The sequence below is a fragment of the Cydia fagiglandana genome, chromosome 16 (genome assembly GCF_963556715.1).
Source record: "Cydia fagiglandana chromosome 16, ilCydFagi1.1, whole genome shotgun sequence".
In the NCBI taxonomy this organism is placed as follows: Eukaryota; Metazoa; Arthropoda; class Insecta; order Lepidoptera; family Tortricidae; genus Cydia; species Cydia fagiglandana.
Genome location: NC_085947.1, coordinates 12,074,363 through 12,208,264, shown reverse-complemented (window position 1 = coordinate 12,208,264; position 133,902 = coordinate 12,074,363). Strand labels below are relative to the sequence as shown.

Genomic DNA, 133,902 nt, shown 5'->3' with positions numbered 1-133,902 from the left:
CTTTCCTTTATTTTTAAAAAGAAACATAACTGCATTCAAATATTTTTCGTTTTTTCTTCAATTTCGCTTGTCTAAAAATATTATTGAGTAAGTACTAAATATTCGATGTTATGGATATTTTGTACGACAGACGAGTGTAAGACCTAATGTTTCTTGGAGAAATGTTATCATTAACATTAACTGTATCGACTAGTAGAAAAAAGTGCGAGTGTTTATTTTTTGGAAGTTTTACTCGGTTCGATTCCCGGTCGAGACAAGCGAATTTTTTAAAATCTTTTAATGCAGTTTTGTTTCTCTTTAAAAATAAAGGAATGTCTCCTTTAAGTTAAATTAGCCAGCTTAAGGATTTAAGGTAGTTTCCCTCCAGGGCCCGACTTATCTTTCCTCACTGTATCATACCAATTACTCATAGTGCTCTGCAGGGGCCCATTTCTCGAACGATATTAGTTTAATATTATTAGTGTGTTGCCATGGTAACCCATACGATTTGACAGTTCGTGGACTAATAATATTAGTCTAATATCGTTCGAGAAATGGGCCCCAGCCCTATATTGTAGGAGGCTACTAGCTGCTAGAGTGAGATGGCAATATCTCTCGCAGATACCTGTTGCTGTTAAACTAGGACCGTCATTACTAGGTTTTACATTCTAATGGAAATGTACAAAAAAAAATTGCCTTGTATATAACATTATTTTTATTTCATGTGTGTAAACGTGTACAGAAAATAAATTTGAATTAATCTTAAAAATAATGTTTAAGGTGGTTCGCCTAGGTTACTCAAAACTTAACTCTCGCTAGATGGCACCACTTTTGCAAAATTTCAGATTTAATTTTTTTGTGAAATGGTCTTGGTATTTGTATACTTAAAAGTATGTTTCGCGCACTCTTTAAGTAAATATTGAACTATTAAAATAAACATTGAATACTTCATTGTGCAAAAACCACCTTTTTAATTCGACGGAATGTTGCTGTCACGTTTTTTCCTACTATTACTCACACATGCAAACAGTGTTTCCGTGATCCTTGTAGTAGACAATTTCACACAACGTAAGTATGTTGCAATAGCGTAACGGTATGTTCGTGGAAATACGTGCAAGAGGATTGGGGTTCAAGACTGGTGCGAGTAGGTAGTTTCTTTTTGTTTCTCCTTTGTGTTATCTTACCTTTAAACGAGCAATTATTAGATATATAATTATTTATTTATATATTTGGATGGTATCAGAAACGGCTCTAACGATTTCGATGAAATTTGCTATAAGGGGTTTGATCTCTTAGCTAGGTCTATGAGAAAACGCGCATTTTTGAGTTTTTATGTTTTGTAAGCTTTGGTCGGTCTCCCAGATATTCAATCTCCGCTTGGCAACTAATCCCAGAATTGGCATGCGCACTAGTTTTTACGAAAGCGACTGCCCTGACCTTCCAACCCAGAGAGTAAACTTATTTGGATTAGTCCGGTTTCCTCACATTGTTTTCTTTCACCGAAAAATAGGTATCGGTGTATAAATAGGTAGGTATCAAATGCTATTTCGTACAAAAGTTCGAAAAATCATTGGTACGAGCCGGGGTTAGAACCCGCGACCTCCGAATTGCTTTCCGCTAGGCCAGCAGCGCTTCCCCCACATACTCAGTGTTATCAGGTTTTTTAAAAATCAAAAACGATTACTTATGAAAGCAGAAGAATATAAATGATCGTATTAGATTTATAATTGTTACTTACATATTTGCCGTAACTTATTTTTAAAATGTGTTTTTCAATTAAAAGACACGTCAAGATTGTTTACCTTATTTCTAATGCTAAAAAAACAAACTATAGTAATAATTGTGTTTTTCATTCATAGACAAAATCCATTATTTTTAACCACAGGAAATTTTATACACTTCTTTTTAGGGTTCCGTACCCAAAGGGTAAAACGGGACCCTATTACTAAGACTTCGCTGTCCGTCCGTCCGTCCGTCTGTCACCAGGCTGTATCTCACGAACCGTAACAAACAACAAACGTGATTTTTGACCAAAGTTAAGCAACGTCGGGAGTGGTCAATACTTGGATGGGTGACCGTTTTTTTTTGGTTTTTTTTGTTTTTTTTTTGCATTATGGCACGGAACCCTTCGTGCGCGAGTCCGACTCGCACTTGCCCGGTTTTTATTGCAGTGAGGATGTCCTGATTGTAAAAATCAGAGAGATTAGGTAGAGTATAATTTCTAATTATCTTTGTTAAAATAAAAGAATACGTGTAGCCCATACTTAATAATCGATTTATGATAATAAGAAAAATTAAATAAAAATAAAAAAACAATACGAAATTTAGGTGTAACAAAAATACAAAAAGTTATGTTCCAGCATACAATATGACTGGGGATCGAACCGGGAATCTTCCGTTTGCAAGCAAAAAAGCGACTGTTTGCATAACACGCCATGATAGTTCTTAGCTAAGCTGACGAACTTCTCGCTTAGGTCAATTAACTACCTGTCAAGTATCAGTGTCAACAAAATTGCACTAAACATGACGGCACTCCAAATTCGAGCCGTGGTCAGCCCGGCAACGTCGGAAATGGTATGGCAACGTCGCATATGTATCTGTACACGACATTTGTGACACACACATACGTAAAATTGATGAAAAGTTAACTATGATTTTTGCATGATTTCTGTATGAAACATTGTTTTCCTGTTAATTTCGCGCAAACGAATATTCGAAAGAAGATAAATGCGGAAATATTTGTGTACTAATAGTGTGTAGTTACTTAATGAGCTTTGATTGAATTTTGTATGAAAAGCGAACCACCTTAATAAGTGGGATTGGATGCCTTTAGTTAATTAATATAATATACTCATTTATTCATATTATGATGCGGGTCATAAGAAACTATGTTAACTAATTATCAGTGATTAATACAATCAAAATTGACTAAAAGAGACCTTATTACAACTAAAAAAGACTTAAAATAGATGCACTGAGAAACAAAATCACAGAGATTCGACTTATAACTAAATTATCTATAAATTTAGGCTTACTTTAAACGATATAATTTTGTTCAACGTGACTAATGTTATACAATTCTACTATATTCATAATCTTAGGGTACTTCTAGTTATACATGAATCAAAACTATCTGGTGAAGTAATAGAAAAGAGATAGCATCATGTACGACTTACTTAGCGGCACAAGTGCGAGCGAGATATCCGATATCCTATCTGCTTCATGGTCAGATAGTTTTGAGACTGGTATTGTTCCATGCTGAGCAATCTTCAATAGCCTCCTAAGTTCCAAAGTCTTTTTTGCAGTTTTTAATTTGGAACCTTATTTTATTCCATTACGGTTCAAAATTCGATCTGATTTTGTACGTTTAAAAGGACATCGGGACTTAAGAGGATAGAGTTGACTTTTTCAAAACACTATAGGGAAGTACCCGCAAAGGCGGGGCGCCCATATTGAAACTGATTTCTAACCATATAAAAATTGACCATAAGGAATGTAATAGCAATAGCCAACTTTTGTAGCTTTTTTGAGTCAATATGACGCCTCGCCATTGACAGCAATTCTAAATATTATGTTTGGACGACACTTCTACAATTCGGATTCATGTAAATATCTAAAGGGTTTTCTACATGGTCTGCATCAGCCAGATAGGTAATGTATAAGACTTAAGAGACAGACTAAAGTGTAGTCTGTCTGTCTCTAACATTAAAGGTTTGTCACATTAGTTTGTGTAAAGACCAGTGGATTCTTCTATAAGAAAAAGATAAACTAATAAATGTAAAATTTGGACCTCTGTCTAGCTAAATAGCAAACCATGTGACATCTAACATTTAGAACTAATAAAAATATTATACAGGGTGGAAAGGCACGACGATCCTTTCCGCAAAAGGCGGATTGTTTAGCCTAAGCTCTACATTTTCTCCATAGAAACTATGTTAATATGGGCAACCGTTTCTAAATTATGGCCTTTTAAACATCCATGCAAAAAACTACTTTGTTCTAACCCTAACAGGTGACAAGGTCAATGAACTTACTAGTAAACAATCTGTATACGACAGGAAATTGTACTAATTTGTTGCCATCCAACTATTCTTAGGTCTGCTTACAACACGGTAAGAATCGTTGCAGGATTTTCACTTTCTTAGTGGTTCCACTTGTTCAATACTTGAATGAAGTAGTTATGTTATTCCTTAATATTAATAATACTAACCACAACATTGTTTACAACGACAGTTTAAATTGTGACATTGACAACCACTCAAAAGTACGCAATGGTCTTATAAATATCTCTGGTTTCCTTGACTGATAAAAAGGTTTTAGTTTCTTAACACGTTTCACAAAATAATTTTCGAATAATTGGAAACTATCTAAAATAATAAAAAAATACAAGTAGGTTGTGTATGATAGACCAAATGAATTTGCAAAAATGAAATATCTACTAAGAATACATCAAGAATAAATAGGTACTTCTTAAATACCTTACTAACAAACCTTCTTTCGTGGTAGGAAATAGACAAGACGTCTGATGTTTGAAATTAAATTGTCATTGAACTTTACTTATCTAATGTCATATTCTTCAAATAAAAATACCGTTGTTAGATGCTCGTGGTTATTTAAATTTGTGGGACTGTGTAAAAGATATGGTGTACCAAACGGAATGTGAAACTGCGGACGAAATGAGACATTAAAGGCTAATTGCTGCTTTTGACAATCTGCGGAGGAAAAATGAGGAACATTATCAAATATCTACTACAAAACTCTTCTCTTTCTTCTTCAATGAAATGACATGGACATGTGGGCAATGTGCGCGGGCTCGGGTTCTAGAACTTACCAGCACTTGCCCACTACTTGGCTTGAGCATTGACGAAAACTTTAACTGGAAAGCCCATGTTGATAAAATCTCTGTTAAATTATCCAGATTTGCTTATGCTCTCAAACAAATATTAATAAATACCAACTTAAAAACTGCTGTATGTGCTTATCATGCTTTTGCCCAGTCATGGCTGCAATATGGTATCATTTTGTGGGGCAATAGTGTAAACGCTAAAGACCTATTTTTACTACAAAAAAGATGCATACGAGTTCTAACCAAGATAAGTAATGAGGAAAGTTGTAGACCACATTTTACGAAATTAAATATTCTCACCCTTACATCCTTATACATCATAGAAACCTGCAAATTTGTGCGAAAACACGAGAGCTTATTTGTAAAACCCCAAAATCCCATACCACAACTACATAACTTACGTATCCGCAATAAACTTGTACAAGCAGTTCCCGCTAACCTACATTTCTTCAACAAAGGCCCTTACTCAATGTCCATTCGAATATATAACCACATCCCTCAGTATATAAAAAATGAAAATAAATATAATAGCTTTGTAAATAAGCTCAAGACTTACCTTTTAACCAAATGCCCATACACTTTGCAAGAGTTTATGGACAATTAAATAGTAAAGTATATGGACTATAGCATATTGTGACCTATTTAATTAGTTTAATTACCTAAAATAATAAATATAGACAGTCAAACAAGTTTGTCAGTAGAAAAAGGCAAGAAATTTAAACCTTTTTTGGGATGCGAACTCCTCGCGCCTACATTTTTCCAAATTTACCGCTTTTCTCTACTGACGGAAATAGCTTGACAAATTATAAATAGTTATATAATGTATGAATGTTTAAATATCTTACTTTTTTTACGTATAATATGTTGCCACGCCCTAGTAGGGTCCATGCTGTACTGAATGAAACTTAAACACCTTTATAAACACCATGGATTGCATCGAATAAATGATTATGATTATGATTATGATTACATTATAAGACACGGAGGTACATTTGAAAACCGTATGTGAAGAGAAGATAGTTTTAAATATTGGCAAAAAGTAATTAAATTGTTTGTAATATTTTTGCATTCATTTGATTTATTTGTCATTTATGCGTCATTCATACATCATTGCGATTCTGTCAACGATCGGAAAAAAGCGTAAAGTCCCGAGCTTTCCCGACGGAGATCCTTAACCTAGCCGTCATGTGCACATGCTATAGGGTTATCACCAAAGTTAAAAAGTAGAAAATTTGGTATTTTTATTTTTTACTCAATTAACGATTCTTACCATTACCAATCTGCTCTGTATCACTTAAACGACCTAATACTTCCGGGAAGGATCGTCGTGCCTTTCCACCCTGTATAATACAAAATGTATTTTATTTTACTAAAAGATCATTAGTTACAAGACAAGTTACGGCAGATATAGTGCGTAGCTTTCAAACAGAGCCCGATGGCTAATCCTATTGTCTATTGTTAAGTAAAACCGCTCGTGCCACGTGCCACAACCACCTGCATAAAAAATACGTACTTCAGTTATTGAGTGCCGGCGAGTCGAACGCTACAGAACCAGTCAAATGTGTCATCGAGATGCGTAACAAAGGCGCGTTATCGGAGAGCGCACCTACACTGGTTTTTTGAGCGTTGGACTAGCCCGCGGTCAGGTGCCAAATAGAATAATGAAGACCTTTTTTTGCAGGTAAGTAGCACGTGCGGTTTTACTTAACAATAGACAATAGGATTAGCCATCGGGCTCTGTTTGAAAGCTACGCACTATTCTTGCAATACACAAGTGTTTATAAAAACTTTGTGATTTTAAATGTGAATATTTTTTCATTAAATAAGTAGGGCAACTCTATTCTATCTTTGTTTCAATCAATATCATAGCCAATTTCGGTTTTTAATTCCTAAGAAGCTCGTAGAGTTAAAACAAGATAACTCTGCAACAATTTCGACCACACAGAGCATAAGTCATTTATACGTCATAATTTCATAGAAGTTCTTACAAAAGTACAAACGACGCACTTTAGCCTAATTTGGCTATTTTACACATATTTGTTTAAATAAAAACGTTTAATCCGATTGCTTACAGAAGCACCTACTAATTGATTTGCCTCAATATGAACACATGCAATGCTTCGGAACATTTAGGGCCGACGCGCACGGCGGTTTTATCGGTATTAAGCAGGTAGGGAATGCAAATCGGTTATTTTTTGTATGGTTTCGGTTAATAACCGATTATTTCCATACAAAAAATAACCGATTTGCATTCCCTATAAGCAGGCCACTGACGAGCCTTCCAATGGATTCATCCAAATGGAAGGCATCCTAATATTAAACATTGTACGTTTTTGACATTCACGGACCGATTTTGGATTGCAGCCACGCTATTTGGACTGTTGGAAGGCTCGTCAGTGGCCACCTTTAGAAGCGATACACATGCGATGTTCTAACAATTCACACACGCAACATATCACGCATACGTATTAGGCAATAATTGTAGTCTTTATATTAGATAATATCGACAGGGCAGTAAAGGTGACCACTGACGAGCCTTCCAACAGTCCAAATAGCGTGACTGTAATCCAAAATTCAAAAACGTACAATGTTTAATATTAGGATGCCGTCCATTTGGATGAACCCATTGTAACGGCATCCATTTGAAGGCTCGTCAGTGGTCAGCTTAAGACAATTCTTCCAATATATTTTCAAACTTGACTAAGGCCCCCAAATGGCCATGATCACGAAATAAAGCCACAAACGGATAGACGGATATGGCGAAACTATGAGGGTTCCTAGTTGACTACGGAACCAATAAAATGGGTGTAGTAAAGTAGTTTTTGCATACATAGTATGTATGACAACCTATGAGTTAGACATGTCCGAATGTACCGCATCAAAAACCGCCGTTTGCATTAGCTTTAAATCTTTCATTTCAACCCACAGACAAAACATCCTCCAGACTTAGCATAGTCGCGCTTCCCCCTCTGCCACGCATACGGTAATTTTACTCCATGTTCGAGTCGAAAGTCTCTTTGTGTGACGTCCGTGTCTTTGAACGGACCAATCACGGCACGGGGTTTCGCTCACCTCGTCCCGCGCACCCCCGCCATTTGGCATCATCGGTTGCATGAAATAATTGCTCTAAACTCGGTCTAGAGGATTCCTAGTCTATGTTTTAACCGCTTCGAGATCTAATCTGGTTTACATTTAATCCAGTAACTTTGTCGAATTTTGTAACCTGGCTCTTTTGCGTCAAATCCGGTAGTTCTGATTTTTTGCAGGCATGTTTATGATGTTGGCCCAATGAATAATCCAAGTTTGTGACCTCGAGCGCCGAACGCAACTTTGTCAAAAATCGAATAAACCGCAATTTTTTTTAGATTTGTGCGATTATAACCCTAAAGTACTAGTTTATGATTATGATATTTTAGCAAAATAGGCACTCATACATTTTTTTATGGAAAATAAATAGTTTGTAGAACGTGGCGGTGATGAATTCCATATAAATTACCTACATAACCCTTATATTATAGCTAAGAACTGATGTAAAATTATAAAATTTTGAAAGGCTTTATCTCGGAAAATATTAGATGTACAGAGACAATTCTAGTGTCTTATTGTAGCAAATTTATTCTACTTTAAAAACGCCCTAGGAAGTTACTATCAAAAACTAGTACTTAAAGGGTTATAATCGACCAAATCTAAAAAAAATTGCCGTTTATTCGATTTTTGACAAAGTTGCGTTCGGCGCTCGAGGTCACAAACTTGGATTATTCATTGGGGCCAACATCATAAACATGCCTGCAAAAAATCAGAACTACCGGATTTGACGCAAACGCAAAATTTATAATTTTACTGTATTAATTCAGATAATGTATAAAAAGTCAACATTCATTAATATTAAAATGTTGTACCTATGCATAGTTCATATAGTTAATAGAACAAAAAATACAAAACATTCTTTAAAGTCGTAAAAATGTTGTAACGCCGTCTTGCATGAAACTATTATAGCAATACACGCGCCGGACGCGTTACAAAACCGGGCGCCTTCGGCGCCCTCATACTAAGAGTGTCGGGCGTAGGTAGTCCGACGTACGTGGCGCGCTGTATGTGTTCCAAAACCGGGCGCATATAACACGTAATAAAAACACTTATCCGTTAAAGCATGAGGTTGAAGCAAAATGAGTCTTCATACAACGGAAAAGGGCTTAATTTTGATTAATCCGGACTGAGTATTACATGCTCTACGTTTTTACTTACTTGTTAAATAAATATGGATACAAATCTGGGTTTACAATCAATACTAATATATGGCTTATATCAGTCTCGACTAGGTGGTATAATTACATAGTCTAATTATTTACAATATCGAAACTGATGGTGGTCATGATACTTATGATCTTAACTCTAGTCTTACCACCGAATGAGCCCATTTACATATACGTAAATTCATCCACTATACAAACTATAAGATCATTGTTATGAGCACCAACTAAAATTAAATAGTGACTAAAATATAAAGTAAGAATATTATTAAGAAAATGAGATTACAAAATGTCAATAAAAGTTGTTAGGTAAGTATCTAAGTTTGATGAACTCTTTAAGATTGCTAATTAATTAATCTGTTTGAATGGTAGGACGTCAAAGTTATCAGTAGGCAAACCGGAACATATTAATTTGACTAACCTTTACACCAAGACCCATAGATTGTGATCATTTCACCTTAACAATGGCAAGCCGGTGAAAACCGAGTTTTATTGCTGCCTACCAGTGGCGGCGCGTGGCAGACAAGCCGATGGGAATCGCCTTCTACGGACGCTCCGCCACTGCTGCCTACATAAAACACCTGACTAAAACCAATTAACTTGGAATTTACTTTCCCTGAGAAAGTGTGAAGTGCAACACTTGCTAGGTATGCTTCACTTCCTATGATTTACGAGTTGCTGGATCGACCATACTTTTTGATACAATATTGAAATGAAATTAAATTAAAATATTGTAACTACACTATATTCTGTATCTTTAGGTATTTAAATAAAAGTAAACAAAATCTACCCTCAAATGACTGAAGCCAGTTAAGAGTAGATGAAAACATTACACGATCAAATAATGTAGGTTAAAGTCAGGACGTTTAGTTACTGATCCAGGCGGTTTTGTAATTGGTCGGTTAACCAATAAATGTTACTATCCGAAAATTTACAAATTGTTTGTTTACTTTTATTTAAATACCTAAAGATACAGATTATAGTAAACTAGATAGTCATAATAAAGATTTTTACAAATGTAATGTAAATGACGACGCAAGATTTGTCAATTCTATAAACAAAAAAATCATCAAATGTAGTATTTTACTAAATTAAATTATAGTTAATTATACCATTTATAAGGGGCTATTCATAAATTACGTCATATATATTCATAAATTACGTCATGTATATTTCAAATTAGGGGGGTGTCTGGACATCGGATGACGGTAGCATAAAGTAGGAGGAAATTAGGTCATTTGAAGCATGATTTTTGGATGATTATAGGGGGGGGGGGGGGTCAAAAATCGTCAAAAATCGATGACGTAATTTATGGACAGCCCCTAAGGAATAAGTCCAGTGGCTAAGCGTACAAGAACTCATTTAAAAATCCATCTCCAATTTCATCTAACCTGATTTTTTGACTAAAGGCACATTAGAAGAATAAACAAATACTGTAAAAGTGTGTTAATCTCAAAACGATGTAAACATCAGGCCTCAACATTACTGACGTAGTAACCCGCAGGTACCAGAAAATGAGTAACATTACTTGGAAAGTAATGAGTGTAATGACACTATGCGCAGAGTTATTGATACATTGTTCTCAGGAGAATCAACCTCATATCATTGATAGGTAGTTGAATTCTTCTTAGTAATTGCATATAATTCTGTTTTATTAGTTTATTACTGACCATCTATCGAAATATTAGTTGGTAGTATCTTCCACTGCATATTTTTGGGTTGGAATATATAACATGGAATTTTTAGCACTACACAATAAAAATGTTGTCGCGTTTTAGTATTTACCTATTTATGTGCATGATCATAATGCACTACTAAAACTTTTTGCGAACATAAATCTGAATGAATTAAAACCCCAAAACGTAAGTTTTGAAACAACAAAACTAATAATAATTAGAAATGAGGCCTGATTATTTAACGGTATCAAATTACATAGCCTAGATTGTGACAATGTTTTTTTTACAAAATACCTGATACATCTAAGAGGAGCGACAAGGTTGACATCTGCTTACGGAGTGGCTCTCCCCAAGGACTACTGAGTCAGACTCTGCCGGCGGCCCTTCACTATTGTCATGTTGCCTCTGAAATATGCCAATACCATACAGTGTTTATAGAGTCTGTGTGGAAAGGGAAGAGTCGTGGAATGTAAGGGAGCCCGTATATTTCACGACTCTACATGTCAACTGGCAATAATGGTAATGATCTTATTGAATTCAACAATTAGTCACGAAAACTTAACAAGTAAATTAAGGCAATTAGCTTAACTAGATGAGTTAACTATACATGGTATGGGGTCAAAATGGACCCCATACCATACTTAATATGGTAAGTATCTAATCAATCTTATAAGGGGTCATCCATTAATTACGTCACACGAATTTCTAGGTTTTTTGACCCCTCCCCCCTTCTTGTCACACTTGGTCACATTTGGCAAACCCCTCCCCCCTAGTGTGACGTCACATTTTTTCTATGAAATCGCCAAATCGAATTAAGTAAGTACCTAAGTATTATTAATATTTTATCAAAATATTTTTGACGATATAAATATTAGTAATTTTATAACCCAAAACTGCTTAGGAAAGAAAATTAAACGAATAAAAACGATTATCGTTTTAAAAACTTGTTATTTAAATGTACAGCGAATAAAATAATTCAAATAAATTTTCGGTTACTGATGAAGTTAAAGTGACGTCACAAAGTTTGTGTCTCCCCCCTCCCCCATGTCACAATATGTCACATTTCCTTGACCCCCTCCCTCCCCCTAAACGTGTGATGTAATTAATGGATGACCCCTAACCTAAATTTTGTATAACTGGTATTTTCTGTCTCTTACATAATACTATTATTATTCTTATACATTTAATTATTTATTCGATGTTTATAGGTTGGCATATAAGTTTTGTCACTAACAGAAAAAAAAAACCTAAACTCATCTCTTTTTTAGGGTTGGTAATAGTAGCATAAGAAAAAGAATGTGATTCTCTGCATTTATGCTCTAGTCTAGTGACAAATTACCCTTGCCAAGTTATATTGCCAAGATATGTTATGTGAAACATCTTTGACCCGACCAGAGATAAAGAAGAAAAAGAATGTCACTATTGACTAGTACACAAGACCTTGAAGTACAATATAGCAGACTTGCAAATTAAATTGACTTATAAATACTTTTTTGCTCATCTATTTGTGTGGGCAGATTATGGCTTTTTTATGGCTATAGTTAATAATATGGAGGTCATATTTGCAACATTGTAAACCTTTAATTAAATGCCCAATAAAGTGTTCTATTCTGGAAGACTTTAGCAGCTTCTTAGATTTAGGATGGCAGAAAAAACCTTGTGGCATTATAAAAAAAGAAATAGTTAAAATTACAAAAAGATAGGATCCACAGTAAATGAGTGGAGTTATCAAAATAAACTTTTCAGTAAATCATCAATTTACTTGACGGAAGGTCATAATCTCATTTAATTTGTATGAAGGAAGCAAATTTATATTAATAACTTTAAAACAATTATATTTAATTTAACTTTAAGTTACCTTTAATTCAGTGGCTAAGCTCCGGAATGTGTCCTCAACATTAGTGTTGTCTTTTGCAGATGTCTCCAAAACAAACATAATCTCTGGCACATAGCGGCAGAAAGATTTTGGCTCATCTGGCTCAACCTCCCGTTGCTCCGCCAAATCACATTTGTTACCAATCAGCGACACTATCACATTTGATGATGTATACCGTCTCACCTCCTCAATCCATTTTTGGAGGGATAAGAATGTCGAACGCTTCGTAATGTCATATACTGAAATAAAAAGTTACTATGTTGAGTAAGTGGTCATGTTTATTCTATCATGCATGAATGGGCGTGACACGCAATCGTCATTACTTTATCAAAATAATTACCAATAATTACTCCATTTGCGGAACGATAATAGCTCTGGGTGATTGTCCTGAAGCGTTCCTGACCGGCCGTATCCCATATTTGCAGCTAAAACACCAAATAACTTCGTTTTTATAACATTCAAAGATTATTCGCTGTAGAAATTAAATTAGATTCACTAACCTTGACCCTCTTTCCGTCTACTATTAGTGTTTTCATAGAAAAGTCAACGCCTATCGTATTCCCGTGCCTTTCAATAAAATTCCCTGATTTCAATCGTTGCACAATGCATGTTTTTCCAGTGCCACAGTCTCCGATTAACACAATTTTAAATAGATAGTCAAACTGTTCGTCTGGGACACTCATCAATGTATTTGGATTACGGTTACTCATGATTAGAGAGTATAATATTTTAATTAAATTTATTGTAATTTTCTGTTTACGTCCTTTCCATTTTTCTTTCAGTTTGACTGAACTAGAAATGTCATTTCGTTGAATGACATCTCGGAGGTCTTTTCTCTCTGGACATCAAAATCGCATTTTTAATCACGTTTTTAGTTGTATCTCAAACATAGCAAAGAAAAGTGGATGAGAGAGGCGCAGCTATAATATAATATTTATTAAAGCGAGATATAACTATAGAAAAAATAATTTTGAGAGCTATTTGAGTGTGCTTTTTAATGTATAGAAGTGTTATTAAATGTAGCCGTTTTATAATAGGCCCAAACAAATTATCAAGATGACAAGATGGGCGGGTTGACAATTGACATTGACAGCTAAAAATAAAAACTAATCTTATCGCTATTAGCCGTAGTTTTTCCTGTTTCAATAATTTAATGAATTAATACTCGTGCTAATGTGCACAAAATGTTGATATCAAAAACAATTTCCTTCGTCCTTACTATCATAACTGCTGTACTATGTATATTCTCAATAGAGGTACTTATTTACAAAATATTTTGTTCCCAAGCCTCCAACAGGAAAACATTTTCTATAAGAAACGTTATTTCCAGATTCCGGAAAAGTTCCAAAAGTCGAACCACACTAACAACTGGGCCGTGTTAGTAGACACGAGCCGGTTTTGGTTCAACTACCGGCATGTAGCGAACGTGTTGTCCATCTATCGGAGCGTCAAGCGGCTCGGGATACCGGACAGCCAGATTATCCTCATGATATCGGACGACATGGCGTGTAACCCGCGGAACCCGCGCCCGGCGACCATATTCAATAATGCTCATGAGCAGATTAACGTGTATGGAGATGATGTTGAGGTGGATTATAGAGGTTATGAGGTAAAGGTTGCATTCATATTCTTTCTTATTGCTAATATGGTATAAAAAGCTTTTAAAGTCTTTCTAATATTCCTAGGGAATCTTTGGAGATTCATGAATAATGAAGTTGTCCCAGACATAACTTATACATCTATAGGTAGTGTATTTAAAAACCGGACAGGTACGAGTCGGACTCGCATACGAAGGGTTCCGTACCATAATGCAAAAAAAGGTCACCCGTCCAAGTACTGACCCTGCCCGACGTTGCTTAACTTCGGTCAAAAATCACGTTTGTTGTATGGGAGCCCCACTTAAATCTTTATTTTATTCTGTTTTTAGTATTTGTTGTTATAGTGGCAACAGAAATACATCATCTGTGAAAATTTCAACTGTCTAGCTATCACGGTTCGTGAGGGAACCCTAAAAACCAATACAAACCAAAATATTAATATTTTTTGATGTGTTCTCTAGTTGTATAAGTACATATTTTAATATCAATAGTTAACCTATTGCAGCACAAGGAAAAATAAAACTACTATACTGCTATCATTTTGTACAACTAAACAAAAGCTTGACAAATTTCATGTTCTCAGGTTTCAGTAGAGAACTTTGTCCGTCTCCTCACCGGCCGCCTGCCCCCTGACACCCCTCGCTCCAAGCGACTCCTCACTGATGAGGGCAGCAACATACTGATCTACTTAACTGGACATGGTGGGGATGGGTTCCTCAAGTTCCAAGACTCGGAGGAGGTGACAAGCCAGGAGCTTGCTGATGCCCTTGAGCAGATGTGGCAGAAGAGAAGGTTTTTATTTAATTAATTTCATGTAAATAAGTACAATAGATTAATATGGTATAATCAACCACAAAAAAAACCATTTTAATTGCAGATGAGTAGACATTCATAAACATAAAATGTAGATAATTACATAATTAAGTTAAGGTATGTTCTAGCAAACTCAGAAATCTATTTTTCATTTGTTGATTAATCTATCTGTGCAAGTTGCCGATGGTAATGCAATGCTACTTGTGAATATTGTGTTACCGCTGAGTGGGCACTGATTCTCCCAACTCTCACACACTACACTATAGTGTAGTCTCAAAAATACACTAGTGTGGTAGGTCTCATCATCTTCCTCGCGTTGTCCCGGCATTTTGCCACGGCTCATGAGAGCCTGAGGTCCACTTGGCAACTAACCCAAGAATTGGCGTTGGCACTTTTACGAAAGCGACTGCCATCTGATCTCCCATCCCAGAGGGTAAACTAGGCCTTAGTGGGGTAAGTCTATATAAAGTTGATTATTATACAAAGATTTTGTTTATTTTTCAGGTATAATGAGATTTTCTTCATAATAGACACATGTCAAGCATCATCTATGTATGAGAAGTTCTATTCTCCAAACATTTTGGCCACTGCTAGCAGTTTAGTTGGTGAAGATTCACTTTCGGTAAGAGTTTTCATATACTTACTTAATAAATTAAATTTTAATTTTAATCTGTTTTTATTTTTGTTTTTTTCTTAAACGTTTTTTGAGACAAATTATAATCGCAATTTGTCTTGACAAGTTTTGTCTTGTGGGTGGTTTTTTATTTGGCACTTTTGTAAAGTCCGCTCTACACTCGTGCGCGAATCGCGGCGCGAAGCCGCGAACGCAAGTGTGGAGCGGGCTTAAGTTTGAGGGATTGCCCATCAATAGTGTTAGTAACTCCTACACTGTTATAAATGTATCAATAATATTATCATAAACTAACATTAGGTTATTTATTGTTCAGCATCACGTGGACTCCGCGATCGGCGTGTACATCATAGACAGATACACATACTATGTGCTGGAGTTCCTTGAGAATGTGCATCCTAACACACACAAAACTATGTCAGAATTTGTAAGTATTGCTTGTTAAAAAATGTAGGTATTGCGAATCCAACTTAAGCTAAGGAAAATAATAGTTAACACACCCCAATATTGTTTTGTGCTTTAGAATTCAGCGGTCGGCAACCTTTTAGCAGCCAAGGGCCACATAGCAGTCAACGAAGTGGTCGCGGGCCGCACTTTGTTAATATTTATGACTTTATCAGACATTGTCATTTGTCAATATTACATACGAAATAGCCAGGGAGGCTCGCGGGCGGCAAGTGAGAGGTTCGCGGGCCGGATGCGGCCCGCGGGCCGCTGGTTGCCGACCGCTGCTTTAGATGTTTAAAGGAAACTCTAACTTTTGAAATAGTAAATTTCGAGTACTATACAAAAATATCAGAAATTTTCCAAATATTCTCAAGTGGAGCCTTGTACCTATTGATAATTCAATACTTTATAACAAAGCTTCCGTGAGACACAGACATATTAGAGTCATCGGGCGCGGAGCGCTGCGGCCCGCAGTCCGCGCCGCCGTCAACGCAAGCTCCTGATGATATTCCTCGGTACGGAGTGAAACATGTCGAACGCTTTTCGACGTAAAATACGTGAGTGACCAGTTCTTAATATATGTAATTTAATACTTGTTACAGCTAGCCGTATGCCCTAAAAGCGCGTGCCTGTCGACGGTGGGCGTCCGCCGCGACCTGTTCAAGCGCGACCCGAGCCGGGTGCCCATCACAGACTTCTTCGGGTCCGTGAGACCCGTCGTCGTCACCACCGACCCTATAGATATACTGGACATACCTAAGAGGAAGAGAAAGACTGAGCCAGAGTAAGTTGATACCTAATGTTATGGTGAGAAGAGGATATTTATGGTATGTATATGTCGGCGGCCAATCGTAAGATCAGGCTGATCGTAATTTGACCGTAGTTATGTAGAAAGCGACCAACTTTTTATTTTTGTCAAAGTGACTTACACCCTAACTCAGTAGCTTTGGTCGCATTCTGCATTGATAAAAAAATTGAGTTGGTCGTTTTCTGCATAACTACGGTCATTTTCCTGTGTATTGTTTTGAGGATAGTCACATGAAACCAATATATAGATATAGGTAAGATAGGTTCGTTAGGTTGCTTCAGATGCCCGAAGGGCAAATTGCCCAGAAATAGGAGTAGCGGGGCTTCGTCGACTCAGGGAACGAGTCAAAGATTTCCACGTTTCACGATATGCCTAGAAATTTCACGATATGCCTGATTTTACGATCGGCCGCCGGCATATACCTACATAATCTATAATAATATGATGTATACTGGGCTGGCTGAGATGCAGGATCAGTATCGCCGTTATACGCGCCACCAGCATGTGCATCCGATGCACACGGCACCACTTTAAGTCCACCGCCAGGTGGCATTTGTGGGTTCGACGACGGTGCCGCCCTTCCACATATCGATTGAAGCCCCTTTTCTACTTTCTACCCTAAAATGTTCAATGTATATTTGCCTTTGTATAATATTCAATATATATTATACATATATTAAAATTTGCATACTTACTTAATGTATAATTAACTCCATATTCGAGTATAACGTATCTCCCGATGTTCCTAACTAATTACCCTTCGTTGTGTCGTAATTCGACGTCGTTTTGATGGATCCTTTCCATAAGTATAATGGCCGGCCGAGCCACACCGGCTTGCGTGTGCGTGACATGCGCGTGTGCGTGCGCTAAAATGTTGGAGCCGCACACGCACACGTCACGCAAGCGGTGTGCCATCTCTCATAAGGATCTGTATACTACAACGCCGCCGCCGCACGTCACGCACACGCAGCCGGTGTGCACACTGCACAGGCATGGGTCATAGCGATTATTGTCTTTCGGGGCTTACGAATTATAAATATTAGGTAGCATTGGTTTTTTAATATCTTAGACTTTTTATGTCCGTCTTTTCAAACCAGGCAATGTGTGGCGGGTTAGCTGAGAAATTATAAATTATTTTATTGTAAGTTATGTTTCTTGTATTTCAGACTGAAACCTGTGTTACCAGAGAAGCGGAGTTACCTGCCGCAGTTCCCAGTGCATCTGGTGGAAACTAACTAGTCCAAAGAGTGTAACTACACACGAACAAAGGTATTAATAAACTTTAATTTTGTATGTGAGGCATTTTTAATAACCAAATCAAAACCTGATTTCCTATTTTATGCATAGAGGAGGTGTTAAATCTAGGAAAAAATCATGCATTTGGTTTTACAAGAAAACCGTCCTTAACACTTTCGGTGCCGGGCGCCCCATTTCCAGTACAAAATGAATACACATATAATACGTGTTCTTGGGAGTGAATATCTTATGGCTCCTCTTCACGATGGCCCAGCGCCGGCCACTCCAAGGGACGCATTTATGCGTTAGAAGGAGCAAGTGATATTGCTATCTCATTCTATCGCATGGCTGCGTCCCTTGGAGTGGCCGGCGTTGGCCCATCGTGTAGAGAAGCCATTAAGTGACCAGTATTAATATAAATGTAATTTTAACCTTTTGAACGCTGTGTGTCATCATGAACCTTGTGGGAATGCACGAAGGTTGATATTGGGTTGTAGTCGCGCGCGTCAGTTGACTTCGTTGACGGTCAAAAGGTTAAAAATCTGTCAGTTTATTCAATTTGATTTTAGACAGCCTTTTAGAGTAGCCAATTAGGAATTAGTGAATTTCATGGGAAGGTAGGGAGGCAATGAAAAAACCAACAAAATATTAAATAATTTAATTATCTATATAGTACTAAGAATAATTTTCTGTAACATTACGTAACACAACCGATTCATTACTGCGAACCTACAACTCAAGCACGTCTCTCACAATCTGATATGAGATCATCTACACGACTATAGCACCATTACAGTTACGATCATAGGCCATGTCTTTTTGGTCTAATTTACCTACTATTCATCCCATATTCATTATACACGCAGAACGGAAAAGAGAGAAGATAGCGTCATGATTTCTATTTGTATCTAGTATTACCATTTCGTCTGCTGTTATTCATTTGGCTATGTAGGGTCAGGGGTGCGAAACTCCTGACTTCGGTCAAACTCTGCTCCGCTCGGCTCAGCATTGCTCCGAGCAATTATTAGGGTTGGCACCACTTGACTTCCTTTTGCGTGCACGACCACAGATAAGATAATCACTTGAATTTTGACAACCCTAAATAGACGAAAGGAATAGTGCCATATATTAGAAAGGGATAGCATGATTCGACCCTGAACCGCTGTCAAACTTCGGTTTTGTAGGAAGTTTCCTTTCTGTACGTTAGTACTATTATTTATTCTGTGGTAGGGTGGAAGATTAAGAGCCGGAACACACTATTACCGTACCGCACTAAGGTCGCGGTGTTACGGCTATATAGGCAGTTTTAGATATGACTACGTTTAGTTTGCTTAACACATTCAATTCATTCCGCTAGGGTTCTCTGTAGGTGCTTTTAGCTACATACGGTTTTCCCTCGTTGTCATAGCTACGCTCGTATCGCGCTGGCACTGAATGTGTTATAATAGTATGTAATAGGTATTCCTACTATCTAATTGCATTGATAATTGCTCATTTACAAATGTATATTTCATACAATAATCTAAATTTAACGACGTAGTAACATTAGTGACCTTTAAAATCAGTAAAATGTTAAGAATCTTGGCACTAGTAAATGATCGAATTTCGCCGTTCTGAAATAGTAGGTCGTGGTTTGAAAAAGTTTACCAAGAAATTAATATTGCTAAAATATTTAGTATTTAGCCAAATGAATCACAGCTGTATCATACTAATGAATACATAATCGGTAATATCAAATTTTATTATGAACGGGGCCTATATGCTACAATTGGATTTTTATTTATTAGTTCGAGACCAGTAAATTTTAAAAGAATCAAGATTTTTAAATATAAGAAATAAACAGTTAGTATAAAACTATTACAGAATCAGAAAATCCAGTAGGTACATTTACAATATTACATACTTTCTATATTATATTAAATTTTACACAAATTGGGGCGGTGATAGGTTATGAGTAAGGGTTAGGTTTAGAACTAGAATTAGTTTATAAATGACCGGTAGAACTTTTAGTCTAAGGGCCACTCGCATCATTCACTAACCCGGGGTTAACCGGTTAAACCTGGAGCTACCTTGACAACAATTACAATTTGAAACTGGGTTAACGGTTTAACCGGTTAACCCTAAGTTAGTGGTATGGTGCAAGTGGCTGTAACAAGCTTAAATAATTCTTTAGTCCTATGACTAGGCAGACTTTCATATCTATGGGACAACTTAAAAATAATATTATACAAATTGTACATAAGTACAGGCAAAACTCTGAAATACTCGTATTGTACTCGTAACATTAAAACTTGCATTTAGGTAAAAGAAATGTCTATTGGTATACTCTAACGGTCTCCAAGGTTACCTAGCGTATATTTCCTTTAGCTGACTGTACCTAAATGTAAGTAATTGTAATTACAAAACACGTAAATTGTAAATCAAACAATCCATTAACAATTAATAAAATTATAAACTATAGTTCATTTTTTTAGCATTAGAAATAAGGTAAACAATCTTGATGTGTCTTTTAGTTGAAAAACACATTTTAAAAATAAGTTACGGCAAATATGTAACAATTATGAATCTAATACGATCATTTATATTCTTCTGCTTTCATAAGTATGTAATAGTTTTTGATTTTTCAAAAGCGTTTTTCAATTAAAAGACATGTCAAGATCGCTTACCTTCTTTCAAGTTCTTTCTAATGCTAAATAAAACAAACTATAGTAAAGTATGAAAAGGTTTTATACGTATATATAAATATAGGTATATAAATTTTATAGAAAACAAGCTTATTTTAAATATCTTTGTCAATACATTTTATACGAAAATTAATACAAAACAACATAGACAAAAAGATTTCCAAGATGCGTAAAATATTGCAAAATTAATAATAAAATTACAGCTGCATTCTACGCTGCAATACAATTGTGGTTAGCCATATTCTCAAACTTCAGCGCTTGAACTATCAACCTAGTTACGTGATTTGCGGGGCAGTTTAGCGCCATTTACTTCAGCAATCGAAACGGCGACTAAAATAATTTGCACCACGTTACGCGTCTTAGTATTAATTACTTTGTCTAAAAAAAAGACAAATAACTATGACTTAACTGCTAAAATTATTTCTTATTGGGTAACTAGTTTTCATTTGGCTCAAACGCTCCTTAGCCGTAGGTTAGCTGTTAAATCAACGTAATGGCTCCTCTACACGATGGGCCAACGCCGGCCACTCCAAGGGACGCAGCCATGCGGTAGAATGAGATAGCAATATCACTTGCTCCCTCTAACGCATAAATGCGTCCCTTGGAGTGGCCGGCGTTGGCCCATCGTGTAGAGGAGCCATAATAAGTGCTTTCAAATAATTGTGAATCACTTCCGAATACCTATCGGATGGGGAGAAATCACCCATAATTCTATTAAGTAATTTTCGTGACTACCCGACAATACGGAAGTAATTCAGAATTGCCCGAATGCACCTTGAACTTTATGTATTACTTCAAAGTCATGGTTCTACGTTAGCTATTTTACTATTTCTTATTGGATTAGATGGCTGGTTATGAAGAAAATGCCTTATTGTCTTATGACGAAGACGAAAAGTACAGTCACCAACATTGTAGCTATGCGAAAGAAATATTATTATTTATTATATGTATTAAAAATGATCAGCACAACTCTTATATTACGAGTAACTACCACAAAATTGCTTATCATTTTTATATCCACGTAAAAATGCTGCGTCAAATTATTTTTAACAAAGAAAGCTACTTAAATAACACTGTTCGGAAACAATGAAAATCATGTTTCACGGACATTTTAACGTATTTAAATGTTATCTTCGTACCACCCAATGTACACTTGTACAGTTACGAATTGGACATTCCATAGCGTATGTATGGCTCAACCAATTTAGCTGGGACCCTAAAGGCCGAGCCACATCGGCTTGCGTGTGCGTGGCGTGCGTGTGTGCGTGCGCTAAAATGTTGGAGCCGCACACGCACACGTCACGCAAGCGGTGTGCCATCTCTCATAATGATCTGTATACTACAACGCCGCACGCGCATGTGCACGTCACGCACACGCAGCCGGCGTGCACAAGCCATTAATGGCGTAACAATCGCGGAGCGTGATGGATACATTACGATGTAGGTACACTTTAGTTCAATGGAACTTCAACTTTATACAAACAAAGTAGCATTTCTTTGATAAACAAATAAAATTCAACAAATAAAATACAAACCAATTAAAAATACCTACAACTTGCTTCCTTACAAACTTATATGTATTTGGTGGGTGGCACGTAGTTATAAGATGACTTTTTTAGAAAAGGATACAAATTGTGTGATGTTATCTTACTTATTATTACTCTTGAAAGATTTTATGTTGTAAGATTATTAGTTTAATAACAGCTGCCACACGAACCGAGCTAAGATGAAAAAATATGAAAGGACGATGGTCTGTAATCGCATACATATTTCAAAAATTCTAAACTCTAATGTATTCATACCTAGTTATGTATTGGACATTATCTATGATAATATATAAATATTATAAATAACAAACATTAAAAAACTCTTCTAATCTACCTATAGGGCATCCAGGGTTCGGATTTAAGCTTATAAGAACAAAATATTTTAACAACATGGCTATGTAACAATTCATAATTATTAAGATACAAAATATTTACAAATTGATAAAAATCGTTGACAAAATTTACTGGATTGTAAAATACTAGTTCAACATTACTACTGTAGCTATGAAATCTTAAAAGATAAAGTTTTGTACCTATCGATTACGTTAGGTATGTACTTACTCTTACCAAAAGCTTAGGAAATCGTTTTTTATCACTAAACAATTGTGTCATTGCACAAAATGCATTGGGCTAAAATAAACCATTTTATAACTGCGCGCCCTTCTAAAGCACTTATGTCTAAAGGAGTTAATCTTATGGCTTTAACAGACGGGCGTACCGGACAGTGACCTTGCTCCGAATCGAGATCTGTCCGATCGTATGGAAGGTGGTCCGTACGTCCGTAACCCCGGCTACACACGTAACGATAAATCGTAACGATAAAACTGTGTGTGTGTGTGTGTCGTTGTCGATTATCGTAACGATTTGTCATACACACGGTTCGATTTATCTGCACAGTCGGACTGCACAGTTTTATCGCAACGATTTATCGTTACGTATGTAGCCGGCATTAAAGACGCAGCATTAAGAGAGCGAAGAGATATGCCGACCGGACGAAGGTCGCGGTTCGGTACGCCCGTCTGTTACAGTTTTTATAACGAGTCGTACTCGTACACAATCAAGACCAAAGTTGGTACTGCCGTGTTTGTGTGCGTTGCATCTACGAGTAAATGCGTACACTTAAAAAATGGTTTATCCCTACTTTCCTATTTGGTTTACAATTGTGTTGTTGGGCAAAACAAGCGAGATGATACTTAACAGTTACAACTCTTACAAGGCTTTTCTATTGGTACTTTTTTAGTCCCTTACGCCAAACAACCATCATTCGATGCCACTTTTACCTTATTTTTAAAGAAATTTGTCCCCTATTGTGAGTAGGTACCGTAAAACACCCAACTAATATGATCCAGAAGTTCAATACCTAATGAAGTGCCAATACCAATGTTATATTTAGTATTTTCTAAGTGTTTTCCACCATTTAACGGCCTCCTAGCCTAGTCGGTAGTGACCCTGCCTACGAAGCAGGAGGTCCCGGGTTCGAATCCTGGTAAGGGCATTTATTTGTGTGTTTATCACAAATATTTGTTCCTGAGTTATGGATGTTTTCTATGTATATAAGTATTTATATAGCATTATATATTATATATATCGTCGTCTAGTGCCCACAACACAAGCTTGTTGAGCTTACCGTGGGACTAGATTGATTTGTGTAAAAATTGTCCTATAAAAAGAAAAAAAAAATTGAAATTATTAGTCACACTTAAACCAAGATATTCGAGTTAGTTTTGGATCATAGTTAAGACATTTTGGACTATCGTTGCGTTGTTTTACGGTATACTAAATCTCCTATATTCCATCGTTAATAACTAGGGATAGGTACAGATGTATACGTCAGATTTATTCGGCAGATGTAGGTATCTGGCATTTTTGGCACACGTCTGGGGACAGATCTCCGGCAGCCACATTTGTGCTTAATTTTCGTCAGATACATCAACGAGAGAGACCTGAGGGATACATCTGATCCCTACCTATTGATATCTTTTAACAAATCATTAGGTACATATTAAATAGATCTATTTCCATAAACTTATATTATGGAAGCACTAAGAATTTTGTATTTCAGCATCAGCAGTACAATACAAAACTAAAACAACGTATGTACTCTACGCGTATTGGCTAAACTTTGCTATCACTACAAACTATCAGTTCAACAATTCATTTAAACTCTTCATCATTTAACTCATTATAAATTATAACAATTCTGTGTTCGTTTAATTAAATACGGACTTCTCATAAGAATAGGCTAGGTACTTCACATTTAATTTTATTTAAGTTTTTGTAAAAAAAAACACTGCCGATTTTAATGACCCAAAACTCATTGAGGTCACTAGTTCTTAGCAACGTTCGGTCTACAATGTAAATTAATGAAAGTAATTTATGAAAGAAAACAATTTTAAATTAACAAATGTTTAACATGTGACTTATGTAATTTGTTCTCCCAAAGAGGATGATTCAGAATGTGTCGGAGCACGTAGTGCAATGACGCTGATTTTCAGTGGACCCTTGTACATGCTTGTACATAACGTATGTGTATGTAATGTTGTTCTCTACAGACAGCTCATTCGGATGTTCGCATCTGATTCAATTGTTGCTTAACTGTTTGCAAAATCTTACGTAAACAAACATTAAAACAAAATCAATGTACATATCTTACAAAAACAATAAACCATGATATTTGTGACGTAGATACTAGGTATTAGGTAGGTACGTTTTATTCAGATTTGAGAATTCGACTCGAATAATTGCTGAGTAATTATTACTCATACAGTTACATTTAATACGATCCTTTAACCTTATCGAGGTTCTTACGTTCGTTCCGAACAGTATCAAATATCGGGCCTACTTGCGTCCATTAAGAGATATTATATCGGCAAACATTAACAGACCAATTAGCTGCTTGAGAGGAGAATGATTAGTGAAAATACTCCGCTCGAGCGGCGACGACCAGCGTGGCGTCCGGTGCGACTTCTATGTGAAGTACCCCACAGGCTTGGCAGCGAATCGCATGCGATTTTCGATGCATTGCCGAGTAAGTCGGACAACATATTCAATCGATCGGTTAATTGACGCAATGTACGCGTCGAAAATCGCATCTTATCTGCAACTCAAATATGACCTTAATATAGAGGTTTATAAATTAGAGGCTTGTATGTGACAAGCGTAGGTAAATAGGTACCTACACTTCTACATCTCATTCCTCAACTACTTAAAACAATAAAAGGAAATAAAAATAGTCTTAACTTGTACATATACAAATTATTAAGCATACCAAATAGTCCTTGTACCTATGCTGTTACTGGGTATCACATCTCAACACTTCCAACAAACATTTAATATAAAAAAGTAACAAAAGCTTTAGCCCATAAACTAAAGACCGAATTGACAACTTCTATCGAATCGATTCGACAAACAGTCACAATCAGTCTTCACCCAACGCTGGTGTAACCACAAACAGTCCACATGATTCTTAGCCCACAGACACACCGTCTAATTTCCATTGCTCACATGCCTTATCTTGGTCGGTACACCGTCGATGCTCACTATCTTTACAAAGGTTGTATCTTCCCAGGACCTCCTAGTCGTTTACGCCCTTTTATAATGTGCGCATTAAGTATAAATGACTAAGCCAAATTATATAATTACGCTCATCCGTGGCTCGGGTCGTCCGGTTGCACGATTTCGAAATAGCTGTCTATGGTGTAGTTGAAGAGTTGAAAGTCGTATCTGCGAAAGAAATGTGTAAGTTAGTCACGTTTTGCAAGTAATCACAAGTGAAGAGAGCTCGTGTTAAGTATTCTACTTTGTGAATAGCCGACCCTTGTAGTAGCTCGCTCTATACTTACAGGGCGCCTCTAAAACTAACTTTAATATGTCGATGACTGGTAGGTACTTATTATAGCAGTTCGTAGCATTAGATTGAGCCCATGTATATGTACCTACATACAAATAGGTATCAATATACAGTAGGTACCTACTACTCGTATGTTAAGCGATTTTGAGTAGTTTCAGGGAAGTTCTGAAATTCTGAATTTAAAACTTCATTATTGCGTTGTTCCACAATATCCCCTAGTTTCATGTTATAGTAGATACTATTCCAAATAGTGAACCAATAAACTTCATTTTAAGGTAAGCTTTTTAGCAATCCCTACTTAACATTATAAATGCGAGAGTACCTAACTCTGTATGTCTGTCTGTTACCTCTTCGCTCTTAAACCGCACAACAGATTCAGATGAAGTGTGGCAGGTCCGAGAAAGGACATTGAATAGTTTTTAATCATCGTCATCTTTCCACGCAGACTAAGTCGCGGGCATCAGCTATCTACCCAAGTAGCACAAAACTGCATTACAAGTGTGTTCACGTCGTGAATAACGAATAACACTCTTATTCAGCTGGTTTATACAGCTTAGGGTTCTATTGTGGACAATAATTAAGCTACTATACAACAGTTCTGTGCTACTTGGGTAGTCCTTCATATACAATTAACTGTTTCATTTGCACGAAGGGTTCTTTGCGATGACTGTCAAAAAAATCTGTAAATCATTACACCCCTTTTTAGGGTTCCGTAGCCAAACGGCAAAAAACGGACCCTTATGGATTCGTCATGTCTGTCCGTCTGTCTGTCCGTCTGTCCGTGTATGTCACAGCCACTTTTTTCCGAAACTATAAGAACTATACTGTTGAAACTTGGTAAGTAACTTGGTATTCTGTGAACCGCATTAAGATTTTTACATGAAAATAGAAAAAACGATAAATTTTGGGGGTCCCCCATACTTAGAAATTTTTTTGTTCATCAAACCCATACGTTAGGTCATATGGATAGGTCTTCAAAAATGATATTGAGGTTTCTAATATATTTTTTTTTAAACTGAATAGTTTGCGCGAGAGACACTTCCAAAGTGGTAAAATGTGTCCCCCCCTGTAACTTCTAAAATAAGAGAATGATAAAACTAAAAAAAATATATGATGTACATTACCATGCAAACTTCCACCGAAAATTGGTTTGAACGAGATCTAGTAAGTAGTTTTTTTTAATACGTCATAAATCGTAAACCGCAATTTTATCATGTTACTTGCTGTTACGGAACCCTTCATGGGCGAGTCGGACTCGCACTTGGCCGCTTTTTTGTGTGAACCCCTAACACTTGGCAAAGTAATTGGATCACCGAATGAGGTCGTGAAAGGCTCGGCCCGTTATTGCAGTTTTACATTTTCCCGCATGCGACGTGTCGTGATGAGCAACGATGAAAACGATCTTTTACCACAAAATAATAGTACTACCGTACAAAGGAAACTCCTACAAAACCGATTGATAGCGGTTCAGGGTTGAATTATGCTTTCCATTTCTAATATATATCTCTATCCCTTTCGGCTATTTAGGATTGTCAAAATTCAAGGCTTCAAGTTCTTATCTGTATCGTTGGCGACACCGTTTGATATTCAACAATTTTAACACATATCAGTGAAAGAACATGGGTCAAAGTCATATGGCGTTCTAAAAAAAATGAAAAAGTAAATAAATAATCCATATAGGTACATATTTAAATATTTTTTTTTGATCTTTTTATGCATTTTCATTTTAATTATGTGTCGATAGATGGCAGTAAATTAACGTCACTACAAAATGTACTATGACAGTACTTAACTCTCTATCTATACACTATATTCTTTTTGCTTCTGGCAAACAAAACCGATTACGTAAACAGTAAAAACTGACAACATGGAAACAGCCGACCCATTTCCAGCAAACAGCTAAAACGGCTCCTATTCAGTTTTGCTAATCCGTTTGGGAAATACGGTGCTGCGGGCGGTCCGGCTGGGGATTTCACAATACAAAGTTTTTTGCTTCGGAACTTGAGATTCCCCGTCCGTTTTATGTAAGTGGATAAGTTTCGCTACAACTGTGTTCTATCTATGTCACAAAAATATGACTCGCAATTTTTCTACAGGGATGTAGGTTCAACAGTAGTGATATTCATGCTTTAATTTTCCACAGTTTACCTTAGGAAAATTATAGCATTACTAACATCTAGCCTGGAACTAATCACTTCTTAAATTTTACATACCTAGGTACAAAACTTCTATTTATTATCATGTCTAGCAACGGAAACTAGTCCCAGACTTATGTTACCTATCTTATAATATGTTCATTGCATTTATATATGTAACGCTTTCTCGCGCTGTCTCGGCCACCTTGCCACTTATACTTGTCACAAGGAAAGGAATAGCGCTTTCAGTTTCGCGCTTGTGTGTAAACTGTAAACTCACTTGTAAAGGATATATAGGCCGACCAGCTGTTGCCGACGCAGCCGCGAGTAGAGGTGGTTGATGCTCTGCTGAGTCTTGCCCTTGCCGCTGTTCCGCCACTCTGGCTTCACCCCATCAGTTTCACCCTTGTGTGTAATGTAAACTCACTTGTAAAGGTTATACAGGCCGACCAGCTGCTGCCGCCGCAGCCGCGAGTAGAGGTGGTTGATGCTCTGCTGGGTCTTGCCCTTGCCGCTGTTCCGCCACTCTGGCTTCACCCCATCAGTTTCACCCTTGTGTGTAATGTAAACTCACTTGTAAAGGTTATACAGGCCGACCAGCTGCTGCCGCCGCAGCCGCGAGTAGAGGTGGTTGATGCTCTGCTGGGTCTTGCCCTTGCCGCTATTCCGCCACTCTGGCTTCACCACGTCCTGCAGCCGCGCTAGCTGAATCAGGTACCTTTGGTCCTCCTGTCAAACACGAACATGATTGTTTATATTAAATTGTAGCGTCTCTTCTGCCAGCCGTCAATTCGGGCATCATGCAATAGCAATATGATAGCCAGATGGCAATAGAAACGCTTCCCATGCAACGAATGTAACTTGTATAAAACGCTCATACTTGTCCCGGCACTGTAATCTAGGCACTACACTACACCCGCCTCGAGGGCAATCTCTCTATTGCCGTCTCCACTTCTACATAACTATAAAAACTATGACTGAAGATGCAAACAGGATGAAGGTGCGTGAAGGATACTTTCAACATAAATAAAACATGTGGGAGTCATTGTTTATGTAATAAATTGTTCTTCTATACGTCCAGATTTTGTACCTTCGTGATTATACTTTTCCATTGGAAAGGCAAGACGAGGTAAGAATATTGATGCGATTGGCGATAAAAGTTCGCTTGCGAACAGAAACTTTTAATGGGGTACTTATTATTTCTTGCTTTGTCTCACGTTTACCGGTCGAAAAGTACCGTTTCATTACAGTCCATGAGTTGAAAGTCCTTAAGGCTTAGAAGGTCTAGATAAAAATTAAGTACTTAAATCTTTAAGAATTGATAACGGCGGCAGGTTGGATAAGGAAGGTGAACATAATTTTATTGTGAAAACCTGGTAACAGGTAAACTTACCTAACTTGACTTAACCAAAAAATTCAACATCTCATATCAATACATAGGTAGGTACATCTCATTAGTTAAATAATGAATCTGTTTAGACGTTACTACTGTTTACACAAAAGTCGTTGGTAGCATTGTTTTGTTAACTATTTTTTAATTTGAGACCCGCTACTTTAATAATTTAACATCGATCAACAATTTACAAATAAAACTGCTACTACCCAACAAACAATTAAGCGACACTTAGCACTTATTTTATCACCTAAAGACATAGAACGGTTGTAGAATAGCTACATATTCTAAGCTTACAGGCTCTGGTGACATCAAGGTCTTTAAGAGGTCTATGTATAGCTTTAAGATCCACAGTAGCGGTTTTGGCCGCTATAATGCATCTTAAGCCGCTAGTAGCTCAGTGAATTCTACCACCTTAATATCTATATGAGTAATAAGCAGCTGCAATTTTCACTTAAGGTTCTAAACAGGCGATAAAAAGTCTTTTATAGCTCCGTGTATCATAATCGCTACTTAACTCTCTTGTATCACTTACAGTCGAAAAGAGAAGTTATGAGTCACCATTATCGATCATGTAGTCGCAGACGAGCGTTATTCAATATCTTAGTACATCTTATACTGTTATTAGAGTCTTACTAATCTTACTTAGAACCTAAGCCTATAGCGCCATGTTAAGATGACCGATGAATCAATAAGCAAAACAAAAACTATTAATTAGAACGTAAATACTTCATAAAAATCGATACTTTTACTCAATATTGACCTAATGTTAGTATTGTTATATTTAAAACCGGACTTCACGTATATTGAGTAATTTTTCGAAAATTAAATACGGTGGACCACATATAAAAAAATATAATATTCAGATAAATATGCAAAGGATCAGAGGCCCATTAAAATTTTGTTAGTAATACATATAGTTTTAGACAGTGTAATTAATTTCGCCATCATAACCACAGATAACTCCTGCATCAGTGGACTAAAATAATTATTTGCTTTTAATTTTATTATCCGCCATTACATTTCACTTCAAGCTGTCACAGAGCAAGCTTACGAATAATAATACAAAATGGAAACATCTGGAACCAAAGCAGATAGGGCTAAGGAAAAAATGTGCAATGACCTTCTTGAGTGTTACAAATATTGACTTTATATGCTAATATACAATCTAAAGCTGAAAGTATCATCTATATGGCCCTACACTACTACTCAATAGTTAGTATTCGCTTATTTGGCACCCTTTTAAATCCTAAGTACTTAATCAACGCTATTACAACAGTACTCTACCGCTCTTCTACTACAACAGTTTGTAGTCACCTATATGCAACCCACATCTAGCTCCTAAAGAATTAATTAACACCATTGTAGCTCCACTATACCGCTCTTATGTCTCTTTTTTTATCCGCTAACCCTACTGTAGCACTGTTATAAATCTTATGGTGATAAAATTTGTGCCCAATCCGGGGTTAAAACGGGGTTATAGCCGGCTATAACTCCTATTTTTAGAGCACTAACAACACCTAAAGAGTAAATAGGCGCTTATATATAAATCTCTTCTAACCCTTAAATTTAGCGCCTAATGTTAGTTGGGTAATGTTTTATGAATATTTCTTGAACTAATAACAAAATACCTATGTAATTTAAATACAAAACTAATTTTCTTCGGCTTCCTCTAAGGCCGGCAGTCAAAGATGAAAGCGCAAACAAAAATTTCATCTCCTGATGCCAGGACCACCATGACAGCGAAAGCATTTAATTTCGTATGTCTTTGATCGCATCAAATGACCGTACCAACAATCATCATGGTAATAAAGCGAAGAACTTATCTTGATCCCATCTACAGTGCCTTGACAAAATTTTCAATTTAATTTCGTTAATAGGCCAAAGATGACAGGAATGATAAAGATGTTATGTTTTCAATTGGCACATTCATAATATTATTTTCGCTGTTTCTTACGTTACGATAACTAAAACAAAACGAAACACGGAAGTGATTCCAAGCCGCGACCGACGGAGCATCGCGACATTAACGTTTCCTGTTGTTTGGAACGGAATCGGGGAAATCTTCTTTCAATTACTTACCTATTTCGAAAATTTTGTTGGTGACCTCGGTAGGTTCATTCTTAAGATAAGAAAACATCCTCTAGGGAGCTAGAGACTGTTATACCTCTAACTGTACCTAAGTGTTAATTAATGGTTGGGTTTAAGAACACCTGTAGTTGACTCTGTTCACCCAGCTCAAATCACCTGGGTTAATTAAGTAAACTAAATATACACTTAATTCACCTTTACAGAGGTAGGTATGCTCACGTCCAAAGTCTCGAATTTAAGCACGACGTCGAAGTCGAACTTACACGGCGTGCAGACGTCTTAATATGGCACCCATTGCGTGTCGAGCGTCCGCTGACCGGCGGGCTTCGTCCACATAAGAGACAAGTGTTTAAATCTGTTTCTTCGAGAACAATTATGAGGAATGGTATACTCACGTCCAAAGTCTCGAATTTAAGCACGACGTCGAAGTCGAACTTACACGGCGTGCAGACGTCCTAATATGGCACCCATTGCGTGTCGAGCGTCCGCTGACCGGCAGGCTTCGTCCACATAAGAGACAAGTCTTTAAATCAGTTTGACTTCGAGAACATTTACGAGGAATGGTATACTCACGTCCAAAGTCTCGAATTTAAGCACGACGTCGAAGTCGAACTTGCACGGCGTGCAGAAGTCCGTGTACGGCGTCCAGTGCATGTCGAGCGTCCGCTTCGCTCGGGCTTCGTCCAGTACGTAGGAGACGAACTCTTCAAACATGGGGTGCGGCGAATGTGGCGCGTCTGGGGATTTCTGAAAAAAAAAACCTCGTAGATTATTAGGTGCTAACGTCAAAAGTAGGTATGGTACACATTCTAAAGAAAGGACTATTTAGACTTTAGACACTTTTGAACGCAAACTGTACAGATTTATCTTCTCGTTGGAAAAGTATTCCAGAGTGGCATGCAGATACTTTTGGCTCGTTGTTTCATCGGTTGCTATTGATGCCGACTGTACCTACCTTATCCACCTTATCTTGTCCTTATATCGGTATATATAGTTATCAGCATTGGCAGGCAGGGTTGCTGTCAGTCACTCAAAAATACATAACACTTACAACTAATAATAGGTACATACGAGGAAGAAATTGGATTTGTTAGTAGTAACCGTGTACTTAACCATAAAATGTCTGTCCTCTTGTTGTCTACCCACAAAATGTGGAACTGTATAGGTACAGCACCTTAAACGGTTTGACCAACGCTCAAATAAACTGAAAGTTTAATTACATATTCAGTACAAAATACTAATTATACTATGTATTCATGAAGTAGATTTAGGCCACGCAAACTAAAGCAAAACTCCACAAAGAGAGCATTACTTATGGCATATAAAACAAGGCCCTTCATTTGTTATGAATTTATGAATTCCCTTCATGATTATTCACGTCGAGGGATTATACGCGCTTCACCCATTTCCACCCCTTTTCCACCCCCTTTCAACCCCTTAATGTTAGTCACCGTTGCCTGACGAGGTAACAATAGCAATAGCAAATATTGTGGTTCTGTCATCAATTATTCGAAGGCTTGCAAGGGCTTTAATTTGTCATATGTCGCGTCGAATGAACTAGTTCATGATTATGACCAAATAATAAAAGTATTACTTATCCACAGTTTTATTCAAAATGGTCAGTAAAATTAAAATAATAAGAAGTTGCAGTTCAGTTTTTTTTTTCATTATTTCATGCATGATTACCAGGGATGTTACGGATGCAGATTTTTTGACATCCGTGGATGCGGATGTGGATGCGGATATTTAAAGCCTCATGCGGATGTTGAAAATAATGCGGATGGTCCGCGGATGCGGATGCGAATATTCGCAACATCCCTGATGATTACAGTCCAGTAACTTTGTCGAATTTTGTAACCTGGCTATTTTGCGTCAAATCCGGTAGTTCTGATTTTTTGCAGGCTTGTTTATGATGTTGGCCCAATGAATAATCCAAGTTTGTGACCTCGAGCGCCGAACGCAACTTTGTCAAAAATCGAATAAACCGCAATTTTTTTTAGATTTTGGCGATTATAACCCTAAAGTACTAGTTTTTGATAGTAACTTCCTAGGGCGTTTTTAAAGTAGACTAAATTTGCTACAATAAGACACTCATCAGAACTACCGCATTTGACGCAAACGCAAAATGTATAATTTTACTGTATTAATACTTTAATAGATAAAAAAAAACAGTCTCTGCTTATGGTAAGCTAACTTTGGTTTTAAAAATCAAGTAGGTACGAGTCACTGCCTACTCTTAGTCTGAAGGAGGATTACTTCTTTAATACAAAATTTAAGCAGGCATTCAGTTGAATGTATAATAAAATAAGATATTATGCAAAAGTTATTACAAAACAGGTTAAATTCAGAAACAATTCGTACTTATTACCGCGTGCCATTCATTTTAATTTCCCAAGCGCATGTCATTTCAAGTATTCGATCATTAGCGAACGACAGAACCGCAAAACAATCAGCAAAGTGACGCTACGGAATGGAACGCTTTTAACGTAATTGGATTTCCATTTCAGCTTACCTTTTTCCTATACTTTTGTATAATCCTGTATCCCATCTTGTCGTGGAAGGATTTAGGCCACGCGTGGGCGATTTTGTCGTTGTACGCCGAAGCCAGCCTTTCTAAAGGATGCCTCACGATAAGGAATGATATGGAGTCTAGTTGGGCCTTCTTAACCATTTCGACTGAGGGCCTGGCGTATTTCTTTCTGGCCAGTCCTAGAGGCACTTCTTTGGTTTTGTCTAAGAAAGCAGCCGTGTAGTTCGCCATTAGATTGAAGTTGTACATCCATGACGTGGAGGCCGCTTTAAATATATTGCACCTGAAACAAAAGATAGATATTGATTCATTGTAAAATTTAGTACTTGCACTACACAATTATTGTTTTATTCAACTCCGTACAATAACCGCGGATGTAAAACAGCAATTTCATACATATCGGCTGATTAAAAGTTAAAAGAAGTGATATGGTAATGTTTCCTTTGAAACAATGATTTTTATTTCGATGTTAGAATTGGTTGTAGGTAGTAAAAATTGATCATTATCACAAGAAAAAGAAATCTTGCATATTGCTTAATTTTAATCGTATCCTATTCAAAATCAATGTTGCTATACACGTAGCAACAATGATACTATAACTAGTATAACTATATACCTATATTTAAATACAGTACCTACCTATAGCAAAGCCGCCGTAATTATTGCCCCCCCATGGCATACAAAAACAATGCAATTAGTCGAAACTGGAACAACCGCTCAATTGCAACGACGTGAATTAGCACTTCAGTGACATTTCCGTTTTTTAATTAAGTATACGATAAACCCATTATTTACCGTGTGATAACTGTAACGACCCAGTTTAGACACCTTTAACCCTTTAACCATCTGACATTCCTTTCTAGTCATTCGATTCCGAACTCGTAATTATTATAGTAGAGATGCGTTTTTGTTTTAAGTATGATGGCAAGTATGTTGCCGCTACGGACGCAAGGGTTAAATGTCAATTAAGGTGTTTTGCTGGATTATGGTGACACGGCATTAGAAATAGAAATAGAAATAATTTTATTCGTGAGCACAAACACAAAATAAAAACTTATATGAACAGAGAAACATAAAAAGCATTACAGCAATGCATTCTGCATTGTAGAAGCACAGAAACGGGGATTGAACGAACCCCGGCCGGCTAAGGCTTGAGATCGAACCTTCGGCTGAAACATGATTTTTATGCCGAAGCCGAAACCGAAACTTGGGTCGGACAGTGAAAATACAGTTTCGGCGCGGCCGAAAGATTCGGCAGTTTTTGTGTCGAAAACTTCTGCCATTCCTTCTGGCATTAAGTCCGCCATTTGTATTTTTATGTATAATCATCATCTCAGAGCTTGTATCTTAATCTCAAGAATTGGAGCAGGAACTAGTTATTACGAAAGCGAGTGCTACTGACCATCGCTTTAATATCTGGTGCCCAGTGTACCTAGCCAAGTTGACAATAGTTTGCAGAAAACAAAACGAAACGCTAAGACAAACGTAAATAATGTATGGAAATGATAGCGTTTCGATTTCTGCGAACGATTGTCATCTTGGCTAGGCCTCCATTTCTGGTGCACGCACTAAAAGCTAACTCTTTAGGATACAACCGGAAAAGTGCAGTTAAAAGTAGGTACAAAAGAAAATGACCGACTCTAGAGACAAGGAAACGAGGTCTTACCAAATAATATGGTACTGGCGATTCATGAGATACTCCCAGGCGTAGGCCTTGTTCCGCGAGCTGTCCAGGCCGAGCCGCGAGCACTCGCTCCTCAGGAACCGCCGCCGCGCCTCCATCCGCGCCGCGCGTTCACCTCCATGAACTTGGAGAGAAGAAAGCACGAAAGAAAATGGCCGACTTTAGAGACAATGAAACAATGTCTTACCAAATAACATGGTACTGGCGATTGATGAGATACTCCCAGGCGTAGGCCTTGTTCCGCGAGCTGTCCAGGCCGAGCCGCGAGCACTCGCTCCTCAGGAACCGCTGCCGCGCCTCCATCCGCGCGTTCACCTTCATAAACTTGGAGAGAAGAAAGCACGAAAGAAAATGGCCGACTTTAGAGACAAAGAAATAAGGTCTTACCAAATAACATGGTACTGTCGGTTGATGAGATATTCCCAGGCGTAGGCCTTGTTCCGCGAGCTGTCCAGGCCGAGCCGCGAGCACTCGCTCCTCAGGAACCGCCGCCGCGCCTCCATCCGCGCGTTCACCTCCATAAACTTGTCCCGGGTTAGGAGGCCGTCGTCGTTTGTCCCGTTTTCGTACATGTACTGTAACAATAAGTTAATTTAGTGTGTTAAGTTGCTGCTAGCCGTTATTGTCGCTTTTGACACGCTATGAAAAGTTTACGGCATTTTCTGACCTCGCGCGTTATATTTGGTGTCATGCCATGCGCGGTTAGGTAATATTAATACATTTTTTGATCTATACGAATATTGGGTGCACTTTTATTGTGTGTCGTCTCATGAGCCTCAGTAGGCCAAGTACATGATTGGCGCGACAGTATCTCGCGGCGAGATAGTCTACCCGTCTTTTTCTAACTATATTAACAAAAGAGGGACGGGTAATCTATCTCGCCGCGAGATACTGTCGCGCCAATCATGTGCTAGTGCTAGCCCGGCTGATTTGTTAGGATGTGACATTCCGATCGAAAAACTATAAAACGGCGACCATCTTAGGCCCAGTGGAAACAAAATATACCACATACTTACTCGTAGTATAGGTACAAAGTGCATTGCAGAACCCAACATACAAACGTTTGAAGATAAACATAGTTTAAAACAGTGATACCCGTATACACAGGCGAGTGGTAAACATAACTCATAAGTACCTACCTACTTATTGCTGTTTAATGGTGCTTACCTGTATTACCTACGAAATATTCCTTCTAATACTCAATTCACGTAAATTTTAAAAGAAATTTCTCTTCTCTAGTTAAGTACATATTTAATAATAATAAAAAAAAGCTATTCGTAAATAATATCCTTTGAAAAGGGTGCAAGATTTTTTATGCGTGAATATTATTATAAAAACGTAGGTAAATTGATTATAAACGATAATACAGCCATCGCGGTTAACTGCAAATGGATTTTAATTTAGTTTTTAATTTTATCAAATATTTCAGTATGATTATAAAGTTGATACGCGACGATGCATACACAGCATACATAAGCAACGAGTGAAATTCCATTGTAGGGGCATTCCACGAGACTGTCGCTTACATAACGCAATTCTTCTAATACTTCTGGAAATGCTGAGTAAGCGATATTGGGTCAGGTAATATTGCATGACTTGGCTAACAAATTGGCAGTATATTCTCGAGATTCACGTATTTTATTGAGGTAGCTGCCATACAAGGCAAAAGCGTTATGTAAGCGACAGTCTCGTGGAATGCCCCAGTAGCGACCTTGTTTAATGGCCCTAATTAATATAGTTACCTACACTAATTAATCACTACCGCCACAGTGAATACATTCATCAGTATCACAACTTCATGAAGACTGTAATTTTTAATAGTTTGACCTTACATAAGTGCAGTACACGTGGTAAAAATAGCAAGGAACGTCTATCCCTTACATAGCTTACATTTATGCAAAATTGTAACTCTAATGCTTCTAAAAATAGACATCAGTGCAGTCTTCAACTTCATCGCTTTTCTCAGATGTCTCGTGTCAACCAAAAAGGGTTGCATAAACAAAAAATCGTTACACTATCAAAAAAATCCTTTTTGTATTTGTAAGTAAGGCAAAATCTCTATACTGCCGGTTATGGTTTTGCAGTAAGCTATTAAAAGATGTAATTGTTTAAAGTGCTGTTTACTAATGTGTTTGTTCATTATCGCTTTCCATTTGAATTAGAGATTAATTTAATTTATTCGTATGAAGTATCTACAAGGGACGTTACAATATATGTACTTGGATATAAAATAAAATGTATTTTTTACTTCTTTAGCCGTTTTGGTCCTAGGCCATATTTTATTATTTAGGACTCATATCACTTACATGTAACCTTTTTATGAATACTCGTATGTAATTTATTAATTGCTTAGCGTTAACTAATATTATGTTTCAAATATGCCGTCATATTTTTTGTCGTTGTTACAAACTATATATTATGATGTTTTTTGCTAAATTCAACGTCCAATTTATAAGATTACCTCTTTCAGTTGATAAAAATTATTAACCAAATGTTGACGGATGCGAAACGCAAACAGAATCTCAACAAACTTTATGAGCTCGATAATTTATAATTTACGATTTAATGTCCTGCGACGGTGGCATAAATTTGTGGATAAAATAGTTTTTAGAGAAGATAAATTAGACGTTAATAGAGACCTCGATAAAAGATTTATCGCAGAATTTTCAGCTTGGAAAGTAACGGTAACCGAAAGGTCCTTGGGCTATTTCGGTTTCTGGACGCAAGCGGGAAAAGGGGTTACATATTTAATATTTCTGGACACTTTCTACTGAGAACTGAGAGACACAGAGAAAAGTATGTAGGTATTCTGTGGTTTTTCTGCCCCTCTTAGCAGCAAGATGGTAGAGTGTCCGGTGAAAGGTAATAAACCCTAAAGCGATGACAAACTTCGCGTTTATTAAACAGTGAGTCCTCTGTACGCAGTTTAATCTGTTGTACCACGTACATACGAGTTTTCATTTCACTTTCCAGTCTCTAGACTAAACTAAACTTAGGTTTAGTACCTAACTTTCTCCACTTTCCCGCAAGAACCTGAGCGGAGTGATCCCATTCCGACTGGCGGCTGCACTCGTCTTGAGATGGCAGCAAGGATTATAAAATTCCAGATACTCCACTGTTATATATACAACTAGTACGAGTATATATATAGTGGTAAAAACCCAACTGTTTACACCCAGATTCCACTAAGCACTGGAGTCTTGCAGTGGAGCTGCGAGACGGCAGTAGTGACGCTAAATACGTAGGCAACTCTGAAAGTTCTTAGAAAAGGCTACTTAGAGATCATATAACAAAAAGAGGCATATTATTTATGAAAATATAACTCTTTATACTTTTTTTGAGGTATATGCAATTTGGTCGTTATCTGTGTTTCAGGAGTGATGGCAATTTGGAAATTGTACGTCGAGCGTTATTCCAATTTCGACCTAAGAATTTTTTCGTATTACTATTTATAACGATTTTCATTGTGGGCTCAGCCAACAACAGAGTTACAGTAGGCTTCAGTTATAGTTTCATAATGAAGCCTAGTTCTTGTACATCTGTTTATTTTTTAAATTACACATTTAATCGCTTTTGTAGTTATTCAACGGATGATCATAGAGAAGCATGTCATTCAAGAGTGACGTCAAAAGTTTACATCGCACAGTTGTGCGGTTAATAAAAAATTCTGGCAATAAATTGTATATCAGTAGTTTTTGATATCCCTCAATATTCATATGACACTGTTAAAAAAATCTTGCTCAAATTATTTTGTGTCAAAAAATCTTGAATCCCGATGGGTACCTCATGAATTTCATACAAAATCTCCGAGGACCTAAAATCGCCATACAAAAAAGGCATTGGAAGAATGAGCTGTGTGCGCTTCAGGGTAATCCTATCCTAATGAAAATTTGTACGCGTGGTCAGAAAGAGATAAAGCACGCATTAAAATAAAGAGTAACGTCCTAATTACTTCAGCTTTTTCCATTCTAAACACTTTCAGTTTGCCCCTCGTACTATAAAGATTCTGTATATATGTATTCACTTACTTATTTGGTTGGCGCGGTGACCCAAAATGAGTCTTGGCCTCAAACACAAGAGCACGCCACTTTGATCGGTCCAGAGCGGTATCCGGCCAGCTTTCGTCGACGCCGAGCTCACGGAGATCTGCCTCCACTCTATCTGCCCAACGGTATTTAGGACGACTAACAAGACAGCGCCCAGTTGGTCGACCCTTTTGGCTGCCCGATCTTCACCCATCCTTTCGAGATGGCCAAGCCAGCGGAGACGATGCACTTTGGTCTCACCTATTATGTTCGGCTCGGCTATCAGGTGTTCTTTTTCGGCATTCTTTTGGATCCTCCAACTGCCATCGTCTCTTTTGACGGGTCCCAGAATCTTCCTTAACACTTTACGTTCTGTGACTAAAAGGCTGTTCTCCTCCTTGAGTGTTAGTGTCCAAGCCTCACACCCATACACCAGAATGGGGCGGATCACGATTTTTTGATCCGTAGCTTAGTCGTCTACTAAGAAGCTTTGGACACCAAAACCTTATGGAGCGCAGCACTGCAGTGCTGTATATAATCATTATTAATTGTATCTCTTTTAAAGTCACGGGTATATACATCCCGGTCATTTGATAGGCGTGCGTGGGGATACAGATCCAACACGTAGAGGCCCTTTGGAGAAGTTTGCTGTTATGTAATACACCTGCTAGAACCCATTCACGGGTACAAATAGATACCCGTAAATCGGTCCCAACAGGCGTAGGGGCTATTGTAAATATAGTGGAGAAAAGTGCTGGTTATGGTAATGAATGTTGGCTGGTCAAAAGATTGGGCTATTGCTGAGAGGTCCGGACACCTGCCATAACAATGTTAGTACACGTTATCGAGGCAGGTGGTGACTCGCCGCTTACTAGATGGGCCCCTGAAACTGCCGTCGTAAAGACGACCAGGGGCAACACCGGTGTGAGCGACTCAGGGGTGTCGAGAGGTGTGCGCCGCTTTCTACCCAGTGGCTGTTACCAGCCACTGTGCCAACTCGCGTCTTATGCATCTTTCACTTCCACCCCTGGAGCATATAGCTCTAACGACTCCTCTCTGGACGGCCAATGAAGGCAAGCCAGAGCTGAGAGTCCTGTGGGTCCCCTTGGGGTCCACTCCGACCGACGAAGACACGCCGGAGACGGAGACCCGACCGACTCTCGGGAGCACTCGAGTCCGTGGGGTCGTTACTCCCCAACAGCTCGCCACAAGCTGCCCTGCATTATTAATATTATTATAGCCTATGCCACTTACAAAACTCTATGGCATCTAATTCATTCACGTTAAAATAACTCCAGGTCCTCCAGATAAAATAAATAGACAGTATTACACTCATAATAATGCTGGTACACTCTGACTGAAAACATTATAACCTCGCTTAGAAATTTTGTTTGTTATCGTGAATGACGTGTGTTATTGTACTGAATAATTCAGGAATAATTCGTTGAGAAAGAACATTTATTTACTTACATAAAAGATACATATGTACAGTCGTACTACTAATCTAAATTAATAAATAGATAGGCCCTTGAGGGCCTTGAGGCGTTGTACCAAGGATGCTGGGGGCATTTCCTCGTTGTATCGTAATGCTGGTACGTTGTGCGAGGAAGCCGCCAGCTGAAATATTTCAGGAAAAAGATGTCATGAGAGTGACGTATCTTTTACACACGTTACGTGGTCTGTGATAGAAGCAATCTCAATAAAAAAAAAGTCCCCGCTTTTCCTACGTATTTCAATCTCTTGTTTCGATCAGAAACTCGATCGAGTCTTCCAGGACAACAACCACTCGAGTGGGTTTAATCAAATCTATACGACTGCGTATGCCGCGTTTATGAACCTTTTACTGTTGTTACGAGAGTTTTGCTGACAGTTTGACGAAATAAGTTTCGGTTTAGGTGAGTTCGCGTTGATTAATATTTTACGACGATTCGTTTACGATGTTACAAATAGCACTAATATTGCGATACGTGCTTACTGAGTAAGTAACTTCATTGATCGGATCTTTAGGACCTCCCCACATCTGGCGTCTTTCGAGCGTCGGCGTCTACAATTCTATGGCCGCTGCTCGACGCAACGTCGACGCAGCGTCGACGCAACTGCGCAGCGACGTCATTTTCCATAGCGCTGACCAGACGCCGACACACGCCGACGCTCCAAAGACGCTAGATGTGGGGGGGGGGGGGGAGCCCTTACGGTGTTATTTCCCTTTATTAGCAAAGTTGTCATACTAATTACTTACAATGTAAGGAGTTTTGAGTATAGGTATTGAAAAAGTGTAAAATTTGGTATGGTCGGAAACTTTCCGTCGGCACAGAGATAGACTCGCTTCTTGGGCGATAGATTCGGAGATAAGAACGAAATGCTATCTCTTCGAACTAAAAAGATTAAGCGCTCATTGATGCTCCTCAAAGATGTTTCATTAAAGATTAAAGGCAAGCTGTTTTTAATTGAATCCGTTAATCGGACTGTAAATGCGGTTGAGTTTTACGGCTATAATTAGGGTTTACGGTCGGTCTGTTGCAGGATTTCTCGTTTATGGCTCTATAAAAACAAATAGGCGCTACAGACGTGTTCAAGTTTTAAGGTAAGTGTTAACGAATTAATTCTAAAGCGCTGCGCAGACGATTGTGCTTTATGGCTCCTCTACACGATGGGCCAGAGCCGGCCACTCCAAGGGACGCATTTATGCGTTAGAGGGAGCAAGTGATATTGCTGTCTCATTATACCGCATGGCTGCGTCCCTTGGAGTGGCCGGCGCTGGCCCATCGTGTAGAGGAGCCATTACAGTCGAGATTGCTCGTGTAGGTACAGATAGCATCAAATTTTATCTTACTTTTATAGTAACAAAGGTGTCTTACGATATATTTGGCCACTTTAACCTTACCTTTATACATGATGTGCTTGTCAAGTATGCTTGATCATCTGCGCACCACTTGAAGGCGTGTCGAGCTTAATGATAACGAAAATATAGCTGCTTAGATGTTTTGTCACGTTTAATGACTACTTAAACGATTGAAGATGCATCTTTATGCGCTAGCGGTGCCATTATGCTGCTTGTTTTTAGGTACCTATAATTAGATGTCGCAGTCAGACTAAAAACGATTTGATTCGCCATGCGCGTCACTTTTGTTTAGTCTAATTAATAAAATAATAATAATATGTATAAATAATGATAATATGTATAAATTATCGTACATGTACATGCAAAAAAACGCCCTCAAAAATATTTTGACCCCGTCTTTTTCAATGACAATTACACAGTCGACGCCAATATTTGAGTGCATTCGAATCAGCTAGTTGAGTCAGTACAATCATGCCTATTAATTAACTTCTGACATTTCAATGAACCGATTTAAGTACCTACCCATTAGAAGTTTCTTGATATTTGCGTCGTGATTGGCTGTGGTCGTGAAACCTGCGCACGAATATACTGCGAATTAGCTTAATGCAGGGATCGGAAAACTTTTAAGAAAGTTCTAAAGTTGAAATTTCCACTTCTACGGAAAATTCTTATATTTTTGAAAATTTTTGTTTCATGTATTTTTGTTTAAATTACCGAGAAGTTTTATATTTTTTAGGAAACTTTACATATGTAGCTTGCACATTTGTACATAAACTGACATCACCCACAGTCTACTAATTAAAGGACCGCCAAGTCCCACATAATAGGTACAGCACTTTCACATTTATCAGTTATGTTACCTACGCCATGAATAGTACAACTCGGCGGCAACATGATCATTATGAATACTATAAACTAGCCATGTTTACTTTTTTATATTTCGAATAAACATCTGTAGATGTTATGGATGGTAAGGTAAGCGGTCGCGCTTTCATACCAAAGTTAGCATGGATGCGAAAAATGGTGGTGACCGCGGTTCGTGTGCTAACCATCAAACCCCGTTATCAATGTTCCAGTTCATTGAAATAGGCACCGTACTACGTATCCTAAAAGCGTCTGACATTAACAATACATTAAAATTCCATTGTAAAATATACCTATAGGTATCATGGGCGTTTAATAATTCGAAATTTAGGGTACAGAATAAGGTTTGGTACGAGTAATTGACAATAAAAAAATATATTAAGGCGAAGTTAGGTAATTTTAGAATTGGCTATTAATTTTTACTTTAACTATTATTACGCTGCTCTATTTTTTATTGTGAATTTAATAGGTTTCTTCAAACAAAAACGTCACTTTTGACACTGAGATATCCATATCGTATCTTTAGCAAATTTTTGACGTATCTTAAAGGTCGAATCAGGCCGTTGGCCGAAGTAAAATATATCAGATTAGGTACATATATTGTGTCTGCTCTTTTTAAACGATTTAGAAGTTCCCTTTGTACCTCATAAGAGCCTCGTGAACCGCGGTTTGAAGACCCCTGGCCTAATGCGTGTAACTAGCCTGCAGATTAGCTTCTAATGTGTTGAACTGCTATAAAGCTTCAAATTAATGCACCGTTACATTTTACACTGTTACCTACAAGCTACTGGTTGGGGAAAACAGCAAATAAGTATACCCAAGCAACATTACTCATGAAAAATGAGAAGATCGTCATGTATGTAGTTTTTGAGAACGGAAATTCGCACTAGGTTAGGTTATGCATAGGCGGTATTGCTAATCTAAGTACATTGCATTCAAAATGTTGTGAGTTTTTGTAACCGGATTCGTTTTACAGAGTTTTTCTTTTGCATTCATTGAGGTACCTACTGTAAAAGTAGTCATACTCATGCTCAGCATAGCTAAAATTTAATAGGTACCTACTCGGCTGAATCTACGTCCCAGTTTGTCGAACAGTCAAACTTCAGTTCCCGTTCATTCGTTCGTGAATGACATCGAATGGAACTCTCTGGTCCATTCATTGTTTTACTATCGGACCGGAGTTTGCAGAATAAACTGGAAAGTTTGAAATGTTTGAATGAACAGTTCAGTTCGCTGGTCAATGATAGGTAACGGTGAACTATTTTTGCACTAACACGAGCCAAGCCAGTATTCCGCAGTGAAATTGCAGACGCTTTTATTTTTAAGGCCAAACTTGGAGAAACTGAAATAGAAAGATAATTTAAGTAAATTTAAGAATAACCCTAGAGTAAACTTTGAATGGTTTGGCGTAAACCACTTCATGGTCTATCTTTAAACTTTTCATGGAATACGCGATCTATCTTTTATGAACATAAAGGACTATGTAAGGATTGAAAACAAGTACCTATAATGATATAAAAAACAGACTTAAATTACGTTCCACTGCTGGGCACAGGCCTCCTCTCATGCGCGAGAGGGCTTGGGCTATAGTCCCCACGCTAGCCCAATGCGGATTGGTGACTTCACATACACCTTTGATTTTATTTTCTTATTTTGAATAAATAAATAATGTTAAATGATGTTATAAAACAACCACCATAATGATGTTGAATGCAACAAACGTCGTCTGTTCACGTTACACACCACGCAGCTGCCCGGAAAACTTATAGTTACATAAAATTGTAATTTAGGTCCCCCATTTTCGCGTAGATAATGTACCTATAACGTGGTGGTGCACTGTAAACATTGGTAAAATCAACATTTTTCCTTGCTTGAGTATAACTAAACATATGTGATGTTCCAAGGGAAAAGGTATCTTATGGCGGTTGGCGCTTACGCCGCATAACACCCCAATAGTATTGGAGCGGCGTTAATAATGGGTAAGCGCCAACCGCCATAAGGTACCTTGACCTGTGGGACGTCACATATACATACGCTATCACCGCCCGCATAAGTCAGAATAAAGCGATAAAGTGAAGCATAAATATTCGTTTCAGCGGGCAGCCAGCGGAATAAAAATTAACTGCACAATAACGTTAAGCGTGTCGTAAATTGCAGTGCTGTTTTCGAGGAAAAGGGTTGGAAATGTACTTTTTTTAATTGGCTTTGTAAGCTTTGGCTGAGTTTAGGTGTTTTACAATAAAGCAGCAAGCAATTAGTATAATGACGAACCCCTTAAACGCCACTCCTGTTATAAGTGTTATACCTAACGCGCCATAATAAATAGAGATGCACCGGTTATCCGATTAATATCCGGTACCCGGCCTATCCGGCCTTTATTTTACTATTCGGCCGGATACCGGATAGTGACCTGCTATCCGGCCGGATACCGGATAGTAACATTGCTTGATTTCGGAGTAAACAAATTGGATTTAAGAAACAGACACGGTCATAATCGTACTTGTTTATTATTTTAAAACAATTTAATCATTCCACTGACTTGCACGCGCACTCATTTCGAACCAAGAAATGAGTCCGCGCGAACGTTAACTAGGAAACAGGTCAAGCCTGCAGAATGCGCACCTGAAAAACCAAAATGTAGGTATAGTTCCGCCGGCCGAATATCCGGCGGCCGGATACCGGATATTCGGCCAGTGTCCAAGCCGGATATCCGGTATCCGGTATCCGGCCAAACAACTATCCGTTGCATCTCTAATAATAAACCTAATTGGAATGCATGAGGATTAGTATAGTTTGTGCGGAAAGAGAAGAGTCGTGTAATCAAACAGACTATTAAAATGTAGCCATCCGTATGTCCATATTTGGCGGTGAAAGGGCGCATTTTAAACTCTACTTATTAATAATCGAAAAGTTATCACTTTACAAAATGCCTTTTGCTTCATAACGACGCTCATAATTTCATCTCATAATCAGAACTACAAAAGTTGACAAACTTACAGACCGATTCGAACGTCCACTGGTATCAGAATGAAATTTGACTAATGTCCATGCCCTTCAATTATCGTGCACTTCGCTCGTATGTACTTCCGCGCATGATTCAATTATCAATATTATCATTCTGATGTCAGCGTACATTCGAATTAGCCTGTTATTCACTAACTTAACTCGGAACACTTTGCCATTCCGTAACAAAGCAATAATGTACATAAATATAGATATAAGTTTTGTAAATATAGTTGTAAGGTTATTTAATGGCTGTAAAGGCTGAAAATGGAAATCTATAGAATAGGATCAATTATGTATACCCATTTTTTTACAAATAATATTTTCATTTCATTTCATTTTCATTTCAAACACGGTAAATATTCCCCGGATACCCGATATCAATTTTGAAGAGGGTGTATATTTTTTGATCAAGGCTGATATCGTTCACGGCAAAAACGGTGTAGAAAATCTGCCAATGTGTCAGGCAAGCCTTTAATAGGGCTCCAGTGACCCATGACCCAGATATAACGTCGAATCCGAATATAGGCTGATGAAGAGTGATAGGGCCGTTCCTATGTCAATAGAACTAGAACTGATATCCGGTCAAGCGTTTAACTTAGGTGATTGGTAAAAAGTTGTTTAGTCAACTGTGAACTGTTAGTAGGTAAGTTAAAATGTATAAGATATCTGCGCCAAAGAAGGCCTGGTAAGAACCGAAATGAAATTTTGAATCTCGAAGCTCAGCTATTGGACAGGCATATATTGGGCAACAGTGGGCGCGTACGCGCTGAAGAAGAAGAGATAAGAAAAATAAAAAAATGCAATGAGCCTCCTTGGTGCAGGTCGCTTATACCTACGCAACTACGTGAAGCCGTTTCATTTCAAACTCAGCTACCTTGTACATACTAGTTCTAGGTACTAGAAAATCACCACAGAACTGAAAAAATGGTCGACCTATAGTTACACTCCCTACAAGTTTTATTATGATATCTTATTCAAATGTGTTATTTAACACTTACAGGTGTTAATTAGGATATACTTACCTAATTGTTTGGTACAAAAAAGTATGGTTCATTACACGTATTAGTACGGATTACACGTGTTTTGTAACTAGACACAAAAAACAGGTTTTCCTTGAGCCTAGCCAAGTTGTCATCTTAGATAGAAGACGCCAATCGAACTATGTAAAGTGACTTTTTGTAGCATGTCATTCCGTAATTTTTTCTTTACATTTGGCATTTGTCGATACGATTACCTTCTTGGCTAGGCCCCCTGAATACCGTTGCAACAGGAGAAAATTTTATATTTGATAATGATAACGGTAGATAGCTTAATTTCGATTTGTGATAATATCAGCCTATGTCCAGCTATGGACGTCCTCTGGCTGATATGATGATGATAATATCTGAAATTAAATTTCATTTCAATTTTTAAGGAAAGCGAAGCCGGCAGGCGTGTAATTTGGAGCAAATGGTTGCCGTTATTTTTTATATGAAAGGTAAAACAGAAAGTGAAGTGGAGTAAGTGAACGGAGTTCTAAAATTGGAGGTAAGCATTAATCTTTCCGCCCCGGCCCGATTCGGATTTTGAAATAGACATCTATTAGACATCACCAAGATACGATACGATATGTTTAAGATCTAACCTGTCAAATTTGGCATTTGCGCGATTCTGGAGATACTCTTGAACGATTTCCACAGGATATGACTTAGAGATCCAATTCACATCATCAGATATCATACTCTATCTAACGTGACATTGGTTGCCCGAATTGCGCTGCAAAACAGAACTAGTTGAAATCTAAACTATAACGTATCTAGAATCAGTGATATATATAACTCCGTATAAGATAAATAAAGTCTAAGAAAAAAACGTGCCTTGGACGGCCAAGAAAAAGTCATTCTCGAATAGATGGCGCCATTACCTTTGGTCTATTCTCGGCTAGATGGCGGTAACGATACCGTTTGGTATTTAACAATTTTAACACATATCAGTGAAAGAACATGGGTCAGTATGGAACAATAAAAATTAAGAATCATTTATCCGTAAACATATTTTGATTATTTTATACATTTTCAATTTTATTTTAAGTTTTAATCGTGTGTCAATAGATGGCAGTAAATGTACCGTGACTACAAAATTGACAGTGACAGGACCCCTCTATACTATCTATTTTTTTTGCTAGAATGGATCTAGTACGTGTCGTCTCTTGTGAATATCTTGAAGTTCGAATACTGCAGTGTGAGTGTGATAACGGCGTTTATCATTTAAGTTAATTCACGTGAACATGTAAATAACCTCAAACCGTGCGGGCCGGCTAGGTGAAAATTATAACAGTACATGACACTATTTTACTGCTATCTGTCTCTAGCGTCTTTATGCTACAGCTAGGTAACATCTCCCACTGTTAACAGTCTTTTGGGATCTATATCTGAATCCCTAAAATGTTTTCTCCTATCATTGCATTCCCTAATATTATTTGTCATAATGATCAGTTGTCCTAACACTAAAAACTCTAATTTTGGTTTCCCTAATTATTGATTACTTATCCTAATGTTATTAAGCATATTTTCTTTTTTGCGAGGGTCGCAGTTCTAACCCTTTTTTTTTTTTTTTAGTAGGGGGGAAAATGCATTCCGCATACCACCCGGGTGCGGGGGGTGACCCGAGTGGTTATGTGGGACTCCCGTCTAGGCTAATGAGGCCCACGGTATACCCACTAAAAACCCAAAGAAGGCCTGGTAAGAACCGAAATGAAATTTAAATAAACCGCCGCGCGAAAATATACCGCCTCGCCGCCCTATTGGTGGGGTTACGGGGACGCTTGCGTACTCATCCGCGACCCCACCGGCGGCAGCCGCCCACGAGCGGCTCCTTCGCAAATGCCCGAAGGCCCTTCACGCTAGGCGCGCCAGATGGTTCGACGCGCCTTCCTCCTCCGCCTCCGTTCTGCACTGTAGCGGACCCCCCCGAGCCCGCCACAAGGAAGCTACGGGCGCCAGAAAGTTCTCCGGTGCCCGGCGACAGATCAGGTCTATGGGTCTGTCGCAAAACCACAATTCGGCTGCAGAGGACAGGGAGAACGGCACATCGTAACACCGACACTCCTCTTCCTCTGCAGCCCCACCAACGCCGCTACAGCGGAACGGCACCGCCAAGTTCGCAGGGGATAGGGCGAGTGGCGATCGTAACACCATCACGCCTCTTCCCCTGCGATCCCACCTCGGCCGCCGAGGATAGGGAGAACGGCTCACCGCAATACCGACACTCCTCTTCCTCGACGGTCCACCTCCAACGCGTCACAAGCGGGCTTAACAAGCCCACTTGGAGCGTCCTCCTCGGGCCAGCCCGACCGTCAAACAGGCCGGGCCTGGTTGCCGCTTCGCTTCACCGTGGGTGACCAAGCCACGATTACTAAGCCCCTCCACCACGACAAGGTGAGCAACCCGCGGGGGGTCGCAGTTCTAACCCTAACCTAACCTACTTTTGTGGCAGCAAGTTCTAAAACCTAACCTAATGGAAAATAATCGTTATGACAACTGATCGTTAGGGCATGTGCCCATTAGGACAAACTTTGTTAGGGATTCAGAATGACACCCGCCTTTTGTAATAAGGTCCACCGATGTACAGTTAGGAGTGTTGCTGTTTGTACATACTTATTAACGTAAAGAACTTCTAATCGGACGATACGAATAGCGGAGGGTAGCGTTCTTTTAAAAATTCAAAGGGGTTCAGACGGCGAAGCTTTAAATAATTGATATTAACAATTTCACGCAATCGCCATTAAAAACTTGTCGGGCTGGTAGCTATAATTTTATATTAGCTTATAAATTTATAATCTGAATGTTACTTCACCGTTATTAAACTAGAATCCCAAATAACCCGTCTAAAACCTAGTTGTATCACATCTTGAATCGGTATAAACATACCAACTTATAGGTATAAATAGTTCAGGTTTCTAAAACTCGATTCGTCTGTTTGAAAGAAACGAACGATCAACGATGTTCTTGTAAACTCTAGTTTGAAACGATTCTTTGTCATATCATACGTAGTCAAATTGGAATGAATAAAACCAGTTGAATCAGCAACTATTTAAAAAAATCTAAACGATTTGGTATAAGAAAGGAAACGGTAAACTTATCACATCATTTAAAGTTGTTTTTGTCGATTTTAAAAAGGTTTAAAGCGCAAAAAAAAGTTATTTTGGTGTCTTCAATCTTGTTTTAAGTCTTGTATACGTAAACCCATAGGTACACCTATATTTACGTGCATTATAATCTAACTTTATATAACCAGTTTTGGATTAAATCAAAAATATAAACATAATGCATATTCTATTCCAAATATAAAATCTGTATCCGTTTCAAAGCATCAAAGAGAGATAAACACGGCGTAATCAGTCGACTTGTTCCGACCTTCTGGGGACAGTGGGGAGTGGGGATGGAACGGTAATAGCACAAGGCTATGCCGCGCTGCGCTGCACCGAGGACTCATTTCCCCTTTAGCTACCCTTTCTCCCCTTTGTGTTCTCATCGTTTGCAGCGCAGGTGATTGTTCGACTCGACTTATTAAATATAATCTAATAATAGCAAAAAAGACATCTTTCTTTAACTAATAAAAATGTACATTTCATTCATGTCTTCGAAATGTTGACTTCTTGAGCTCATTTTACTCAGAATCATTTGTACATCCACGCCTTATTCATGAAAAAATGTGTCCCAAGATTTTTTTCCAGATAGTCACATTTTTGTATGAACGTGACGCACTGGAAAAATATTTTTTCGTACAAAATTGGGACACATTTTTTCATTTCATGTATGAGGCGTGAATGTACAAATGATTCTGAGTAAAATGAGCCCAAGAAGTCAATATTTTGAATGAAATATGTAGGTACTTTTTTTTTGGAAATTCTCACCTACACCACACCTACACTTTTTGTCAGTGAGGAAGGCTCATGAAAGGAAGCATTTTTTCATGTATTTATTTAGTAACGCGTTGAACCTCGCGGTGTGGGGTTGTGAGTCTTAAAAAACCAAGCAATCACACATTGTTTCCGACAGCAATAGTTCCAAGGACAATATTCCGTTATTTATCGCATCCATAATTTTCAATCGACATTTGACATTATCAGCAATTAAAGCCCGGACGATGGGACCAAAAATGCACTTTTCACTAGTGCTTAGTTAAATATCAACTCTTCGATCGACATCCATACGAACAATTTTTGAATCAATGAAGTTCGGATAAAAAATATTTAGTATGGATGTCGATAGAATAGTCGATATTTAATTAAGCACTAGTGAAAAGTGCATTTTTGCTCCCGTCATCCGGGCTTTGATTATCAGGGTTCCGTTTTATAGAAGGCCGGCTTATTATGTCAAATAATAAAGAGTGCTCACATCAACATTAAAAGGTAGGTCACAGTGTGAACAGTGTCACAGATCACAAGCGCCAAGATGACAATCGTGAAACGACAAACGAATAAAAAATTTATCGGGATGACAGAAGCTTCGAAAGTCACGTCAAAGTTTAAGTTTCGATTGGCGTTTTCTATGAACGATTGCCACCTTAGCCAGGCCCCAACAAAGGTGTGATTATATAATAGTTATTTGTTTTACAAGGGGGCAAAGTTGTTGTTTAACCGCTCGTGCTAATATTGATACCCGAACAAGCGAAAGATTCCAAAATTGAACCACGAGCGTAGCGAGTGGTTCGAAAAATGGAATCTTGAGCGTTGCGAGGGTTTCAAAGCACGAGGGTTAAACAAAATTTGCCCCCGAGTGAAACACAAAATTTTTCACCACACCAACCCGAAGCAAATATTAAATGTAAAATATCAAACAAAATCAAACCAAATCAAATCCAAATGAATGTTATTAAATATTTATTATCCAAAATCATCATTTAAAAGTCAATTCTACCAGCAAACATAAGGAAACAACTCAAAATTTGCATTTGATTACTTTGCCTCACATGTGGATAAAATGCAACTTTGCTATTCGTTTTTGAAGTGCAAAGTAATTCTTTCCGAGCTGGTGTGGTGAAAAAATATAATCACACTTTTGCTGGTCCGGTTGAGTCGACCGTTGAGACAATAATGCCCTTGCTCTTGAGTCGACCGTTGAGACAATAACGCCCTTGCTCTTGAGTCGACCGTTGAGACAATAACGCCCTTGCTCCCCTATCCGATGTCCGTTTCAATGAAATTGCGGCCGCTGAAGCTCAATCGAACTTTTGTTCCACTTCCATGCCTTTTATAGCGGTGTGATATGAAATCAGAATGTTTTACGGCACCGGTCTACACTTTGCTGCTTTTGCCCAAACGCTTACTACGCTAATTTTCTTACTAATAAAGATTATTAGTAAGAAAATTCGTGTTGGCGACTGGCTGGCACGCGGCCTCCTTCGAACATGTAAGTATTGTTTGTGAAACCTTTTAATTTGTGATTGACAGTGAGTCTGCCTGTCACCCGTCTGATACTTAACATATTTGTGCTGTATTTAATTAATAAAATAATTTAATATATGAGTAACGTGTTTCCATCATCCCATTTACAGTCCACTTCATTAGCTATCAATTCGTGTTTGCGCAAATACGGCGTAAGTGCCATCAACTTTCATAAACAAACTCAGTTTATATGTTAATATTGTACATATTATATATAAGTATCTTTATTAATAAAAAAATATGATAAGATGATGTTCTTATTTTCACAAATAAAGAAATTCTGTTTCTTATCCTATTTAAAATAAAAACCAAAGCGTAAAAACTGGACTTGTTGCGATTCTGTTTTGGAGAACAATATATAGTTCGTTTTTTTTAGCATTAGAAATAAGGTAAACAATCTTGATGTGTCTTTTAATTGAAAAACATATTATAAAAATTAGTTTCGGCAAATATGTAACAATTACGAATGTAATACGATCATTTATATTCTTCTGCTTTCAAAAGTAATAGTTACTAATTTTTATAAAGCGTTTTTCATTTAAAAGACATGTCAAGATCGCTTACCTTCTTGCAAGTTCTTTCTAATGCTAAAAAAACCAAAGAATTATATGACAAAGAACAACTCTCAATCTTCAAAAGTGTGACCAAAAATGAAATGCAAGTGTGTGCGTAAATTGTCTATGTGAGATCAAAAATAGTGATGTCATGTTACAACATATTAATAATCTGTCGATGTTTGATTGCTTTATCGACTACTTTTTCAAATGTGTTATTTTAAACACTAAAATTCTATGACATTATGACGTATAAATAACACTTGCACTGCGTTTGCCATAAAAATCGTTGCAGACTTATCTTAATGTAACTCTTACTGCGTTGGAAAGTGAAGTTATCATGACACGCTAAACATGAACACCTTCAAAAAAGTATAACAATCGTTATTATTTGAAGTCGGTTATAAAAGATAATATCTTAATGATGTCTTGTGAAGAAATAATTACATAGCTATTAATATACCGACAAGTTATCGATACTGTCATATGAACATTTTGTCAAGCCCTAGCGTAAACAAACAGTTTATGTTTTTACACAAAATATTCTAAATTATTGACTAATATGATAAAATATTAGCACGGAAGGGAAGAAAAACTTATAATGAACTGTATAAACCGGCTTCTTACACTTTTTACGCTGTTAATTTGTCAAAATATCGCTATGATAATTTCTGTCGGAATATCATAAATCCTCTGAAATGAGTATTTGCTTGGATTATTTGGCCCTGTGACACTGCAATCCGGCAAACTACAAGACACCATCTTCACTGAAATACTTTATTTAATACTTTTCGCCCTAATCCATGTATATTTTTCAATTTGAAAATTACCGTGATACGCTCTTGGCCGTCCGCGGCCGTCGTCAAACTCAAAAGTGGTTACGTTTTCTCAATGGTAGTCTGACTCTTTCGCACTTATGGGATGTTCATATACGTGATGGCTTCCCTTTCGCACACTTAAGCTGTCTGTCAAGCGCAAGCGAATCCTAGGTCTATGAAAAAAACGAACTATAGATAGGTAGTTTCTTTTTGCCTGTTAGGAGACCAAACTAATAAGTTAAATTATTGATACTATTTTTAACTTAATATCAAATCAAACAAACAAACCATTAAAAATAAAATACGTAAGTAAATCGAACTAAAAATATCAAACATCAAATATTGACTTAGCGGTGGGCTGTCGGGCGATAATTTGGGTAAAGTTATATTTAACGTCGACTATGATTAATGGTTGAAAATGTCAAAAAACCTCAATAGCTATTAATAACAACTTAAAACGACAGAAGACCAACGCAGCGTCTGACCCAGCTACTACATAAGTACATAACATTGATATTACAATGACAAAGTGTTAAAATTATATCATAAACGTATATTTTTATGGAAACATGACGGTTATTGTGGTTCTACCACATTTATTCACATCAATGTCGATGCTGAGTTATCTTAGACGGACTCTAAGGCCCACTTGCACCATTCCCCTAACACGGGGTTAACCGGTTAATCCTGGAGTTACCTTGGTTACCAGTACAATTTGACACGGTTAAACCGCTTAACCTCGGGTTAGTGGGATGGTGCAAGTGGGCCTAAGAAAAATAAAATACTTACATCTGAATAGAAGGGGCATATTTGTGTCAGTTGGGAAAAAAAGAAAATCGATAAAAACAAACATATTTACGATTCTTTGCCGGTCTCTTGACCTTTAATACCGGTATTTTGCATTGCATAAGTGTGAATAGTGTGATTTCATAATATGCAAATGATTATTATACCTACGTGTATTTTAAGTTGACAGTAGGTTAAGTAGCTACTTAAACAAGCTACTAATAACTGTACTACGAGCTATAAACATAGTGTAGTGCCGCATTCATTATAAGAGATGTAGTTGTAGGTAACCACTAAAATAAACATATATTTAAATAACTACATATTTTTAATAAATTTGGCTTGTCAAGATGTCGTTCATATGACATAATGTTAAATTGCTTAATAGGAAGCGTCAACTAACAAGTTGTTTACTAGTAAACCAGACATCGTATATAGCATTTTCGATGCAGCGGAGTGATGTTAACGGAATTGGTATAAACAATTTCAACCCTAATGATTAATTAGCATTCTTCTTCTTCTTCCTTGCTCCATCCCACTTTAAGTGGAGTCGGCTCTCCTAATTACTTTGCGCCACGAGATTCTGTCGAGGGTTGTCGGGTCGGGTAAATCGTTTGTCATGCTGGTCCACCATGTAGTCGGCGGGCGTCGCTGGCCTCTCTTTTTCTCCGGCAGGTTCAGAGCCTTCTTGGCAACGTAGGTACTCTTCGCCCCTTCTTCGCTTTATTAATTAGCATTAATTTGCTTTAATATTGAAATGAAATGAAATGAAATGAAAGCATTTATTTCGGATACAAAAGATTAACGATTAACCTTAAATTACCATTTCAGTTGGAATTATCTATACTATAAAAATTCCGTTAACTCACTCCGATGCACCAAAAATGCTATAAAATTTACGATGTCTGCCTCAACGGAGAGCTCTGACTTGACTTAGTGGTATGCGTAAAGCATTTCCCATCTTAAAAAGAAAAAGGTGACCGCTTAAGAAAAAGTGATTTAGTGCGCGTACATAACGTATTACAGAATGTGCAAGTTATCATCGAAAATTATGCGACTAGACATCTGCGCCATTAATATCTGAAATATTTTTCATTGTCCTGTTGCGTGGTATGTTTATCGTTAAACTAATGAGTTTTGGCAGCTGGTATGCTGGTCTTCTTGTAGCCTATTAGTTTGGTGTCAAAAACGAATGGTTTCGTCTCGTTAGTGCTTTGATTAATTTGGGCGTAACTAAAATATATACCTAGTAAAATAGGTATAGGTAATATGTTTCTTTTAATAGTTTACGAGCACATGTAATAAACTTTATTGGTTTGCAAATATACCTTTTATTTTCACAAAATCATGCATCCAAAACAAATATGGCATGTAATTTCTGCAGGCTGGTTTGCTTTGCTATTGCTATTATTTTTCACATGAAATGCTGTTGGTATTACATAGATTTGTAAATCATCCGTTTTGCTCATAGGTATGTAAAACAATAAAAAAAGGCCCCAGTTAAAATTAAAACGGTTTTAGGGCACCAAAATAATTAAATTATTACGCCCCTAGATTGGGCCTTATTTTGCTAAAAGAAATCAATCCTTATTTTGGAACTAAAATAATTAGGTACCAATTTTATTATTATTTACCAATTCAATTATAATTAATTTAAAAAAAATATACTTAAGGTTCATCCATAAATTAATACAAAAACAATAATTAGGTAATTTAGATATTATTTTAGGATAAGGTCAATGGTAATTTACGAACGAATTTATAAATAGGCACATGTAAGTAATAAACTGTCTTGTATCAGACGGGTTGCCCAAATGAAGTATAGCGTGACAAGAGGTAGTTTGAGAAGATACCCAAATCGTTTATATTAGGTATGGACGTCGAATCGCGCTCGTGGCGAATGGGATTCGGTCTAAATACTAAAAAGACTAAATTATCCTGACTGCTTAATGATATTATATTGTTTTGCATCTAAGTGGCAGAATAGTGCTATAGAACTTGAGGCAACCTATTCGAGCACAAAACCCAGCAATTTGTGTTTTTAAGTACCTAACGAATTTTGTAAATGTATCTATATATTCGGTTTTGGTTCTGAGGTGATTACAGTTTTTAGAGTTCTAATACATGTGGGTATACAGGGTGGCCCATTTAGATCGGTCAGTATGGGAAAATCTGAAACTGTAAAGCATACGACGATCTATCTCTTCTTAGGAACCATGTCATCGATTTTAGTAACAAGAAAAACTGCATTCATATCATACATGTACTAATATGTGTACGCAGCTCGGGAATCGAACCCGGACGTTTTAAACTTGACGAAACTTACAGCATGGTTCTGGCATTGAATAAATATTCTTTTCATAAAAAGGTACCTATATTCGTAAACGTCAATTACGCTAAAACTCTAGAGAAATGACCTAAACGATCGTAAAATGATTATCCCTCAATTTGTTTTCGCTCCAATAATGCTGAAGCAGCCTTATCTTATACAATGTATACCTACCCTTTATCAAAGCAGTAATGTCACGGCCGGGCCTACGCATTGGCTGTCAGCACGATCCTCACCTTTGCACCCTTGTAGCGTGGGTGCCTCTGTCTTGCTAGTATTATTAATTACTATCTGTGACTATATAATAACTCAGGAAAATAATTATAAAAAACAATTAAGTATGGCCATTGCATGATAATCAGATACAATTCGTCTGGGAATCCTAGGACCATTGACGTATTATATCTAAGGACTGGCCTTTCGGGCACTAAAAAACCGGGCAAGTGCGAATCGGACTCGCGCACGAAGGGTTCCGTACCCTAATGCAAAAAAAAACGGTCACCCATCCAAGTACTGACCCCGCCCGACGTTGCTTAACTTCGGTCAAAAATCACGTTTGTTGTATGGGAGCCCCACTTAAATCTTTATTTTATTCTGTTTTTAGTATTTGTTGTTATAGCGGCAACAGAAATACATCATCTGTGAAAATTTCAACTGTCTAGCTATCACGGTTCGTGAGATACCGGCTGGTGACAGACGGACGGACGGACGGACGGACAGCAGAGTCTTACTAATAGGGTCCCGTTTCACCCTTTGGGTACGGAACCCTAAAAATGGTACTAGTTCAGCGGTGTCACTCACGAATTCGAGCCAATCGTGCGGTCTAACGCAACTAGTTGGAACCAATCGTGCGTGTGATGCGAACTCATCAACCAATCGGGTGCGTGATGCGAGCTCATCAACCAATCGCGTTGTAGCGATGTCACACCGCTGTACTGGCCCCATTCATGCCCTATTCGTATTGGCCGTAAGGCCAGTCCTGAGATATACGTCAATGCCTAGGACACAGTGTTTCGTTAGGGAGATCTGTTGATCTTTTTAAGGTATAGTTGAAGTCTACGAAGAAAACATATCGCCACATGTACACACACAAAGCAAACGCTCTTGTTATATTAGTAGAATCAGAAAGTACACAAATTAATTATTAGTCGCTTTAAAATAGATACCTACAAAAGAGTTCTATTAAGGCCTACTCTTTATGAAGTTGTTAAAAAAATGTACCCACATACTACCTAACTACATTACATTACATACTGTAAGATATGAGTACCTAGTTAGTAAACAAGATCTGTAATTCTAATAGAGTTGCTATGCAACTTTGACAATGACTGAATTCCTATCACCAAACCGTCAACCTAATCTAATCTAATCTGTTGGTTATCTAATGTGTTGTTGTTAGGTTGTAAACGTAGTATATATTCTTCTATACCTATTCTATAGTTAATCGCCCGTAGGAACGACCGGTAATTGGAACTATCCAATAACTGTGCCGTGTCACGACACACGACGGGTATACACGCGCTGTGCATCTTTTATGTACAATTATGTAGAAGAAGACTCGTAGAAGCTTTAGACTTTATGTCGTTATAGTAAGGTTTATAATAATCAGTAGATTTTGACCGACTATGTTGTTGGTTGTTGATGACACCTACAAGCTGAGCTACGGGTTAAAGTGAAACCTCTTTCTTCGAGACTTTAGTTCAGCACGCTTGTAAATTCCGTGTTCAAACTGATCGGAATGTCACTAACGGTTGTTATTGTGCGGTAAGGCAGTGTAACGAAGCTAATCTAAACGCGTCTAGGTTAATATTCCATAGTGTGCGCCGTACCTGGTGCAATAACCTTTGAGGCTTTCCTCCTCATAGGTCGTTCAATAACACTAGGCTAACCTACGCCTATGTAGTTTACTTTGTGTTTAATACTCTGCTATGTTCAGCTTACTAGGCTTAGCTTTCTTTAAGGTAGGTTGTCAGGAAATGTTGTCAGGTAGGTTGTCAAAGAAAAAAGTTTTTCAAGTAAAAGTAGCCTATTTTAACGTGTTCTATACGTTACAATCATTTAAAATATATGTCATAATGACACCACTCGCGATGAAAATTTTCTAAGTCCCAGCTCCCTTTAAAAACATCAATCTTTGGAGGCGTCTAACTCAGCCATTTTTTATTTTAGAGAAAAGTTTTTTCAGTAAAAGATGCTTATTTTGACGTGATCTACACATTACAATCATTTAAAAATAGTATCATAATGACACCACCTAATCAGAAAAAAATTCTAAGTCCCAGCCCTCCCTTTGCTACAGTCCAACCAAATCAACCAAAGTTAACATTGACAATGTTGCTTAGTCAAATTTAAAACCATTCAAAATGTTCATTTGATTTTGGAAATAAAGATGATCAAAAACTTGCATTCTATAAAAGTAATTGTAATTCAAAAAAGTAATTAAATTAAAAATTTTAACTACAAAATGTAATTAATAATTTAATTACGAATTACATTTTGCAATTGTAATTAGTAATTAAAATTTTAATTACTTTCCACATGTAATGGAAATTATTTGTTGGAATTACATTTTGTAATTGCAATTATTAATCAGTAATTCAATTACTTTTTGCCCAACACTGGTACTAAGTAATTCTTCTTATATTTTGAAAATCGCACTCGCTAGAAGGAGATAATCCTACCTAACTATTAAAATCCATAAGCCCGGGTGCTCATTACATCAAATAATCCATTTAAGTACAAGCCGTTTTTACATACCATTGTATAATGACGTTTTTTATATGCTTTTAAAACAATACTAGTTACAACACCGTTATGCTATTGACCCCCAGGCCGTCTCGAATACAAATTCAAGATTTCTGGGCCTTTTTCGGTCATTGTTAGGACGTCCGTCTTGAATAACTTGAATATTTTATAAAGTTGGTTTTCGGAGCGTAACAATATCAAAGGTGAGGAGCGTTCAGTTACTTGCCTAACGAAGAATATTAGGTTTGTGCTAAAATATAAAATGTTATAAACAAGGTCTTGTAATAAAGGCTTCTTTTAAATATGTAGATTAAAAAAAAGGTCTTATAAATAGTTTGTAGAGGTTGGGAATAATCTGACATGAAGTAAGTAGGCACAAGTTTAATCCTATTTTAAGAAATATGTATAGCATTTTTAACGTTGGGGAAATAGATAATTAAAATAACATGGTTACTTATACAAAATACTATTTACCTCGCCCAACGCATCGGCGTTGCCGAACAGCGTGGTAACGCCGCCAGCCTTCTGGGCACCCTACCGGTGGGCACGGACCTGGGGCCAATTTTTTATTTGTAGGTTTTTTTTTTTACTTTTTAGGTACTTTTAGTTAATTAGTTTAATTCTTTTTTCTTTGTCTATATTATTTTGCTTATATTTAAGTTTAGTTTTTAATTAGTTTTATGTTTAGATTATGTAGTGTATTTTTAATTGTATTATTATTTATGAATAAAGAAACGCTCCCTACTTTACCCATAAGTAGACTTCGATTTTAGTCGTTCCTTTGAAAATTCATGTTATGCAAATTTATGTATTTCAGTATTACCCATAAAGTTTGATGGGTTGGTGTTAAGACTCCCAAATCATTTTAATAACATGGTTATTTTTTGTAGAAAATAAAAACTCTATAATTTTCATGTGTGAGAAGCATCTAAGAACAGAAGATAACTCAACACAGCGATAAAATATATAGGTAGATGTGTAGAAATTTATGTTTCTTCGTGCGAGAATTTCCTTTTGAGTTTGAGTATATTTTCCTAGATATTCAGCACCTTGCACGTGGTGCTCAGTGAAATTACTCAGTTTTCCGGACCGGAATTTCCTCATTCGTACTCATCGGCTTATATATAAAATAAATAAATATCTATTAACTAAATCATGGTTAAGAACATATCCTCCTCCTCAGTCGTTCACTCTTGACAGAGTGGTCGTGGTTGTATGATGAGACGTATCTATTGTGGATAACGCAGCCCTCGCAATGTGCCTCCATTTGCCACGGTCTTCGGCGTTACGGGAACATTGGACTATGGTTGTTTGTGTCGCAGATTTTATCAGGTCTGTCCAGCGCGTAGGTGACCGACCTCGTGACCGCTTGCCTTCAACTCGTCCCTGGACAACGAGACGTTCCATGGAGTTTTGGTTTCGTGTAACGTGCCCGAAGTATTTGAGGATTCGTATTTGAACAGTCGACGATAATCTCTCCTTCACTTTGAGTTCTTCCAAGATCGAAACATTGGTCCGAAACGCAGTCCAAGGAATACGCAGTAGTCTCCGCCAGCACCACATTTCGAGTGCGTCAATTTTGCGTCGGTCTTTCAGACGCACCGTCCACGTTTCTGCGCCATAAAGAAATATTGGGAAGACTAAGCTTCTCATCAGGCGGACTTTCGTGGTTTTAGTGATGTTGCGGTTGCGCCAGACTCTGTTCAGCTTGTCAACGGCAGATCTTGTGATAGCACATCTCCTGCGGATCTCGTCCTCGCACCCACCATTGTTCGTGATCGTGGAGCCGAGGTATATGTAGCTTTGGACAACCTCACAGTTGCCAATCATGGAGACATCAGGTTGATTTAGTTCCGCTCGATCCACGACCATCATTTTGGTCTTATCTCTGTTGATCGCGAGTCCGAAGGAGAGGCTTGTTGTCTCTAGGCGTTCCAACAACAGTTCTATGTCTTCTTTTGTTTGAGCGAGAAGAGTTGTGTCATCAGCGTATCTCAAGTTCGATGTTTTCCGCCCTCCCACTGAAATTCCCTTGTCCCATTGCTCCAGAACAATTCTCATAATACATTCTGTATAAATATTAAACAACAGTGGAGAGAGAATGCACCCCTGCCGAACACCAGCGTGTGTCTGGAAACTTTTCGAGTCGACGTCGTCAATTCGAACTGTCGCAGTTCCGTCCTCGTAGAGAACATATCAGAAAGCAGTAAATTCGACTAAATGAATGAGATTAATAAAGAATATTGGACAGAATTCGGAAGTTCAATTAAAATGTTCCGGTAATTAATGAATACCATATAAATTAATCTTGTATTACCTATTTTTATCAAGGATATTATTAAGCCGTCCAAAATAAACAATAAAGTGTATAAAACTACAGTGTAGTATTAAAACATATTCGGAAATATGTTTACATTTCCAATAATTATGATTGCCATCGGCCATTATTAGTTAATGTACACAAGTTTATCCATTACCGGACATGGTCATTATGGGCGACATTAAATTTAAAAGGCAATTTAGGTACCAATTAGGTACCTATAGCTACGTGTAGTAGTGGTCAATTAAAACTTGCCTTCCGAAAAGTTTGCCATTAAGTAATGATATTATTTATTTAATATTTGGGCGATAAAACATGGCCGGAAGATGACCAAAGCAAAAGATACTACATTTTTTTAGCACAAAATGTCTCCTATAATTACTTGACGTAATAAGTATTAGGTAGGTATTTCTCAGTTCCAGCATAAAAAACGAAAATAAAATTGTACTGCTACATGTTTGCTTCTGTAAGTTAACAAATATTATTGTAAATATTTTTTTTAAATAGCATGAAGTAAGAAATATGAAGATACCTATAGTGAGACAGTGACATATTTGTGCGTTAGCCGCGAAAACTGAAAACGCTGATTTTACGACTTCTATTTCATTTTACCGTTCGTTAAGAGAAATACATATAAAAATCTAGTACCTAGAAGAAAAAAAATCTAAGTTTAGTAGGAAGTACCTTTACTTACATATACATTTCAGTTTTTAAATTACAAGCCCCATCTGATGAAAGTATTTGGCCCTGCACTTTTACAAAGGCGTGTTCAGATATTTGTGAGCACCATGATAGTGTACCAACATCTGATACTGATTCTGGCAAGTGTTGAAAAAACATTTACATAATACTCGTACATATGTTTCTTGTCACGTCCTTTTCCCGCCCTATCCCCAAAATAACCCGCGGTCAAAACTCGTGTAACGGCCCGATTCGAACTTTAAGATACGTCAGTTAATAGATCTAAAAAGATATGGATTAGATATGTCCATAGAACTACAATAATATAGAGATGAAACGGGGGAGGGGCCAAACGACCGAACGAGATGCATTTATGGAACTTAGGAGTAGGAGTAGCAGAGAAAGCCGTATTATTGCTTGTCTTTGTCACATCAGTCTCACTTTTTGTTTGTTCCCCACCATAAATTTATGGTAGGCAACAAATAACCCGACCGAATTACGTAGATTGTTTTTGCCATGTTGTCAGGAATGTTAAAACGTGTTTTTAATATTGTCGCATTGCGTATGTTTTGTCCACGGAGGCAGGCGTATACCACTTCTATAGGATGCTACCTTCTATGGATGTGTCAGTGTCAAAAGTGACGTTTTTGTTTGAAGGAACGTCTCACATTTGACACTTCTAATCCATATCGATTCTAGATCAAATAACTGACTGAAATCTTAAACTTCGAATCGGGTAGAAATCTGTTGTTTGCACGTTCCAGCCGCATGTAGGTAAACATTTACAAACTAATTTCGTTTGGAACTTGTTTTATTTCGGTGAACTCATGGTTCATGGTACCTACCTATAAGAATTTCAGTATGCGGATCAAAATTATTTTCGTTTTCTTGTTTCTGACCACTCTGTCACGCTTCTATTTTTGTCTTTTATCAAATTAATAAAAAAAGATGAACGCTTTATTGCATGTTTTTCTAGCTGTAGATTATAATTTTCTTGAGAAAAATTAAAACTCACCCCATACAAAATGCTCCACTCCGTCACATTTAATTTGGCGACAAAAAACGAGACAAAGAAATCATTTTAACCTTTCATGTAATTCACGAATTGTTATTAAACATCTGAATTATTAATTTTTGACCAAATTTTGAATCTTTGTATATAAGCGGACAATATTTGCCGTGCCCCAATCGAGTTCGGAATGGCAATTATCGCACTTCTCTTTCACACTTGTATGACGAAAGAATGACACAGACCGCCAGAGCAGTGACCGATCTCAAACGATATTAAAGTAATACTTAATAATATTTGTGGATCAACTTATAACTGTCAAAATTTCCTTCTTACCTTACTCCTAGTGCGTCATTGACATTGAATCTCACACAATTTGACAGTTCGTTGAGTAATAAATAATAATAATATCGCTCAGGAAATAGGCTCCATACTACTTAGGGCGGTATAAGTAAAGATTAAATATTTTGCTAATAGTTGGCCAAAGAACATACCCTGCTTCGTTGGTAGTTTCAGTTACCGTAGTCGGCAAACAAGCTAGGCCATCAATCATAATGTAATAAGGTAAGTGTGTTTCAGAAGTACCAACTCACGTTAAGCAATTCCTAAACATGTTTTAATATATGTTTTGCATGTGGGTATTCTTTGGGTAACTGTGTAATTTTGCTGTGCCCACCCGTACCAGTGGGTACTAAAAAAGTATAGATTCGTACGTATAGTATATCATTAAACATAGGGTAAGCTCGGAGAATTACCTATCACGCACATATCCGTGATGCCCAATTTCATGCACAGTTATAATGGATTTCCTCGAGTTTTCATTCTCTTAAATTAGACCTTATAGCATGGGAACAAGTGTAGTCCCATTTCCATTTAAAAAAGTTAAAATAATATGGCGAGACAGAAAGGAGAAATAAAAAATCATTATCAAGTTTTGGAAAAATTATTAAATTAAATTCTTCAAAATAATATTTTACGTGCTGTCAAACATTTAGGTACGTTCACAAACCTTATACTTATACATTTAATTGTGTACTATCTAACACTGAACATGTACTAAATTCATCACATTTCTACACACACAAGTCAACGAATAACGAATAATAGTTTTGAATGGACACCCATAACTGTCCAGTTGCAACTTGAGGCCTTATGAATTTGAAACGTTCTTTAATCGGGACTATTTTTACCAATTTTTTTTTGTGACATCACTAATAACATCTTCATAAAATCACAGTATGTATTAAATCACGATGGTTATGAAATCGGGGTCATTCTGTAGAATATTACAAGTGTAACAGTTTTTTTTTCGGGTTAAAATTTTTATTTTTCTCATAACAAATTTTACATTCCACTTGACGTGAACTTAAAAATAGTGGTTTTTTAGCGAAACGTATGGAATTATTTTATCCGGAAGGTCTGAATAACAAAAACTCTGTCGTTTGAATATTAGTAAAGTCGGTAGGTACCAAAAATGTCATATGTATTGATTTTTAGGGTTCCGTACCTCAAAAAGGAAAAAACGGAACCCTTATAGGATCACTCGTGCGTCTGTCTGTCTATCCGTCTGTCACAGCCTATTTTCTCGGAAACCAAGGAACGAATTAAGATGAAATTTGGGACACATATGTAAATCATTGACCCAAAGATGGACATGTTTTTGTTCAATTTAGAAACATAAAAAAATATGGTACCTACTCAAAATTTTTACTTTTACATTAAATTCATAAGAGCCCGTCGCATACAGGTGGTTATAGGGTCCAACCTCATTGACCAACTTGCCCAACTACTACTATAACCCTTTCATCGTCCAAGTGTAAAGCGAGGTCGTTGTGTCAGCGTTGCAGGTGTAGAACAATCGTGCAGAGTCGTCTTCAGACCGTTGGGGGGTTAGGAGTGCAATTTTGAGACCGGGAACTTAGTTATATTATAAAGTTAATATTGAAATAAGATAACATAGTAGATATTATTTGTAATATAATATATTTATTTCAGTTACAGATAATTTTTTTATTATATATTATATTCAGTTTACAGTAGATATTATTCCTCTTTTATTCCCTGACCAGACCGTTAAAAAGTAAGTCCCTAGTAAAGTTTTCTTAATTCTTTGATAATACGAGTGTATTTACGTTAAAAATTCTGACAAATTGTAAGAAAAAAATAAGTTGATCATATTTCGTTTTGTGACGGAAGAGTTAAGCCTGACTGAACTAATTTTCAACATATATCAGTGTCAAATTGAATGGAATAGCTAATTGCAGTATTGTGTCGAACAGTCACAACCGTAGTAACCTAACGAGTATAACTAAGTTCCTTAGTCCGAACGTATGTAAAATTGCCCCCGACTGTTCAGGTCTGTCAGTAAAGCGTGGGTGCAGGGGCTCTATTCCACAAGTTTAATCGACACTTCGTGACATGCCCGATATATTTCAACACTAAACGAATCTACACGTCTGTCATAAACATTTGAGATAGCCATGTTAGCCTAAGCAAATTAGCAAAATCTGCGGAAATAATTCGTGTAGTTTTGAAAATTGGTACAGGTATACCTTGTGGTGTCCAAATAAACATACCAAAAGTCCTCGAGGGTAGGGGGTGTGCTGGGGGTATAGAGGGGGGTTGAAGGTACTTTTTTTCATATTTTTGCTCATATCTCGAATATTTGTAATAATAGCATTATAATTACTTCGGATAAAAGTTTTATCATAAAATTTACTACAAATTTGGTTATGTTTATTTTTACTCTGCGATCAATACTTTAGGAGCTACAGGCTGTTAAAATTAAATAAGTGATAAAAAATAGACAGTTTAAGAAAACGTCGTTTTTTTGTAATTGTTCATCACAAATAAAAAAATTAGCTTAGAGTAAGCAAGCTAAGCAACCTGCTGATAAAATATAAAAAAATAGGCCATATGCATGTCGGGCCATGCTCAGTGTAGGGTTCCGCAGTTACCCGTCTGTCAAAATAGACTATTTGCCATAACTCAAAAATAGCTATACCGATTAGGTTCGCTACATTTTTCCTTGAAAGTATTTACTAAGCTATGTTTTCACGATTTTTTTCATATTTTTTGGACCCATGGTTCAAATGTTAGGGGAACTAAGGGGTAAATCACAACTTTTTTTCTTTCAGATCGATTATTTCCGAAAATATTAAGTTGATCAAAAAATGGTTCTTGAAGACCCTTATTCGTTTTAAAAGACCTATCCTACGACACCCCACACTATAGGGTGGAAGCGAAATAAAATTTCATCCCCACTTTAATGTAGGGCAACCACCATAAAAAAATTTTTTTCTTGTTTTCATGTTTAAATTTGACACGAATAAATAAATCAGTTACGCTGACAAAGTTGTAAAATATAAATTAGAAAAACTATTTTTTTAGGGTGGCCGCCCTACATTTAAAAGGGGATGAAATTTTTTTTCACTTTCACCCTATAGTATGGGGTGTCGTTGGATAGGTATTTTAAAACGAATACGGGTCTTCGAGAACCATTTTTTGATCTACTTAATATTTTCGGAAATAATCGATCTAAAAGAAAAAAAAGTTGTGTTTTCCACTTCAGTTCCCCTAACATTTGAACCATGGGTCCAAAAAATATGAAAAAAATCGTGAAAGTAAAGCTTAGTAAAGACTTTCAGCGAAAAATATAGCGAACCTAATCGCTTAAGCAGTTTTTGAGTTTTTGCAAATAGTCTATTTTGACGGACGGGTAACTACGGAACCCTACACTGAGCATGGCCCGACATGCTCTTGGCCGGTTTTTTTATATTTTATCAGCAGGTCACTTAGCTTGCTTATTCTCAAGTAAAATTTTTATTTATGATGAACAATTATGAAAATACGACGTTTTCTTAAACCATCTATTTTTTATCTCTTATTTAATTTTAACAGCCTGTAGCTCCTTAAGTATTGATCGCAGAGTAAAAATAAAGATAACCAAATTTGTAGTAAATTTTATGCTAAAACTTTTGTCCGAAGTAATTATAATGCTATTCGTACAGATATTCGAGATATGAGCAAAAATATTAAAAAAGGTACCTTCAACCCCCCTCTACACCCCCAGCACACCCCCTACCCTCGAGGACTTTTAGTATGTTTATCTAGACACCACTAGGTATGCCTGTACCAATTTTCAAAACTACACGAATTATTTCCGCAGCTTGCCCAAATTCGGCTTAATTTGACGTGGCTATGTCACGAACTGCAGATAAAACAAGTCGAATCGAGCCCCAAGTGTAGCGTCGGATTGGGTGGTTCACATCGATATGTCATACGTATGTATGTTACCTGTGTCCGTGACAACGATGCACCTGCATATGCGGGCATGTAATACGAGCCGTTTATTTTATAGAAGTTACTCTGGAAAAGAAGAAGTTTGCTGTATCTAAAGAATTTCATCGTAGTGTTTCACAAAGGAGTGTACCTACTTAAGGTCGAGCCACACCGGCTTGCGTGTGCGTGACGTGCGCGTGGGCGTACGCTAAAATGTTGGAGCCGCACACGCACACGTCACGCAAGCGGTGTGCCATCTCTCATAAGGATCCGTATACTACAACGCCGCACGCGCACGTGCACGTCACGCACACGCAGTCGGTGTGCACAGGCCATTATTGTTCTAATCGACAACAGAATACACAAATATTTCAAATCTCTGAAAAAATAGTAAAGTGTAGTTAGAGTTAGACCAAGATAATTCCAACGATTACGATACCACAGACTGTGCAAGTGTTATTTATACGACATAATTTCATAGAACTTAGATGTTTTAAAAAATAAGACGTGCACAGTTTGGTCTATCAAAATCGCTGCAGACTTATCTAGGTATAACTCTACAGATGTTAGAACGCCTTTAAAGAGAGATGAATCTACTTTGCACGTGTTAAACGCCCAAATGACTCGTAATAATGTTCGTATTACTTACGCTCATCGCAACGAAAATATTACGTGCTGATTGCCATAAGTACGCCGTAAATCTCTAAAATAAACATCGTTATGTAGACGGTATTTTCGTTCAGTTTTCACGGCGTTTCTTACCATGCAGTACCCAGCCTAGCAACATCAGTATTCTGCCGCCCTAAGCTAAAAGGCAGTTTTTCGACATTTTGCCAAAATGGACTTTTTGTGATATTCGTAATGTAGAGATCGAGACGCATCGACCACTTTGGCCCGTTTTCCGATAAGTGGCTTAGTTTTCGAGAAAAATATCGTAAAAAGACCGTATTTGCACTAATTTTCGTTCGTTCCTAGTCTAAAAAGCGACTATTTGACAAAGCCAGGCTAAAACAACGTATATGCATCTATACGTTTTTTTACGCTCTGGTTTGCGTAAAATCTTATCCACCATATCTAGCCTAAAATCACGTATAAGCCAAAAACTAGGCTAAAAATACGTAAAAGACGCTATACGCACTTTAAGATTAGGATCTTTAGCAAAATTTTAGATCTGATACTAGTCAAAAAAATCGTATAATATTTTTTTTTATTTAAATGTCTCATACGCCATTTTAGCCTAGTATCACTTAACTTTTTTACGTCACCATAATAGTCTTTAGAAACGTATAACTATTATACGTTCTTCTTATTTTGTATGGACGTCGTATTAAACGCAAACAAACTTTTAAAATGGTTGAAAGTGCGTCTAACTAGTCTATAACGCAGTATATGCTCCAACCTTCGTCATGCTCCCCGCGCGCCGAAAGACACCTTTACGCTAAGTAAAAGCCGTCAGCCGCAAGCGCAGGCTTGTGGCTGCCGGAATGAGAGCGAAGGTGGCTTTTTGCGCGCGAAATATTGACCAAACGCCAAGGTTAAAAAAATACTTTATTATTGCATTACCATCATATGTTATTAATAATATGTAGTGTTTACAATTAGTATCTTCGAGTATTATCATTTTTATCAAGGTATATACTTTAAAAATGCCTCGCAATTACTTCCGCTCGACAGCAAATACGTCTTTCTAGCGTAGTTTGTGATGGTAAAATTGTTCATACGTACTTTTCTACAGCAAACGTTGTTTAAGTTTTATTTATTCATTGGACGGTTTGACTGCTTTTATTTAAATAAAATCAAATTGATATTACAGCTAATCGTATCGGGTTTAATTCCTTATAAGCCAAGTAGGTATTTGACATTATGAAGAGTTTAAATCTTATTGAAAAATGTTTTAAAGGGAAATTTAATGAGAATTCTTACGGGCAGTATAACATTTTCCGCCTAAGTATTTAGATAACCAGGACAAAGGACCATGGGCATCTTTGTATGGAACCTGGGTCCATGCGAAAACCAACTGAGAATTAAAGATAATATTATATACACATATATATATATATATAATATTTTACTTAAATGAAATACTTAAGTAGGTTTTATCTAGTTCATATCGCACCAATAGATTTCGATAAGAAATATCGTAAATTAATTACTGCAAATTATATTACGTTTTATTTATCATACTATTTATATATTACGTTTTATAAAAAAACAATATGTATCTTAAAATAGGTTGGTATGTTTGTGTATTAGATAATAGTTGTATGTTAAAATAGTCAAAGCTATGAGTTTGTAATCTAATAGAAAAATAATTTTATTGTGAATCTAATTTTTAATTACAACCGCTAAAAGGCGTTTTAGAATTAAATAAATGACAGAGTATGTGCAGGAATTAATACACTTGTATTAATTTTATTGCTAATGTAGACTACATAATTCGCTAACGTATTACCGTGCGATAAAATTCCATGCCTATTGATAACAAACTAAAATAAATATTAGAGATGCCACGAATTCGGTAAACATTATGTATTTTTTGTGTTACGTGTATGCAAAAACTGGTCACCTACAAAGATAAATGTTTGCTAAGATTTAAGTCAGCAGCAAGCTGGGTTCTCCATACAACTGTAGTTACGCTCGCATTTTAAAACGATTAGCTAGATTGCTCTAAAACTTTGTACTCAGTAAAGGATAAGGTATATCTATGCCTGTAATTAATGTGTAGCTTCAGATACCATGGAAAAAAATACAGCGAGAATAAGTTTTTCATACAAAACTTATTTTTCCTCTATTTCATTAGTTTTGTTGGAATATAAACTAATTAGGTACTGGCATAGATATACCTCATGTCATTGTATGTGCAATTTAGTACAATCCAACACGTTTTAAAATGAGTACGAATCTCCGTTTTTATGGGAAGTAAAAATTCAGCTGAGCTTACTGCGGACTCTGTTAAGTTTCGTTGCTCATGCTCATTAGAAGTATATGTAATGTCATTAGTAGAGTCGAGTAAATCTAGTCTATTATACAAATAAAATCAGAAAGGCCGTACACTAAAAATTAGTTAAATATTATGGGGCTATTCCCACTAGTTAGGTATCTACCGCCAAGTTGTTACCAGTGGTAACTACTGGGAATTTATATCCCACTTTTCTTCCCAGTAGCTACCACCAACTCAGTTTTGTGGTAACTACTGGGAACTTCTTTTTCCAGTAGTTACCACTGGTAAAAGGTGGGATTTTTTCCTAGTAGTTACCACCAACATTTTTCTACAGTACAGTTTAAATGTTTGTTTATTATATGAACACAAAACACTATACTACCAGGCTATTATTAAAAAAACAAGATCCAGGGATTACTTTTTGGATTATAATCTTAATTACCATACAAAATTAACACATAGATCGGGTTTTTCCCACTAATTACCATCAAGTTGTTACCAGTAGTAACTAATGAGATTTGTTTCCCAGTAGTAAAAGGTAAAAGGTACCACTGGTAAAAGGTTGGATTTTATTCCTAGTAGTTACCACCAATATTTTGTTACAGTTCAATAGTAATAAAAACAGTATAAGTAGAATACTATAAATATAGAGGCTTTATTGACCCTAACAAGATTGTAGTGGTAACTACTCCCATCAGTTACCACTGGTAACAACTTGATCGTAACTAGTGGGAATAACCCAATTTATATGTTAATTTTGTATGGTAATTGAGATTATAATCCAAAAAGTAATTGCTGGATCTCGTTTTTTTAATAATAGCCTACTAGTATGGCGTTTTTTGTTCGTTTATAAATAAACATTTAAACTACGTGACTGTTTTTTATTCCCATTTCTTCCATAAATACTAATCTATAAAACCATATATTCGGTGTTTTTTTTGGTATACGTTTTTTTACACTAGCACGCTAGTCGAAAATCTGGTCAAATTCATAATTTTTCCTAGTATACTAACCAAAAAGGCCGAATAGCTGCTATAGGGTCTTTTAACTTAGGATCTCAAGTGCGAATTATTCATTGGTACTAAGCAAAAAGACAGCATGTGACATATACGGCGTTTTTACCTAGTTTCTACTTCGGAACTAAGTTAGAACGCCGCATAACGCATGTTTACCGCCTTCTTGACTAGTACGACCTACTCATTTTTAAGCTTAATACTAATTTAAAGTGTTTTTTATAAAATAAAATAAAACTGAGCTGTTTAGAAACATACTATAAATACCTAAAATAAGTACATATATATACCTACCACATACAAAAAGAAAAAATGGAAAAAGTTTTACCGTTTCGTAGAAATTCAAGAAAGATGTTTGGGTTGGTTTTTTGCGATTATCTCGAAACTAGCTTTTGTCGAAAAACTGCCTTTTAGACTAGGACGGCAGTATTACTGTACAGTCACCTGTAATAATATGTTATATAAAGAAGGCCGCAAAAATATCTGACCCGATCACATTTTGTAGAGCCATAAGAGCGTGTCGCATATTTTTGCGGTCTTCGATGAGTAACATATTATTGCAGGAGACTGTACACGTAAAAATTCTTCCCTCTCCTAATTACGCTAAAATGAGATGAAAGGACAGTACCGGTCAATAAATTTGTCCTTCCTTTTTTTTTAAATTAATTTCTTCCTCAAATGAGTCTACAAAGTTAACTACAAGTGCCTCGTGTTGTATTTAAAATATTCAAGGAAGTTAGCTTATAATGTCTGGTAATTAAGTAAAATTGTTGCTTTCAAACAAAACTAAGGCGATTAACTGGTATCACCTAGACTACTTACCGAGAGATAACCGACATATTTGTGGTTTCGTAGGTCCAGAACCACAAACGGTTGCTGGGTCCATTCCGTTACCGTAAAAACCTCGTAAAAAGGTCGCGTACGCTTAACGGTTGAAAGAAAAAACGCCACAAAGCGGTTCTTAGCGGTGTAAGACCATTCTATACCTAGCAATTGAATAGAAATTAGATTAGATACAGTTGGTTACATTTTGTGTATGTACGATTGAGTTAAGCGATGATGCAAACTACACTAAATTTATTTACATATTTAGGTTAGGTATACTGCCCTTTTTCTAATTTGTAATTAATGAAACTCGTATGCGAGTTCTCGCATCTTCTAAATGAGTCCTAATGGTCTAAACACTCTAAACACTATATGTATTGGTATCTTACCTCTTGATAGAAGACTCGTTTAGAGTTGTAGGTGAGGTTATACTGCTGGTCAGCGACCATCAGCAGTATGGTGAAAGGCAGCAGGAAGGCGGCCGCGGCCAGGAAGGCCACGCACCTCCCCAGCCGCATCATGCTCACATTCCTTCGTCCCATTCTCCTCTACTTCACGCAGCTTCTCATTAAACGGCGGGATGTTTTGTACTTCATTCGGGTAGTTGGAGCTCGCTTAGTGCAAGCGAGTGTTCTGTAACAAGAAAGAGATTGTTGAATAATTTATTGCGTTATAGATTCATACAAGAGTACCTAATATCGTCGGGTGACAAGCAAAAGTCACTAAGTACATACTATCAAAAAATTAAAGTAACAATGCACTTTATTCCACTTGTAAAACGGTTTATTGTCCAATAATTTCAATGGTGTTAGTGACTTTCGGCGCGATTCGGGAAACTAATAAATAGATATTCTTTAGATATGAAATAGTAAAGATACGTGACGTTCCACGGGTTCCACGGCAAAAGGTACCATTGCCCCGGCTGAATATTGGAGCGGCATTAATATTAGCGTAAACCCCAGCCGCCATAAGGTACCTTTTGCCGTGGAACGTCACATATCTTTACTATTTCATATCTAGTGAATATCTAAATCATTTCCCGAATCGCGCCGTTTTTCTTGTCACCCGAGGATATTAGGTACTCTTGTATGAATTTACTTGTAAAAGTTTAAAAAATTGTTACCATCAGTTATAGTTGCTTAAAATCTATACAATTACCTAGGTATGGACAAATCAATAGTTATTTACGATACAAGTGCGGAAAACAGGAAATGCGAAACGAGTGGCAATAAATTAAAACACGACCGAAGGGAGTGTGTTAAATCGACACGAGTTATTAATTACCTATTCCCACGTGTATTGTACAACGTTTTACAGTACATATGATGGCCCTTTAAACTTTTGACATATGCACGTAAAGTGCTCTTTCCCACGAAAGTACGACCAGTGGCGTAGCTAGGGGGGCGGCGGGGGCGGTCCGCCCCGGGTGTCACCCATTTAGGGGTGACACCCGACCGTGAACAATTAAATCAGTAGTGCCACCTATAAAAATTCGTAAAATGAAAGCGATGGAGTAAATCTTGAGCTATTTAACAAAAATTACAATTAGTCTTTTTAAATATATTTTACTATTTTGATTGAATTTTGGGGTGACACCCACAATTTCCGCACCGGGTGCCACCCATGCTAGCTACGCCACTGAGTACGACCATAATTATGTACTGTAAAGTACAAGTATATTCATGAAAATACTCTCATTCAAATACTCTCCATCTATAGATCCATCTATAGATGGATTAAACATGACTCGTACAAATATGTATACATATCAACTTATTTTGTGTTTCAATATGTAGAGGATTGCAAATTTACCTTTATCAATCTATTTTTAGTACCTAATTGAATGATGACCATGCAACTAATTTGTCACCAAATAGGCAAATAATGACGCAAGGTCGGCAGTCACGGATGTTGTAAAGAGCGACAATTTACTTATTTCGAGGTTATTATTACCCCGACCGGCGTAATTACTTGATTAAACCATCATTACTTTTGCATTACGGTGAGACATGGTATTTGTAATAATTTAGAGTCAAGCAAACGAGCTATGGTTGGAAGAAGGAAATTTGTAATAATTTTGGCGTAAGCATGAATGCTTTATTTCATTTCATTTCATTTATATTTGGTATTGAATAATACTAAAATGTACCTAATTTAGCGTATTTACTAGTAGTACTTATATAAATAGATCTGGACCGAAAGATTATGTATCTCATTAAAAAGAACGACGAATCGGCAATTCGGCATTGCCGATAAGCATTATTTTATTCCTTAATATAAAAATTAAATCTTCGATCTACATAAAATATATCTAGTTCAACGACATAAATATATGAAAAAATGAAAATTAAATACAATACTAGCTTTTAATACACTGTCAATTTGCAGAAATACGATACTAAGTATTACATAGTACCTGTCGTATATTACTCTCTAGCTGCATCTGTTGACATGGACGCTCAACGCTTAGGTTTATTTTAGTTTATATGTAATTTGTATGTTTAATCAATTTGTTAAAGCATATAAATAAAACGCTCCTCTATAACTATAACTTTGCTCCAAACCAAGCGAATCACTTTAAGTCACACTTCCAAATTCGTAAAAAAGTTACAAATCACGAGTTCAGTTACTTACATTAGAAAAAGTTCGTGAATAGGCCGGACGCGTCAAAATCGACAAACAAAAATCATGTCTGGTTCTCTAACGCTCGAATATGCAAGTGCGATAGAGAAGCAGATAAATATTTTCGAATTTTCTATATTGGCGGTAGGCCCTCTTGACCGGACGTGTCAAAATTCTAAGGTTGCAGGCACCGGATAACGCCAATGAGTCATTCGGTAAAACTGTGAGAACCTTTGATGAGCTCATTCTGGACACTATTGGCATGTTAAACAAGACAAAACATTTAACGAAAGTCAATAAGAACAACCCAACTTTTTAAAACTTGATGTGGTTTAATCTCGGAGTAAATATCTATGGAGTAGAAACGCGCACTAATTTCTATCTGAAAAATTCTGTCGTTTTTGGCGCGGGGGACGAGGTAACGCACACAAATAATGTTAACACTAATGCATTTTTAGCATACGTCGCTACACACGCACACGACAAAATTATCTAACACTAGCAAAAACTATATTCACACAAGTACAAGAACAAACACAGACAACCCTGTCCGTGAACGAGATGACGTCAGTTCTAAGTAAACCTAGATAGTGCGAGGGACGCGTCGATAATATTGTCGATAAAATTGACAATGAATTTTAATTTCTGTTTTTATCAATTATAATAATAATACAATATCAAGTCTTTGTACCAGCATTTTACTAACTTTCAATTTTTGTATTGTTTAGATGTTATTTCTAATAGTTTGTCAATTTGTTTAGGGCCAATCTTGCAAGCTGATATAGAATGATTTTTTATTATCAGTTCATTAGTTAATATTTTACATGTTGGTTTACTTCTGAAAGCAATGCAATATACTATCGAGCATGCAGATCTGCATGATGACAGAGATGGAACGCGGCCATAGGATGTCATTTAAGGGATATTGAGTAGGGGATAATTAGTATATATATCGGCGGTAGATCGTAAAATCGGGCATATCGAGATATTCCTAGGCATATCATGAAACGCCGCCATTTAATAATCTGCCTTTTGCATTTTTTGCCACTGCTAGTGCTGCATTCTATGTGGCATTTGGAGCAGAATGCGTAGATACTAGGTAGGTACTAAAATCATATGCTACCCAAACACGTACTATAAGTAGGATGTCAAGCTATTTCAATGGTTATCATTTGCTAAAATTTAGGACATCCTACTTATTCGATATGCCTAAATGTTGAGGTTTGAACGGTATGGCTGGTGGTCACTAGTCAGATCATGACATGCCGGCGTTTCATGATCTGCTTAGGAATATCACACCTTGAAGTTAGCACGATATGGCTGGTGGTCACTAGGCAGATCATCATCTGCCTAGGAATATCACACCTTGAGGTTTGTACGATATGGCTGGTGTTCGCTAGTCATCATGACCATCTGTATATTATTCATTATGTTTATATCGATATTACCGATATTGGTTTTTATGGTGTCCCATCACTAATATTGGTACGGTGATACCAGAGTAATAAATTAAAAGTGCCTATTTATGGAAAGTGACAGCCGTAAATACCTTAAATTAATAATATATTTGACATGTTAAATAAAAATATATAGCTGGTCAAGCAAATCTTGTCACTAAAAAAGGCGCGAAATTCTAATTTTCTATAGGACGATATCCCTTCCCGCCTACATTTTTCAATTTTGCCGCCTTTTTCTACTGACAATATCTGCTTGACCAGCTATATGTAGAAACTAAAGGAAAAATTAATTTTCAAAAAATAGTCTATTGGTAATTTTACGTTATTTAGGGGTTGTGCACAAATCACGCGAGATGTTTTCGACTACTTTTTGATCCCCCGTCCCCCTTTTCTTTATTCTTATAGATCTATTAATTTGATTAAATAGATTAGGTTGATATGAAACTAAGGTGTTATATAAAAATAATGTGTTACATAAATTATATAACAAAAAGCACAGCAAATAGGGCATATTACTGCAATGTTCTGCCGCCAGAGTGTAGCACTAAGCTAGCTAGTAAATTTTCTCTTTTCTCTTTATTGCTCAAATATGCAATAGTGATAGAGAGATTAGATACCTAACGAAATTTAAATTTTCTTGTTCCGCGGCGGACCCCCAGATTGTGATGGATTGTGGTAGTCGCGCCCCCTACTCAGAGTTTCGCATAATATTTCCTATTAGAAATTCTACTCGTACCTAATTAATATTTAGAAAGTCTTCTTTAGAATTACCCTAAATTAGATCTAATATCATATCACTGGTATCACTGTCAGATTGACAATGTTTTTTAGTTATTTGCAAAATTAATGCACTATTTGATAATATTTAGATGTAATAGTACTTAAATATGATAAGAAACGTGTTCTTTATGTAGACTAGACGTTTCCGATCTCATTTTGCATGAGAAAACGCTGCAATTCGGCATTTTCGGCTCCTATCATTCCGCTTAGACTGACGTTTGCTGAATGGCGTATGACGTGTGGCAACTAGTTTTATATAACCTCCTTGACCGGCGGCCGCGATCTTTTTGCAGAGGGGAACGCCTGTTAATGGCCGCTCCATAGATATTTACTCCGAGGGTTTAATGATGTTAATTTCGAGTTATAAGGCTTTTAGCATCTTGACTGAAATCATTGTAAGCATCGTCTACGAGGTACATGAGGAACAACGTCTTTCCCCTGACAAAAAATTCGAAATGTTTACTGTTCGAAACAGGGATGTTGCGAATATTCGCATCCGCATCCGCATCCGCGGAACATCCGCATCTGCATCCGCATCCGCATAAAATCGATGCGGAACGCTCTAGCAGTTGGTTTCTGCAAGGGTCATACGGCAATATCGGATCGGACAATGTGAAAACGCTCTTAGTTGGCACCCTAATTATTGAATTATTTCATTAGTTAAACTGACAAACGGATTAGAATGAGTGTCAAATTTTAGGGCGATTATCTTGCCTAAGTCTGTACTGTTAAAGATCTCCTGATAAAGGATGACTCACGTTAGACCGGGCCGTGTCCGGGCCGTGTCCGGGCCGGACCTTTCGGCGCATCGTTTTCTATGGAGAGCGTCACGTGGTCACCTGTCACGTCATAGAAAGTAAAGGAAAGTAAAGCCGTGTCCGGGCCGGAAGCTGACGTGAGTCATCCATAAAGAGTGTCCGTTACAAAAATGATAGTTTTCAACCAGTGCACTTTCGTTACACGGTTGTAACTGTTGTAAGTTAAACTACTAAAGTGACATTTAAGTGGCGTTGAATTTAAATGTGTTTTTTACGTCTACTTACGTCGTCAGAGTGTATTAAAATATGAGTAAAACGCTGACATTTAAGCGCGTGTTTTGTTTTATTATTATAACTACAATATGACTAGATAAAACTAATAACAGGATGTTTACACGTTGACACTATGTATTTTAGTTGTCCATTTGGTATTGTAATCCTTTGGACAAAAGGATTATGATAAGGATATAGGTATAACACAGTAAGGTTGTGGACTGTTGTTTACATTCTAAAATAGATTATGTTAGTTTGTAATCTTCCTACCGTTAGTTTATAATTTAGCTAGCGAGATTGTAAACTGTCGGATGTTTGTATAAGGTAGGATGCTATAGAAGTGGTATACGCGTGCCTGGGACGCAATGCGACAATATGATTGGTCGAATTTATTTGTTGCCCACCACAATCCATACTAAAACGGTGGGGAACAAAAAAATATGTAAGACTGACAAGGACAAACAATAATAGCGCTTTTAGCAGCGAAAGCGCTATTACTGTTCTTCTCCTACTGAAAGATACATAAGACTATCCCGTTCGGTCATTTCCCCCCACCACTCATGCCAGATCCAGTTATATCCTAGATTCATGGGTGTTTGCAATTTTACGATGACAGTAGGTGCCTATACAACACTACGCTTGTCATGTGTACTAGTTTTTTCAAACACATATATAGTCTGTATATTTGTATTTAAAAAAGAGTAAACAAAATCTACCCTCAAATGTCTTCTTAAGCCAGTAGCCAGCCAGCTCTTAAGTGTAGGTTAGGCCCACTTGCACCATTCCACTAACCTGGGGTTAACCGGTTAATCCTGGAGTTGCCGTGGTTACCCATAGAATATGACACTAGGTTAACGGTTTAACCGCTTAACCGTGGGTTAGTGGGATGGTGCAAGTGGGCCTTAAAGTCAGGTCGTTCAGCGACAGATCCAGGTGGTTTTGTATTTGGTTAGTTAATCAATAAATGTTATAACTACCCAAAAATGTACAAATTATTTGTTTACTTTTATTTGAGTACCGATTAAGTATACACAGAAAAAACTAGTTAAAATTTGTTCACATCTGACATTTTTTTTCCAAGTAGGTGTAAACCGAAGAAACTGAATCAAGGAGTCGATATCGATCGATTGATCAAAGATTGTTGGGGAACAGTACCTAAGTTAATTTTTTAACGCCAGCTTATTAATTTTATGATATCATTTAGTTGGCAACCTAAACACATAATGAAAAGCGTTGAGAAATATCCTTATAGTTTAAAATCGATTATCAATGTCACCCCACGAATCAAAATAACTCCAGTTTACCTGTACCATCTACGAGGAGAGTTGACGTAAGTAAGCTTATTTACTTTTTACCTCTCATTGATTCAATTTAGCCTAGAATTTTCCTTATTTCTTAATCTGTTTATTTTACCACTTATCCGACTCGGTCGCCTATTTTTGTAGCCGCCCGCAAATGACCAACTGCCGTATTCGAACTTCAACATATTCACAAGAGACGACACGTACTAGATCCATTCTAGATACGTTATAGTTTAGATATCAACTAGTTCTCTTTTGCAGCGCAATTCGGGCAACCAATGTCACTTTTACGTTAGGTAGAGTAAGATATCTATTTCGTTCAAGAGTATTCCCAGAATTGCGCAAATGTCAAATTTGACAGGTTAGATCTTAAGCATATCGTTATCGTATCTTGGTGATGTCTAATAGATGTCTATTTCAAAATCCGAATCGGGCCCCAAGTCACGTCCAAAGTCCGCAAGATCGTGACCGAGAGAGAAGGCATGCGATGCACGATGCTCGATTGCTAAATGTCTTTAATGTTTACAAAAACAAAGTCCGCAAACAAGTCGATAGTATGTAATTTGTGGTAGCCATTAGCCAAAAGGGTAATAAATATTCATCAGCGCTTTCTACACTCAATAGCAAATAAAATGGGTAACTTTGCATGGAAGCTTGTCTTTGTTTACGTATTGCAATGTGACCGGGTTTTAGTGGTCTTGTTTGTACATGGGGATTACTACTTACTTACTTACTTTGTTGGCGCGGTGGCCCAAAATGAGTCTTGGCCTCCAACACAAGAGCACGCCACTTTGATCGGTCCGGAGTGGTATCCCGCCAGCTTTCGCCGACGCCGAGCTCACGGAGATCTGCCTCCACTCTATCTGCCCAACGGTATTTAGGACGACCAACAGGACGGCGCCCAGTTGGTCGACCCAGGTAGGCCCTTTTGGCTGCCCGATCTTCACCCATCCTACATGGGGATTCGTATCCAATATTAAATCAGCAATCTAAGCAAGCTATATTGAGTCTAAATAAGGCTTTGATAAACTTTTGTCCCTATTCGACATATTGACATTTGTGTTTGTTAGAAAAAGATAAAATTTTATAAAGGTCAAGGTTAAAATTTTATGTAGATAAATATGTAATTATGTTTCGGTCCCATATACATATATAGGTACTTACTATAAGTACCTATAAAGCTGTTGATGAAATCTATCTCACTAAATAGGTTAGGTACCTACATCTACTACGAGTAGTGAATAAACGTAATGCGTCATTCTCGTACGACTTCTTCCTTACCTTACCTATTACCTAATATTTACCTACCTAGGTAAATATTACTAGTAGGTAAGTTCATACGATACTTACATGAATATTTACATAGGTACCACCATACAAAAACCGGATCTAAATGTCATCCAAATAAGGCTTTGCAAAGTGCAAATGTTGTTTAAGTACCTATACAATTTGTTGTGCTATACGCGTAGGTATTGTAATTGTTAACTGTGTGAGGTATGCAATAAAGAATAAGTATTTTATTGTACCTATTATAAACTGACCAACTGGCCAAGATCCTCTTTGGGTCACTGAGCCAGTGATGTATGTATTATATATTATAAACTGAAATAAATGTCATATACTAAGGAAAAGTGACCAAGGCCTCCAGTGCCCCAGGTGAAGTGAGGTGATAATTTCATGTTCTAATACATCTAATAGTATAGTACCTATTGTATAGACATTTCATTCTCTTTAAAATACCAGTTAGGATCAAACATATTTTAGAAAAAGGTTTTCTCTGGACAATGCAATTTATGCAATAAGAGTTAACGACTCTGACGGCTCGATTCTAACTTTAAGATACGTCAATAAAATTAATAGATCTAGAAACGATATGGATTAGATGTGTCAGATCAAATGTGACGTTTCTTCAAACAAAAACGTCACTTTTGACACTGACACATCTAATCCATATCGTTTCTAGATCTATTAATTGACGTATCTTAAAGTTCGAATCGGGCAGTAAGTATTGTATTGTACCTATTATAAGCTGAAATAAATGTCATATACTTACTAAGAAAAAGTCACCAAGGCCCCGGGTGAAGTGAGGTGATAATTTAATTTGTTCTAATACTTCTAATAGTATTGTACCTATTGTTTAGACACAGACATTTTATAAACGGATTCTCTTTAATTTATTAAATACCAGTTAGGGATCAAACATTTTAGTAAAAGGTTCTCTGGACAATGCAATAAAAGTTAACAACTCTGATACATTGTTTTTAATAGTATATCCTCGTGCCGCCCAATGTACATTAGAAAGAAAGAAAGAAAGAAAATACATTTATTCACGTCATCATAGGTCTGATGGACGTTAAAAGGACCCCCACTCAGCGTAATGCTACAGCAAGCCGCAGCGCTGATTTTCAGTGGGGGCCTACCTTATAATTAACTTAAAGCTAATAGTGTATACAGACAATAAAATTAAAAACAGACAACACATAGAGAGGAGTAAACACAATAACAGATAACAAATTAGGAGGCCTACCGCCATAAAACATAACATAACGTAAGGAAGTTGAATATTTAAATTTGGCCTTAGGATGTAGATGTACACTTAGTTTCGATAGAATGTCAACCTTAATTGAAAACAAAGTAGGTAGCATTTCATTTGTCTCGAAAATTTTTCCAACAAATGAAATTCAACCTAATTGAAAATACAATACGATTCTAACTTCCTTGGCTATAATTTTGTATTGTGGGCGGCACGAGGTTATGGTACATATATAGCCCATCTTTATTATTTGAGTCTCAAGTAGAGTCAAATAAATGCGTCACTTGAGGTAAATGGGTCTTTTAAACGTTTCTTCTAAATGGAACATTTCAGAACTATCACCACCCTCCCTATTCGAAGTGTGGTCACTGAAATTTTAGTATAGAGGGCTATAGTAGTTATAATATGTTGCGTTTGGAAGGTATCTTCAAAAGACGCATTTACCCCAAGAGACGCAATTAACCCGGTTGACCGGAAAAATGCCGCATTCAAAATCATCGCGTCGTGTCAAAATAAGATCAAAACTGTAACAAGTTGTTAAGTCTGAATCGGATGTACGTACAATAATTATAATTGAAGAAATAATAACCGTGGTATCATTAAATAATAAATAAAACACAAAATAGTGTACTTCCGTTTGATAATTACAGGAAACAAGCGAGGAGAGGTTCGCGTGAGTGTCGCACACAGCGCCGTAAACTATGCTACAATGAAAATGGGTCATTTTCCATGGACAAGTCCAAACAACGTGATCCGATTTCATGTCTTTTGGTTGTAGGTTCAACACAGCTCTATTGGTGGCAACAATATAATAGAATAGGGTATAATTATTGTAACCCTTCATTAGTCAATAATCAAGTATATTGTACATTCAATAACACAGTTAACAATAACATTCAATAAGTATATTGTACAGTTTGGACATTCAATAATAGATTCTATTTGTAACTTATCTATTATCAAATAGTATATAGATTTTAAATGATTGACACGATTACAAATTACTGTATAATGTGAATACTTTTATTTTGTATGGTTTTTAGATGTGTATTATTTTATTGGTAGATTATTTATTTTACTTAAAATCGAGATAACGGCCAGGACGCAGTTCAATCAGGTGCGCGGATCAAATCAAAATCCGCCAAACTACTACATGATGCTCCATGACAGCAAGGACAGATACAGATGGAGGACCGTCATGAACGAGAATTTGATCTCCCATCGGGGGAAACACGACATTCACGACCGTTAATCATTATTAACAATAAGATTCGAGGGCGAGGGATGCATTAAGATAAGAACTGTCTATTTTATTGATCTATGTTATGGCCTCTCCAAACGTCACCGATAATCGCATGCGATTAGGGATACAATGCGGCATTTGGTCTATCGATTGAATTGGTTGCTCATACTTAGCCGACAATTATCTAAAATCGCATGCCATTTGTCGCAAGGTCTGTAGAAGCCTTTACGACCGACTTTGAACATTTCGACATGCGGCAGCTGGTAGACTTTTATTATTAAGCACAGGGACTGAGACATTAGCACTTCGGTAATGTTCAAACTTACAAAAACCGGGCAAGTGCGAGTCGGACTCGCGTACGAAGTGTTCCGTACTATAATGCAAAAAAAAACAAAGCAAAAAAAAACGGTCACCCATCCAAGTACTGACCACTCCCGACATTGCTTAACTTTGGTTAAAATTCACGTTTGTTGTATGGAAGCCCCATTTAAATCTTTATTTTATTCTGTTTTTAGTATTTGTTGTTATAGCGGCAACAGAAATACATCATCTGTGAAAATTTCAACTGTCTAGCTATCACGGTTCGTGAGATACAGCCTGGTGACAGACGGACGGACGGACGGACAGCGAAGTCTTAGTAATCCCGTTTTACCCTTTGGGTACGGAACCCTAAAAAGGCATGTCGAGATGCTTGCTTAATATACAAGTAGGTATAGTCCTTAGTTACCAATTATCACTTCATTTGTGTTACGTTTACCTGCCTAACGAGACTTTACCAACAAGTTAGCTCATTTAAATCTTCTAATTGAAGGTATGTGCTTTATTGTAAGTTCTTATAGATGACATTAAAGTTTAGCAAGTTCGTCACTCAAGATCGATTAGGTAACCTCCGGCAGCGGCTTTATCCACTTAGAAAAAAAAGGTTAAAACTTTTATCTGAATGTTATCACATCTTGGGGTTGAATCACAGATGGGTTGAGTTAAAAAAAAACTTTTACAGTACATATGGTCCTATTTTTCCGCACTAGTGCGTAAAATAGCACTTTTCGTGCGATGTCAAAAGTTTAAAGGGCCATTTGTACTGTAAAACGTTGTACGATACACGTGCGAATAGGTAATTCGCAACTCGTGTCGATTTAAAACACTCCCTTCGGTCGTGTTTTAATTTATCGCCACTCGTTACGAATTTCCACCGTTTCGCACTTGTATCGTAAATAACTATATTAGTGGAGCTGCTGTACAATATTTGAAGAATAAATTTTCAACGTTTTATTTTGTGTATTTTCTGTCAATATCTTTGAGCTGTTTTAAGTTTATAATCAAAGCATAAGCTGGAATCTGAGCATCTCCTAGGAGTAACTAAGCAAGCGATATTATATTATTGATAGCCTTACCCCGCATGGTTCCGTCATGTCTACCACCATTATTCCAGAACCGCCGACTCACCCTGACTTCTCGCCAAATAAAACTTGATAAAGTAACATCAGGTGAAATGGGGCGTGACACAGTGGAGCTAAAAGCGCCGCAAGACATATGCAAATCTGATGACAAACGAGCGTGTGGGAGCCGTGACGCAAGATCGAAGCCAGGCGTGGCTCACTCCGCGATTTCATCGCTTTGTAGGTAGCTAAGTACATCCGTTCCACACCAATTTTGGTGGCTAGCCATAAGCCGCGCGTGGCGCTGTCGCCACCTAGCGGCCATATATGCCCTGATCGTAACAGACGCTACGATCGTACTATTATTCTACTATTTTGTGTCGAAGTTGCCATTAGTGGAGTTCGGTAATCATAATGGTAAACTTAGTTACTTTGACTTTTATGTGAATCTTTAGCTGCGGGTGAACCTTAAAAGGCCCACAGATTACCACATACTTTACTCTTTGGATTACCAGTTCGCCGGACGATATCAGCCTGTCAGTTGTTCGGAACTATAACCTTTTGCGTTTAACTGACAGGCTGTGATATCGTTCGGCGAACTTGTAATCTGTGGGCCCCTTTATTAGAGAGACATAAAACACCTAATAATAGTACACTTAACTTATATTTTACCATTATATCTATCTATCTATCTATACACATAATAATAGTCCGGGAGCCGGCTGCATGAAACAAACCTCATCAAAAAATAGAATATACCCACCCTGTAGAGGTACCTGACATTTAGTAGATTCCAACGCACTTGGTCGGCCTAGGCTTAACCTGGCAGATTTTGTACAAATGGCAAAAACGTTGGACAAAAATTCATCAAAAAAAACCTCATCGAAAAATAGAATGAAACTTGTATGGTAGGATACCTGACCTTGAGGACAGTAAAAAAAAAGTGGTCGGCCTCACCTTAGCCTGGCAGTTTTTGCAGTCCGACCAGATTTATTGGGTCACGTGAGAGCTACAATTTACCTCATCGAAAAATAGAATGAAACAAACGGATTATAATAGCTAAAATAAGCCTGTCGACGAATGTCTTGGTCGGCCTCACCTTAACCTGGCAGTTTTTGCAGTCCGACCAGATTTATAAAAAAATCATCAAAAATTTTTTATCGAAAAATCGTATGAAACTTGTATGGTACGATAGCTGCCTTTGAGAACAGTAAAAAAAAAAGTGGTCGGCCAAATCCTGTGTTGGCAGGTTCCTGTGTCCGACCAATTTTGTGGTACCACGTAAGAGCTACAATTTACCTCATCGAAAAATAGAATGAAACAAACGGATTATAATAGCTAAAATAAGCCTGTTGACGTATGTCTTGGTCGGCCTCACCTTAACCTGGCAGTTTTTGCAGTCCGACCAAATTTATAAAAAAAACATCAAAAAATTTTTATCGAAAAATCGTATGAAACTTGTATGGTAAGATAGCTGCCTTTGAGGACAGTAAAAAAAAAGTGGTCGGCCAAATCTTTTGTTGGCAGGTTCCTGTGTCCGACCAATTTTGTGGTACCACGTGAGAGCTACAATTTACCTCAACGAAAAATAGAATGAAACAAACGGATAATAATAGCTAAAATAAGCCTGTTGACGTAGGTCTTAGTCGGCCTCACCTTAACCTGGCAGTTTTTGCAGTCCGACTAAATTTATAAAAAAATCATCAAAATTTTTTTATCGAAAAATCGTATGAAACTTGTATGGTACGATAGCTGCCTTTGAGGACAGTAAATAAAAGTGGTCGGCCAAATCCTGTGTTGGCAGGTTCCTCTGTCCGACCAATTTTGTGGTACCACGTGAGAGCTACAATTTACCTCATCGAAAAATAGAATGAAACAAACGGATTATAATAGCTAAAATAAGCCTGTTGACGTATGTCTTGGTCGGCCTCACCTTAACCTGGCAGTTTTTGCAGTCCGACCAGATTTATAAAAAAATCATCAAAAATTTTTTATCGATAAATCGTATGAAACTTGTATGGTACGATAGCTGCCTTTGAGGACAGTAAAAAACAAAATGGTCGGCCAAATCCTGTGTTTGCAGGTTCCTGTGTCCGACCAATTTTGTGGTACCACGTGAGAGCTACAATTTACCTCATCGAAAAATAGAATGAAACAAACGGATTATAATAGCTTAAATAAGCCTGTTGACGTATGTCTTGGTCGGCCTCACCTTAACCTGGCAGATTTTGCAGTCCGGCCAAATTTATAAAAATATCATCAAAAAATTTTTATCGAAAAATCGTGTGAAACTTGTATGGTACGATAGCTGCCTTTGAGGACAGTAATAAAAAAATGGTCGGCCAAATCCTATGTTTGCAGGTTCCTGTGTCCGACCAATTTTGTGGTACCACGTGAGAGCTACAATTTACCTCATCGAAAAATAGAATGAAACAAACGGATTATAATAGCTTAAATAAGCCTGTTGACGTATGTCTTGGTCGGCCTCACCTTAACCTGGCAGTTTTTGCAGTCCGACCAGATTTATAAAAAAATCATCAAAAAATTTTTATCGATAAATCGTATGAAACTTGGTATGGTACGATAGCTGCCTTTGAGAACAGTAAAAAAAAATGGTCGGCCAAATCCTGTGTTTGCAGGTTCCTGTGACCGACCAATTTTGTGGTACCACGTGAGAGCTACAATTTACCTCATCGAAAAATAGAATGAAACAAACGGATTATAATAGCTAAAATAAGCCTGTTGACGTATGTCTTGGTCGGCCTCACCTTAACCTGGCAGTTTTTGCAGTCCGACCAAATTTATGAAAAAATCATCAAAAATTTTTTATCGAGAAATCGTATGAAACTTGTATGGTACGATAGCTGCCTTTAAGGACAGTAAAAAAAAAGTGGTCGGCCAAATCCTGTGTTGGCAGGTTCCTGTGTCCGACCAATTTTGTGGTACCACGTAAGAGCTACAATTTACCTCATCGAAAAATAGAATGAAACAAACGGATTATAATAGCTAAAATAAGCCTGTTGACGTATGTCTTGGTCGGCCTCACCTTAACCTGGCAGTTTTTGCAGTCCGACCAAATTTATAAAAAAATCATCAAATTTTTTTTATCGAAAAATCGTATGAAACTTGTATGGTACGATAGCTGCCTTTGAGGACAGTAAAAAAAAAGTGGTCGGCCAAATCCTGTGTTTGCAGGTTCCTCTGTCCGACCAATTTTATGGTACCACGTGAGAGCTACAATTTACCTCATCGAAAAATGGAATGAAACAAACGGATTATAATAGCTAAAATAAGCCTGTTGACGTATGTCTTGGTCGGCCTTACCTTAACCTGGCAGTTTTTGCAGTCCGACCAAATTTATGAAAAAATCATCAAAAAATTTATATCGAAAAATCGTATGAAACTTGTATGGTACGATAGCTGCCTTTGAGGACAGTAAAAAACAAAATGGTCGGCCAAATCCTGTGTTGGCAGGTTCCTGTCTCCGACCAATTTTGTGGTACCACGTGAGAGTTACAATTTACCACATCGAAAAATAGAATGAAACAAATGGATTATAATAGCTAAAATAACCCTGTTGACGTATGGCTTGTTACGGGCGGCTTTCATAAATTCAATGTGGCAGTGTGCGGCAGAATCCACTTGCATCAAATTTGATGCAACACATTGTGGCTGGACATTAAGAGATGAAATGTATAAGATCAAATGGTTTGAAGGACACATAACGCCTTTGCGAGTTGAAGAAATAACAATAAGATAATCACTTAATATATGTGAGGTTATCTTGTGTATTTTTATTTATTTATATTTATTGAGAAGTTCAACAGCGTTTACATTAAATAATATACAAAAAACATGAGAACTGCATAGCCAATAACAGAACTTCCTGTAATTTATACATAATAAAAAATCATCTGTGGGTAGACTTGTAACTTGTGCTGTACAAGAATCGTAAATATAACTTAATTTGTAAGTCTTTAAGTTACAAGGAAAAAGAGAAAAAAATAATAATAACTGTAAACTGGAAAAAAAATCCCAAAATAGTAGGTATAGCTCTAATTTTGCGTAAACAATAAATAAAAAATAGTAAAATAAAAATACATACAGTACCTCCATAAACGAGCGAATCTATTAGTTTGTATGCATTTATTGGAATTTATGTGTTCGTGTGTGTGTGTGTGTGTGTGTGTGTGTGTGTGTGTGTGTGTGTCTGTGTGTGGGTGGGTGGGTGTATGTGTGTAAGTGGGTGTGATAGTGCGTGACTACCAGGAAAGTTGCTTTGCAATTTGTGATTTGAAAACACGTCTGGAGGAGAAGAAAGGGTCAATGTTTTGGAACGATTTATTAGGTACGTGTGATTCTACTCAGAATTTAATAGAATAGAATTTTGGCCATAATTGGTACGATGACAGGGAATATGGAATAGTGTGGTGTGACGAGTTCGGCGCGTGGGAGCGCGGAGCCCTAACTGTGACAGCAATCCAACGCAGTCTAGATGCCCGTTGAGAACATCGTGGAGGAACATTTTACCATTCATTTAAATTTTGGAAGGATCACGTGCAGTTTTTCCTCTTATATTACAAGTGTTCGATTGAAAACTAAGCTTTGGTGTATACCTGGATCACCTGCACGTACAAGAAGGCGTTTCATATACGCCCGCCCATCAGATAGGTACACAAAGTCATGATGCGTATGGAATACAGCATGTGTGGTCCTATTCTAGCTGTCACGTGGTATCACAAATTTGGTCGGACTGCAAAAACTGCCAGGCTACGGTGAGGCCGACCAAGCCATACGTCAACAGGTTTATTTTAGGTATTATAATCCGTTTGTTTCATTCTATTTTTCGATGAGGTAAATTGTAGCTCTCACGTGGTACCACAAAATTGGTCGGACACAGGAACCTGCAAACACAGGATTTGGCCGACCATTTTTTTTTTACTGTCCTCAAAGGCAGCTATCGTACCATACAAGTTTCATACGATTTTTCGATAAAAAAATTTTGATGATTTTTTCATAAATTTGGTCGGACTGCAAAAACTGCCAGGTTAAGGTGAGGCCGACCAAGACATACGTCAACAGGCTTATTTTAGCTATTATAATCCGTTTGTTTCATTCTATTTTTCGATGAGGTAAATTGTAGCTCTCACGTGGTACCACAAAATTGGTCGGACAGAGGAACCTGCCAACACAGGATTTGGCCGACCACTTTTTTTTTACTGTCCTCAAAGGCAGCTATCGTACCATACAAGTTTCACACGATTTTTCGATAAAATTTTTTTGATGATTTTTTTATAAATTTGGCCGGACTGCAAAAACTGCCAGGTTAAGGTGAGGCCGACCAAGACATACGTCAACAGGCTTATTTTAGCTATTATAATCCATTTGTTTCATTCTATTTTTCGATGAGGTAAATTGTAGCTCTCACGTGGTACCACAAAATTGGTCGGACACAGGAACCTGCAAACACAGGATTTGGCCGACCATTTTTTTTTTACTGTCCTCAAAGGCAGCTATCGTACCATACAAGTTTCATACGATTTTTCGATAAAAAAATTTTGATTATTTTTTCATAAATTTGGTCGGACTGCAAAAACTGCCAGGTTAAGGTGAGGCCGACCAAGACATACGTCAACAGGCTTATTTTAGCTATTATAATCCGTTTGTTTCATTCTATTTTTCGATGAGGTAAATTGTAGCTCTCACGTGGTACCACAAAATTGGTCGGACAGAGGAACCTGCCAACACAGGATTTGGCCGACCACTTTTTTTTTACTGTCCTCAAAGGCAGCTATCGTACCATACAAGTTTCATACGATTTTTCGGTAAAAAATTTTTGATGATTTTTTTATAAATTTGGTCGGACTGCAAAAACTGCCAGGTTAAGGTGAGGCCGACCAAGACCTACGTCAACAGGCTTATTTTAGCTATTATTACCCGTTTGTTTCATTCTATTTTTCGTTGAGGTAAATTGTAGCTCTCACGTGGTACCACAAAATTGGTCGGACACAGGAACCTGCCAACAAAAGATTTGGCCGACCACTTTTTTTTTACTGTCCTCAAAGGCAGCTATCGTACCATATCGTACCATACAAGTTTCATACGATTTTTCGATAAAAATTTTTTGATGTTTTTTTTATAAATTTGGTCGGACTGCAAAAACTGCCAGGTTAAGGTGAGGCCGACCAAGACATACGTCAACAGGCTTATTTTAGCTATTATAATCCGTTTGTTTCATTCTATTTTTCGATGAGGTAAATTGTAGCTCTTACGTGGTACCACAAAATTGGTCGGACACAGGAACCTGCCAACACAGGATTTGGCCGACCACTTTTTTTTTTACTGTTCTCAAAGGCAGCTATCGTACCATATCGTACCATACAAGTTTCATACGATTTTTCGATAAAAAATTTTTGATGATTTTTTTATAAATCTGGTCGGACTGCAAAAACTGCCAGGTTAAGGTGAGGCCGACCAAGACATACGTCGACAGGCTTATTTTAGCTATTATAATCCGTTTGTTTCATTCTATTTTTCGATGAGGTAAATTGTAGCTCTCACGTGACCCAATAAATCTGGTCGGACTGCAGAAACTGCCAGGCTAAGGTGAGGCCGACCACTTTTTTTTTACTGTCCTCAAGGTCAGGTATCCTACCATACAAGTTTCATTCTATTTTTCGATGAGGTTTTTTTTGATGAATTTTTGTCCAACGTTTTTGCCATTTGTACAAAATCTGCCAGGTTAAGCCTAGGCCGACCAAGTGCGTTGGAATCTACTAAATGTCAGGTACCTCTACAGGGTAGGTATATTCTATTTTTTGATGAGGTTTGTTTCATGCAGCCGGCTCCCGGACTATAAAGCTGTAGAGGGTCGAAAGTCTGTACATGGAAGATATTTGAAAAAAAGTTGGCTGGGGATACTTAGAATCGATAACAGAACACGTTCCAACAGTTTTTAGAATTTTTGTCTGTTTATCTGTTTGTCTGTTTATTTGAACGCGCATCACGTGAAAACGGCTGAACAGATTCTGATGCAAACTTTACTAATCTGTCGAGAAAATCTCCGGCCAGGTTATAGGCTATAAAAATTCAACCCCTAAAAGGGGGGGGGGGTAGCCACAACACCAGCTTGATTTAAGTTTGCCCCTGAATCTTATGGCGCTACTTAGGAAGGAGGGGCAAACTTTTTTCAAATATGTATGTGCTACCACTATTGAGTACCCTGGAAAACTAACAGATGGCGCTGAATTTAATACGTAGTGACACGAATAAGCCACTGAGGAAGGATTTTGCCAAATTAACTCTATGTTTAGAAGACCGGGTATCAACAAATTTAATTGAATAATTATGTTGATTTAATAATACAACAAAATTAAACAAATTAATTGCCCCTAATTGCACAGTGCCGTCTTTTTACACTTCACGACTGCCCAAAAGAAAGACGAGTGTATGTAGGTATATATTTATTTATGTGAGTTTCTTTATTCCGCCTTAACTTCTGAATGCCTTTACCGATTTAGACGTACGATACATCATAAGAGTACTTACGTCCGCCGTTACGCCTTCAGCGCCCTCATACTCGAAGCATCGGGCGTAACCCGACGCACGTGGCGCGCTGTACCAGTTCCAAAGCCGGGCGCCTTAGGCGCCCTCATACTAAAAGTATCAGGCGTAGCCCGACGTACGTGTCACGCTGTACGCTTACCAAAGCCGGGCGCCTTCGGCGCCCTCATACTCAAAGCATCGGGCGTAAACCGAAGCACGCGGTGCGCTGTGCCAGTTCCAAAGCCGGGCGCCTTCGGCGCCCTCATACTAAGAGAGTCGGGCATAGCCCGATGCACTCATAGGTACTCAAAGAGTCGGGCGTAGACCGACGTACGTGCCACGCTATACGCTTACCTAATCCGGGCGTCTTCGGCGCCCTCATACTCAAAGCATCGGGCGTGACCCGACGCACGTGGCGCGCTGTACCAGTTTCAAAGCTCGGAGCCTTCGGAGCCCTCATACTAAAAGAGTCGGGCGTAGCCCGATGCACACATACTCAAAGCGGCGGGCGTAGCCTGACGTACGTGGCGCACTGTACGCGTTCCATAGCCGGGCGCCTTCGGCGCCCTCATACTAAAAGAGTCGGGCGTAAACCGACGTACGTGCCACGCTGTACGCTTACCAAATCCGGGCGTCGTCGGCGCCCTCATACTCAAAGCATCGGGCGTAACTCGACGCACGTGGCGCGCTGTACCAGTTCCAAAGACGGGCGCCCTAAGTACCCTCATACTAAATGAGTCGGGCGTGGCCCGATGTATGTGGCGCGCTGGAAGCGGACCAAAGCCAAGCGACTACGACTTTCTCATACTAAAAGTGTCAGGCGTAGCCCGACATACGTGTCACGCTGTACGCTTATCATAGCCGGGCGCCTTCGGCGCCCTTATACTCAAAGCTGCGGTCGTGGCCCGACGTACGTGGCGCGCTGTACGCTTTCCAAAGCCGGGCGCCCTCGGCGCCCTCATACTAAAAGTGTCGGGCGTAGACCGACGTACGTGCCACGCTGTACGCCTACCAAAGCCGTGCGCCTTCGGCGTCCTCATACTCAAAGCGGCGGTCGTAGCCCGACGTACGTGGCGCGCTGTACGCGTCCCAAAGCCAGGCGCCTTCGGCGCCCTCATACCCAAAGAGGCGGTCGTAGCCCGACGTACGTGGCGCGCTGTACGCGTCCCATAGCCGGGCGCCTTCGGCGCTCTCATACCCAAAGCGTCGGGTGTAGCCCGACGTACGTGGCGCGCTGTTCGCTTTCCAAAGCCGGGCGCCTTCGGCGCCCTCATACTAAAAGAGTCGGGAGTAGACCGACGTACGTGCCACGCTGAACGCCTACCAAAGCCGGGCGCCTTCAGCGCCCTCATACTAAAAGAGTCGGGCGTAGACCGACGTACGTGCCACGCTGAACGCCTACCAAAGCCGGGCGCCTTCGGCGCCCTCATACTTAAAGCGTCGGGCGTAATCCGACGTACGTGGCTCGCTGTAGGCGTTCCAAAGCCGGGCGCCTTCGGCGCCCTCATATTAAAAGAGTGGGGTATAGACCGACGTACGGTACGTGCCACGCTGTACGCAGTGTACGCCTACCAAAGCCGCTTACTGACACAGACTGAATTCCACGCGGGCGGAGCCGCGGGCACAGCTAGTATGACATAAAATTGATAACGGCTAGCGGTACATTAACAGTACACAATGTCACGTACCCGTATCATGTCATGTCAAAGTAACGAACTACGCCGCTAATGACCAGCGAGAATTTCCCACTTAAATATCATTACTCTCCTCCTCACATTTAAAAGTCTATCCATTATTTACCTCCCTATGTACATACGACTCTTTACATAAATGCAGTGCCATTGTGATCTATTTATGGAACAGTAAATGGAACTGAATATACCTGCGATTTTATAATACCGTGATACAAAATGGACGTAACTTGTTCAGGACAAGTCTGAACATAGCTTATAAAATATTACATTTTAGGATAAGTTTGTCTTTGACGCGCTGTCAGCGCTCTCTTCATTCTGTGTATGGAGTGTAGAAGTAATCTCTACCTTCCATAATTCTGTGCTATAACTGGATGTAGTAGCTTTTAAAATTAGCTTTCAATAAAAGTTGATTATTATATAAATCAAGATACACAGATGACAGATGGACAACACTAACAACAAGATGGAAAGGACCATTACCAGCCAAGAGGAAAGTTGGCAAACCAGTCAAACGGTGGACTGATGACATAGTAGAGGTTGCAGGAAAAGACTGGATGTACAATGCCAAACACAGACATTTATGGAAGAAATGGGAGGAGGCCTTTACCCAAACGGGATCCATACCTCACGAAAGGAGGAAAAACAACAGAAACAACAGCATAAAAACATATTTTAACAGAAACTAAAAAATAGAGTTATGGAAATAAAGAGGCTATAATAATAATAATTATATAAATCTAATCGCATTTTGATTCATACATGCGATTGTTGGTCCTTCGAGATTTTTAGAAAGTTTAGAATCAGTGATTAAGTGGTTATTCTACGAAAATTGCTTGCTGGCAGGGCGAACGTGACTTGCTATATCTTGTCGCCGCCCGCCGCAACCTCGTCCAACCCATAGTTTGGACGAATTTATCATTGTGATTTCGGTTGATATTATCCCGAAATCATTTATCACCGTGCTGCAACGATCATCGCGAAAGTTCCAGTTCGTCGGCACAAAGGAATTTTTGTGCAAGTACCGGCAGATTTGTATAAGCGGTACATCGAGAACACTTTGACAGATTGTCAACTCAGGTAGGACTAGATTGTAAGGTTGGTAGTACGGAACGTCATCATCGGTGCGTGTGAGACTGCCTTTTTAGAGTTGGCGGTAAAAGTGACAAGTAGCTGTCAACAGTGACGTCTGTCAATCGGAATTTTCTTCACGGCTTGTGTACTGCGTAAACATAACAATTATTATAGTTTTCAACTGCAATTTTTAACAAGTTCTTGTACTAAAGTGCGGGTTTGTGTGTAAATAGTGTTTCCGTTTGTATTGAGCGTTTGTTTTATGAAATACGGCAATGGCGGAGCTCAAGAAGTTAAAGATTATGCGCGGCCAAGTCAAGGCGTCGATGACTCGCATCGAGCAGTTTGTTAACGACCCCAATAGTTTAAATTCCGCCTCGTCGGAGTCCTTGGAGGCTCGTAAGGAAAAACTAGCCTCGTCCCTCAAAGATTATGAGGCAAACCAACTTGATATATTGAACCTAGATGACAAGGACACAGAGGATGCAGGTGACTTTGAGAACCGCTACTTTAGCACGATGGCTAAGATTAATGAGACTCTCAGGTCTCTACGTGGGTCAGATGCAGTTCAAGCTGCTGGAGTTTCTTCTTCGAAGTTGTCCCATGTAGATATACCAGTGTACAACGGTAAGGACTTTACCCTATTCAAACCCTTTTATGAAATGTTCATAGCAGTGATTGATAAAAACAAGACATTATCAGATGTACAGAAGTTGTTTTACTTGAGAAAGTTTTTGTCTGATGAAGCGCTATCAGTCATTGTAAATTTGCCTTTAGTTAACGCTTCATATCCAGAGGCATTAGAGTTGTTAAAAAAGCGTTATGACAATAAGTCCAGGCTTATTATAAGCCATATACATGTTATCTTAGACATCCCATGCATGGCTAAGGGAACTGCGGCCTCTATAAGGTCATTTGTATCACAAGTGCAGCAGCAGCTGCATGCACTTAAAAACTTAAAGGAACCTGTTGATAAATGGGATATGTTGCTCATTTCAATATTATGCAGAAAGCTAGATCAATATACTAGCCGGGCTTTCCACTTAGAGAGAGACCCACAAATTCTTCCAACAATGTCGGAGTTTATAGAATTTTTAGAAAGGCGTGCTATGGCGCTAGAGGATAGTTTGCCTCAAAAGGTTACCCTAAATGAGAATGTAGGTACTCCTAAATTCAAATCTTACCCCAAGGTTGCTAATGTTGTAGCATCATTACCTGGTTGTAAATTTTGTACCAAACCTGGCCATGCAATCTATAATTGTATGAAATTTCAGGAAACCTCCGTCGAGGACCGCTTGGCTTTTGTGCAAGAGAAGAAGCTGTGTGCAGTTTGTATAAACTCTCACTCAGATAAACCTTGTAAGTACAAGTTTAAATGTAAATTATGTAAAGGTCAGCATAATACCCTTTTGCATACTGAGGATGCTTCAGATGTCAAGCAACCAGCGGCAGCATCTATTGTTTTGACATGTGTCAAAAAGGCATCTTATAAAAAAGTATTACCTACAGTGAAGGTAAAAATTGTTGATAAATTTGGCCGGGATGTTTATTGCCGCACATAGGGGTATTTCACTAAAAAAGCTGGCCATTAGTAGAATGTATCAAGACGTAGAATCCCGGGAAAAGGGTAGCCGAACTCCTTAGTCATATAATTCATGGATACTAGAACAATATTTATTTTTCGCTGCGTGTGGTGGGTATTTGTGAAATCGGTGTCATTTAACCGCTCTTACTAAAACACATCTACGAAAGCGAAAATTCGATAAAAAATATTACAATTGTTATGCGTTGTTTAGACAACAAATAAGGTGATATTTTAAAATGTCTGTTCGGGAAATAGATTCACCAGGTATGCTTAATTTAATTTGTTTATTATTATTTTCTTACTAAGGGTTATATACATTTAATATCAAATTTCAGTAAATACTCTCTTGCACTATGAATTTTCGAATTTGACTTGAACTCAAAAGGCCGAAAGTTGTTCTATTGGGCTATATTGGGCTAAATTTGTAGTTCTATTCGACAGGATATTTAATTCTCTAGCAATTTTATTTAAAATTAGGGTGCCCAGAAGTGCCCATTAACGAATTACGAGAATTTTTACACTGAGCGATATTACCAAACAAAGTTTCTTTTTGCGGTCGGAAAAAATAATTTTCTGATTTATCATGGCAGGTCCTTCTGGCGTGAGAGTAGTGACCAGAGAATACATTTTTCGTATGATGAAAGACTGTAACGAACCCCAATTTCTACAAAAACTTGATGCAGTCATGAATAAAATGACCCCAACCGTGCACAAAATTTTACTGCATGGTCCTGTTGTAATGAAATATGCACTTCTCCCTATAGGAAATTTGTCCGAAGAGGCAGCCGAGGCCAGAAATAAGCACTTCCGAGAATTTAGGAAGAGCTTTTCAAGGAAGTTCTCGAGAGAGCAGTGCAATTTGGACGTCTTAAATCGGCTGCTACTTACGTCAGATCCGTTTTTGAGCAGCATTAGGCCTAAGCCTCTAAAATCAACGAAACCATTTAGCCTTGCTGCTAGGGACATGATGCTTGGCCCAAACATAGACGCAAACGCGATGTCAGATGACTTATCATCAGATTCAACAGGTGAAAGTGATGAAGGGTCGTCTGATTGATCAGATAGTAGCTGTTTATCAAATAATTAAAACTTGAAGAATGTTTTATTCTGCTATTGACCGGTATATAAACGATACAACACTACACCAACCGGCAAATGTATAAAAGTTGCATAAAATAAATTAAAATAGCATATTTGGATTCACACAATAGAACTCCTGATACAAATGTACATAAATCATTTTGGCCAGCTTTTCTAGTGAATTACCCCTATGTGTGCCGTGCATTGCTTGACACCGCCTCAAGTGAATCTTTTGCCGCTACTTCTCTTGTAGAAAGGCTAGGTTTTGCCACTGAGGCAGAATGTGTAAATATAATTGGTGTAAATAAACAGACCTCCGTTATGGATAGGTCAGTACTTATTCCTGTGGAGTCTTGTCTATATGAAGACGTTAAATTTAATGTTGATTGTCATGTTGTTGATGATGTAACGGCACATTTGCCACCGCAATATATTGATTGTTCAAATCTGAAATTTCCAAGCCATGTCAAACTTTCTGACGAAAACTTTAATGCACCATCAGAAATTTCATTGCTATTAGCAAGTGATATTTATTTTGAATCATTATTAAATGATTGTATCAAATTGCCTGAGGGGCTTGTCTTGCAAAGCACCGTATTTGGCTATGTTGTCGGTGGCAAGATAAACCAATCTGGCAATATCTCAAACACTGCTTTAGTAACAAATTTTGCTGTTAGTGACAGTACAAAATTAGAAAATGTTATGAATCAATTTTGGCTAGCCGAAAAGGTGCCAGAACCCCAACAAAAGGTTTCTGATGAATATGAAAAGGCTGAAAAAATATTTCAGGAGTCTGTTACTTTGAATAATAACACATTTCAGGTGGACATTCCCCTTAAACAACCCTTAGGTGAGCTAAATTTGGGGAACTCCTTTTCGGCTGCCTTACAAAGATTTTACTCGATAGAGAGAAAATTAATGAAAAATGTAGAGTTGCTAGAGCAGTATAAAAAATTCATTGATGACTATGTTGAATTGGGACATGCTAGGGAGGTCAATATTAACCCTTATGACGTGTTGAATGGACCTGTAAGCTTTCTAGCGCATCATCCTGTTTTCAACGAGGCCAGCAAAAGTACAAAGCTTCGTGTCGTGATGGACGGGAGCATGAAATCCAAAAATAAGCTGTCTGTCAATGATGTCATGCTGAATGGACCTGTGGTGCAGGGTGAGCTCTTTGACATATTAATTTTGTTTCGGACCTATTTATTCACCTTGATATGTGATGTTCAAAAAATGTTTAGGTGCATTTTGGTCAGCCCGGAACATAGATGCCTTCAAAATATCCTCTGGCGGGATAGTCCTGGCCAGCCCATCCGCTGCCTTCAGCTTCAGACAGTTACATATGGCCTAAAGAGCTCTACATTTCTAGCTACTAGGTGTTTGGTAGAGCTTGTAAAATTATTTGGACATGATTACCCGCTTGCGTCTCAAGCCATTTTAAATAATACGTATGTAGATGATGTCATAGCAGATTCAGATGATATCAATGATCTTTACCAACTTAAAAATGAGTTGATTGAGTTATTTAAGTTAGGTAATTTCAAATTACCTAAATGGTGCTCTAGCTACCCAGCTGTTCTGGACGATTTGCCAGAAAATTTGAAGTACTTTGAGCAAATAAATCTAGATTCAAGTAATGTGATAAAAACTTTAGGTCTGAAGTACGATATTACTTCAGACACCTTAACATTTGAGTGTCCCCCCTATGATGAGGATACCAATCATACTAAAAGAACAGTTCTTTCATTTATAGGAAAATGTTATGATCCTTTAGGTCTCATAGCTCCTATCATAGTTTCAGCAAAAATATTTATGCAGCATTTGTGGTCTATGCCCTTGGGCTGGGATACAGCTTTACCAGATGCCGAACTTAAAGCATGGAAAACATTTCTTGCTAATTTAAAAATGATGGGTAGAGTCTCCTTGCCTAGGCTCGTGCATAGTCACGAATGTAAGTTGGTAGAGTTAGTGGGTTATGCAGATGCGTCTTTCAAAGCTTTCGGTTGTTGCATTTATGTAAGAATTTTTAAATCAGACGGAAGTGTAGAGTCGAAACTGCTTTGTGCCAAGTCAAAGATTGCCCCGCTGGCTAAAAGCCTTACTATACCACAACTGGAACTAAACAGTGCTCTACTTTTGGCACAGCTGGCATCTAGAGTCAGCGAAAAGCTAAAGGCTAGATTTGAGCATAATACATATTTATACAGTGACTCACAAATAGTTTTGTGCTGGCTCAAGTCTACAAAAACAAAAGTCAATACTTATGTTAATAATAGGGTGAAGAAAATTCTAGAGCTCACAAACCAGGATCAGTGGTCCTATGTAAAGTCATGCGATAATCCCGCGGATTTAATTTCCCGCGGAGTGGAGCCCCAAAGCTTGCAAGGAAAGCAATTGTGGTGGCACGGCCCTGAATATTTGTCACACAGGGATTATGTGCACCCTGCATTTGATAGCAAGGCTCTCAGTCAGTCCTTGCATGATAAGAAATTTGATATTAATATTAACGAAGGTTTATCTTGCAATGTTAGTCAGCGGGACGATTCCTTCGCGAATCTCTTTGAAAAATATTCTAGTCTACATAGGCTTCAACATGTTATAGCGTATATTTATCGCTTTTATAAAAATGCTTCAAAGTCAGGTCATCAATATGACTCTACTTTGCTAACCCCTAAAGAGCTTCAAGAAGCATTAATTGTCATTATAAAAAATGTGCAAAGGAAACATTTTTCTAACGAAATAGAAACATTGCTGTCGGGTAGGTCTCTTAAATCAGGGATAGCGGATTTACATCCTTTCGTAGACCGGCACGGTGTCCTTCGCGTGGGCGGCAGGCTGCAAAATGCAGACATTTCGCAAGCTAGAAAGCATCCGCCTATTCTCCCGAAAGGGTCGTTTTTTACTTCGTTATTGATTAAAACGGAGCACATGCGTCTTTTGCATTTAGGTGCCAGAGCTGTTCTGAGTTCCCTAGCTCAAAAATATTGGATAATTAATGGTATTAGGGAAGTAAAGAAAGTTATGAACAAGTGTGTCACATGCTTGCGTCTGAAGGCTGAAGCTGCAAAGCAGTTGATGGGTTCTTTGCCAGTAGAGAGGATTACATCTAGTAGAGCCTTTCAGTATGTCGGAATTGATTTTTGTGGTCCATTTAGCACGAAAGTGGCTAGAATACGTAGACCTCTTGTTACAAAAAGCTATATTGCCCTTTTTGTGTGTTTCGCTACAAAGGCAATACATGTAGAGTTAGTGTCGAACCTTACAACTGAAACCTTTCTAGCATGTCTCGATCGTTTCATATCTAGACGTGGCATGCCCACAGTTATTTATTGTGATAATGCTAAAACTTTTAAAGGTGCTGCAAACCAGCCAAAGAATTGTATGATTTACAATGTTCAAATGAACATAGAGATTCTGTGTATCGATATTGTAATAAGAAGTATATTTCATTCAAGTTTATACCAAGCTATGCGCCTCAATTTGGAGGCCTCTGGGAAGCCGGAGTCAAGAGTGTCAAATTCCATTTAAAACGTGTGGTTGGAAATCATTGTTTAACCTTTGAGGAACTCTATTCGGCGATCGTTCAATTTGAAGGGATCTTGAACTCGAGACCCTTGCTATCCTTGGATCCTAATGAGGGTAAATACTTGACACCAGGTCATTTTCTTATTGGTACGGCAATAACAAGTTACCCAGATGTTGATTTAACTGAAGTTCCAGTTAATCGCTTAAGAAAGTTTTGGAGCATTGTTACTAGATTAAAGCAGGATTTCTGGAAAACGTGGTCTAAAGACTACCTCTGTCAGTTGCAAAGTCGTCCCAAGTGGAAGCATGACCTACCAAATTTAAAAATAGGTGATTTAGTTCTTGTGAAAAATGTAAACACTGCTCCGTTGTGTTGGCCAATGGGCCGCATAGTTAAGATATTTCCTGGAAAGGATGGTAGAGTCAGAGTGGCCGAGGTGAAAATGGGGGACAAATTGTATGTCAGACCTATTACTAAGCTGTGTCCTTTACCTCTTGACTAAATATTGTCTGTCTCGTTAAATTATTGTTTTTGATCTGTAAATTTAAATTTAACTCAACTCGCCCGGCCCAATTATGTTCAGGACAAGTCTGAACATAGCTTATAAAATATTGTATACTTAGCTTTAGTGTTAATATTTGTTGCTTGCAACATTTTAGGATAAGTTTGTCTTTGACGCGCTGTCAGCGCTCTCTTCATTCTGTGCTATAACTGGATGTAGTAGCTTTTAAAATTAGCTTTCAATAAAAGTTGATTATTATATAAATCTAATCGCATTTTGATTCATACACCACCATCCATCCACGTCTAGATTACTTCCTGTCATTATTTGGCGGAAAAACGTCCATTTTATAAAATTATTGACATTAATATTTTGTCATCAGATACGTACCTAACCACAGACACGTGTACAGAACAAACATAATAAACTTATAATAATATCCAATTAAGATAGCCGTTGTCTAAATCTAAAGGAATTATAAGTACTTAGGTAGGTTACGTAATATATTATGAAAATAAATCTAATCTATAATCGTATATTTTAATCAATAACCAGGATCCCTATTTAACGCTAGCTATCGCTTTGATTAGGTAGGTACGTCACGAATTTTATTGGAAAATTCCATGACATAATTAAGGATGACTCACGCTAGACCGGACCGTGGCCGGGCCGGAGCTTCCGGAGCTTCGTTTTCTATGGAAAGCACCAGGTGATCACCGATCAGCCGTCATAGAAAATGTCATGTCGGACACCCCGGTCCGGGCACGGCCCGGTCTAGCGTGTGTCATCCCTTATTCTGTTATAAGAAAGAGGGAAATGAGTCCTGCCGAGTCTCTCTTATCTTCTCGGAGCTGGAGTGAAGGATGGAACAGGGAGAAGATATTGCTATTTTTTATTATTATTATTATTTGTTAAGCAGGCAGGCAGTTGAAATAACTGATAATACCTGTATCTAGAGCCATCAACCGAGTTTTCAGTGTTGAGTAGAGTTTGCATTGTGCTTGTCTAGTTTATTCTTAAATTCATTGACACTTTGGGCCGATACTACGTCCTCTGGGAGTTTGTTCCAAGCTTTGACTACTCTGTTGCTAAAGAAGTGTCTATGAGGATTCTGGATTATTGTAGGACCTGCGGGATTTATAATACTTAAGTCTCAAAATGTCGCATTTTATGACAAAAAAAAATTACCTATCTAATTGAACTTTATATTTAAGAAGCCTCTGTGATAAAGGATGTTTTGACACTTTTGACATACTCGATTATCAGCTTCAAATGTTCCAGACCGATTGACCTTACTGACAGACGACAGACCGGTGGTGACATCACCGCTATGTCATGAAAGGTCATTAAAAGCTCTTGAATAGATGTTTGTTTTGAATGCAATCAGTTCGGAATAGTTTAGTTTATTTTGTAGCATTCAGCAGGCAACCTTGGCGATGAAACGGTTAATGCCGACACGCACCAACTGGTAACCATAGATATCGGAAGTTTTAGGAGTTTACTTTATTTTTTGGAAAACAGTTGCCAAATTTCTACAAAATAATTTGTGTTTAACTTTTTCTCAAATTATTTTTGTTACGTAAGTACATCATGACACAATAAATATTAGTCTGCCTAATTATATCCGGAAAGCATATTATAATGTTCATTTATGTACATAATTATTTGAAAGAGTTTATAAACTAAAGGAAAACTGAGAGGTATAGATCGTCAAGCAAATCTTATCAGTAAAAAATAGGCGCGAAATTCAAATTTTCTATGAGAATATATCCCGTCGCGCTCGCGCCTACATTTTTCAAATTTGCCGCCATTTCTACTGACAAGATCTGCTTGACCCAAGTATAAACAATAAAACAACTTTATTGTTTTTTATATCGCCTCCTATTTTTCTATACTCTGTGGTCAGTTAGCCAGCAGTTCTTTGTCAATGAATCCACTTAATTGTGTGGTATCCCACGACTTTTTACTGCAGACCAGTTTGTCGCTTAAATACACTAACAAAAAATACTTTAAGCAACAGAAAAATTAGAATTACTGTGTTTTAATTACTTCGTATAGATACTTCTGAGCGCTTTAAATTTTTAACGTGATCAATAAAAATATATATGTCTACATATACTTTAATTCTTACTTTTATAACTACACGGGACTTAATCGCGTAAAACTTAAGTTTATTTATGGCCTTTATTTAAGTTTTTCGCGATTAAGTCCAGTGTTAGTTATAAAAGTATGAGTAAAAATCGTGTTAGTTTAAATCAGTATACATATAATAAGTATACATAGGTATAAGTTTTAATTTGTAATAGGTTTAGTAAAAAAAAAAATTCAATTCTATGTACAGTCACCACACGGGAATGTTGAGCCATTTAGGGTTCTAACTAAATTGGACATTCCATAGAGCAAGTATTGATCAACCAATTTAGCTGGGACACTAAATGGCATAACAATCGTGGATCGTGATGGTACCTAATTAAGCAGCTGGGTTCCAACAGATTTTTCTGAATACTTTTCCTACTACTTAATGTGCTGTGTTGCAATGTGTTGGATTTAATTGTCCTCAGTGGGTTCATCCGAGATTTTTATAACACAATCTAGTTAAATAAATAGAACATGGCTCTAACTTACTAGTTAAGTAGGTATGTATCCATTAATTCTTATTGCTACTTTAGTTACCTAAAGTCAGTTTGAATGTTGTTTTGCATTTTGTTACACTGAGCTATTCGATTATTTCAATGCATATTATTGATTCCTAGCACTACTTTAACTTCTAAGGACTTGATTTTATTTTGACGGTATAAGTACTATTTATTATTTAAATTTCATATATACAGGATGTTTGGTACATCGTTTGCCAAATTAAAACGGCGGATAGGTTGAGTCATTTGCTATCTTCTCATGCCAAGAAAAACAAAATTGGCTATGGTTTTTTTTGCTACTAAGCAAGTAAAAATTAGGGAAAAACTTGCATAGAAGTGAAAAAAAAATGTGCGCCAAATTAAAAATTTCTAGGCCTGAGAAGAAAGCAAATGACTCAACCTAATATCTGCCGTTTTATTTTGGCAAACGATGTACCAAACAACCTGTATAGTGCTATTTTCATTCCCATTCAGGTACCTAATTGGTTCTTAATTTTCTTTTCTCAAAAATGGACGGCAAAGTCGACTTTGCCGTTTAAAAAATAGGTCGCGAAGCGCGGAGTTTATGGTCAGTCAAAAATTAAAAAGTTAAAAACATTGCAGTCGCGATTTTGGGACTGCAATGTTGCATACAAATTCCATTATTTGTCGAGTTCCAAACTTTTTAAAAGTTCAAATGGCCATATCAAATGAAGGCACAGGCCCATTAAACAGCCAAACAGATGATTAGTACGGCGACTATTTAGTTGTCTTAAATAGGTTGGCGTATTTTCGGCAGAAAAATACACTTCTATTTTTTTATAAAAAAAATAAAAAGGCGGCAAGGGCTTTTCTCTGTGAAAATATATACGTAAGAACGTTGCTTTTGTAAAATGTTTCTATGATATTTATGTTTCTTGCACCATTTTTGAGAAAAGCACTATATATGACTCGGCTGGAAGGCTACTTGCTGGCTTCGGATTCAATTAAACGGACTCCCAAGGTCGTCCGTTTAAAACGAATCCTCAGCCTGCAAGTAGCTACTTCCGAGCCTCGACAATAATGTACTATTTCTACAAGTCATTCTTTTTAGGTGAATCTAAGGCCAGTTGCACCAACCACATTTGACAGACTGATCAACGTCAGCCGGCGCGCCCCGGCGCTTTACTGTGAAACTTTCCATACATATATTTAGCGAACTCTTTAACGATACGAATAGTTTGGTGCAAGCGACCCTTAGTCTACCTATGTAGTGTTTTTTTTTATCAAGCAGCATTAGCAAGCATCTCTAATATAGGTAACACTGTAGCGAAGTTTTCCAGGCTAAGCTAGAACTTAACTAACCTAATTGGTCTGAGAAGTCAACAGGCGTGCTAAGAGTGCTGCCAACTAGCTTGGATAGCAATTAGCATCAAGAGCGTTAAGCTTTTCAGCTCTTGCCAAGAGCTATAAAAAAACCGAACAAGTGCGAGTCGGACTCGCCCACCGAGGGCTCCGTACTTTTTAGTATTTGTTGTTATAGCGGCAACAGAAATATATAATCTGTGAAAATTTCAACTGTCTAGCTATCACGGTTTATGAGATACAGCCTGGTGACAGACAGACGGACAGTGGAGTCTTAGTATCCCGTTTTTACCCTTTGGGTACGGAACCCAAGAATTAGAGCAAATCAACTCAAAATACGTATGGTCGTATGTAGGTCAAACGGAGATTTTAAAAGGAAAACGCTAACATCCTGTTCATATAGAAATCAATTTCCCATTCCATTTTTCTACACTTCGTACAGCCGTATGTGACATTTCGTACATAAGTTCCGAAAAACTCATTGGCACGAGCCGGGGTTTGAATCCGCGAACTCCAGATTGCAAGACGCCCGCTCTTACCGCTAGGCCACCAGCGCTTCGCCTTCATCTCTCTATCATTATCATAAAGCAGTTCTGTTACTCCAGTTCCTATTATTCCCTCATCGTAGCTCAAACAATCGTGACAGTTAAGTACGCCGCCGTCTCATAGCCGCATCCGTTATCGAGCGCTAATCAATCTTGCCTATCTATCAATTGTGCCAGATACACTGTTAGTCAGATCAACAAGGATACTTACCAGTATTGATAGAGGAATGTTTTTGTGGAAATGCTTCTCAATTGGACTTGGGTGTGGATAAAGATGTGGGTTATATTAGATATTGGGAATACCTATTCTCATTGAAACAACGCATACCGTAAAATGGGGTGAGTAGGGAGAAAACTGACATTCAAACTTCGATAACATTTTATTTTTACATAATGTAAACTGAATGGTATCTATAAGAAATGTTTCGGACGTTTGTATTTTAGTTTTTTTTATGATTTTGGGTAGTTCCATTTCATAATTTTACCGATAAACACAAAATCCTTCCTCACCCAGTAGTAGGTACCTCGTAGTTGAGGTGGGATGGGATTTCATACAATGGTGGTTTTGGAACATAGTTAGATCGTTTTTTTTTCTTATGAATATCACTATAGCTCCATTTGTAATAGGAATACATTATTTAGGTAGCAGTAGCCTTTAAAGACCATCTTACCCCCCTGGCATCCCTTCTCTTCCCATTCATAACCCAACTCTCCACGCAATCCCTACTCACCCCATTTATTCATATTCATATTCATATTCATTTTATTTGTATTAATCATACATTGTCAGTGTTATAGTCCGGGAGCCGGCTGCATGAAACAAACCTCATCAAAAAATAGAATATACCTACCCTGTAGAGGTACCTGACATTTAGTAGATTCCAACGCACTTGGTCGGCCTAGGCTTAACCTGGCAGATTTTGTACAAATGGCAAAAACGTTGGACAAAAATTCATCAAAAAAAACCTCATCGAAAAATAGAATGAAACTTGTATGGTAGGATACCTGACCTTGAGGACAGTAAAAAAAAAGTGGTCGGCCTCACCTTAGCCTGGCAGTTTTTGCAGTCCGACCAGATTTATTGGGTCACGTGAGAGCTACAATTTACCTCATCGAAAAATAGAATGAAACAAACGGATTATAATAGCTAAAATAAGCCTGTCGACGTATGTCTTGGTCGGCCTCACCTTAACCTGGCAGTTTTTGCAGTCCGACCAGATTTTTAAAAAAATCATCAAAAATTTTTTATCGAAAAATCGTATGAAACTTGTATGGTACGATAGCTGCCTTTGAGAACAGTAAAAAAAAAGTGGTCGGCCAAATCCTGTGTTGGCAGGTTCCTGTGTCCGACCAATTTTGTGGTACCACGTGAGAGCTACAATTTACCTCATCGAAAAATAGAATGAAACAAACGGATTATAATAGCTAAAATAAGCCTGTTGACGTATGTCTTGGTCGGCCTCACCTTAACCTGGCAGTTTTTGCAGTCCGACCAAATTTATAAAAAAAACATCAAAATTTTTTTATCGAAAAATCGTATGAAACTTGTATGGTAAGATAGCTGCCTTTGAGGACAGTAAAAAAAAAGTGGTGGCCAAATCTTTTGTTGGCAGGTTCCTGTGTCCGACCAATTTTGTGGTACCACGTGAGAGCTACAATTTACCTCAACGAAAAATAGAATGAAACAAACGGTTAATAATAGCTAAAATAAGCCTTTTGACGTAGGTCTTGGTCGGCCTCACCTTAACCTGGCAGTTTTTGCAGTCCAACCAAATTTATAAAAAAATCATCAAAATTTTTTTATTGAAAAATCGTATGAAACTTGTATGGTACGATAGCTGCCTTTGAGGACAGTAAAAAAAAAGTGGTCGGCCAAATCCTGTGTTGGCAGGTTCCTCTGTCCGACCAATTTTGTGGTACCACGTGAGAGCTACAATTTACCTCATCGAAAAATAGAATGAAACAAACGGATTATAATAGCTAAAATAAGCCTGTTGACGTATGTCTTGGTCGGCCTCACCTTAACCTGGCAGTTTTTGCAGTCCGACCAAATTTATGAAAAAATCATCAAAATGTTTTTATCGAAAAATCGTATGAAACTTGTATGGTACGATAGCTGCCTTTGAGGACAGTAAAAAACAAAATGGTCGGCCAAATCCTGTGTTTGCAGGTTCCTGTGTCCGACCAATTTTGTGGTACCACGTGAGAGCTACAATTTACCTCATCGAAAAATAGAATGAAACAAACGGATTATAATAGCTTAAATAAGCCTGTTGACGTATGTCTTGGTCGGCCTCACCTTAACCTGGCAGTTTTTGCAGTCCGGCCAAATTTATAAAAAAATCATCAAAAAAATTTTATCGAAAAATCGTGTGAAACTTGTATGGTACGATAGCTGCCTTTGAGGACAGTAATAAAAAAGTGGGTGGCCAAATCCTGTGTTGGCAGGTTCCTGTGTCCGACCAATTTTGTGGTACCACGTGAGAGCTACAATTTACCTCATCGAAAAATAGAATGAAACAAACGAATTATAATACCTAAAATAAACCTGTTGACGTATGGCTTGGTCGGCCTCACCGTAGCCTGGCAGTTTTTGCAGTCCGACCAAATTTGTGATACCACGTGACAGCTAGAATAGGACCACGCATGCTGTATTCCATACGCATCATGACTTTGTGTACCTATCTGATGGGCGGGCGTATATGAAACGCCTTCTTGTACGTGCAGGTGATCCAGGTATACGCCAAAGCTTAGTTTTCAATCGAACACTTGTAATATAAGAGGAAAAACTGCACGTGATCCTTCCAAAATTTAAATAAATGGTAAAATGTTCCTCCACGATGTTCTCAACGGGCATCTAGACTGCGTTGGATTGCTGTCACAGTTAGGGCTCCGCGCTCCCACGCGCCGAACTCGTCACACCACACTATTCCATATTCCCTGTCATCGTACCAATTATGGCCAAAATTCTATTCTATTAAATTCTGAGTAGAATCGCACGTACCTATAATAAATCGTTCCAAAACATTGACCCTTTCTTCTCCTCCAGACGTGTTTTCAAATCACAAATTGCAAAGCAACTTTCCTGGTAGTCACGCACTATCACACCCACTTACACACATACACCCACCCACCCACACACACACACACACACACGAACACATAAATTCCAATAAATGCATACAAACTAATAGATTCGCTCGTTTATGTAGGTACTGTATGTATTTTTATTTTACTATTTTTTATTTATTGTTTACGCAAAATTAGAGCTATACCTACTATTTTAGGATTTTTTTTCCAGTTTACAGTTATTATTAATTTTTTCTCTTTTTCCTTGTACCTTAAAGACTTACAAATTAAGTTATATTTACGATTCTTGTACAGCACAAGTTACAAGTCTACCCACAGATGATTTTTTATTATGTATAAATTACAGGAAGTTCTGTTATTGGCTATGCTATAAGTTCTCATGTTTTTTGTATATTATTTAATGTAAACGCTGTTGAACTTCTCAATAAATATAAATAAATAAAAATACACAAGATAACCTCACATATATTAAGTGATTATCTTATTGTTATTTCTTCGACTTGCAAAGGCGTTATGTGTCCTTCAAACCATTTGATCTTATACATTTCATCTCTTAATGTCCAGCCACAATGTGTTGCATCAAATTTGATGCAAGTGGATTCTGCCGCACACTGCCACATTGTATTTATGAAAGCCGCCCGTAACAAGCCATACGTCAACAGGCTTATTTTAGCTATTATAATCCGTTTGTTTCATTCTATTTTTCGATGAGGTAAATTGTAGCTCTCACGTGGTACCACAAAATTGGTCGGACAGAGGAACCTGCAAACACAGGATTTGGCCGACCATTTTGTTTTTTACTGTCCTCAAAGGCAGCTATCGTACCATACAAGTTTCATACGATTTATCGATAAAAATTTTTTGATGATTTTTTTATAAATCTGGTCGGACTGCAAAAACTGCCAGGTTAAGGTGAGGCCGACCAAGACATACGTCAACAGGCTTATTTTAGCTATTATAATCCGTTTGTTTCATTCTATTTTGCGATGAGGTAAATTGTAGCTCTTACGTGGTACCACAAAATTGGTCGGACACAGGAACCTGCCAACACAGGATTTGGCCGACCACTTTTTTTTTGCTGTCCTGAAAGGCAGCTAAAAATGTTTGATGATTTTTTTATAAATCTGGTCGGACTGCAAAAACTGCCAGGATAAGGTGAGGCCGACCAAGACATACGTCAACAGGCTTATTTAAGCGATTATAATCCGTTTGTTTCATTCTATTTTTCGATGAGGTAAATTGTAGCTCTCACGTGGTACCACAAAATTGGTCGGACACAGGAACCTGCAAACACAGGATTTGGCCGACCATTTTTTTATTACTGTCCTCAAAGGCAGCTATCGTACCATACAAGTTTCATACGATTTTTCGATAAAAAAATTTTGATGATTTTTTCATAAATTTGGTCGGACTGCAAAAACTGCCAGGTTAAGGTGAGGCCGACCAAGACATACGTCAACAGGCTTATTTTAGCTATTATAATCCGTTTGTTTCATTCTATTTTTCGATGAGGTAAATTGTAGCTCTCACGTGGTACCACAAAATTGGTCGGACACAGGAACCTGCAAACACAGGATTTGGCCGACCATTTTTTTATTACTGTCCTCAAAGGCAGCTATCGTAACATACAAGTTTCACACGATTTTTCGATAAAATTTTTTTGATGATTTTTTTATAAATTTGGCCGGACTGCAAAATCTGCCAGGTTAAGGTGAGGCCGACCAAGACATACGTCAACAGGCTTATTTAAGCTATTATAATCCGTTTGTTTCATTCTATTTTTCGATGAGGTAAATTGTAGCTCTCACGTGGTACCACAAAATTGGTCGGACGCAGGAACCTGCAAACACAGGATTTGGCCGACCATTTTGTTTTTTACTGTCCTCAAAGGCAGCTATCGTACCATACAAGTTTCATACGATTTATCGATAAAAATTTTTTGATGATTTTTTTATAAATCTGGTCGGACTGCAAAAACTGCCAGGTTAAGGTGAGGCCGACCAAGACATACGTCAACAGGCTTATTTTAGCTATTATAATCCGTTTGTTTCATTCTATTTTTCGATGAGGTAAATTGTAGCTCTCACGTGACCCAATAAATCTGGTCGGACTGCAAAAACTGCCAGGCTAAGGTGAGGCCGACCACTTTTTTTTTACTGTCCTCAAGGTCAGGTATTTTTCGATGAGGTTTTTTTTGATGAATTTTTGTCCAACGTTTTTGCCATTTGTACAAAATCTGCCAGGTTAAGCCTAGGCCGACCAAGTGCGTTGGAATCTACTAAATGTCAGGTACCTCTACAGGGTAGGTATATTCTATTTTTTGATGAGGTTTGTTTCATGCAGCCGGCTCCCGGACTATTATCTTATAATTAGGTACATACGTATGCGAGATGGAAGTCAAACATAAATACATTAATACAAAAAGAAATATACAACAATAAAATTCTCAGAATGTCATAAAAATTTAAAAATAATAGTTATCGTCGAGCTATTCATCCAAGAATTCAGCAACGGAATAATAGGCCTTTTGGATTAAAAACGACTTCAGTTTTAATATAAATCCTAAGTTGGTGCGAACGTTTTTTAGACTCGTTGGGATCTTATTATAAAGTTTAGGTCCTAGTATGTGTAAGCAGAGAGCAGATTTTCTTAATCTATGTTTCGGCAGATCTAGGTCGTGTCGCCTCTGGTCCTGGAAGCGGTTGCTTGTCCATATTTTCCTCGGAAACTTTTCTAAATTTAGCCTAACATATTTAACTACCTCTAGAATTAACATAGAAGGTAACGTTAGAATATGGAAGTCCGATTTTACGGTACTTATTTACTATAAGCCCATCTAACAAATTCAAATCACAATTTGAAAACAAAACAAAGTAAGGTAACTACCTTACTTATAATATTTATATATTATTTATTTATTTATAATATTTTAACATTATAAGTTTATAATGTTAAAATAAATATTATAGGACATTTTTACACAAATTGACTAAGCCCCACGGTAAGCTCAAGAAGGCTTGTGTTGTGGGTACTCAGACAACGATATATATAATATATAAATACATGGAAAACAACCATGACTCAGGAACAAATATCTGTATCATCATACAAATAAATGCCCTTACCAGGATTCGAACCCGGGACCATCGGCTTCATAGGCAGGGTCACTACCCACTAGGTCAGACCGGTCGTCAATATTCTGCGTTGATTGAATTTTGCGGTGTGCCAGCCATGTTTCTATATCGTAGTGAAACAATATCTTGCGTGATATTTGATCACGATATGCTTTGTAAGGGAAATAGGAATCAATGCACATTCCTATTTCCCATACAAAGCATTGGTAAAGAAACTCCTAAAAGAGGCAAATACGAAATAACAAATTTATGTCGATTTAATCTTAGTTTATCATCCATCGCCTGTCTAACTATTTTATATAAGTACGTAGGTATAACGTATAATATATACCTAAAATATCTACACAAGCAAAATGTGTTTCTAGTAGGTAATAACAGATTTTAGAGATCGAATGCCGGATACTAAATCTAAATAAGGCGATAGATAGTCATTCTATGCCAACTTGTAAGAGTTGTAAGGACTTGTGAAAATCAAAATTATCAAATGATATTTCGTACCTACATAAGTTCCGAAAAACTCTATTGGTACGACCCAAACTATTGTAACCATAAAAATACCTATGTTTATATTTGGCCACTTAGACCGTCACTATCTATTTTAACCCGACTGTACGGCGACAGAGTATCTTATTTACCTAAATTTAAAAGAAAATCCAGTCATATATCTCTTGTGTTGTTGTCGACCTACATGTGAAGAAACCTTGGCAAGGGTCGCGCTCGTGGCTCTCATCCAGAAACAAAAGAAATGTTCTCCATGCAAAACACAGTGCGGTGGATCTACAAATTAAAATTAGAGGGTCGATATCCGTTATAACTAACGTTCGAATTTGGAAAAGTGGATGGCAAGAGGCCGAGGACAGTCACCCACCCGTTGGTCCGATCAAGTAAAGAACATTACAGGACTTACTGTCACTGCTGCCCTTAGACAAGTCGAAGACAGGGTGAAATGGAAGCAGCTCGTCGAGGCCTCGGTGAAGGCATTTCAAGACAGGCACGACCTACAGTAATGAAGAACACGAAGAAGAAGAAGATTCGTTATAACAGAAAGTAGTCGGTCGTAGCACTTTATTGTACCTTCAAGAAAAGAGCGTATTCCCTTATTAAAGTACGGCAACGCACTTACACGTGACGTGATCAGATTACCTACTGTGAATGCTGAACGCTGCGTTGCGTCTAACAACTCTAAAATGCATAATAATATTGCACACCTGCAATGAGGAATCTATTGAAGAGATATAATATTTATAATTGTATCGACGCTTCATTTCCAATGTACTTCTTTTTTAAATGTAAATATTTCAGGATCCGGGCTAGGTGATAAAAAGTGATAATTATAATCATAATCATTTATTTGTCGCAATGCATGGTAAACTACCTAATGAAAATAAAGTTTTAAGGACATAGGTACTAAATGTTAGGCTACAATAAATAATACATGCTTGATATGGCTGCCGGGGACGCTGGAAAGATATTGATAAGATTTGGTTATAAAACACGTATGGGTATCTACCTAACCGTATAGATACAACAACTGCTTTATGTGATATCTGATCTGATCCACGATATGAGCGTCTCCAATATCACATCAATATAATTATATTATTTGCTGTAAATTATAAAGTCCGTCTGAGCTAACTTTACACCGATTTAAATAACAAAGAAAGCTAACACCTTTAAACGAGCAATTCTTGTTCATTTATATAATTCGGGAATCTCAGAAACGGCTCTGGGAAAACGCGCATTTTGGAGTTTTTCTATGTCTCCCAGACCAGACATTAATTATGAAATTGCTACTTAGAGTAGAGTCTTAGAGTCTTGAAGGTCCGATTCTAGTTATTACTTACCAACAAAGACTAGGCAATGTGTTTATACTTAAGCAATTGTCCACAAACACTATAGCACTATAGGTAATTGTTGGCGAGTTGGCAGCACATGTCAGGTCAGCTAAAACATCCGGCTTCTAACTTTCCAGAGATGTTTGCACCATGCGAAACAGTCTGACATAGTTGCATTAACTCGGCCTCTCGTTAGGCACAACACAACTGATAGCCCGGAGTCAACTATGTTAGCTAGTTCTGCACTTTCTGTAGGTTATGACATTCCTGACTCCGCAGTTTATATTTTTTCCGTCTAATTTATAAATTATAGGTCCTTCGTTTCTAGTAAGTACAGGCGGCCGACAACTCTTATTACTTATTGTCAGACCATGAATAGTCTGCAGCGGATTTGATAGCCCACGCAGTGAAAGTGTTATTTAAAACGTCAAACTTCTATGAAATTATGACCTAAAAATTACACTTGCACTGCGTGGGCCATCAAATCCGCTGCAGACTTTTTTTGGTCCAACTCTACCTTGTTTTATATTTACATTTTCGTGATTTCATGAATATTAATTACTGAATACGTTCTGTACGTTCTGTTTATGTAATATGTACTTATTTAGTGTGTTTATTATTTTACTGATACATTTATCAGTCTAAATATTTATGACATTATAAATGGCTCAGTATTTACATCGCATCATAAATCGTAAGTAGATATATTTTACTTAGAAGGTACAGAGGAATAATTCAGTTACTTATTTCGATATTTTTAAAATGAATTCGTGTGTTTTTAATTATTTTATGTTTTGTTGTCATGACTTTTGTCCCTGATTACTATTTCCAATTAAAGAAGGAAGCTTTTTCTGGAAGTATTTTGGTAGTTGAGGGTTCTAAATGGTCAATTATGACGGTGATTTGAAGAATACGCTTAATACTTTGGTATAGGTACGTATATTATGGTATAAGTAACAAAAAAATCTTTGTTTTTAAATTACACATATGTAGTTGAAATTCAAACGGACGAAAATACGAGAAACTAGAATGAACTTTGCCGCCACCGCCGTCTGCGCATAAATTATTGCACTAAATCTGTTCTCTATTCTTAGTTCCATTGATATAATTAGAACACACCGCAAGTGTTTGTAATGTCAATGTCACTTCCACTATGATATTCTGGGCATTTCAATATTATTTTAATGTTAACTGTTCACTTGTTCAGTGACAATACACAATAAAATTGATAAGATTTTCAAATCTTCATTCACCCACCACCCGGAAATTTTCAATTTCTTCTTTTCAGCTATCTTCCAAAAGGCCTATTACAGTCCCCCCTATCTCGCGATCACGATAAGATGCAGCGTCCTCTTCAGTGACTTGTACTATTGAGAAATCGATGCTATTGAGCGATCTGGCTATCACTGATTCGTCTTATCTATAGTCTATATCTTTAGGTATTTAAAAAAGAGTAAACAAAATCTACCCCCAAATGGCTCCTTAAGCCAGTTAAGTGTAGATGAAAACATTACACGATCAAATAATGTAGGTTAACGTCAGGTTGTTCAGTGACAGATCCAGGCGGTTTTGTATTTGGTTGGTTAACCAATAAATGTTATAACTACACATATGTACAAATTATTCGTTTTTGATGTTTAGTATTATTATGTTTAAATTATTTGTTTACTTTTATTTAAATGCCTAAAGATACAGAGTATAGTCGATAATCCCAGGCCCTCCACCATAATTAAAGCGCCGAGTAGCCGCTATCGAAAGGAAACTTTATTTAAATAAATTTGTATTCTAACCCCCTCATTCATAAAACTTTATCGGGCCTTATTTAATTATGTTTTATTTCTTTCTTACAAATACGTAATAAGTCAAAATGACAGATAAGGACAGACGATTATTATCTAATTGAGGTTTGTAGTGCGTTTATGAATAAGGGCGTAAGAAAATACCTGTCTTCTTCTGAACAGCTAATGAATGGAAAATTATACGTAGGTACGGTACGGTAGCTGCCATTGTGAATGAAGTCATTGATAAATGTTAACTAACTGCCTATTAGCACAGATTATATAATAGTTCTTACGAACAGATACTTATCTCTCAAACAAAACGCAAATACCTACCATTTTGATACCTACACAAAAATACAATGGAGTGACCTTCGACGCGCCGCTCCCCGCACCGCGCGCACCGGCACAACGCTAGGGTTGCTGACGCTTAGAAATGATAAATAAATACCTACTTAATCAGCGGAGTGAAATAAAAGGAAAGCTAAATCTCAAATTATACCTAATATTCCAATTACGAGTATGCGTTAGTGTTTGCGAAATAGTCATTTTAAAAGGTCATATGTCCCTGCAGTAATGCAGTGCGGCGCGCGGTGACGTGCGTACGTGAGCGCGTGTGGCAACCAACTGGCTTGCTTTTCTACCGTGAACGGGAGCAGGTTCGTAGGTATAAATCCGAGCTCGCGCGGAGAGTTCCATAGGCCTGGTATTAGGAACTTTACGATGTTAGAATTTGGAGGCCTATGGTAGCAGATGGTGTGTTGAAATACTAAATGTTAGCGTGGTTCGGTATAAAAAGGGGCGTACTAATAGCCCTAACTGGACTGGCTCTTTATTTATGTTAATTTATATTACAAATACGAGGCTACCCAAAATATAAGTGCCCCTCGCCCAAAAGACCACTTTTATACAGAACGACACATTTTCAAAGTTCAGTTTTATAATGTTGTTATGAAAGCAATAATATATATTGCTAAATAAACATATGTATATTATGTACAGATAGAGCATGTGCTATACCGGGTGTGGCCTGTAACACGAGCAAATAATTAAAACATAGATTGTACTCCTAAAACGGTGATACTTTTGTTCAACAACTTTTAAAAATTTGACTCCCTATTTTTCATACAAAATAAATATGATCTTCAATGGACGCCATCGCCACACCATATCATTGTGATTGACGTTGCATGTCACGCCTTAAACATAACAAAATTCGCAATACATTGCGTCTTAGAATAAACTTTAAAGTGTATTAAAAATCAAACCACAAGTTATTTTTAAAAGTCGCTGAACAAATGTTGGCCAGTATGAGGAGTACAGCCTACAGTTAATTTTTTTGCTCATGTTACAGCCACACCCGGTATTTGATTTGCTATAAATTTTGATTGTACCTAGTTTTCCTCAGTGTCGCCGCTAATAAGCATACCTGTACTAACCCGGAGCACGAACGAACACTAAAGTGATGGTAAGTATTAAAGTGTTTTACCTTAAAAGGCTCGATATTAGACATGACATTGAACCTGTTTACAGTAATACAGAATTTCCAACAATACTTTTATAATATACGTCAATAAACTTTAACAATTAACATCAATTATAGTATTCGACTAATTCGTGCTCCGAGTTAGCACAGGTATGCTAATAAGCGATCTTGTAAGACATACCTACCATTTCTCATACCTTACCCAACCATATTTAGATTAACAACGCCTATCTGTGTCATATAATATATGTATAGATAGTTATGTACCTAGAGTCCGACCAACCTAAGTTTTCACACCCATTGCTACGTCAAGTATGGCGCTGACATAGTGTCACTGCGAACTTGCAAGCGGATGCCAACTTAGCGGAGATGTGAACTTATACTGCTGTATTCGAACTTCAAGATATTCAAGAGACGACACGTACTAGATCCATTCTAGATACGATATAGTTTAGATATCAACTAGTTCTCTTTTGCAGCGCAATTCGGGCAACCAATGTCACTTTTACGTTAGATAGAGTAAGATATCTATGAGATGTGAATTGGATCTCTAAGTCATATCCTGTGGAAATCGTTCAAGAGTACCTCCAGAATCGCGCAAATGTCAAATTTGACAGGTTAGATTTTAAACATAAAATCCGAATCGGGCCCATACTCTGTCATACAGTTCTAAAAGTTTATTTTAAGCAAAACTAGTTTTTCACTGACTACACTTGCACTGCACTTCCTACCTTTTGTAATGAAACACTTTCTTGACAACTTAATACTCATTTATTCCGAAACCAAATTGACTATATACGGGGCGGTGGAAAAATCTTAATAGCGCGAAGTAGCCAACAGATCAGCGACATCTATCGTGAAATTGGGCAACTATAAAAACTAAACATTACTACATTCAACACTAAATATTAATGTTATCTAACTGTTACTGTTATTTCACTAGCTAATTTATTTTTGGTTAAAGCTGAATAATTTATCAACACCCACAAATGGCTACAATTCAATAAGATGTTGGTTTCGTCACGCGATGCCGCCATTCAAGTTTTGTGACTTTATACGACTTTCTTTATTGTTAAGATAAGGAGTTCAAAAAACTCATTAGCTAAGCCAGAATAAATTGAAGCTTTACTATAACGAGGAATAATAAAATTTATTTAGTCACGATGCATTAATTTTAGGGAGATGCATTTTACCTATTTCATAGGCGGTCTAGAAACTTTAATACCCTGATTATAATGCCTGCGTTTTTTTATTTTTTTGGGTCCGCTAAAAGGGGTAAGCTCTGTAGATTCTGGCTGAATGTTGCGAGGGATGGCATGCGTCCCAATGATCTTACTAAAGAGATGCCGAAGACTGTGCGAAGTGGTGGTGAAAATCTGGGAAAGCGGACCCTGAGAAAAGAAATGGATGCAACCGGGATAACGCTTACATCAGAGGGGAGAGAGATTCCAATCAAGTGTTTTCGTAATCATTGTTTTGAGGCTTTTTTGGAGGACCACTATCAAATTAACTAAAAAAGTAAAAGTCAATGCGGTGAAGACCTAGATAAGGGAAGACTGTCTACGAGCTCTTTCATGAAGATCTTCCTTTCTGAATATCGGTCCGATTCGAACTTTAAGATACGTCAATTAATAGATCTAGAAACGATATGGATTAGATATAAATGTGACGTTTCATCAACTGACACTGACACATCTAATCCATGTCGTTTCTAGATCTATTAATTGACGTATGTTAAAGTTCGAATCGAACAGCAATGTCTAAGTGACGTACACGTAGGTATACAAATACTTAAGAGAGATTTTGACCTATTATGGTCTTCCTTGCAATAAATGTTCTTAATGGTAGGTACCGATATTCTAAACATTGACCTTTCGTACCTATAATTAGGTATTTATCTAGTTACTCTCATTACTCATTACCTACATAATCTTACTATTACTACTAAAGAATGCAAATTTCTAACTGGTTCAAAGTCAAAGAACACAAACATAAACATAATGAGACCACGCGTGCCAAAACTGTGAACTTAATGTATCGTAAATTTAGTTCACGCAAAACATGATTATTCTGCCGTATTCGAACTTCAAGATATTCACAAGAGACGACACGTACTAGATACTTTCTAGATACGTTATAGTTTAGATATCAACTAGTTCTCGTTTGCAGCGCAATTCGGGCAACCAATGTCACTTTTACGTTAGATAGAGTAAGATATCTATTAGATGTGAATTGGATCTCTAAGTCATATCCTGTGGAAATCGTTCAAGAGTATCTCCAGAATCGCGCAAATGTTAAATTTGACAGGTTAGATCTTAAAAATATCGTTATCGTATCTTGGTGACGTCTAAAAGATATCTAATAGATGTCTATTTCAAAATCCGAATCGGGCCCATTTTCTTTTTTTAGACGCACAATTTATCTTGTCACATCCGCTGAGAAATGATTACCCGCGTGTTATTGTTACACGAGTTTTTGAGATTACAGAGGGCCTATCGCGAACCACGTTCGACGTGTTGCCTCCCTGTCACACTTAAGTACGAATTTACAAGTGCAACAGAGAGACAACACGTCGAATATGGTTCGCGGTAGGCCCTCAGAATAGTAGTTATGTGGCAATCCGCAATAATACGCCTAAGTTATAATTATGGTAGTAAAAACGAAACAATCGGCGTGATTCGGGAAATTAATTAGAGACTAACTAGATACGATAAAGTAAAGATATGTGACGTCACATGGATAAAGGTACCTTATGGTGGTTGGCGCTTACGCTATTATTAACGCCCCTTCAATATTATTGCGGCGCTATGCGACGTAAGCGCCGGCCGGTATAAGGTACCCTTTTTCGTGGAACGTCACATATATTCACTATTTCATATCTAGTGGATCTCTAATTCATTTCCCGAATCGCGGCAACAGCCGCCATAAGGTACGTTTTTTCGTGGAACGTCACATATCTTTATTATTAAATATCTAGTGAGTCTCTAATTCATTTCCCGAATATAGCAAAATGTCTGTATTGGTGTCCTAGATTTCGAATTTATTACGTCACTGATCGGTAATAAACTATTTTGTCACAGATTATGCTGTCGATCTTTTCAAAACTTAGTTATAGTGTAGTAAATTAGTTACATGGGTAAAAATGTATTAACAGGGGTTTCAAACCTTTTTTTGCATGGAGTACTGTATCAATGTCAATAGCAAAAAAAATCTTCGCGCCACTCCTTATGTGTGGAAGTGTCATCAAATGACACAACAAAACAATGACACGAGAACGTATTATCAAATGTATTTTGGTTGCTTGCTTGCCATTAACGAGTAAAAATCCTAATCTATTGTTTATTTGATTTTGTAAATATTATAAGTAAAGATAATGTTTTTTATTTTGTGTCTCTGCTAAACTTACTCAGTGTCAAATATATAATATGTTGTAGTGGTAAGTGTCGATCTTTATTTTTTGCGAATTTGCTATTTGTGGACTTCGACGATATATATTTTTTACGACGACGTTTGCTCTGTTGATAAGCTCTGAAGCTTTTTCTATGATCCTCCTATCTATTACTGCTAAGACATAAGGCTTTCAGGATTCAGATATACGTTGTGTTTGTAAGTTCCTTTTCATTTTATTTGAACATAAATTCAACCTCTTAAGGTAGCTATATCACTTATTGACTTACCATTGTTTAAATTCTGAAGTCATCTTCTATATTGGGTACCTATACTACTTAGACTTACCTTAATAGACACAGTTGTCCGAAAATTGCGAAACTTTAATACTAAACAAGTGTAATAGCGATTATATGGAATGTGGTATTTGATTATCATAATTATGTAAGACGAGATTGGGTCTGCAGACGAATAAAATTTATTATTCTCGAGTCAGACTGGCCAGCGACATCCGAAACATGTGAAGGTTATCTGGCCAATTCCACTATTATGCATCTGCTTTATGACTGTGACATCCACGTGACATAACAGTGATATCCATACCTAGCATTAAATATTATAGAATTTGTAAAATTGTAGAAATTCTTTCTTAATTCAAGGCTCTATTTTCATAATCATCAAATCGGAGCTAAAATACTTAAAGAAATCATACATACTGGTCCAAATGCGTTCCAAGATATTTCTTATAACTGAAATGTCTATCATAAACCAATAATACACCAAGTTCCGTTTTGTTTATACCGAATTCACATATACCGGGTGCGAGGAACGTCAACGCGAACGCAGCGGCGTGGGGACGTCCACGCTTCGCGGACGGCGCTCCGACACTGCCGAGCCCTGTGATGTATCGACCCCCTCTGACATAACAATGCGAGAGGACCCCGCAGTTTCGCTGCAAGACCACTACTGCACTGCAGCTTTATTTTTGGCAAAGCACCCGATAGTGGAAGCCGGGCCGAGTTTGAAACGAATTCGTGCCAAGAGCGCGAATGGATCAGTCAGCGACCCCGTTCCGAAGATTGCGGCTTAGAATAATTTGTACTACAATTTTGCGTGTCATTAGTCATTAGGATTTCCGTGTTCCTTTATCTAAGGGGGTGTTAGCGAGGGGGGCGCAGAAAGGCTAATAAATAAGCCCAATACAACTCGTAATAATTTTGTACTTGTTTTGTTTTTTGAAAAAGGTTGGGGATCCCTGCATTAGACGAAATTTTGCGGTTTACAATTTTGGCGTTTTCGTAAACGATATAAGGTTTAGTGTTATATAGAAATCTGAGGGCATACCGTGAACCACGTTCGACTTGTTGCCTCCCTGTCACGCTAGCGTACGAATTTACAAGTGCGACAGAGTGCGACGTAGAACGTGGTTTGCGGTTAGCGCATGCGCAAGACGAGCACAGGCGCAGAATCTTGCAGGCGGAGATTCATGGTCACTCGTTCAAGGTTGCGTGGTGCATTCGTTAAAGTTTACAATAGTTATCTCAGATAAGTCTAGTAGCTTATTGTTAACTAATCTTAAACAAATATTATTAACTATTATCTAATGTTTGTAACGAGTAGGTAGTTGTTTACGCAACGAGGTATAAATAACTAATTAATTAGTATTTCCTAATTAGTTAGCTTACTGGTATTTTTTTCTAGAACTTTTCTAGGCTATTATTTTGTTCATCTGTTGAAACAATCAGAGGTAAATGAGAGTTTTAAAATAATTTTCCTGTAAGCATTGTTCTATTCCCAATTGTTTACGTACATTTTTTCAAAGATAATCATATCAAAACAAACAGGACAGGACGACATTAATTACTTATAAAAATCCCAATAAGGCCTAGTTTTCCCTCTCGGTTGGAAGGTCAGATAGCAGTCGCTTTCGTAAAAACTAGTGCCTCCGTCAAGTCATTGCCAAGCGGACCCCAGGCTCCCATGAGCCGTGGCGAAATGCCGGGATAACGCGACGAAGAGGAAGAAGAATTAATGTTTACTCAAATTATAGTTCGTTTTTTTAGCACTAGAAAGAACTTGGAAGAAGGTAAAACATATTGACATGTCTTTTAATTGAAAAACGCTTTTTAAAAATCAAAGACTATTACTTATGAAAGCAGAAGAATATATATGATCGTATTAGATTCATAATTCTTACATATTTGCCGTAACTTATTTTTAAAATGAGTTTTTCAATTAAAAGACACATCAAGATTGTTTACCTTTTTTCTAATGCTAAAAAAACGAACTACTTATAGCATCAGGCCGGAACTCTTATATTTCGAAAACTACTAATTCTACAGAGACAATTCTATTTTCGTATTGTAGCAAATTTAGTCCACTTTAAAAACTACCTGAGAAGGTACTATCAAAAACTAGGCCTTTAGGGTTATAATCGCCCAAATCTTAAAAATCTCCGAAAATTTGGCGGTTTTTTCGATTTTTGACAATGTTGCGTTCGGAGTTCGAGGTCTCAAACTTGGATTATTCATTGGGCCAACATCATAAACAAGTCTGCAAAAAACGCTAAAGTCATAAAATTACTGTATTATTAAGAACTCTGTTTTTATTGGTTGAAGAACCGCAATGATACCAAAGAGCCGCGGTATGCATTAGATGATGTAACAATGATAATGATGTGGAACAATGGGCTCTCTAATTTGGTTGCGTAATAAATTAAGGGCTGTCAGTACGTCGACAGGTAGACAGCTGTGTTACGCTACGTCTTACGTAGGCGAACAACGCGCGAACGCGGCGCGGCGCGGCGCGGCGAAAGCGGCCGCCGCCGCGCCGCGCCGCGCCGCGCCGCCTGACATTCGCGTGCAAATCGCGCCGCACCGCGTTCGCAACGAGATCGCTTACGTAGGACACTTCTATGGGCATCAAAGGATTGATTTCGCCGCGCCGCGCCGCGCCGCGTTCGCGCGTTGTTCGCCTACGTAAGACGTAGCGTAAGGTGTTGTTTGTATCAATTGTATCAAGTCATTGCAGAGACGAGATTAAATAAAGACTGGTATTAATGTATAATTACATTAAAATGTATAATTAGATATAGTGAAAAGTTTGCTGTACATATTTAATGAATAAATAAAAATAAGAAAATGAGCGATTTAGCCGGTAGAGTGACAGATTGCCTACGAAGCTGTGGATCTTTACGGCTACCATTAGTTTGGCATTGATATAAACGCTATCGCGAACGTAATTTACTTTCTATATATATCTTTCGCACTAATATGTCAGTACGAGCGAGATGCATAGAAAGTAAATTAAGTACGTTCACGATAGCGTTTATGTCAATGCCAAACTGATAGTAGCCAACTAGCCATACTAGTACACCTAGTGTAAACTTCATTCGATGGAGTGACGTGACGTTTCCGTTAAGTGTCATTTTGTATGGGATTTTAAGTTTCAGTTTTAGTATGAAAAAAAAGTCTGCATCGGATTTGATTGCCCACGAAAGTGCAAGTGTTATTTATACGTCATAATTTCATAGAAGTTTGACGGTTAAAATGACACTTGCACTGCGTGGGCTATCAAATCCGCTGCAGACTATTCTTGGTCTGACTCTATGAAGATGCGTACACATCGGAAAGAAACCGAGCATGACATCGGTACGCATCTTTCTCATATGTAATGGCTCCTCTACAAGATGGGCCAACACCGGTCACTCCAAGTGACGCAGCCATGCGGTAGAATGAGATAGCAATATCACTTGCTCCCTCTAACGCATAAATGCGTCCCTTGGAGTGGCCGGCGTTGGCCCATCGTGTAGAGGAGCCATAAAATTAAAGCGGCTCGATGCTGATGCATGTGATTCCACCACACCACGCGCAACGATTTTATTGAGATATTGGGAATTTAAAAAAAAATATACACAAATTCCGCCACGCTTTCAACTCTCCCGCAAATCGCCACCCATACAACCATTTCCAGTCGCCGTTACGACGCGGTGTAGACACATCTTGTGTCGACACCGTCTGTTTCGGTCACAATTCCAGTCGCAGAGTCGTCGCCGTGTCGACACAGTTACCAGAAATGGGGAAGGGTCGACACATGACACAAAGTGACATAAAGTGTGGTCGCCGTGTGCACACATTGTTTCGGGTTTGCGACTACTTTATGCCAAAATCATTCGTTCATTCGTTCATTTTGTTCCTGTCAAATGGAAACTGTCAGATGGAAAAATAGTTAAATAAAAATAAGTGACATTAATACGCCATCTCTAAAACGGATTACAAGACGTAATTATATATTGTTTGCATTTATATTACAATAGGACTTAAATTATCATGGGGAATTAAACTGCTCGAGTGATTTGATAAACTAAGTGTAATATAATCAACGCGCCACCACATTGTTTTAGTTTAGCCGGAAATGAAATTGTTTACTTCTCAGTGCTTGTGTTCATAAATATATTATTTGATGCATTTTTAGTACTTCGATGCGTATACTATACTTAAATAACAGAAATAATGCTTTACATACTACGAAACTTGTTAATTATGATGTATAAATATGGTTTAAGGCTGAGAAATATTGCAGTCACAAAGTAGTCGCAAATGTTTCGACTTTGTGTCGACTCTGTGTAGACACATGACACGCGCTGTCAAAAGTAATAACAAAGTTACTGGATTTGCAAAATGGCTCCTTGTGTTCATTTGTTTTCAGATATTCTCAAAGTGTAAAAATGACGTGGTCAGAGATGGGACTTAATAGATTAACTGTTTATTCGACTAATTAATGGAATAAAAAAAGTTAATCCTCAAATTTTAATCACGATTAGTTTAGTCGACCTAACATAGATTGAAATTGAATTAATCTGAACATTAATCGAATAAATTATCGATTAAATCTCGGTTGGAAGTTGACAGGGGGCCATTTTTGTACGTAAAAATAATAGAAATGTCTTGCATGCAGATGGTAGCCAAACACTTTGTCATAAAAGTCGAGATGGGTGTCGATTTATAAGTTTTAGGGAGTGCCGATTTCGAAAATGATGACCATTTTGGAATCCAAAATGGCGGCCATGCACTGTGTCATAAAAGTCGTCATGGATGTCGTTTTATACGTTTTAGGGGGCCCCAATTTTGAAAATGATGACCATTTTGGAATCCAAAATGGCGGCCATGCACTATACCATAAAAGTCGTCAGGGGTGTCGTTTTATAGGTTTTAGGAGGCGCAGATTTCAAAAATGATGACCATTTTGGATTCCAAGATGGCGGCCATGCACTATGTCATAAAAGTCGTCATGGGTGTCGTTTTATAGGTTTTAGGGGTCCCCGATTTAGAAAATGATAACCATTTTGAAATCCAAAATGGCGGCCATGCACTATGTCATAAAAGTCGTCATGGGTGTCGTTTTATAGGTTTTAAGGGGCGCAGATTTCGAAAACGATGACCAATTTGGCTTCCAAGATGGCGGCCATGCACTATGTCATAAAAGTCGTCATGGATGTCGTTTTATAGGTTTTAGGGGGCCCCGCCTTCGAAAATGATGACCATTTTGGAATCCAGAATGGCGGCCATGCACTATGTCATAAAAGTCGTCATGGGTGTCGTTTTATAGGTTTTGGGGGGCGCAGATTTCGAAAACGATAACCATTTTCGATTCCAAAATGGCGGCCATGCACTATGTCATAAAAGTCGTCATGGATGTCGTTTTATGGGTTTTAGGGGGCCCCGCTTTCGAAAATGATGACCATTTTGGAATCCAGAATGGCGGCCATGCACTATGTCATGAAAGTCGTCATGGGTGTCGTTTTATAGGTTTTGGGGGGCGCAGATTTCTAAAACGATAACCATTTTCGATTCCAAAATGGCGGCCATGCACTATGTCATAAAAGTCGTCATGGATGTCGTTTTATAGGTTTTAGGGGGCCCCGATTTAGAAAATGATGACCATTTTGAAATCCAAAATGGCGGCCACGCACTATGTCATAAAAGTTGTCATGGGTGTCGTTTTATAGGTTTTAGGGGGCCCTGATTTCGAAAATGATGACCATTTTGGAATCCAAAATGGTGGCCATGCACTATGTCATAAAAGTCATCATGGGTGTTGTTTTATAGGTTTTAGGGGGCGCAGATTTCGAAAACGATGACCATTTTGGAATCCAAAATGGCGGCCACGCACTATGTCATAAAAGTTGTCATGGGTGTCGTTTTATAGGTTTTAGGGGGCCCTGATTTCGAAAATGATGACCATTTTGGAATCCAAAATGGCGGCCATGCAGTATGTCATTAAAGTCGTTATGGCTGTCGTTTTATAGGTTTTAGGGAGCGCAGATTTCGAAAATAATAACTATTTTGGAATCCAAGATGGCGGCCATGCACTATGTTAAAAGTCGACATGGATGTCGTTTTGTTGGGCATGGTCATCATTTTCGAAATCTGCTCTTCCTAACACCTATAAATCAACAGCTATGACGGCTTATATGACAAAGTGCACGGCAGACATCTTGGAATCCAAAATGGTCATCATTTTCGAATTCTGCACTCCCTAAAACCTATAAAACGATATCCATGACGACTTTTAAGACAAAGTGCACGGCACACATCTTGGATTCCAAACTGGTCATCATTTTCGAAATCGGCACTTCCTAAAACCTATAAAACGATATTCATGACGACTTTTATGACAAAATACGTAGCGGCCATCTTGGATTATAAAATGATCATCGTTTTCGAATTCTGCACTCCCTAAAACCTATAAATCGACATCCGTGACGACGCAAGTTATCTTTATTTTCAGATTAACAAATTGCTACAGAATACAAATGACAAAAAAAGAAGCGAGGAGGTAATGAAACAAGCAAAAATACAGATGATTCCTCGACGCAATAGGATGCTTCTTAAATTGTGTCCAGATTTTTTTGTCATAAAAGTTTTTATTTTTCACGTATTACTCTCACAAGTTCCGTGACATTTCGACCTTGTAATTTTTTAAGTAAATGTTTTTGTTTATCTGTGAGGATCTCACTAGAATAATATAATCAAGGTATGTTTATATTTGATGATTGAAATAGTAACGCAAAAATAAAATTATATTTGTGTCTTGTATTCCTGCCGAAGACTTTTATTTTTCCTTTTCCTTCTACACAAGTTTGGTCAAGTAATAAGAATTTAGGGCTCTCAATTTTATTTTGACTTCTACAACAGTAAAGCTACGAGGCCATGTTTGGTATCGTTTTCGTATAAATTCGCAGTACCAAATTTAGTTATGGTATCACATTGACACCATTCCTAAGTAAAAACATATAAACTTACTTTCTTTTAAACTCCTCTTCACGCTTAAACTGCTGAACAGTTTTAATTTAAATTTAGTACACATATATTTTGAGTCCCGATACAGGACATAATAATTTTTATAATTTTTAACTAAATCAAAGATGTAGACCATCCCAAATTTAATATAAATCGGTTCAGCGGTTATTGATTTCCCGTACAAATTTCCACGCCACTTTTCACACCTTCAAAAGATGATTTTGATTATAAGATCTATCCTATGTCCTGTTCCGGGACGCAAACTATTTCTATACCAAATTTCAACGAAATCGGTTCAGCGGTTAAGCGTCAAGAGGAGTTTAAAAAAAACCGACCAAGTGCGAGTCGGACTCGCGTATTAAGGGTTCCGTACATTATGTCCGACTCGCGCTTGACTGCACATTTCTAATAGGTTTTCCTGTCATCTATAGGTAAAGAACTATTTTGTGTATTCAGACAGACAGACATACAGACGCAAGATTCCGTTTATTGCTTTTGAGGTACGGAACCCTAAAAAGATTTTTTTAATTTTGTGGAATGGTTTCAATGTGATACCTTAAATGGATTCAGCAACCCAGATTTATACGAAAACGATACCATACACGGCCTAGCACCTTCACTGATGTAGATATATCAAGATAAAATTGAGAGCCCTAAATAAACTTTCAAGAGCGGATATCTCAAAAACTATTCAACATATCGAAAAAATTTACTGAATAAACTTGTAACAAATTAAATTAACTTTCATTTTGTATAAGTGGCCATGTCGCTAAGATGCATAGTTTCCGAGATATAATCGAAAAACCGGAAAATGGGACATTCAAAGCCCCCTCTCTTCCCCCCGCTCAAGGGCTACGGCCGGGGACTTTTGATATGTTCACCTCCTAACTTGTCCAAACCAAGTTACAGTGTCAATAATTGTGTTCCGAGCATTTCCCTCTACAACTTTTTTGAGCATTCGTTGGCTGACGTAAGTAGCTTATTGCATTTCTTTAAAAACTTTTCTGTAAAAGGTTGACGGGTGTTGGGTGTTTATATGGTTTTGGTCGATTATTATCATTTGCATCGCCCATGATGACTTACTAGAATTACTTACGAGCACACGAGACACTAATAGTAGTTTGACAAACCTTGGTTTTCAAGAGGTATTTTATATTGACATTTGCTGTCACAAATTTGCTGTCAGATTTAGTCGCAAACCGCACGCAAAGTGCACACAAATGTGTCGACACCTTGTTACGGAAAAGTGTAGACACGGCGACGACACTTTGTTTCGAAACAATTCTAGACACATTGTGTGGACTCTGTTACGACACATCTGACATTTAGTTACCACTTTGATGATTCTGCGACTGGAATGGTTATATGGGCAGTGTGATAAGGCTCTATGATGGACGCAACTTTGAATGATTGTCAGTCTTTATTATATACTGGTAGAGGTAGGTATCGTATGTAGAGAATACATAATAATTATAAGTACCTACATGACAAATATAGGTACCTACGTCACATGCGTACGTGAGGTGTGTGGTTCGTGATAATAAATTAAACAACACCAAATTGAAGGTTGCTCCTACGCTTTCCCGTGTCTATCTTAAGATATTGAGTTGTTACAAATAATTGTATCAAGGAAATCCCTACTATATAATTATTACAAATACGGAGCTATCTGTCTAGAATAGCTTTTATCAAAAGCTGATTCACTCATTAGAATGTCGAACACAAGGATCTTACCTAGACACCTTACGTACCTACCTAAATGTAAGGTAAACGTACTAGTGCTCAACATGCTAATGCCCAATAGATGACACCCTACTGTCACCTCTGTTGACAATGACATGTACTGGGACCGCGTCGAGTACCAGTACGTTTATCTTACCCCATTTAGACATTTGTTCTGTAAATAAACCATAGACCTACGGCGCGATTCGAACTTTAAGATATCGCGCCGTTAGACATTCACTAGATATGAAATAGTAAAGATATGTGACGTTCCACGGAAAAAGGTACCTTATGGCGGCTGGCGCTTACGCTTATTATTAACGCCGCTCCAATATTCAGTCGGGGCAATGGTACCTTTTGCCGTGGAACGTCACATATCTTTACTATATATTATCTAGTGCATCTCTATTTCATTTCCCGAATCGCGCCGCTGGTACATATTACATAGATGAGCTATACGCGTGCCTCCGTGCGGGACAAAACATACGCAAAGCGACAATATTAAAAACTCGTTTTAACATTCCTGACAACATACCAAAAACAACCCAACTAGCAAAATCACGCTAACAACAGTCTCTAGACTACAATTTTGTCGCTCTTATATTGATTTTATATCATCGTATAAGCCCGGGTTTGGGCACAAAGCATAAGCGTATTTATTTTAATATCGTTCTAATATCAGTCTAATTGAATGTTGTTTGCATTCACAGTAATCTTTTTCAAAACTATATTAAGCTGCTTTAGGCTAATATCGCTTTTACGTAAGTATCTTGTAAGCCTACATAGGCTTATATTGGTCGAACGTAAGTATCTTGTAAGCCTACATACTACATAGGCTTATATTGGTCGAACGTAAGTATCTTGTAAGCCTACATACTACATAGGCTTATATTGGTCGAACGTAAGTATCTTGTAAGCCTACATAGGCTTATATTGGTCGAACGTTAGAATCTTGTAAGCCTAAATAAGCTTATTTTGGTTTGAAACATTCTATTTGTGAAGTATAAATATACGGGTGAAATTAACTGCAACGTGACAAAAACATATTAGTGTAAGTGTTTATCATACTTTTTATGAATTATGTTTAAATATAATAACGTGCTGTTTATCATCGTCTGTTTATGTTTCAAAGTAAGTATTCACATGGGAAAATATTATTTATTGTAAAGTAGACCCTGTTTTACACTTCAAACTTTATGCGCCTACTCAAATATGGTATTTGAATATTTTTATAATTATTTTATTTCTTTATTTTGTATTGATAGTCAGCCATTGATGTAGGTGCATTTTTCAAGCGCACTATTAGAGTATTTTAAGCATTCTGAATACAAATGATGTGGCCATGTTGAATTACTAATACTAACAATAGTGTTCCCAAAAACGATTTAAGATCAAACCATCTGATATTGATCTTCTCTATTGTGATATAAGTGTCTTGATCTTATATCACTCTAATATCTTACTAAAGTGCTGCTGTTGATCTTATTATAGCTTTAGTAAGATCAGAAAAGTACGTACTTACAGTGTTCTTATGCTATGTTAATATTAGTCTTACATTTTTACAATAGCATTTAGAAATCTAATATAAAATCAAATGAACTAAGAGAATGAGGATATAAGACCAGGTACTCTCAAGTTCAATGAGACTTCGTAAATGTTGTTGTAAGAGCAAGAGGCTTATAATAGTATTATGCTATGTTGATATTAGTCTTACATTCTTATAATAGCATTTAGAAAGTCTAATATAAGATCAAATGAACTAAGAGAATGTGGATATAAGACCAGGTACTCTCAAGTTCAATGAGACTTCGTAAATGTTGTTGTAAGAGCAAGAGGCTTATAATAGTATTATGCTATGTTGATATTAGTCTTACATTCTTATAATAGCATTTATAAAGTCTAATATAAGTTCAAATGAACTTAGAGAATGTGGATATAAGACCACGTACTCTCAAGTTCAATGAGACTTCGTAAATGTTGTTGTAAGAGCAAGAGGCTTATAATAGTATTATGCTATGTTGATATTAGTCTTACATTCTTATAATAGCATTTAGAAAGTCTAATATAAGATCAAATGAACTTAGAGAATGTGGATATAAGACCAAGTACTCTCAAGTTCAATGAGACTTAGTAAATGTTATTGTAAGAGCGAGAGGCTCATAATAGTATTATGCCATGTTGATATTAGTCTTACATTCTTATAATAGCATTTAGAAAGTCTATTATAAGATCAAATGAACTTAGAGAATGTGGATATAAGACCAGGTACTCTCAAGTTCAATGAGACTTAGTAAATGTTATTGTAAGAGCGAGAGGCTTATAATGGTATTATAAAATGCTCTAATATACATATATAAGACTAGGTAATAAGACTAAACTTACTAAAGTGCGTATTAGCTTGTCTAAGACTAATATAAGAGCGATGACAAGTTCAAAACAAAAATAAGAGCGCTATAAGCTCACTACTCTTATAAAGTGCGCAATCTGAGACTTTTTTGCTAGTTGGGAATCTACGTAATTCGGTCGGGTTATTTGTTGCCCACCATAAACCAACCAAATTTTTGGTGGGGAACAAACAAAAAGTGAGACTGTGATGAGGACAAGCAATAATACCGCTTTCTCTGCTACTCCTACTGAAATTTCCATAAGTGCATCTCGTTCGGTCGTTTGCCCCCCCCCCCCCCCCCCCCGAGTCATCTCTATATTATTGTACCTCTATGAAATAAACACTGCATTTCAAGCCAGACAATGTTAGGCATAATAGGCAATGTTG

General features: G+C 37.6%; 4 protein-coding genes across 5 annotated transcripts; 2 read left to right on the top strand and 2 right to left on the bottom strand.

The window, feature by feature from the left end:
- Window positions 1-8,943: 8,943 nt before the first annotated feature.
- LOC134672008 (ras-related protein Rab-43) lies at window positions 8,944-13,416 on the bottom strand. The gene is made up of 4 exons (XM_063529907.1): window positions 13,128-13,416; window positions 12,968-13,052; window positions 12,610-12,866; window positions 8,944-11,156 (listed from the first exon to the last, which is right to left on the bottom strand). Exons 1-4 carry the CDS (start codon window positions 13,335-13,337, stop codon window positions 11,055-11,057), a joined length of 654 nt encoding a protein of 217 aa, XP_063385977.1. The 5' UTR covers window positions 13,338-13,416; the 3' UTR covers window positions 8,944-11,054.
- Window positions 13,417-13,700: 284 nt separating this feature from the next.
- Window positions 13,701-18,212, top strand: LOC134671991 (putative GPI-anchor transamidase). Its single transcript, XM_063529889.1, has 7 exons — window positions 13,701-13,883; window positions 13,958-14,236; window positions 14,809-15,017; window positions 15,543-15,660; window positions 15,986-16,096; window positions 16,719-16,900; window positions 18,091-18,212. The coding sequence occupies exons 1-7, from the start codon at window positions 13,812-13,814 to the stop codon at window positions 18,161-18,163; spliced, it is 1,044 nt and encodes a 347-aa protein (XP_063385959.1). The 5' UTR covers window positions 13,701-13,811; the 3' UTR covers window positions 18,164-18,212.
- A 4,021-nt stretch (window positions 18,213-22,233) lies between these two features.
- Window positions 22,234-123,059, bottom strand: LOC134672012 (carbohydrate sulfotransferase 13). Of its 2 annotated transcripts, XM_063529913.1 has the most exons (8): window positions 122,823-123,059; window positions 73,930-74,173; window positions 68,777-68,848; window positions 36,462-36,649; window positions 34,373-34,673; window positions 32,434-32,607; window positions 28,951-29,105; window positions 22,234-26,114 (listed from the first exon to the last, which is right to left on the bottom strand). In XM_063529913.1, the coding sequence occupies exons 2-8, from the start codon at window positions 74,080-74,082 to the stop codon at window positions 26,036-26,038; spliced, it is 1,122 nt and encodes a 373-aa protein (XP_063385983.1). In that variant the 5' UTR covers window positions 74,083-74,173; window positions 122,823-123,059; the 3' UTR covers window positions 22,234-26,035. The 2 variants fall into 2 exon arrangements, 1 of the variants encoding a protein (XP_063385983.1); XR_010099291.1 differs by lacking the exons at window positions 28,951-29,105; window positions 32,434-32,607; window positions 34,373-34,673; ... (2 more) ...; window positions 73,930-74,173; window positions 122,823-123,059 and adding an exon at window positions 28,804-28,919 and having other exon boundaries at window positions 22,234-25,826; window positions 25,867-26,114.
- Window positions 95,855-99,271, top strand: LOC134671990 (uncharacterized). Its single transcript, XM_063529888.1, has 2 exons — window positions 95,855-96,823; window positions 97,471-99,271. Exons 1-2 carry the CDS (start codon window positions 96,472-96,474, stop codon window positions 97,548-97,550), a joined length of 432 nt encoding a protein of 143 aa, XP_063385958.1. The 5' UTR covers window positions 95,855-96,471; the 3' UTR covers window positions 97,551-99,271.
- Window positions 123,060-133,902: the final 10,843 nt, after the last annotated feature.

What these genes read in the sequence shown, in the direction of transcription:
- LOC134672008 (XM_063529907.1), bottom strand. Translation starts at nt 13,337, where the DNA reads ATGAGTAACCGTAATCCAAATACATTGATGAGTGTCCCAGACGAACAG. An exon ending in CGCAAATGGAGTAATTATTG is followed by an intron (nt 12,867 to 12,967) that starts GTAATTATTTTG and finishes TTTTTATTTCAG; the next exon opens with TATATGACATTACGAAGCGT. An exon ending in GCTTAGCCACTGAATTAAAG is followed by an intron (nt 11,157 to 12,609) that starts GTAACTTAAAGT and finishes GGCATATTTCAG; the next exon opens with AGGCAACATGACAATAGTGA.
- LOC134671991 (XM_063529889.1), top strand. Translation starts at nt 13,812, where the DNA reads ATGTTGATATCAAAAACAATTTCCTTCGTCCTTACTATCATAACTGCT. An exon ending in ACAAAACTATGTCAGAATTT is followed by an intron (nt 16,097 to 16,718) that starts GTAAGTATTGCT and finishes TACTTGTTACAG; the next exon opens with CTAGCCGTATGCCCTAAAAG. An exon ending in AAGAGAAAGACTGAGCCAGA is followed by an intron (nt 16,901 to 18,090) that starts GTAAGTTGATAC and finishes CTTGTATTTCAG; the next exon opens with ACTGAAACCTGTGTTACCAG.
- LOC134672012 (XM_063529913.1), bottom strand. Translation starts at nt 74,082, where the DNA reads ATGGGACGAAGGAATGTGAGCATGATGCGGCTGGGGAGGTGCGTGGCC. An exon ending in TACAAAAGTATAGGAAAAAG is followed by an intron (nt 32,608 to 34,372) that starts GTAAGCTGAAAT and finishes TTTTTTTTTCAG; the next exon opens with AAATCCCCAGACGCGCCACA. An exon ending in GGCCTGTATAACCTTTACAA is followed by an intron (nt 26,115 to 28,950) that starts GTGAGTTTACAT and finishes TTTCTTTCGCAG; the next exon opens with ATACGACTTTCAACTCTTCA.
- LOC134671990 (XM_063529888.1), top strand. Translation starts at nt 96,472, where the DNA reads ATGGCGGAGCTCAAGAAGTTAAAGATTATGCGCGGCCAAGTCAAGGCG. An exon ending in AGATATACCAGTGTACAACG is followed by an intron (nt 96,824 to 97,470) that starts GTAAGGACTTTA and finishes ATGAAATTTCAG; the next exon opens with GAAACCTCCGTCGAGGACCG.